The sequence below is a fragment of the Schistocerca serialis genome, chromosome 7, assembly GCF_023864345.2.
Source record: "Schistocerca serialis cubense isolate TAMUIC-IGC-003099 chromosome 7, iqSchSeri2.2, whole genome shotgun sequence".
Lineage (NCBI taxonomy): Eukaryota > Metazoa > Arthropoda > Insecta > Orthoptera > Acrididae > Schistocerca > Schistocerca serialis.
Genome location: NC_064644.1, coordinates 86,706,144 through 86,850,322, shown reverse-complemented (window position 1 = coordinate 86,850,322; position 144,179 = coordinate 86,706,144). Strand labels below are relative to the sequence as shown.

Below are 144,179 nucleotides of genomic sequence, written 5' to 3'. Positions count from 1 at the left end.
GCTGAAAAATTCGCTCTTCGAGTTACCAAAAAAGCAAGAAGTGCTAAAACGAATGCCAAGAGGAAGCTTGCTGCAGTATGAAGACTATGCTTCAGGAATATTCTGAGGCACAGTTTAATTGGTCTCATATCTTCATTTGCATTTCCCACAAGTTGTATTTTTCAGAATTCAGGTACAAATAGTTTATAAAGCATTGCTCAAATTTTTTCTGTAACTTGCAATAGTCGTACTTATGTAGTAGACCTAAGCTTTATTGCAGAATCAACTAAATTATAGAAAAATAACATTTTTATTTGGAAAAACGTTATAAAAATTAAAATGTGAGATGTGACTTCTTTTATCCTAGTAACATACAGAATAGGTGGAATTAAATAGGAATAGTACCTCAGCCATCATGCCATGCATATCTGGTAAAAATTTGTCACCTTCAAATTTATGAGCTCGAATTAAATGGTACCTTAATTTGAGGAAGCATTTTGGAAAAAATTGCATCAGTTTCGTTGTATTTTGTAATAACCCAACTAGATTTAAAAATATTCAAAATACTTCGAATTTGTTTAGAAAGTGTGCTGCATTACCTGATATCAACAAAAAATATGTGAAGAATATACATTATAAACAGTGGCTAGAAGAAATAGATGTTGATTTTGGCATGATATTGAGCCAGAAAAGTAACTTGTATTCTTAAACAATCGTTCTTGAGTAATAATTTAATATGTTAAAATAACTCTATCAACAAATGATACTTTCAGTTTCTTTCATTTGTTGATATAAATTTATAGAATTAAAATTATAACTAAGTCTTAACATTTCTTCACAATTAGGATGTCTATCTTCGATTCTATACAATTATTTTTGTAAATTTATTCATTATGTTCTAATTACATGATAAGAATATTCAGAATCAGTGTCCAACAATTTTAAAAGAATATAAGTAGGTCTCAAATTTTCATTAACTGTTTGAGGAACAACATGAGGTAATAAAGTATTTATTTCTTTGTTTCTTTCATTTATAGTTACTGAACCAATATAAAGTGTTTCTCTTAAATTTAACATTCGTTGCCCCTCTAATTTAATGATTTCTTCATTTTTTACATAATTTTCCAAGTTGTTCTCCACCATAATTTTTATGATTCTTCTGATCTTCATAGGAAGGCATTACTTCTTTTCTAATTTTATATTCTCCATATTTTCGAATTGATGGCAAAACTTCTTGATAAACCTAATCTTGAAAATTTTCTGCTGTACTCATTCTTGACTTCATGATTAATGAATATAGTACAGTTTCGTTATAGAATTTTGTTTCAGAATACAAGAAGAACGAATAGTTCCCCTTGCAGTTTTTATAATTAATATGATGTTTTCCTCTAACATGATCTCTAATTGCCTTTCTTGTGTTTGTAAATTCTAAAAGTTTAGCAACATCTTTTGCTTTAAACCATGGATTATTCTTTAATCAATAATGATAAACACTTCCTTATGATGACATGTAAGATTGCTGATGAACATGTCTCTAATCTACCCCATTTAAGAGAAAATTTGTTATTAGATCTTTTATTTCCCTAATAAATTTTTTCTATATAAACGTATAGTTTTAACATCAAGGAGAGCATCTTGCATCAAATCCATATTTTGTAAATGGTGTAAGACTGAGAATTGAACTGATACTTTTACTTCACAGACACATACAAAAGATGGATATGGAACAATGTGTAGACAAGTGTAAAGGAATATCATGTAAAAAAGTATAACAGTAAACAATTTCCTTGTGTATGTGATCAAAAATATTTCTGAATTTTATAATAAAAACCATTACAAGTTCTGAGTGAAGCACATTCGAAAATATTACTATGGATGAATAATGATGAGAAACAAGACACTGATACACCAACAAAAAGTGCAAAAAGCTTGTCAAGCAATTAAAAGCTTAGATTCTTTCTATATCATCCATCACATAAATATAATCACAATAATAAATGTACAAATGTACTTAATATTTAAATATGTATTAAATAAGGAATCTTAATAGTCGAAATTTTGGAAGTTATATTTTATACAAATAGAGAAATTAACAGTTGTTCAACTTCATGATTATTGTAAAAGAAATAATTTATGAGGTTATAGTAAATCAGATAAAGTTAATGTAATTAGATTTCTTAGTAGAGATCATCTAATGCAAGCAAAAATTTGAAGGGATGTTGATTTTTTAAAAAAATTATAGGGTAAACCATTAACAGAAATATTTCCATTTTCTAATGATGTGTTTGCGAAAAATTAGGACTTCCTTTTTGTATTGATTTTGTTGAGAAATCAAGAGACAGAAGAACAGTTCATGATTATTAAGGTGGTAATGCATTTGCAAGCAAATTACAAACTACAAATTTTCCAAATAGTATAAAATCAATTAAACCTAATTATTTCTTTACTGCAGTAACACCAAAAATTATGAAAATTGTAAAAAGCATCTAAGAATACATTGTGGTTTGAAAGTAACTTTTAAACTTTTTTGTGAGTACCAAATGCACACAATTAGAAATAGTATGGAATCTCATTTTCAGACAGATAACTATAAGATTACAAATGAAAGAGAATTAATAAAAAATAAAAAATTGGTAAACAAAATATTTTATGAAGAATAGACTATTGTCAAGTGGGTTGATCATGATGGAAGTGAAACAGAATTATCAGATTACAGCTAGGAATTGATAGGTACTTTCCATTGAGACCACCATCTTACATTTAATTACCAGATAAACTAAAAAATTAAAATTCATGTATTAATGCAAAAAATAAAGATGAAAGATGCTTTGTGTGGGCTATAAAATCTGCTTTATATCCTGTAGATAAAAATTGAAAAAGAGTTACAAAATATAGAAATGTTGGTCTTGACCTCAATTAGAAATTTGAAAATTTTGAATTTCCTGTAGTAGTTGATAATATTCCAAAAATCGTGTGTAGAATTAATGTGTTTATAAATTTTTATTCATTTGATAGGATATAAAGTGCATCCATTAAAATTTAAAAAATGTAAGAGAGAGAAACATGTAAATCCCCTTTATTTCCAGGATAGATTTTTTGAGTCAAATTAGTAAACACGAAGAATCAAAATTTATGTCTGATTAATGTTTACTGCCTTTCGCTAGTAAAGAAAAATTAGATAACCAAACACAAAACCTGTTTAATTAACAAACCATTAAAAGGTAGATATGCCAAATAATTTCTTTTTAAAAATTATCAACACACACAAAAAGTTCAATTTGTTATTTATGCTGATTTTGAAAGTTTATTGTTGAAGATGGACAACTATCAACCAAATCCAGAAAATTCATATACAATGAAATATAAACACATGAAGCAAGTTGATTCTGTTACTATATTAAATATATAAGTGTACACTATAAAGATATTGCCATTTATGGAGGACAAAATTATCATAAGATGTTTACTGAATGCAGTCAAGAAGAGGTTGAAGGTACTGGAATAATGTATTCTGAAATTGTAGAAATGAAACCATTAACTCCTGACAAACAATCAAGTCATAGAAATATAAAGTTTACATGCTGTGTAAATGCCATTGCTCACAGAAAAATAAAAACGTTCGACATAATTATCATTTACCTGGAAAATATATTAGTCCATTATTTAACAAATGAAATTTACAGTTAAGTCATATGAGTTTTGTAAAAATTTATTTACATAATTTATCAGGATGTGATTCGCACCTGCTTGTGAAAGAACTTGGTTACGATAAAAAGAAATAGAGTTAATGCCAAATAATGAAGACAGATATATCAGTCATGCTAAGAGAGCAGAAATTATGAAAATTTGATTTATTGACACATTTAAATTTATGTCTTCTTCACTCGATAAACTTTCATCAAATTTGAAGAGAGACCAAATGAAAAACTTTAGAAAATTTTTCCAGAAGAGTTTTTTAATCTCATGATCAGAAACCGTTCCTTGGAAGAATTTTGAAGAGACACAATTACCAGCAAAAGAAGAATTTTATAATAAAGTGAATGACTGTGAAATAAGTGCTGAACATTAAAACTTGCAAAAAAGTCTGGAAAAATTTAATATTAAAAATTTTGGTTAATATCACGATCTGTGTCTTAAAATGGATGTATTGTTATTGTCCATTGCATTTGAAAATTTTAAAAAACAAGTATAAAAGCATATGATCTTGATCCCTCTTGATATTTTACAGCATCAGAATTATCTGGAGATGGAATAATAAAAATGACTAAACAACCATTACATTTATTACATGATTGTGATGTGATTTTAATAGTTGAAAAGGGAATAAGAGGAGAAGTATCAGTATTGTAAAATAGAAGTTAAAGCAAACAATAAATATATGAGGGATTTCGGTAGTAAAAAGATATCAAATTATGTAGCTTCTTTAGATGTGAATAATTTACATGGTTATGCCATGAGCCAATATTTACCATGTTGTGGATTTGAATGGGGTGAAGCAAATAATTTCGATTGTATGAAAAGTAAGAGAAACGTCAGATACTGCTCAAATTGGATATGTTTTTGGAGTAGATTTAGAATATCCAAAGGAATTATATGATTTACATAAAGTTTTACTAATAGCTCCTGACAATAATATTGTACCAGGATCTAATGACACTATAATTATGTAGTTCACTATATAAATCTAAAATGGTGTCTGTCTCTTGGAATGAAGACTACAAAAATACATAGCGTCCTAAAATTCAGCCAATCGAATTGGCTGAAGAACTATAGAGATCCAAGTACAAAAATGAAAACTAAAGCCAAATGTGATTTCGAAAAAAAAATTCTATAAACAGATGAATAATTCAGTATTTGGTAAGACAATGGAAAACATTAGAAACAGAGTTGATGTAAAATTAGTATCAGATTTCGATAAATGTGATAAACTTACAGATAAACAAAACTTTAAAGGAAGAACTATATTTAATAAAAATCTTGCTGCTATTCATATGAATAAAACAAAAATTATATTTAGTGAACCAGTCTATGTTGGATTGTGTATACTTGATTTATCTAAAGAACTGATGTATGATTTTCATTACAGAATAACGAAAGCAAAATATCAAGAAAATATTGAGTTGAGTTAGCAAGATATGGACAATTATCTCTAAACTGAAGATTTTATTGAAGACATGAAATCAATTATTGATGCATTTGATGCTAGTGATTATCCTGAAAATAATACTTATGTTATTCCACAGGTAAACAAGAAAGTTTTAGAAAAAATGGAAGAATTTTGTGGTTTGAGAGCAAAAATTTACGCTTATAAAGTTGGTGATAAAATAGAGAAGAAATCGAAACGAATTAAGGAATGTATTGTTAAAAATAGAAGAAGCTTAGAAGATTATAAAGGTTGTTTGTTTAACAATAGAGAACAGTACAGAAAAAGAAATATGATTCAAAGTGCAAAATATGAAATGTACACAGCTGGAATAAACAAGAAGTGTTGACTCCTCGTGATGACATCAGATTTGTTTTGGAAAATAAAGTAGACACATTACCATATTGGCATTACAAATTTTAAAAATTGTAATAAAAAATTTTCTGTATAAATGGAGATTCTAATCAAGAAGTTCAACAATGTAAGTATCTTGAAAGAGATTCAAAAATTAAGTCACTCAGCGATGAATGTTTATATAACATTACTGGATGTGCTTCTTTAAATTCTACATACAGAGAAAAAAATTTATGGAACTTAATTCTGAGGTTAAGATTATTTTACTACATAAGTTTTACAATACTGATTGAGATCTTCAATTAACTTAAGTATTATAATATAATTACTGATTGGGATGTTCAGTTAACTGAAGTATTATAATATAATTACTGATTGGGACCTTCAATTCATTGAAACAGAATTGATGAAACTGAAATATAAAGGAATGAAGAAATTAAAAATAGAAAAAAGTAATTTCATGATTTGGAATTCACTCGGTGATTTTTTTAATTTTATTTTTCCTATTAAAATTTATAATCTTTAAATGGACAGTGTTGTCTGTCTATAGAAAAAGAATATCAATGAACTTCATAAAGATAAGTAGCAAAAAGATGGATATCATTGGATTTGTAAGGAATGTATATGTTATTACCAGAAAATTAAGTTTAGATGTGAATGTGGTACAACTGCAAGTAAGTCTTATCTCTTACATTCACCTTTTATAATAAAATACACTGTACTGTAGAGCCAGTAAAATTTTAATATGAATTATTGTTAGTGAGCGCGAATTAAATTTTTTCTTACATGCACCATTTATTTAAAAATTTTAAAATTCATTTTCTTAAATTCACCTTTTTTGTGAAAAAATGATTATTTTGCAATAGGTGAACATGATAGGAAAAAGTACCCTTTTTTTATTCATTTTCTAAGTAATATATTATAATAAGTATTTTTGAATGAAATTAAGTGAGTTAGAGCTAAAAACGTGGACTGAGCCAAGTGAGCTAGAAACTACATACCAGTACCTGTATACTTACTAGGATCACCACATATGCTTGATGTCAGCATGCAGGCGGGATTTGTTTTTGATATATCAGAAGAGAGGGATGTGGTAAAATCTTATCGTATTTTCTGCCAGGTGATAGTAATTAAGTTTTAAGAGTACGTAGTTTTTCTGTGTTGGATGGTACAAAATAACGAGGAGGGAGAGAATGTTAGGGTGACAAAGATGAATCCAAACTGAAAACGGAGATCTCCTTCAGACTGCAGAACCTATATAAGAAACACCACTATAACTGCTCATACTGTCTTTTCTGCTACCTCATGTTGCAGGACAAAGCTTCGTTTGGCACTGACCTTACACATTGTACACCGAGCTACGACAACTGGTTTCCATTTCCACCATGTGGTCAGAACACGGTATGTTCACATTAACTAAGTTCCAGGGGGGTGTAGTAGGTGGTAGATATAGCGCATTCCGATTTCCACTCAGCTCCGACTTAAACTGGAACAATCATATACATGAAGTTGCAGAGCAGGTGGGACAGATACTGAGGAATAGTTAAAAGATGCAGAGAGATTGTGTAAAACCACGGTAGAGTTTTGTTGTATCGGGTCCTTAGCTGATAGCTTTGGAAAGGTGACTCATTTCAAGATAGGATTGTGCCACAAATATGATTCACCAGTGGCTGTAATCATTAAAAGACATCTCCATAGGATCCAACACAAGTGTGTGGTTGAATGGAGAGACCTGATTCCAAATCGCAGACAGAATATCTACCAGAACGTGTAACACTATAGATCCGAAAAGCCAGTGTACATTTCTTATGACTTCAGTCTAGTGTTGCATTTAAGCGAAACCTCACATAGCATACCATCTACTGTATGTGATCGTTCTCACTCAACCATCATCCTCTCTCACCTAGAATCCTGTGGATGTATCACAGAACCTCTGTTACACTGTCTACATGGTATACGTTACAAATGTTGTTTGTTAGCGTGGGAAATATCTATCAGCAGCATGGGGCAGTAGCAAATATTGGCTTAATACCACGTTCCTTAGTCTAATCACTTTCTGAATTCGGTGAGAAGGTCATTTTATTACAAGCTTTCACCGATGGTGACGTGCACCTACACTTTCAGTCTGTTGATACACACCCCTGTGATCACTGTCCATATTCTGTGTCACGATATTTGTTTAGATTAGATTAGATTTACTTTCATTCCAATTGATCCGTAGTGAGGAGGTCCTCCAGGATGTGGTCATGTTTGTGTGGGAGACCACCTCATTCAGAAGTAATACCATACCTCGATTTATAAACCATATATAATTTTTAACATGGATTAGCGATACTTGTGTGCCCATAGAACCAAGACCGCTTTTTATGCAGGATAACAGAAACATAGTCGTTACGATCGTGTTTCTAATAGCTGGTAGCTTATAAGACGATTACATCTCTCTTGCTAAGACATACTGGAGCATGTCCATCAATTGCGGATTTTCGCTCAGTGTTGTTTCGTGCCACCAGCATTCAGTTCCTAGCGAAGTATCGTACACAGTAGGGGACATGTGAAGATTTGCTGTGATCAGTAGGCTTATAAAGTATGTGTTGGGCTGTCAAATTACTGTGGTCAGTCTTCCGATATGTGCAAAGATAATGACTATGTACCGTGGTATGGGAGGTATGGATCTGATGAGGAAAACTACGATTTCACAGCATCGATAGCCATAAGGGAAATGGAAGATTTTATGTGGAAAATTAGGTCCACTCACAAGGAGGATACAGATATTGATATTTCAACGTGAGATTCGTCCCAGAGCCACCACCTTCAGGCGGAGGTATTTCCGATATTTTGCTCATTATAGAATGTCACCAGATTGGGGCTATAATCGCAATATTTAATTGTAATTATAGTGATGAACATGTGACTGGTTTCCTAGGACGACTCTGCCATTCATCTGTGTACATGTCGGAGGTAGCCAGTGACCAGAACGAATTGTCAGTTCTGGCTGGGGCTATCGCGATTGGAAAGTACAAAGAAAAATTCTGACTGGCCTGCTAGTCTTGCCATGAGGATAAGTCCTGGCTGCGGCCCTCACGGCGGCCTCTGGATAGCTGAATAGTGAACTAATACTCAGTATGTGTTAGGCTGCCTCTGCGATAGTGTATATTGTATGTATTCTCTCTGGAAAACTGAGCGATTCGATTCGATCACTATTAAGTGTTGCTGCTGGATGTATTGATAACATCCGAATTTCTACCACTCCAATCATCCCAGGATGCCCTCGATGGCCATGGCCTGGTGCACTCAGGCAGACAAGTGCGTTCACAATTCCAGCTACAGTCATGGCGGCAGTAGACTCCAGCCTCTGAGCGTTGGTGCTTATGGTGTACGAGGGCACAGGTGTGCTGTGTGTGTTCATCTGGAAGGTGAGTGGGCTGTATGTAGGAGTGTTTTCAACGATCTCAGCCATCTAGCCACGACAACTACTAGGATCGTGGTTTAGTGCTTCTCAGTACATTGCAGTGCACTCTGTCTTGTAGTGGTATTTGTTGTTGTTAGTATCCTATCACATGGTAGACCCTTTCCCCCTCTGTCCTCTTCCTTTTGTAGCCGAGAGAACAAACTTAGGAATTCTACAGTGCTTTATAAAAGCCAGTGACCAGAACGACTTGTCATTTCTGGCTAGGGCTGTCGCGATTGGAAAGTACAAATGTGACACTATAAATTCTCCCAAAATTTGATATTCCAAATATCATTTTACACAGTATTGCTTCATTGCTTCCAATCGACATGTCAAATTCCCTATTGGTCAATTTATTCTTTCAAACAGTGGTATTGCGAGCACACACATTAACCAATTTCTCTGCAGATTGTATGAGGACATAGCGTGCAGTTGAGCTGAAATTTGAAACTCTCAGCTTCCTCCAACATAAGGGACTTCTTACCAAACGATGTAACTGTGCCAGTATCCACCAACATCTACACATCTACACCTACATCTTCGTGATTACTCTGCTGTTCACAATATGTGCCTGGCAGAGGGTTCAATGAACCACCTTCAAGCTGTCTCTCTATCGTTCCACTCTCGAACGGCACGCGGGAAAAACGAGCACTTAAATTTTACTGTGAGAGCCCTGATTTCTCTTATTTATCGTGCTGGTCATTTCTCCCTATGTACGTGAGTGCCAACAGAATGTTTTCGCAATTACAGGAGAAAACTGGTGATTGATATTTCATGAGAAGATCCCGTCTCAACGAAAAACGCCTTTGTTTTAATGATTGCCATTCCAATTCATGTATCATGTCTGTGACACTATCTCCCCTATTTCACGATAATACAAAACGAGCTGCCCTTCTTTGTACTTTTTCGATGTCATTCGTCAGTCCCACCTGATTCGGATCCCACACTGCACAGCAACACTCCAGAATGGGGCGGACAATCGTGGTGTAAGCAGTCTAGTGGATCTGTTGCACCTTCTAAGTATTCTGCTAATGAATCACAGTCTTTTGTTTGCTCTACCTACAATATTATCTATGTCATCGTTCCAATTTAGGTTATTTGCAATTGCAATCCGTAAGTATTTAGCTGAATTTACAGCCTTCAGATTTGTGTGACTTATCGCGTAATCAAAATTTATCTGATTTCTTTTAGTACTCACGTGAATAACTTCACACTTTTCTTTATACAGGGTCAATTGCCACTTTCCACACCATACAGATATCTTATCTAAATCATTATGCAAGTCGTTTTGATCATCTGATGACTTTACAAGATGGTAAATGACAGCATCATCTGCAAACAATCTAAGATGGCTACTCAGATTGTCTCCTATGTCGTTAATACAGATCAGGAACAATAGAGGGCCTATAACACTTCCATGGGGAACGCCAGATATTACTTCTGTTTTACTCGATGACTTTCCATCTATTACCACGATCCGTGACCTTCCTGGCAGGAAATCATGAATCCAGTCGCACAACTGAGACGATACTCCGTAGGCACACAGTTCGGTTAGAAGACTCTTGTGAGGAACGGTGTCGAAAGCCTTCTGGAAATCTAAAAATATGGAATCAATTTGACATCCCTGTCGATAGCACTCATTACTTCATGAGTATAAAGAGCTAGCTGTGTTTCGCAAGAACGGTATTTTCTGAATCCGTGCTGACTATGTGTCAATTAATTGTTCCCTTCGAGGCACTTCATAATGTTACAATACTTGCAGAACTAGCACCTCTGGAAGAAAGGCGTGATAGTTCTGCAAGGTTCGCAGAAGATCTTCTGTGAAGTTTGGAAGGTAGGAGACGAGGTACTAGCAGAATTGAAGCTGTGAGGACGGGTCGTGAGTCGTGCTTGGATAGCTCAGTTGGTAGAGCACTTGCCCGCGTGAGGCAACGGTCCAGAGTTCGAGTCTCGGTCCAGCACACAGCTTTAATCTGTCAGCAAGTTTCAGTAGTTTAGTCTGATTGTCAGGTATAACCTCTACCTACACTATTTCACACGAACTATCTACTTCAATTTCGCTACAAGACAAACTACCTCTGACAGCAATAAATACTCCACCACCAACTGTATTTAATCTGTCCTTTCTGAGCACTGTTAGGTCGTTTGACAAAATTTTGACTGAACTTATTTCTGGCTTTAGCCAGCTCTCTGTACCTACAACTATTTGAGCTTCAGTGCTTTCTATTAGGGCTTGGATATCTGGTTCTTTCCCAACACAGGTATGACAATTTACAACTACAGTACCAATCGTTTCTACAACTACCTTACTGCATTTTACCTGCCCTCTTTTAGATGGCAGCAGGAGGAAAGGGAAAAAATCTGGAAGGGTTTGGAAACGAGACAGTTGTTGGATCAAATTCTACCAAATGTACCAGTTCTAGTATCCACCAATAGGAAGCAAGGAAAAACTGCCCGGCACAGAGGGTATTGATGTAATTAATTACTCAATCAATCTGACAAAGGGAGGAAAGTTTCCAGGACATCTACAGCTGGTGATTTACCAGGTATCCACTACTTTTTCAGGACAAAAGAGGGGTTAGTGTGGCACACGACAGACACTAGTTGGGCAGGAAGCAGCCACTTGACAGAGAGAGAGAGAGAGAGAGAGAGAGAGAAGAATGCCTCTAAGCACTATGGGACTTAACAGCTGAGGTCATGAGTCCCCTAGACTTATAACTACTTAAACCTAAGAATATCACACACATCCATGCCTGAGGTAGGATTCGAACCTGCGACCATAGCAGCTGCGTGGTTCCAGACTGATGGGCCTAGAACCGCTCGGCCACAACGGCCAGCTAGAGAGAGAGAGAGAGATAGATAGAGAGCATGTGTTTTGACAGGCATTTCTCAGGTACCGATATGAAAGAGTTGTCACCATCAGATGCTTTGTTCGAGTTCGAGAGATCAAAGGAGGCCGAATCCGTTCCGTGGTAGGTGTTATTTAGTATCTTGATCTGTAATTAGGATACTGGGTGGTTTTTGACATTTATGACAGCGCCTAGACCACAGACACATGGTTGGGAGGCCTCAAACGGCGGCTGCTATACTGCACTTCATTCCATTCCTCGGTGCATGCATTTACTATGTCATGGGGAGCTGGAGTTGGTGGTGCAGACATGAGTGCTACCCAAGTGGTGGAGTTCTGTTCCCCACAAAGTGATTGAATAAAGAATATGCATCAGTATATTATTGACATTGATTTGAATTTCGTGTTGTGAGATCCTTCCTCTCCAGTACAGAATGAGTCTTTTTCCCGCCCATTTTTTTTGGGATGAGTGGGGGCAGGGTCAAGGGGTGAATGTTGGAACGTCATCTGGTGGTAACACTAGTCACTAGCTCAGTCGATCCCTGCATGTCAAGGTGAGCACACACTTGAAATGTTTCCAACAAGACAACACCTCCAATCTGCAGCCATGTAATTACATAATTAGGAGACGTGGTTGTTGGATGTGAGTTTTTCCTGCAAAATAAAGAAATTCAACCCCTGAAATCCTGATTGGTTGGCAACCCTGACGCCGTCTACGAGCACTTTTAGCTTGCTGTGTCATGAGATAAGTAATTTAGCTAGTAATTTAATTGTTTTTCTGTATATTCTATAGTATTTACGTGCATTAGTGTCAGATACTCTTAATAAATTGAAGATTTCAGTTTTTATTTGCGTCTGAATAGGAAAAGCGAAGTTTCTGTTTAGGATAGTTTCGCCTGTACGCAAACGTTTGTTTACATCTTAACTGACGTTAACACGTGGGTGATCAATTAAGTCACTGTACAGTACTCAGTATTTACGTTTATTAGTGTCATTTAGACACGATACACTTAAGGTAGCAGTTTTTATACGTTTTATTAAGTCATTTTTCGCTTGTACATAAAAATTTGTTTACATTATAAATATGAGGGTTAATCAGACTAAGTTAGTGTACAATACTCATTATTCACGTTTATTAATGTCAGTTGGATTCGATACATTGAAGGTAGCAGTTTTTATACGTTTTATTAAGAAAAGTGATACTGAAAGTGAATTCTGACCTGACATGTGCAACTTCTGAGCTCTTCTTACATGCGGTTAAGTTAGCAGAAAGCTAAAACTAACCTCGCTATTGGCTTAAATTCCTTAGCTTTTTGTGGGCTTTAGTGACTGTGTACTGTAAGCCCGTCAGTTCCTCTAAAGTAGAGTTCGTATTTGTGCTTTACATTCTGAGCTCTTATTGTTAGCTTAAGGATTTGTTTTGTATCTGTATCTGTCAGTATTTACGTTTATTAGTGCCATTTAGACTCGAACATTGAAGATAACAGTTTTTATAGTTTTATTAGGTTATTTTGACATGTACATAAACGTTTGTTTACATTATAAATACGAGGGATAATCAGTAGCTGTAGTTTACTGTGGGTTACTGTTTAATTCTTTAATAATATTCACCACATAGCCCCTATAAGTTTACTGTAGGTCACTTTATTTTTCTTTAGTATTCACTAGATAGCCCCTAGCAGGAAAAAAAGCACCAGATCTAGCTTCTACCATACATTTTTATTGTTTTTCATTCTTGAGTGTCCTTTCTGCCAACGAGAGTGTAGCTGTTAACCTTGTGTGGCAGTAGGTTTCCTTAAGTTTCTTACAGTAAATCACATATTAGCTAGATGGATACGGACTGTGTCTGTTGTGTGCAGATGCAGGAGGAGTTGGCCGTAGTCCAAACACAGCTGGAAGCTTTGTTGGCCACAATCAACAGGCTCCAGAGTGCCACCCTGAGGTGTGGTGGGGAGGGGGTGCCTGGGACAGCCTCTGCCGTACCAGATGTGTAGGGGGGATATCACAGCTCTCTGTCACTGAGCCGACCTCAGGTGCAACTGAGCCGGCAGGCCCACTCTCACCTCAGTGTGGGTGGCAGACTGTGTTGAGGTCTTAAGCCTCAAGGCGAAGGCTGCATGGGGGATGCAGGCTCCAGCCAGATCCCATGAACTTTGCTTTTAGAGTCAGTGTGCTATCTGATGCTGGGAGGGGGGGGCAGGAGAGGAGAGGCTGAGCCAGATCAGAATGCATCTTCTGCCAGGATAGTGGCTGCTCCTTCAGCAAGGTATGGACAGGTACATGAGGTTTGTTAGTTATTAGGAGCTCCAATGTTAGGCAGGTCATGGAGCCCCCTAGGAACATAGCGGCTAGGGCGGGGAAGAAGTCCAACGTGCACTCGGTGTGCTTGCTGGGGGGCCTTGTCCGGGATGTGGAAGAGGCTCTTCCGGTGGCTATCGACTGTGCAGGCTGCAGCCAGCTGCAGAATGTTGCGTATGTCGGCACCAACGATGCCAGTCGTTGGGGTTATGAGGAAATCCTTGGGTCCTTTCAATGGCTGGCTAAATTGGCGGAGGTGGCCTCCGTCTCTCGAAGAGTGGAAGCCAAGCTGACAATCTGCAGCATCGTACCGAGGGTGGAGAGGGGTCCTCTGGTTTGGAGTCGAGTGGAGAATCTAAACCAGAGGATGTGTCAACTCTGTGACGAAAATGGTTGTAGATTCCTCAACCTACGCTATGGGGTGAAGGTTGTAGGACGCCCCTCGATAGATCAGGGGTGCACTACACACAGGAAGCAGCTATGTAGGTAGCACAGTACTTGTGGCATGCACATGTTTTTTTTTAGTTTAGGTTCCTCCCCCCAGGAAACAAACTGTTGGGCTGAAAAATTACCAGTTCATAATACTGACATGGGTGTGCTGACCGTAAAAATTGTTAGTTCGCCTTAACAGGTCATTCCAAAGGACTTAAATATGCTAAATCTCATGTTAGTAAATTGTACAAGTGTCTGTAGCAAGATCCCTGAGTTAGTCTCCAAAATAAAGAGTAGTAATGCCAATACTGTATTAGATACCGAAAGCTGGTTGAAACCAGACATAAATAGCAGTGAACTTCTGAACTCGCATTGGACAATGTTTAGGAATGATAGGACTGATGCTATGGGAGGTTTTAACGCCGCAAAAGCATATCCTCCTATTTCCATCTATTGTATTATAATTTTTTTCCTTATTTTGTTACCTGAAGATATGACATTTCTGTGTCTTTATATATTGTAATTGTTTTATTATATATATGCATTTATGTCGATGTATAATTGGTTTGTTTTGTAAATACACTCCTGGAAATTGAAATAAGAACACCATGAATTCATTGTCCCAGGAAGGGGAAATTTTATTGACACATTCCTGGGGTCAGATACATCACATGATCACACTGACAGAACCACAGGCACATAGACACAGGCAACAGAGCATGCACAATGTCGGCACTAGTACAGTGTATATCCACCTTTCGCAGCAATGCAGGCTGCTATTCTCCCATGGAGACGATCGTAGAGATGCTGGATGTAGTCCTGTGGAACGGCTTGCCATGCCATTTCCACCTGGCGCCTCAGTTGGACCAGCGTTCGTGCTGGACGTGCAGACCGCGTGAGACGACGCTTCATCCAGTCCCAAACATGCTCAATGGGGGACAGATCCGGAGATCTTGCTGGCCAGGGTAGTTGACTTACACCTTCTAGAGCACGTTGGGTGGCACGGGATACATGCGGACGTGCATTGTCCTGTTGGAACAGCAAGTTCCCTTGCCGGTCTAGGAATGGTAGAACGATGGGTTCGATGACGGTTTGGATGTACTGTGCACTATTCAGTGTCCCCTCGACGATCACCAGTGGTGTACGGCCAGTGTAGGAGATCGCTCCCCACACCATGATGCCGGGTGTTGGCCCTGTGTGCCTCGGTCGTATGCAGTCCCGATTGTGGCGCTCACCTGCACGGCGCCAAACACGCATACGACCATCATTGGCACCAAGGCAGAAGCGACTCTCATCGCTGAAGACGACACGTCTCCATTCGTCCCTCCATTCACGCCTGTCGCGACACCACTGGAGGCGGGCTGCACGATGTTGGGGCGTGAGCGGAAGACGGCCTAACGGTGTGCGGGACCGTAGCCCAGCTTCATGGAGACGGTTGCGAATGGTCCTCGCCGATACCCCAGGAGCAACAGTGTCCCTAATTTGCTGGGAAGTGGCGGTGCGGTCCCCTACGGCACTGCGTAGGATCCTACGGTCTTGGCGTGCATCCGTGCGTCGCTGTGGTCCGGTCCTAGGTCGACGGGCACGTGCACCTTCCGCCGACCACTGGCGACAACATCGATGTACTGTGGAGACCTCACGCCCCACGTGTTGAGCAATTCGGCGGTACGTCCACCCGGCCTCCCGCATGCCCACTATACAGCCTCGCTCAAAGTCCGTCAACTGCACATACGGTTCACATCCACGCTGTCGCGGCATGCTACCAGTGTTAAAGACTGCGATGGAGCTCCGTATGCCACGGCAAACTGGCTGACACTGACGGCGGCGGTGCACAAATGCTGCGCAGCTAGCGCCATTCGACGGCCAACACCGCGGTTCCTGGTAGTCCGCTGTGCTGTGCGTGTGATCATTGCTTGTACAGCCCTCTCGCAGTGTCCGGAGCAAGTATGGTGGGTCTGACACACCGGTGTCAATGTGTTCTTTTTTCCATTTCCAGGAGTGTATTATTTGTATTTTTACGCTGGGTCTGGCCTAGGGAAAACTATGCTATCGAACGATTACATCGATAGGTCGTGTGGAGAACCAAAGTGTTTAGGATCTTTGGTAGTGTTAACTCTGCTGCATGGAGCGCGGGCAGAGGGAGTCTGGCTGGAGTAGGGCGGTGGAGCAGGTGTGTTGTGTGACGCTCCCGCGAGTTGCCGTGCTTTCGGGGTTTGGCAGCATGTAATTACACTCGACCTGCTATGATAGTTTCTGACACGGTGTCGCGGACGGGAAGCATTAGCTAGCGCATATCAAGAGCCCGTTTCGCCTGGTGACTGTGTCGAGAAGAAGGCGCGCCAACATCCAGCTTCTGCAACGGCGACGGCCGACAATGAGTGACTGTCGCCACCTCCTCGATCGACGACCTCAAACCTTCAATCAACCAACAAGGAAGACTGGAAGCATGTAAAGTTTTAGAACTGTATGGCAGACCTCAGCTTTACAAACTTAAATTTTTCTCACTAAATTACAGCAACGTAGCATGAACCTTTGTTGCTCATTGCCCCAATTGCATTACCAAGCAGGGTCCTTCCTTTTCCTGAATGAACCCGAGTGTCGTTGAAATTCAAACGCCAGCATTAAAGTGATATCATTCCATTTCACTGCTTTAATTTCAAAGTTCAGTTAAAGTATTCATAGCTGGCTACAGCATTTAGATTACACAACCACAAATTAAGAGTGCGAGTTTTTTACCATATTTTAGCTTACCTGTGACTGCAGCTCAGCCTGGTACGTACTAAATTTTACTATTGTTAACTGTTCAGAATCATTTAATTCAAGTTCAAAGTTAAATCTCTTATTTCTAAATTGCGTAGATTCAAGTAGCTTTTGAAATGATTGTTGAGGTAGCCCAAGACTAACCTTATTTTATTGAATTTCGTAGTGCTTCAGAAACAAAGTTCACTATTAATTTCAGTCACTAAATTAACTTTCAATTTTCCGGGTTTATTAATTCTTTTGCTAAATTAAGTGAGAGTGTAGCGAAATTTATTACTTCTGACAAACATTCAGTTTTCACACAACACGTGTCACCCTTCAGTTGCCACGCTTTTAGTGCTAAATATATGGCATTAATCTTTCAGTTATAGTGGTTGTCCATGGGACGGCGACTGTAATTTTCCCCAAATCTCAAGTATCTAATTAATGCCAATTAATTGTTAACGTAACGACTGCACATTTACTTTCTTTATTAACTTTACCCCTTTTCAAAATTAATTTCCACCAATTTCATTTGCATTTTTCCTTCATTTAGATGTAACCCTTTCCTCCCTCTTTACCGACAAATTAACTTCGGTGACGATTGCTTTTCCCAAATTTCCATTAGGTGCACGCGGTTTAATTTTTCACAGTCATTAAGGTCGATAAGTGAGGGGGAGGTTACAAGGTGGTGAGTTCATTGCAGTTAAAAGCTATTTAAATGCAGTTGACATCGATACTGGGTCGGACTGTGAAGGTCTGGATAAAGCTCTCAATGAGACAACAGGTGTCCATTACATTAGGATGTTTTTATAGACCACCAGCATCTGCAACAAACATCGCAGAACGTTTCAGGGAAGTCTTGAGTACATAGGAAATAAATATCTAAATTATCCATTAGTAATAGATGGAGACTTTAATCTGATGTCCATTGACTGGGAAAATTACACGTTTATCACAGAGGGGAAAGGGAAAAGACTTGTGAGAAGTTATTCTAGGAGTGCTCTTAACATACAACCCTGAGCAACTGGTTAGAAAACCAACTCGAGATTGGAACATGTTAAATATTTGGCGACAAACAGATCAGATCTTTTTGAGGAAGTTAACCTAGAAGAAGGTATTAGTGAGCGTAACTTCGTTGTGGCTTCTATGTCAGTGGGAGTGGGGGAAAAAAGCAGTGTAGAGTTTTCTTGTTTTGAAAGAAAATAAAAGTGTCATTAATGAATATCTTCATATCTCCAAGTATTCACCATGGGACACCAAGATATTGAGCATTTTTGGTCGGAATTTAAAGGTATTGTCCACCACGTGCTAGAGAAATATGTACCTAGCAAAAATATAGGGGAGGGAAAGGATCCACCTTAGTTCGACAAACATATTAGGAAGCTGCTGAGAAAGCAGAGGATTTTGCACAGTCGTTTTAAAGATAGTCACTGTCCCACCGACAAACATAAATTATGTGAAATGAAAGCAGCTGTCAAAAGGTCAATGAGAAATTCTTTTAACGAATTTGAAAGCAATATTTTACCTGCAGATTCTAAAAATAACCCCAAAAATTTTGGTCATATTTAAAATCTATGATCGCTACAAATACTTCAATACCTTCTCTTGCTGACAGTATGTGTAATGTAATAGATTATGATAAACAGAAGGCCAAAATTCTAAATCTAACTTTCAAAAACTCGTTTACTGTAGAGGACTGCAGCACCATTCCCCCTTTCAATTATAAAACCAATGTTAGAATGGCGGACATAGTATTTAGTGTATCTGGAATTGTAAAACAGTTAAGATCCTCAGATGCTAGTAAGGCAACTGGCCCAGACGGTATCCCTGTAAGATTTTGTGTTGACTATGCTACAAATATAGCACCATTCTTATCCATGATCTATCAGAGATCACTGGAACAGCGGAAAGTTCCGTGGGACTGGAAAAAGGCCCAGGTCATAGCAATCTATAAAAAGGGAAGAAAATCGGATGCACATAATTACCGGCCAATTTCACTGGCATCGATTTGTTGTAGAATCATGGGACATATTTCGTGTTCAGACATAATGACCTTTCTAGATTCTGAGAAGCTCATCTGCAGAAACCAGCACTGTTTTAGGAAACAGCAGTCATGCGAGACACAGTTGGCCCTCCTTGTGGTGATATACAACAGGCTCTAGATACCAGCTCCCAGGTTGATGCCATATTCCTCGACTTTCGAAAGGCGTTCGACACTGTCGCTTGCTCCAAAAAGTGCGCGCTTACGGTCTATCCGATGACATATGCTGTTGGATCTAAAGTTTTCTAACATACAGAGAGCAGTATGTCGTCCTGAATGGTGAGACTTCAACAGAAACAAGCGTAACATCAGGTGTGCCCCAGGGAAGCGTAAGAGTTTCGCTGCTTTTTACAATTTGCATAAACGATCTGGTTGATGGTATTGACAGAGGCATTAGACTGTTTGCCGATGATGCTGTAGTCTACAGGAAAGTAGTATCACATGAAAGTTGTGAACAGATCAATGAGGATTTGTAGAAAATAAATGCATGGTGTAATGACTGACAGTTATCTCTCAGTATTAGTAAGTGTAACCTGCTACGTATAACTAAGCGAAAATCCCCATTAATGTACAAGTACAAAAGAAATGTCCAGTCTTTGGAAGCAGTAACATCCGTCAGGTATGTGGGTGTGACTATTCGAAATGATCTCAAATGGAATGATCATATTACACAAGTAATGGGTAAGGCGAACTCTAGATTGCGGTTTATTGGTAGAATCCTGAAGCAATGCAGTCCTTCAACAAAGTAAATTGCTTACAAATCTTTAATTCGTCCAGTCTTAGAGTATTGTTCGCCTGTATGGGACCCTTCCCATTTGGAACTGATTCAAGAGATTGAGAAGGTCCAAAGAAGAGCGACAAGATTCGTGACTGGTACATTTAGCCATCGCGAGAGCATTAAAAATTTCATAGAAAGTTTGTAGTGGGTCACACTTACAGATAGACAAAGCACTAAACGGAGAGGCTGGTCACTAAATTTCAAAATCCGATCTTCGCCGACGAGGATGTAGAGCACATATTATTACCACCAACTTTCATATCACATAATGATCACCATTAAAAGATAAGGGAAATTAGAGCTCGTACTGAGGCATTCAGATAGTTGTTTTTCCCTCGCGAGATCCGCGAGAGGAACATAGGGTGGGAGGAATATGACTATAGCGTGAATAGTGCCCTCCGCCACACACAGCTTGGTGGCTAGCGAAGTATATATGTAGATGTAGATATGTAGATGTAGAAAACTGAACTTCATAAATAAACGGTATATCCTCGGCTACGTAACTGACACTAAAATCAATTTTGTATCATGAGATCCTTTCTCTCAAGCACAGATTGAGTCTTTTCCCACCAATTTCCTGATGGGAGTAGGGGAAGAGGGAATGGTGAATGGGAGGGAGGGGTGGAGGTTCCCCAGAGGAGAAAGGGTTAATTGATTGGTCGATTTATTTAACTAATCAATTATTTATCAAATGTGTGCTTCTACTGGCAAGAGAGAGGGGAGAGGGTTTGAGATTTTCCAGAGGAGTGGGGGAGGAGATGGGGAGGATGAGAGACTTTCTCAGATGGATGGATTATCACCAGGAGTCATAAATCAAATAACAGAACAATAGATTAAGGGGGGAAGGGGGTTATAAATCAATCAAGTTTGCTCCTGAATGTATGCTTGGCCCTAAATGTATGCAACCTGCACTACTAAAAACGCCACAGCAGCGCCATTACGCCGCTACTGCTGTGGTCTTGCTCAAGTGTCCGTTAATCTTGAGTAATATTATAATTAAATTGCACAAACGACATCATGGCTCTTTAGCAACAACTACTTCACTCCCTGGTCGAAATCAGATAATACAGTAACTCCTTCTGAGAGCAGCAAATACGAATAGATGTCCTTTCGAGAACTGAACAAAAGTGTTCTGTCTGTATGCAACTACAATGACACATAAACTGTCTCCGTAACACAGAGAATACAAAGAAGCATAGTTTTTCTACAGGCCTAAGAAGAAACAGTAACTTAGAGAATATAATAGAAACACAACACCTTGGTAGCTGTCACAAAAACTATCTTTGACAGTGCAAAGTTTGTAAACACATGCATCACAAAACACACACACACACACACACACACGTCACATTGGACAAATAGTGCTGACAACCATGGTCACTACAACAGCCCTTCAGTGGAAGAAGAGCACCACACAGGATTGTTGTTGTTGTGGTCTTCAGTCCGAAAACTGGTTTGATGCAGTTCTCCATGCTACTCTATGCTGTGTGAGGCTCTTCATCTCTGTACAAGTTCTGCAAAGTACATTTTTCTGAATCTGCTTACTATATTCATCTCTTCGTCTCTCTCCACGAGTTTTATACCCCACACTTTGCTCAAATACCAAATTGATGATCCCTTGATGTCTCAGAATACATTACTAGTTTCAGTGAACTAAGCTCAACATTATGGAGAAAAATCAAAGTGGGACAAAGTTATTTTTTCAGAGTGTTTTAATTATGGAATATCTGTACAGACAAAATAGTTGTGTAATAATGTGAAATCGTCATAAACAATATGATATTTAATAGTGGTTATTTACTGGCTTCTGATGAATGAGTATTTCAGAGGTATTTGGTAAGTTTAGTGCAGTAATTTCACATATTGTGTTTCTGTGCTCGTAACAGTGGCAGGTTAAGGAGGGAGTGCGGGCCTCTCGTCCTGGGGTGGGGGGGGGGGATGAGGTCCTCCAAATCTCAAGGGCCAATTTCCAGACAATACTAAAATACGTTCATTAAATGAGAGGCATTTGTGCGGAGGTGGGTGGGTACAAGACCAGGACCTCATTTTGTTTTGCCACCCATGGTTCCTGGGTGGTGGGGGCGGGGGGTTGCAAGACCAAGGACCTCTTTTGTTTTGCCACACCAGGCCTCCAACAGGTTTTGTCCGCCGCTACCTCTTTCTTAATACAGCATTACTAAAATATTTTAGCATCACAGTTATAAAATACGGATCTTTCCCTGCAATCTTCCGTCTTTTCCTTATTAAACTTCCGATTTAATTTTTTTGCATCTGGCAACACTGACCGGGTGACGCATTGTCGCGGTACAAATTGATGAAGTTGTGCATTGTCCGTGTAGCGCCTTGTCTCAGTTGTCTCTTGTGATACATTCTCAACCAGTCTTCAGCTTTTGAGACCATAATGAGCGAAAAGTTGAAAGATTTCATCATTAATAATGAGGGCCAATTTCATGGCTATTGTGACTCGCAAGAAGAAATTCATTAACTTCTTATGGAGCTGAAACGGAATAGCGAGTAGTGAGAAGTAGCACTCACCTCTCAAAATATCTAGTGATGCGTCCAGAAGTAAGTCATTAACTGTCTCACTTTATTTCTGTCGGAACTGTGTTGCCCTCTGCAGACAGTATGTTTACAGTGATCTGTTCATTGCATCCTTCCGCTCCATTGGTGGTCTGTGCGAAGGATTTCGTAAACCGATTTCCCAATACCGCTTTTTTCAGTCATGTAAACACTTCAAAATTAATTCTGGAATTACGCTTCTAGTTGCCGATTTTCCAATTCCGCAATCGATTTTCGTTCCCATGTAAACACATCTGGTTTTGAAACATGTTCGGGCTGTCAGGCTTTGTCTTGTTTTTAAAACAAAATCGGCTAATATGGACGGAGTGGCTTTTTGTACAGTGTAGCAGAAATAGAAATATTGGACTGAAGCTGTTTACATCTTGTCTATCTGGAGAGAAATAGTGGTTGTGCTGACTAAATCATAAACTGCAACAGCTGTTTTGCAGGCTCTATAATTAACTGGGCTAGCAAATCCGCTTCCATGCTTAACATGTAAAGACGACAGCGGTAAACAGTTTCAGAAATTCGGTTTTCGTCGTTTGGAAAATGTGTCGCACGTAAACGTAATGCATTTGTGAAGTGCTGTCGAACGTTTTGAGGATCCGTCAAGTGTGAATGAATCGACTTGGTTGCCATCCAAAGATGTTCCCTACCCCGTATTTATTCCACATCTATGACTTGTTGTTGTTACATTGTTTGAAAAGTAGCGCCGTATGATAGTTGTTGGGTATTGTTTGATTAATAGATCAGTCAAAACATTCATACGTTGATGAGACAGTGTATTAAAATACTAAGGTAAACAGATTTTGCCCTGCACTGTCATCGTGACCCAGAATGCAGATCAGATCGCTGCTTCAGATGTAAGCAATTCATATTTCCCTGAACTGCAAAACTTGTTTATTTGTTTTCGAATAATAATGATTTACGGTGTGTTAACTCTTAAGTGTTACGTGTTAAGTGTCTATCAGCTTCTATAGTATTTGTAATTAATAATAAAAAAATTAAATTTAGGATGAGGTGTGATGTTCACTACAACACTTGAAGTAAGAGCAATCCTTGTGTGTTACTAGAATTTTATGTTCAACTGCGAACTTGTTCAGTTTTAATAATTTACGCCTACACCTCGGACTAAATTGCGAAATAGTTCGATTCTAATAATTTCCTCCTAGACCTCGGGCTACGCTGCAGATTAGTATGTTGTGTCAACCAAAATGTCGAGTACATTGGAGTGGACCTCTTTTACATTCTAGCCATGTAAACTGATACGTATTGGTTATCGATCTGTGTTATGTTTGTTGATATCAATGAATTTAATATGAGGTGTGAAATTCATCACACTGCTATAAGGAGATACCATTTCGATGTAGTCCTAGCTCTTTGTCAGGGATTCAAAATGGAGTTTCATATTCTGGTGTAGAGAGAAGTCCTAGAGTAGCCTGCAGTTGATTGGAAATCTGCAGATGTTGAAAAACAGTAAAAAAGTATCGTATTAGTCGCACCAACTATAAGTTATCAAAATAACTGGACTTTCAGTGTAGGGGTTCTGGGTAACACTAATGTGCATGTTTGCAGTAAATAGAAAGCTTATAGTGGTCGCTGCAGTTAGTAATGTTACATAGTGTACCGTTGACCTATATAGCTCCACAGCAGCTCCCGATCCCATACATTAGGATCAGACACTTCCCATGGCCTATATAGCTCAAAAACATCTCCCAATACCAATACCAACACCAACATACACCGCCACACATTAGGATTGAACACTTCCCTTGACCTATATAGCTCAACAGCAGCTCCCGATCCCATAAATTGGGATCGAACACTTCCCTTGACCTATGTAACTCAAAAACATCTCCTGATACCAATATTCATAGCCACACATTTCAATAAAACACTTCCCTAGACCCCAACACACAATACATGCACTGAAACCAAAACAATAAAAACTTACCACAAAAAGTTCTGGCACCACAAACTAGGTTGGCCACCACAATCACACACAGGCACACGTGCGTGCCCTCACACACACACACACACACACACACACACACACACACAAAAAAAACCATTGAAAAAATACTCAACCAAAGGAAAGACCCGACCCACCCACACCTCAACCCCCCCCCCCCCAACCAACCCAATCTCACCCCTCACCCCAAAATAAAAAACACACAAACAAAAACCAACTGCAACATAAAAAAGTCTCAATCACACAGTAAAACTCAACAAAAACTTCAACAAAATAGATCCTCAACAACGAAAACACAAACCAACACACTCCCCCCCCCCCCCCCCCAAACGCTCCGACACGAAATAAACCACCCACCCCACCCTTAGCTGCAGCCACCCACCCACCTACCCAAACCACATTAACCAACCTCTTTTGGCCTATACATTTTACTGACAGCCCGTAAGAAAACCCAAAAAACACAATAGCCCTCAGGGACACTCTTCCGCCAACAGTACTCATCTAAATGAGACTGAAGGTTGGAAGAGCGCCTCTTCCCCTCCCAAGTATTGGCTTAACAGCCCCCCACATCCCCTCTATTGTATTTGTGCAAGCCCCCGTCTCATAATTTTTGAACTCTAAGTTATGGTTAACTACTAAATGATGGAATCCCCTCTCACCCAACCCCCTATATGAAGAAAATGCATCTGAAACTACTGTGGACGCCGGTTCTATGTACTCCTCAATTAACCCCACTAATTCCGCCTTGGACCTCCCTTCCACAACCCTAAAAATACATTCAGAACACCCACCACCCAGAACAACAGCCCCCCACACCCAGAGACCAACCACAGACTTACCCCTCCCATACTTCCTTTTCCCAAACTGTGACTCGTCCACCTCCACAACAACCCCATGACCCCCCCCCCCCCCCTCCCCACACCCAGCTTACTCCTGTACTTAATGAACTCTGAACACACTTCACGGCAAAAATAAAACTAATCAAGCACACTCCTTTCAGTCAGGCGTGCAAAAACTGCGTGGGGATCTATAACAAAAGTAATAACTCACCAGTACAATCTCGCGCATGCCCAACCTAGACCTCTCGAACCAGGTACCGCGCCGTATGGAACGCCAAATGTCGTCTTTCCGGCAGCGCCACATATAACCGTCCCTGGTCCGAGACCCCGGAACTTTAGCCAACTTCATTTCTTCCCCACAAATACAGCATTTCACAACCTCGGCAATTAAACCGAAAGCTGCAAGACTTGATCAGTTCCAAAGGAGTGTTCCCCATCATATTCCTGAGACATGCACTGTTAATTTTGTCTGTCATATCCATTTCTGAACAAAAAACAACAACCGATTAATTTTACTAAAATTACTACACGACGTACAGCGAACAACACTAAATTAACCTTCACACAAAACCACAAAATCGTTAACTCACTGAAACGAATTCCACTACAAACACAGCTGACACTTGAACAATTCTGGATAATGAGCAAGAGGGCAATTCCATAGTTACGGGTGTTATATGTACCCACACTTTAAAATCAGGAAAAATAATGTAAGGAAAAATTTAATATTGAAAACTTTTAAGGCTTGCATTATATTTCATGTTAGAAATGTTGATACCGGAATTGTTTCATTGTTCTCCTGGTTATTAATCAAAAAAGTAGTGTTACGGGTGTTACCAAAAGTGGACCTGCCCCCTGTTATGAGTTAGGGAATTCTCTAATTTCTGCAAACTTGATGTTGCTTTTATTCTTGTAAAACAACTGTTAAGAGGTATCCCCCCCCAAATTTTAGGAAAAATATATCTAAAAACAAAGATGATGTGACTTACCAAATGAAAGTGCTGGTAGGTCGACAGACACACAAACATACACACAAAATTCAAGCTTTCGCAACAAACTGATATATATAAAAAAAATCTAAAAACAAAGATGATGTGACTTACCGAACGAAAGCGCTGGCAGGTCGATAGACACACAAACATACACACAAAATTGTAGCTTTCGCAACAAACGGTTGCTTCGTCAGGAAAGAGGGAAGGAGAGGGAAAGACGAAAGGAAGTGGGTTTTAAGGGAGAGGGTAAGGAGTCATTCCAATCCCGGGAGCGGCAAGACTTACCTTAGGGGGAAAAAAGGACAGGTATACACTCGCGCACACACACATATCCATCCACACATTTACAGACACAAGCAGATGTCTGCTCATAGTACAAACGGTTACCTTGTTGTTTGATTTCTGGTGTTGTTACCTTAGATAGTACTTGACTGAATTTCACAAAACAAACATCAGTTTCATCTAGTTTAAAAAGGTTTTACTTTTTCCTACTGACGTCAGAAACATTATTATTTTCACATCCTCCTCTTCATCAACCTCACTCTGGCAGATTCCCATGTAGCAGTATTGAATTTTGGATAGGGTTTGCTTCTTTTTGTCACTTGGAATGTCAACCAAGACAAATAACCCAAATTTTAAATCAGACTTTTCACTCACAAGCACTTCCAATATTGTCTTGTGATTCAGATAGAGAAACAGTCTCCTGATCAGAATCATCAGAATTGCACACTTCATAGAAGTGCATGTAATGTTTTAACTTTGACCTCCTCAGTAATAAATACTGACACCCTTGTCATTAATGACTCTGCTGTTTTTGAAACCAGCAAATCAGTTGTGTTATAAGGCCGAAAGTGATGGCAGCCCTGGATTTGAGGAATCGCTTGTAAATTTTTCTACCTTTCATCCAAAATAGGAATGTTATGCTCCACTGTTATCTTATCAACCCGTAGTACCTTAATTTTAGAAAAATTCTTCAGAGTGTAGTCATAAAAGTCAATTGCGTTGTTAATAATAACTTTCCTAGATCAAACAGCTGTCCACACGCTCCTCTCCAATGCACCTCCAATGCCATCCATGGCTCCTTTACCATGTTAACTGGCAAAAAAGTTCCACTCAACTGTCAATCCAAAGTCTCTCTCAAAATAACATAGATTGGACAAAGCATATTTATTTTTGAACTGCCCAGCACAGTTGTCAGAAAATATAAAAAACTCTTTTAACTTTAGGAAACGCTTTTTTAATCTCCGTTACAACAGTTTTAAGAAAGGTCCACACAGAATATTTTGTGTGTTAAAGGTCGTTACTGATGACTGCATAGGACCTGACTTCATGGTTTGCAAACCAAATGCAGAAAGTGCAAATAGTTACTTGTGAATGCGGCCAGTGTGCGCTCTGTACCTCATCTTGTGAAATTAGAGCATAATTCTCTGCAAAGTCTGTTTGAAGAACACATTTTTCAGTGTCAAGGCTGTTTTTCTTTCCTTGGAAGAAATCACTCTGCTTTATCTTCACTTAGCAATGTTTTTTAAACTGAGGCAATTTGTCAACCAGTGATGCTAAGGCATCATCGCAGCTCCCTGAATGTTCACTAAGACAAGGACAATGTTTCACATCATTTTCCCATTGCTTCCAGACAATCTTTTTAGTTAAGTCAAAGCCTTCTGGGATAAATTTGCTCAATTTAATTCATGACATTCCTGGCATGACCCAAAAAACACAGTCTTCATTCTGTGAATTACAAGTTAATTCGTTCAATAATTCCTTCTGATTCCTTGGAACAGATGGAACAGCTTTGCTCAAAGACTCGGGTATGCTTATGAAATTGTAGTGGTACTTACACACACATACATTATGTGGTGTATATGATGAACCATGGACCTTGCCGATGGTGGGGAGGCTTGCGTGCCTCAGCGATACAGATAGCCATACTGTAGGTCCAAGCACAACGGAGGGGTATCTGTTGAGAGGCCAGACAAACGTGTGGTTCCTGAAGAGGGGCAGCAGCCTTTTCAGTAGTTGCAGGGGCAACAGTCTGGATGATTGACTGATCTGGCCTTGTAACAATAACCAAAACGGCCTTGCTGTGCTGGTACTGCGAACGGCTGAAAGCAAGGGGAAACTACAGCCGTAATTTTTCCCAAAAGCATGTAGCTTTACTGTATGGTTAAATGATGATGGTGTCCTCTTGGGTAAAATATTCCAGAGGTAAAATAGTCCCCCATTTGAATCTCCGGGCGAGGACTACTCAAGAGGATGTTGTTATCAGGAGAAAGAAAGCTGGCGTTCTACGGATCGGAGCGTGGAATGTCAGATCCCTTAATCGGGCAGGTAGGTTAGAAAATTTAAAAAGGGAAATGGATAGGTTAAAGTCAGATGTAGTGGGAATTAGTGAAGTTCGGTGGCAGGAGGAACAAGACTTCTGGTCAGGTGACTACAGGGTTATAAACACAAAATCAAATAGGGGTAATGCAGGAGTAGGTTTAATAATGAATAGGAAAATAGGAATGCGGGTAAGCTACTACAAACAGCACAGCGAACGCATTGTTGTGGCCAAAATAGATACGAAGCCCAAACCTACTACAGTAGTACAAGTTTATATGCCAACTAGCTCTGCAGATGACGAAGAAATTGAAGAAATGTATGATGAGATAAAAGAAATTATTCAGATAGTGAAGGGAGACGAAAATCTAATAGTCATGGGTGACTGGAATTAGAGTGTAGGAAAAGGGAGAGAAGGAAACGTAGTAGGTGAATATGGATTGGGGCTAAGAAATGAAAGAGGAAGCCGCCTGGTAGAATTTTGCACAGAGCACAACATAATCATAGCTAACACTTGGTTCAAGAATCATGAAAGAAGGTTGTATTCGTGGAAGAACCCTGGAGATACTAAAAGGTATCAGATAGATTATATAATGGTAAGACAGAGATTTAGGAACCAGCTTTTAAACTGTAAGACATTTCCAGGGGCAGATGTGGACTCTGACCACAATCTATTGGTTATGACCTGTAGATTAAAACTGAAGAAACTGCAAAAAGGTGGGAATTTAAGGAGATGGGACCTGGATAATCTGAAAGAACCAGAGGTTGTACAGAGATTCAGGAAGAGCATATGGGAACAATTGACAGGAATGGGGGAAAGAAATACAGTAGAAGAAGAATGGGTAGCTTTGAGGGATGAAGTAGTGAAGGCAGCAGAGGATCAAGTTGGTAAAAAGGCGAGGGCTAGTAGAAGTCCTTGGGTAACAGAAGAAATATTGAATTTAATTGATGAAAGGAGGAAATATAAAAATGCAGTAAATGAAGCAGGCAGAAAGGAATACAAACGTCTCAAAAATGAGATCGACGGGAAGTGCAAAATGGCTAAGTAGGGATGGCTAGAGGACAAATGTAAGGATGTAGAGGCTTATCTAACTAGGGGTAAGATAGATACTGCCTACAGGAAAATTAAAGAGACCTTTGGAGATAAGAAAACCACTTGTATGAACATCAAGAGCTCAGATGGAAACCCAGTTCTAAGCAAAGAAGGAAAAGCAGAAAGGTGGAAGGAGTATATAGAGGGTCTATATAAGGGCGATGTACTTGAGGACAATCTTATGGAAATGGGAGAGGATGTAGATGAAGATAAACTGGGAGATACGATACTGCGTGAAGAGTTTGACAGAGCACTGAAAGACCTGAGTCGGAACAAGGCCCCCGGAGTAGACAACATTCCATTGGAACTACTGACGGCCTTGGCAGAGCCAGTCCTGACTAAACTCTACCATCTGGTGAGCAAGATGTATGAAACAGGCGAAGTACCCTCAGACTTCAAGAAGAATATAATAATTTCAATCCCAAAGAAAGCAGGTGCTGACAGATGTGAAAATTACCGAACAATCAGTTTAATAAGCCACAGCTGCAAAATACTAACACAAATTCTTTACAGACGAATGGAAAAACTGGTAGAAGCCGACCTCGAGGAAGATCAGTTTGGATTCCGTAGAAACACTGGAACACGTGAGGCAATACTGACCTTACGACTTATCTTAGAAGAAAGATTAAGGAAAGGCAAACCTATGTTTATAGCATTTGTAGACTTAGAGAAAGCTTTTGACAATGTTGACTGGAATACTCTCTTTCAAATTCTGAAGGTGGCAGGGGTAAAATACAGGGAGCGAAAGGCTATTTACAATTTGTACAGAAACCAGATGTTAGTTATAAGAGTCGAGGGACATGAAAGGGAAGCAGTGGTTGGGAAGGGAGTAAGACAGGGTTGTAGCCTCTCCTCGATGTTATTCAATCTGTATATTGAGCAAGCAGTGAAGGAAACAAAAGAAAAATTCGGAGTAGGTATTAAAATCCATGGAGAAGAAATAAAAACTTTTGAGGTTCGCCGATGACATTGTAATTCTGTCAGAGACAGCAAAGGACTTGGAAGAGCAGTTGAATGGAATGGACAGTGTCTTGAAAGGAGGATATAAGATGAATATCAACAAAAGCAAAACGAGGATAATGGAATGTAGTCGAATTAAGTCGGGTGATGCTGAGGGAATTAGATTAGGAAATGAGACACTTAAAGTAGTAAAGGAGTTTTGGTATTTGGGGAGCAAAATAACTGATGATGGTTGAAGTAGAGAGGATATAAAATGTAGACTGGCAATGACAAGGAAAGCGTTTCTGAAGAAGTGAAATTTGTTAACATCGAGTATAGATTTAAGTGTCAGGAAGTCGTTTCTGAAAGTATTTGTATGGAGTGTAGCCATGTATGGAAGTGAAACATGTACGATAAATAGTTTGGGCAAGAAGAGAATAGAAGCTTTTGAAATGTGGTGCTACAGAAGAATGCTGAAGATTAGATGGGTAGATCACATAACTAATGATGAAGTATTGAATAGGATTGGGGAGAAGAGAAGCTTGTGGCACAACTTGACCAGAAGAAGGGATCGGTTGGTAGGACATTTCCTGAGGCATCAAGGGATCACCAATTTAGTATTGGAGGGCAGCGTGGAGGGTAAAAATCGTAGAGGGAGACCAAGAGATGAATACACTAAGAGATTCAGGATGTAGGTTGCAGTAAGTACTGGGAGATGAAGAAGCTTGCACAGGATAGAGTAGCATGGAGAGCTGCATCAAACCAGTCTCAGGACTGAAGACCACAACAACAACAACAACATGATGATAGGAGAACAAAAGGTGCTCGCAGTGAATAAAACGTGGACCATCCTACAGAAATATCTGGATGGAGTTTTTTGAATTTCTCATAAACATCTCCTACAGTCAGAAGTAAATGACGCTGTTGGAATTTCTGTTTACATTCTCCCTTTTTCCATACAGTTACAACATCTTAATGCCCTGGAGCTTGGCGGCTAATGTCGTCCCTAGTGAAGAACTCGTGAATTTTTAGTTTTTCCTCTTCACTTAAGACTGGAGTTCTGTTATGTTTTGTATCACATATGAAAGTTTCAGAGCCAACTATATCGGAAACTATCTTTTTAATAACAGCAGATTTTTTTACTGGGGCTTTTTGGAAGTACCTTCAACAGTTTCTTCACAGCTTTACCAAATGTCTGTCCCAATAGGAGAAGGTTCATTTGGAACTTTTGATCTTGCGAGTTCTAATTTTTTCTTTTCTGTCAATGCTCTCTCTATCTCTCTTATTTTTCTTCGATTCTTATCTCTAAGACGTTGATTGTTGTTCAGTTTTTCTTTAACCAGCAATCTTCTTAATTGGTCTCTTTCTCATTCTTTCTTCAAGTAAGCTTCTCTGTTTTCTTGCTTTTCTTTCATCTTTTCTCGGTGCTTCTTCACTCTTTCCCTTGCTGGTACTGGTGCAATGGTCTGCGAAGACAGAAATCCTGATAATGTAGGCCTATTTATGTATAAACATAACACTGTGCAGAGAGATAAAAGTAAAAGACATTGTTAAACATACACTCGTATGAATGACTAGACTTTGCCTCAATAAGCAGTTTACTGGGCCTATATAAAATTTAAAACTGAGGTTAACAATATTGTTGTTCTTGGAAAAGTTAGAATGGAAAACATAAACTATGTGTAATCTAAAGAATTTTGGGCTTAATTAACTTTCCAGGAGAACGTCAGTTGAGTCAGGTCAATGCCCAAATTAACTTTTATGATGTGGGTGTAGCGCTTAAACAAATGTATGCAGAGGAATAAAAATTTTAGTTTTTGTGCTTAAAACTGTTTTCATATGTGATAAACATAGTTGAAAAACTTTTTTCATTCATAATAATTCCCTTTGGTTATAAATTAAATGTAGGGCCTAGGCCTACTAAAGATGAAGGTGGCATTAAACCTTCCAGTTCAAGTTACGGGTGTTACGCATTTGTTAAGTAACACCCGAAACAAAAATTAATAACGCCTGTAACAGCTCTAAGAGTGTTAAATAAGATTTCAAAATGCCATGTAATGGTATGATATTGTAGAACATGTGCATAACCTCACTTTTACAGGAAGGTATTGTACAGAACAAATTTACTAGATATATATCTAAAAACAAAGATGATGTAACTTACCAAAAGAAAGCGTTGGTATGTTGATAGACACACAAACACACTCACACAAAATTCAAGCTTTCGCAACCCATGGTTGCTTCATCAGGACAGAGGGAAGGAGAGGGAAGACAAAAGGATGTGGGTTTTAAGGGAGAGGGTAAGGAGTCATTCCAATCCCGGGAGCGGAAAGACTTATCTTGGGGGGAAAAAAGGACAGGTATACACTCGCACACACACACATATCCATCCGCACATACACAGACACAAGCAGACATTTGTAAAGGCAAAGAGTTCGGGCAGAGATGTCAGTCGAGACGGAAGTACAGAGGCAAAGATGTTGTTGAATGGCAGGTGAGGTATGAGCGGCGGCAACTTGAAATTAGCGGAGGTTGAGGCCTGGCGGATAACGAGAAGAGAGGATATACTGAAGGGCAAGTTCCCATCTCCGGAGTTCTGACAGGTTGGTGTTAGTGGGAAGTATCCAGATCACCCGGACGGTGTAACACTGTGCCAAGATGTGCTGGCCGTGCACCAAGGCATGTTTAGCCACAGGGTGATCCTCATTACCAACAAACACTGTCTGCCTGTGTCCATTCATGCAAATGGACAGTTTGTCGCTGGTCGTTCCCACATAGAAAGCTTCACAATGTAGGCAGGTCAGTTGGTAAATCACGTGGGTGCTTTCACACATGGCTCTGCCTTTGATCGTGTACACCTTCCGGGTTACAGGACTGGAGTAGGTGGTGGTGGGAGGGTGCATGGGACAGGTTTTACACCGGGGGTGGTTACAAGGGTAGGAGCCAGAGGGTAGGGAAGGTGGTTTGGGGATTTCATAGGGATGAACCAAGAGGTTACGAAGGTTAGGTGGACGGCGGAAAGACACTCTTGGTGGAGTGGGGAGGATTTCATGAAGGATGGATCTCATTTCATCTTTGACGAGGGCTGTTTGGATGAATCTGGGAGTAGGGCTGAAGGTGAGACCTTTGGATAGGACACAGGTTTCGGATTGGGAGAGAGGTTTGGAGGAAAGGTTAACTACTGAATTAGAGTGTTGTGGTTCCATCCTTCATGAAATCCTCCCCACTCGACCAAGAGTGTCTTTCCGCCGTCCACCTAACCTTTGTAACCTCTTGGTTCATCCCTATGAAATCCCCAAACCACCTTCCCTACCCTCTGGCTCCTACCCTTGTAACCGCCCCCGGTGTAAAACCTGTCCCATGCACCCTCCCACCACCACCTACTCCAGTCCTGTAACCCGGAAGGTGTACACGATCAAAGGCAGAGCCACGTGTGAAAGCACCCACGTGATTTACCAACTGACCTGCCTGTGGGAATGACCAGCAACTAACTGTCCTTTCGCATGAATGGACACAGGCAGACAGTGTTTGTTTCGTAATGAGGATCACCCTGTGGCTAAACATGCATTGGTGCACGGCCAGCACGTCTTGGCACAGTGTTACACCGTCCGGGTTATCTGGATACTTCCCATTAACACCAACCTGTCAGAACTCCGGAGATGGGAACTTGCCCTTCAGTACATCCTCTCTTCTCGTTACCCGCCAGGCCTCAACCTCCGCTAATTTCAAGTTGCCGCCACTCATACCTCACCTGTCATTCAACAACATCTTTGCCTCTGTACTTCCGCCTCGACTGACTTCTCTGCCCAAACTCTTTACCTTTACAAATGTCTGCTTGTGTCTGTCTGTGTGTGTGTGTGTGTGTGTCCCAAGGTAAGTCTTTCTGCTCCCGGGATTGGAATGACTCCTTACCCTCTCCCTTAAAACCCACATCCTTTCGTCTTTCCCTCTCCTTCCCTCTTTCCTGATGAAGGAACCGTTGGTTGCGAAAGCTTGAATTTTGTGTGTATGTTTGTGTGTCTATCAACAAGCCAGCGCTTTCGTTTGGTAAGTCACATCATCTTTTTTTTTTTTTATATATATATATGTTAACAAAATAAAGAAATGCAATTAGCTTACCTCAACAAAATGAATTATTATGAGCTATAACAATGTTGACTTCAATATTCTTTGCAACAATAGAACAGTCAGCCATAGATAACACAACTAATACTCATCTGGAAATAGCATAAAACATACCTCTGTGTGGTGCCATAGAGTAGTGCACTTTAAACACTTAGTGAAGGTAAAAATTTAATTTTTTCATATTCATGATTATTTTGCAATGAACAAATGTACTTTTAACTTGGCATTTTTGAGGTTATATTTGTAATATTGTCATTTTAATTTTTTTGTCACAAAGTCTCTTTAACATGGAATGACCCAAGAGCAAACTGAGCCCATTACACCACACAAACAAAAACCCTGAACATACCATCAGAGGGCACAACAAACCGCAACACGACGACATCTACAAACACACCACACTCACATACCAAACTCCGCAGCGTCATGACATCACACACCACAACACCCTTACGTCACGGGTCAAAGCCGACGCGTGGGATCGGACGCTTCTGTCGACCCTACCATGTCGTAGGGTTCCTTCCCGTTCCGCATAGATATTAGGAGCACAATTAGCTTAATATGTCCTTCACAATCCCATGAGACTGGTATGTAAGAGAGTTGTAACATATTCCTAGATTACTCATTTAATCATTGTTCTTGAAACTTTGTAAGTAGCCTTGGTGTGTCTATCTTTAGGTGTCTGCCAATTTAGGTTCCCAGTGTCACTGTGACACTCTCCAGTGGGCTGAACATTCTTGTGACCACTTGTGCTGCTCTTTCTTATATTTGTTTAATAGGCTGTTCCTTGTAAGCCCTGTTGAGTAGTGTCCAACACACTTGAGCAATAATCTGGGATGGATGCAATGCGCTTGGCCACTCATGCAGAAACATTTGAACTTCTTCCTGAAACATCATTTCTCAGAGCTTTTGCAACCAGAAACACAGTGACAAATGCTTGTTTTGTATCGTATTGTACACTTTGGTTCATTATTGGACTTACATGAACTATTGTTATTGGGCCATAAGAACCGTGTCTCCTGTGCTGCCTTATACTGACAGTAATTGTTTCATTAACATCTTTGTGTACCTGTTAGTTTATGCAATTTGTGATGTACCAAAGCCACATTTTTGTTTGTATTACTTTTCTATTTCTTTTCATACCATGCTCTCTTATTTTTCAATTTCACAGCTCTTTCTCACTAAGAGTGTACGTTGTTAGTTTTGCATGCATTACTTTACATTTCTGAGGAGTTCTTCATGACACACTAAAGCACATACACTAATATGCACAGACAATGTGGCCCAACTGAAGTATACGGCACTCTGTGTCAGCATTCACCAATGATGTAATCATGCTGTGGCATGTTCTGTCATATGTGAACAGTTTATTTGAGTATTAGTGTGTGGGAAGAGGGCATTACGAAGCAGGTATGTCACTTGAAGTGGCATTCTCATATGGTAAATTTTGATGTCAGGAAAATTGTTACATTAATGTTTTATTTGTAAAAGGCCATTGCATATGTTGGTTGTGTCGTGATTCTAACACTGAAATTTAACAGCTGTATAGTGAACCATGGACCTTGTCATTGGTGGGGAGGCTTACGTGCCTCAGCGATACAGATGGCCGTACCATAGGTGCAACCACAACGGAGGGATATCTGTTGAGAGGCCAGACAAATGTGTGGTTCCTGAAGAGGGGCAGCAGCCTTTTCAGTAGTTGCAGGGGCAACAGTCTGGATGATTGACTGACCTGGCCTTGCAACATTAACCAAAACGGCCTTGCTGTGCTGGTACTGCGAACGGCTAAAAGCAAGGGGAAACTATGGCCGTAGGAGAATGAAAACTGGCGTTCTACGGATCGGAGCTTGGAATGTCAGATCCCTTAACTGGGCAGGTAGATTAGAAAATTTAAAAAGGGAAATGGATAGGTAAAAGTTAGATATAGTGGGAATTAGTGAAGTTCGGTGGCAGGAGGAACAAGACTTTTGGTCAGGTGAATTCAGGGTTATAAATACAAAATCAAATAGGGGTAATGCAGGAGTCGGTTTAATAATGAATAAAAAAAATAGGAGTGCGGGTAAGTTACTACAAATAGCGTAGTGAACGCATTATTGTGGCCAAGATAGTCACGAAGCCCACGCCTACTACAGTAGTACAAGTTTATATGCCAACTAGCTCTGCAGATGATGAAGAAATTGAAGAGATGTATGATGAGATAAAAGAAATTATTCAGGTAGTGAAGGGAGATGAAAATTTAATAGTCATGGGTGACTGGAATTCGAGAGTAGGAAAAGGGATAGACAGAAACATAGTAGGTGAATATGGATTGGGGCTAAGAAATGAAAGAGGAAGCCGCCTGGTAGAGTTTTGCACAGAGCATAACTTAATCATAGCTAACACTTGGTTCAAGAATCATGAAAGAAGGTTGTATACGTGGAAGAATCTTGGAGATACTAGAAGGTATCAGATAGATTATATAATGGTAAGACGGAGATTTAGGAACCAGCTTTTAAATTGTAAGACATTTCCAGGGGCAGATGTGGACTCTGACCACAATCTATTGGTTATGAACTGTAGATTAAAACTGAAGAAACTGCAAAAAAGTGGGAATTTAAGGAGATGGGACCTGGATAAACTGACTAAACCAGAGGTTGTGCAGAGTTTCAAGGAGAGCATAAGGCAACAATTGACAGGAATGGGAGAAAGAAGTACTGTAGAAGAAGAATGGGTAGATCTGAGGGATGAAGTAGTGAAGGCAGCAGAGGATCAAGTAGGTAAAAAGACGAGGGCTAGTAGAACTCCTTGGGTAACAGAAGAAATATTGAACTTAATTGATGAAAGGAGAAAATACAAAGATGCAGTAAATGAAGCAGGCAAAAAGGAATACAAACGTCTCAAAAATGAGATCGACAGGAAGTGCAAAACTGCTAAGCAGGGATGGCTAGAGGACAAATGTAAGGATGTAGAGGCTTATCTCACTAGGGGTAAGATAGATACTGCCTACAGGAAAATTAGAGAGACCTTTGGAGGAAAGAGAGCCACTTGTATGAATATCAAGAGCTTAGATGGAAATCCAATTCTAAGCAAAGAAGGGAAAGCAGAAAGGTGGAAGGAGTATATAGAGGGTCTATACAAGGGCAATGTGCTTGAGGACAATATTATGGAAATGGAAGAGGATGTAGACGAAGATGAACTGGGAGATACGATACTGCGTGAAGAGTTTGACAGAGCACTGAAAGACCTGAGTCGAAACAAGGCCCCAGGAGTAGACAACATTCCATTAGAACTACTGATGGCCTTGGGAGAGCCAGTCCTGTCAAAACTCTACCATCTGGTGAGCAAGATGTATGAGACAGTCGAAATACCCTCAGACTCCAAGAAGAATATAATAATTCCAATCCCGAAGAAAGTACGTGTTGACAGATGTGAAAATTACCGCACTATCAGTTTAATAAGCCACTGTTGCAAAATACTAACACAAATTCTTTACAGACGAATAGAAAAACTGGTTGAAGCCGACCTCGAGGAAGATCAGTTTGGATTCCGTAGAAATGTTCGAACACGTGAGGCAATACTGACCTTACGACTTATCTTAGAAGAAAGATTAAGGAAAGGCAAACCTATGTTTCTAGCATTTGTAGACTTAGAGAAAGCTTTTGACAATGTTGACTAGAATACTCTCTTTCAAATTCTGAAGGTGGCAGGGGTAAAATACAGGAACCAAAAGGGTAATTACAATTTGTACAGAAACCAGATGGCAGTTATAAGGGTCGAGGGGCATGAAAGGCAAGCATTGGTTGGGAAGGGAGTGAGACAGGGTTGTAGCCTCTCCCCGATGTTATTCACCCTGTATATTGAGCAAGCAATAAAGGAAACAAAAGAAAAATTCGGAGTAGGAATTAAAATCCATGGAGAAGAAATAAAAACTTTTGAGGTTCACCGATGACATTTTAATTCTTTCAGAGACAGCAAAGGACTTGGAAGAGCAGCTGAACGGAATGGACAGGGTCTTGAAAGGAGGATATAATATGAACATCAACAAAAGCAAAACTAGAGTAATGGAATGTAGTCGAATTAAATTGGGTGATGCAGCAGGAATTAGATTGGGAAATGAGACACTTAAAGTAGTAAAGGAGTTTTGGTATTTGGGGAGCAAAATAACTGATGATGGTCGACGTAGAGAGGATATAAAATGTAAACTGGCAGTGGCAAGGAAAGCATTTCTGAAGAAGAGAAATTTGTTAACATCGAGTAGGCCTGTAGATTTAAGTGTCAGGAAGTTGTTTCTGAAAGTATTTGTTTGGAGTGTAGCCATGTATGGCAGTGAAACGTGGACGATAAATAGCTTAGACAAGAAGAGAATAGAAGCTTTCGAAATGTGGTGCTACAGAAGAATGCTGAAGATTAGATGAGTAGATCACATAACTAATGAGGAGATACTGAATAGAATTGGAGAGAAGAGAAATTTGTGGCACAACTTGACTAGAAGAAGGGATCGGGTGGTAGGGCGTATTTTGAAGCATCAAGAGGTCACCAATTTAGTATTGGAGGGCAGCGTGGAGGGTAAAAATCGTAGAGGGAGACCAAGAGATGAATACACTAAACAGATTCAGAAGGATGTAGGTTGCAGTAGGTACTGGGAGATGAAGAACCTTGCACAGGATAGAGTAGCATGGAGAGCCGCATCAAACCAGTCTCTGGACTGAAGACCACAGCAGCAACACAACAACCACATAGGTCATACTTTTGATGAAAATAATAGCTATAGTACTGAACCAAATGCTCTTTGGTAATGAAAAAAAAAGTGATACATCTGCCTGACTACCTTGATTCACCGCTTTCAGGAAATACCTGAGTTTCGCACGATTAATGTTTTTGTAGTCCATGCTGATTGGCATGCAGTAGATCATTTTGTTCAAGATAAATAATTATTTTTGAACTTGGAATATGTTCTAGGATTGTGCAATGGACTTATGTCAGTAAGATTGTACAGGGTTTCATGGATGTTACCTTGCTCATAAACAGGTGTGACCTGTGCTTTTTTTCCAGTCCCTAGACATATTTTTTTTGTGAAATGGATCAACTGAATATTATGGTTAAAAAAGGAGCTAATTCAGCACAAATTCTATATGGATTCTGACAGAGGTCCCAACGAGCACAAGCCTTGGAGACGTGTTTAATTTTAAAAATTTTAGCTTCTTCTCAGCATTGGCTGACACTAATATTCATATCGCCTGTCTTTATAGTTGAGTGAGAACTAAACTAGGGTGGTACTTCTGTATCTTCCTTTAGGCCTGGCGGTAGTTTGAGGTACTCTGATGAACACTTGCTGTTGACACTCAGCAACGGAAGTCAGCTATGATTACAAAAGTAAATAAATCAGGCAAGACGGCTAGGAGAGTGTTTGTGCCAGATAAGCCCTTTACCTGACTTGCATTTACCGTGAATCTCTCATTCAACACAAAGTCCCAACTGACTGGAAAAAATCACAGGCGATTCCAGTATATAAGAAAGGTAAAAGAATAGACCTGTAAAATTACAGACCAATATCCTTAACGTCAGTTTTCTGCAGAATCCTTGAACATATTCTCAATTAGAATATAACAAAAATTTCTTCAGGCCAAGAAACTTTTGTCCACGAATAAGTGTGGTTTTAGAAAACACCACTTTTGTGAAACTGAGCTGCCCTTTTGTGACATGATATACTGTGAACTATGGATAAAGGGCTACAGGCAGATTCCATATTTCTAGATTTCTGGAAAGCGTTTGATACAGTGCTCCATTTCAGGAGGTTAAAGAAGGTATGAGCATATGGAATAGTTTCACAGGTATGTGAGTGGCTCGAAAACATCTTAAGTTATAGAAATTGATATGTTGTCATCAATGGTGAGTGTTCACCAGAGACAAGGGTATCGTCAAAAGTGGCCCAGGGAAGTGCGGCAGGACCGCTGTTATTCTATATATACATATATGATATGGCAGATAGGGTGGGCAGCAACTACAATTGTTTGCTGATGATGCTGTAGTGTACAGTAAGGTGTCATCGTTGAATGACTGTAGGAGAATACAAGATGGCTTAGACAAAATTTCTAGTTGGTGTGATGAATGGCAGCTAACTTTAAATGTAGAAAATCATAAGTTAATGCAGATGAGTAGGAAAAGAACCCCGTAATGTTCAGATACAGTGTTAGCTGTGGCCTACTTGACACAGTCACTTCGTTTAAACATCTGGCCGTTATGTTGCAAAGCAAAGCGAAATGGAACAAGCATTTGAGAATTGTAGTAGGAAAGGTAAATAGACAACTTCGATTCATTGGGAGAATTCGAGGAAAGTATGGTTCATCTATAAAGGAGACTGCTTATAGGATGCTAGTGTGACCTATGCTTAGCACTGCTTTAGTGTTTGGGATCTGTGCCAGATCAGATTAGAGTAAATGATTGAAGCAATCCAGAGGCTGGCTGCTAGATTTGTTACTGGTAGGTTTGAACAACGAGCAAGTGTTACGTAGGTGCTTTGGGAACTCATCTGGGAATCCCTGGAGGGAAGAAGACATTCATTTCGAAGAACACTGCTGAGAAAGTTTAGAGAACCGGCATTTCAAGCTGACTGCAGAACGACCCTACTGCCGCCAACATACATTTTGTGTAGAGATCACAAAGATAAGACACGAGAAATTAGGGCTCATACAGAGGCTTTATAGACAATCGCTCTTCCCTTGTTCTATTTGCGAGTCGAACAGGAAAGAAAATGACTAGTAATAATGCGGTTACCCGCCATGTGCCGCAAGGTGGATTGTGAAGTATCGATGTAAAGGACTTTCTAATTTTGATTTGTTGCCCCCAATTTCATTTCAATTCCTGTGTCCTCCATAAGTGGTTGCACACTAACTTTGACGCCACTGACAGCATATACATACGGCTAGAAATTCTTTGGGTTTTGTGAGAGATCCTATAATGAAGAATTTCATGAGTGGATGTTTTAGTTGCTGGTGAGTCTCCCAGGTTGTACGGCTGTGGTCCAAAAAAATTTTCGGTTCCTCACATTTCATCCAGAACTCCACTGGATATTTTTGGAGGTGCTCCTGGTGATGCTATCTTGCCCACTGACAAATTTGACGTAGGGGAGCGACATGGCATTTGTAAAGAGGGTGTGGTCAAATTTGCATGTGATCAGGAGAGAGAATCCTTGCCATAGATAAAATTTAACTATTGATCGTCACCTGTTTTTGAGCATAACTCAAATGGCTCTGAGCACTATGCGACTTAACTTATGAGGTCATCAGTTGCCTAATAACTGATCTATTAATTCTACAGAGCCACTGTTAATATATCACGAAGTTTCATAGCATCTTCTTTCCTGCCAAAATTGTACCCATGCTTATATATTTTGTGGCTTACGTGTGTAGCTGTGAATAATAGTTTGCGATTGTAGATAAAAGTTAGGTTTCAGAAAACTTCATTTCATGATTTCCTGACCTGAGAGAATCCTCTACTATAGCTGATTTTTCTGTGTTTCCTAGTTGGCAAAGACTGTTATGTTCTTTCAGTCTTGTCTTCACATTTATCTTAATGTTTCCAATCTTGATTTTCCACAAGTTCACGGAATCTTAAATATTCCACATTGCTGAGAAATGGGGGCTTTCATCCGCTATAGATTGGAGTTCTTGACATATTTTCTTGTTGTTGTTATTGTGGTGGTGGCGGTGGTGGTGGTGGTGTTGGTCTTAATCCAAAGACTGGTTTTAATGCAGTTCTCCATGATGCTCTGTCCTGTATCCTATTCATCTCCGAATAATTGCTGCAACCTACACCCTTTTGAATCTGCATACTGTATTCATCCATTTGTCTCCATCTACAATTTTTACTCCTTATACTTCCCTCCAGTACTAATTTGGTGATCCCTTGATGCCTCAGAATATGCCCTACCATCCGATCCCTTCTTCTAGTCATGCTGTGCCACTCCTTTTCTCCCCAATTCTGTTCAGTACCTCTTCATTAGTTATGTGATCTACCCCTCTAACTGTCAATAGTCTTCTGTAGAACCACATTTCAAAAGCTTCTATTCTCTTCTTGTCTAACTGTTTATTTCCCATGTTTCACTTCCATACATGGCTACATTACATACAAATACTTTCAGAAAAGACTTCATGATAATGAATGTATAATTGATGCTAACAAACTTCTCTTCTCTTTTCTGGCCATTGCCAGTCTGCATTTTATATCTTCTCTGCTTCGGCCATCATCAATTATTTTGCTGCCCAAATAGCAAAAGTCATCTATTACTTTAAGTGTCTCATTTTATAATCATATATAAATACAAAGATGAGGTGACTTACCGAACAAAAACGCTGGCAGGTCGATAGACCACAAACAAACACAAACATACACACAAAATTCAAGCTTTCGCAACAAATTGTTGCCTCATCAGGAAAGAGGGAAGGAGAGGGGAAGACGAAAGGAAGTGGGTTTTAAAGGAGAGGGTAAGGAGTCATTCCAATCCCGGGAGCGGAAAGACTTACCTTAGGGGGAAAAAAGGACAGGTATACACTCGCACACACGCACATATCCATCCACACATACAGACACAAGCTTGTGTCTGTATGTGTGGATGGATATGTGCGTGTGTGCGAGTGTATACCTGTCCTTTTTTCCCCCTAAGGTAAGTCTTTCCGCTCCCGGGATTGGAATGACTCCTTACCCTCTCCTTTAAAACCCACTTCCTTTCGTCTTCCCCTCTCCTTCCCTCTTTCCTGATGAGGCAACAATTTGTTGCGAAAGCTTGAATTTTGTGTGTATGTTTGTGTTTGTTTGTGGTCTATCGACCTGCCAGCGTTTTTGTTCGGTAAGTCACCTCATCTTTGTATTTATATATAATTTTTCCCACGTGGAATGTTTCCTTCCATTATATTGATATCATTTTATAATCATATTCTCTTAGCATCGCATGATTTAATTCAGCTACTTTCCACTATCCTCGTTTTTGATTTTGTTAATGTTCATCTTATCTTCTCCTTTCAAGACCCTGTTAATTCAGTTCAGCTGCTCTTCCAAGTCCTTTGCTGTCTCTGAGAGAATTACAATGTCATCGGCAAACCTCAAAGTTGTTGTTCAAACAAATTTTGGGCTTGCAGCCGGTCGTCGTTCAATACTTCGCACGATATTTCAACTTGGCACCTGCCAGTCATCTTCAGGTGAGCCGTCGCAGGCTGGCGAAAACGTCCTTTGTTATTTGTTCTCCATGGACTTTAATTCCTACTCCAAATTTTTCTTTGTTTCCTTTACTGCTTGCTCAGTGTACAGATTGAATAACATTGGCAATAGGCTACAACCCTGTCTCATTACCTTCTCAACCACAACTTCCCTTTCATGCCCCTTGACTCTGATTTCAATACAAGCTGTAAATAGCCTTTCACTCCCTGTATTTTAGCCCTGCTACCTTCAGAATTCCAAAGGGAGTATTCCAGTCAACATTGTCTAAAGCCTTCTCTACGTCTACAAGTGCTATAAACGTAGGTTTGCCTTACCTTGACCTGTCTTCTAAGATAAGTCGTAGGGTCAATATTACTTCACATATTCCTGTATTTCTCTGGAATCCAAACTGATCTTCCTCAAGGTTGGTTTCTGTAGAAATCTCATTGTTCTGTAAAGAATTCGTGTTAGTGTTTTGCAACTGTGATTTATTAAACTGATAATTTGGTAATTTTCACACCTGTCAGGACTTGCTTTCTTTAGATTTGGAATTATTACATTCTTCATGAAATCTGAGGGTACTTTGCCTGTCTTGTACATCTTGCACACCAGATGGTAGAGTTTTGTCATGGCTGGCTCTCCCAAGGCCATCAGTAGTTCTAACGGAATGTCGTCTACTCCTGGGACCTTGTTTCGAGTTAAGTTTTTCAGTACTCTGTCAAATTCTTCTCACAGTATATCATATTTCTCATCTCATCTTCATCATCTATGTCTTCCTCCAGTTCTATAATATTGTCTTCACCTTCTATGTATAGACCCTCTAAATACTCCTTCCATCTTTCAGCTTTCCCTTCTTTGCCTAGGGCTGGCTTTCCATGTGAGCTCTTGACTTTCATACAGCGGCTTCTCTTTTATCCAAAGGTCTCTTTAATTTCCCAGCAGGTGGTATTCATCTTTTATCTAGTGGTATATGCTTCTAAAACCTACATTTGTCCTCTAGCCATTTTGCACTTCCTGTCAATCTCATTCTTTGTACATTTGTATTCCCTTTCACCTGCTTCATTTACTGCATTTTTATATTTTCTCCTTTCTTCAGTTATATTAAGTATCTCCTGTGTTACGCAAGAATTTCAACTACCGTAAGCCTTGTATTTTTACCTATTTGATCCTGTACTACTGTCACTATTTCTTTTTTTCAAAGCTACCCATTTTTCTTCTGTTGTATTCCTTTCCCCTGTTCTTGTCATTTTTACCTAATGCTCTCTCTGAAATTCTCAACAGCGTCAGGTTCTTTCAACTATTCAGGGCCCATCTCCTTAATTTCCTACCTTTTTGCAGGTTCTGTTGTTTTAATCTATGGCCCCTGGAAATGTCTTACACTTTAAAATCTGGTTCCAAAATCTCTGCCTTACAATTACATAATCAGTCTCAAACATCCGGTGTCCCCAGGTTGCTTCCACATGTGCAACCTTCTTTCATTAGTCTTAAACCAACTGTTAGTGATGATTGAATTATGATCTGTGCAAAACTCTACTAGGTGACTTCCTTTTTCGTTCCTTTCCCCCAGTCCAAAGTCAATTACTATTTATCCTTCTCTTCATTTTCCTAGTATCAATTGCATTCCCCCATTGCTATTAAATTTTCATCTCCCGTAACTCTCTGAATAATTTCTTTTATGTTGTCATACATTTCTTCACTTCCCTCTGGAAGGCGCTGGAATGGTATTTATCTTGTCTACAACAATGCATTCATTGTGCTGTTTATAGTAGCTTACCCACATTCCTATTTTCTTATTTGTTATTAAACCTACTCCCGTATTGCCCCTATTTGAGTTTGTGTTTATAACACTGTATTCACTTGACCAGAAGTCCTGTTCCTGTCACTGAACATCAATTCCCACTATATCTAAGTTTAACCGATCCATTTCCCTTTTTAAATTCTCTGACCTGCCTGCCCAATAAAGGGATCCAATACCTGGTTGTATTTCAGAAGGTTTTGGCATTGTTTTGCACTTTAAAATAATCATTGGATTAAGTTTTGTACTTTCAAGACAACATAAAAGAACAACAGTGTAGATGTTCCATCACAACAGTGTAGATAATTTTTTTCATGTACACTTGTTTGCATAGTTGTAGCACCTTTCATGACAACAGTTCTGTCACTCAGCACATCAAATTTTGGAGGAGTTTCATACATATCCGCTATTTTGCTTATTTCTACACGGTTTTCTTTCAATGTCGAATAATAAAGCGATGGAAAGATAATATTTTCTCTTCATACTCGTGTGCCATTTACTGAGATGTTTTGGTTTGCATGACAAGTCCATGACACTTCATGAACCTGTGGCACCAACCAACTCCACCCTTAAAGTCTGCTAAGTTCTACTGTAGTGCTAGGTTACTAGCATGTATTTGAATCATCTTTACATTAATTCCAATGATATTTTGATGGTATCCTTCAATTCATTTCAGTACATCATCTTCCAGTTGTGGCCATTATGCATTCAGTCCTCTATTCGCACATTTAGTCTTCCTCATTTTTTCAGTTCTTTACTAGTCGGCCAATCGCAAATGGTTTTTTTCTGTTGCTGGAGGGCCGAAATGCCGCTCAGTTGCTGTGTTTCCATATTCTTCTGCATATGCTATTATTTTCAATTTACAGCCCGAATCCTCTGGATACCTTTTATTTTTTTCCTTTACAAAACTACCTACTGACAAAAATATTATAATATTACACATAACATAAATCACTATCAGTTCAAGTACACTGGCACTGTAGACTGCAATGAGACATCATAGGATAAACAGTGTTCCGGGTTTGTGATTGCGGGGTGGGAGGGAGACAGTGTTGGCAAGCTTTTAAATCTCCGCAACTCATGTTCATTGGACCTGTGCACTGCTGCTGCCGCCTGGTGAATCCATTGTTGCCAGATAGAGATAGGTTTCCTGTGGCATCAAATATATGGCCATTTTTAAGACTGGCGGGAATTTTAAATCAAATACTGGACATTTTCATATTAATTTTGAGTATGAGATGGACTTGAATTTTGGAAGCAACTTTTTGAAGAAGAAAGTGCATCTTATTCCATAAAATATAGTATGTGATGTTGGCATGATCATTGGTTTTCGGGCCAAGGGTATAAGTATTTCCAAAATGCTAAGTGTGTAAACTGTTCGCGTGCCACCGTGATTAAAAAGTGTACCGTACATGACAAAATAGTGCTATCCAAAACTGGCACCGAGCAACTGTGATGCATCACTGACCATAACGATAGGAGTGAATGATAGCTGTCGTGATGTATATGGACGAATAGATGTGCAACTGTTCAGCAACTGACTGCCCAGATGAACCAAGGCACTGTTAACAGTGTCTCCTCAATGACCGTTAAGTGAATGGTGCTGTGTGTGGGCCTCCACAGTAGGTGCCTGGTTTATGCACCCATGCTGACTGCTGTTCATCAACGACAAAGGCTGGAATTTGCATGCCATGCCGCAACTGGACATACACTGAGGGGCAACAGGTGGCCTTTTCTGATGAATTGTGTTTTATGCTGCATCGGCAGAACCATCTGAAAACAGTGAAAACAGACACCCCGCAACAACATTTGGAAGTGTCCAGGCCAGAGGAGGGAGCATTGTGATCTGGGGAATGTTTTTGTGGCCATCCCAGTGGATGAACACAAATATGCATCTATCCTTGGGAATGAAGTTTGTTTTTCCTCAGCATAAAGGCATCTACCTCCAGGACAGTGCAGTACATGCTTGTTTCAAAGAGCACCAGGATGCATTTAACATATTCCGCTGGCCACCAAACTCCTCGGATTTTAAACACAGTTGAGAATCTGGGGAACCACCTCAATCGTGCTGTTTGCACTGTGGATCTTCGTTTGAGAAACCTAGTGCAGCTGGCCATGGTACTGGAGTCAACATAGCTCCATATCCCTATCAGTACCTTCCAGAACCTCATTGACACTCTTAATGCCCATCTTGCAGTGGTCTGCAGTGCAAAAGGTGGCTATTCATGCTTTTGACAGGTAGTCACATTAATGTAACTGGACATTACCTATTTGGAGGTATCTATTTGCGATGCTACTCAAGTTTTGTTTGAACCTTTCAGCAACTGTATCATCTCAGTCAAGATTTGATAAAAGGAACCAATTATTAATTTATTCTGGTTGTCAAGTATAACCTTTACCCATACTTACAGGAATTCGTACTCCAATTTTACTACAAGATAAACTACTTCTGAAAGCAACAAACATGCCACCGCCTACTGTATTTAATCTATGCTTTCTGAACACTGTTAGGTCCTTTATAAAAATTTTGGCTGAATTTATCTCTGGCTTTAGCCAGCTTGCAGTACCTTTAACTATTTGATCTTCAGTGCTTACTATGATGGCCATCCAGAAAGTAAGGACTGTTACTGCATACTGTCCGTGCACCTTTCTTGTGGCAGCAGCTCACTGGTTTCTGATGTTCATCGTGATGCAAACAGGTACCACATCCAGTTGTAGGTCAGGCCCTATCATTTGGTAAGTGCAGAGATAGCTTTGACCATGACTGTGTTGATTGCTAATCCCACCAAGTGTGAGGTGCCAGGTGTTATTAGTTTTCTGCAGGCAGAAAACGTTAGACCCTGTGATCTTCACCACCGACTTGTTACCATTTGTGGTGAAGGTTTAATGAATGCACCCAGTGTTGGAAAGTGGTGTACAATGTTTAAGAATGAGAGGACAGATGTTCATGACAGAGATATCAGGACGACCATCTGTCACCATAGATGCGCTGAAAGAAAATGTGGATCGTGTCGTGTAAGAGTAGGTGATTCACGATTAGCGACATGCGTGAACAGTGTCAGAAAGTGTCTTGTTCAGTTGAGCACAAAATTGTCTCTCAGCACTTTGTGCGCCAAAAAATCTGTGCATGATGGGTGCCACACAAGATCATAGATGACCAGAAAGCTGAGAGTGGGTGCTGCATTAGATTTCTTGGAGCATTTGCAATGGGCATCAACACATTCCTTGACCAGATTGTTACAGGAGATGAAACATGGTTTTTTTTATAACACCTCCACAAAAAGTGACGATCTGTGGAGTGTCATAATCTGGAGTGTCGTCATTCTCAAGAACCACACAAGGGCAAACAAACTCCATCAATTTCATGCCCTGCAACACAACATTCAATAGTGATGCGTAATGTGCTATCCTTGAATGTCTTCATTGGGCCATCCAGAACCACTGAAGAGGCAAGTTCTGGCATGGAATTGTTCTGTTTCGCAACACTGCGTGTCTACACACTGCCCAGCTGACACGAGCCATGCTGTATGAAATATTGCGGGGGTACACCATCGAGCGTACTCCGTACTGTCGGACCTGGCTCCATTGGACTTTTTCCTGTTTCCTCATTTGTAGGAACACCTTGCTACTAAATGCTTTGCAAATAATGAAAACTTGAAGGTTGCTTTTGTGACAGGGTTAAATAGACAGGTATGAAGAGGGTGTACACAAACTGTCACCAAGGCACCACAAGTGCCTGAATGTCTAAGGCAACTATGTGGAAAAATAGACAAAGTGTGTGCCAGAATGTGTGTTTTCAGTTTTTGTGTTGTTATCGTAGACTATGTTGGTACAATTAAACTTTCGTTACTGTCTGGATTGCCCTCGTATTAGTACTTGGAACTCGTGTTCTTTCCCGACACAGCTATGACAATTTACTACTACAGCTTCTAAATCTAACCTCATCCTGTATTTGATCTGCATCCTTTTTAGGCAAACAGCATGATGTGAGATATTTGATAGAAAGGGTAGGTCTTTCAAAAGTACATTTTGTACTAACTCAGAAAATATGCAATACATGTGAAATAAGGGATTCAATATTAGAATAGTGATAACTGCAATAGGAAATTTCATTTACTGGGTAATAGTATTGGAGATATTTCCTCTCGTGGAGACAAAAATATGATGGTCACTGTTTTTGGATGCTATTGGCTAGCTTAGATTATTTGTCACCGTTGATGAACAGAAGCAGTTGCTGTTTGACAGTGGAAGAATTAGGCTTTCAGATCTGTGTATGACCTTTTAGTGGAGTGAATAGAAGCTACTTATTTAGCACCTTAAACATCTGTGGTTTTGTACCTACAAAACAACATTTGCAGGAAGTGTTGCTCTTCTGTTTTCATCTCAAAAAACTTGTTGTGGAAAACCTTTGTTTATTTGTGGAAGTGTATGGAGAACTTGAACTGTTGGGAACAGCTTGCAGAGATTGATTTTTGCAATTCAGAGACAACAATTTTGAGGTGAGTGACAAACTGCATACTGGTGCCTGTGGTCTAGCATGAGCTGAGCTGGGTTAAATGGTGAAATGCTACAAAGCACAGTTAGTCAGTTGGAATAGTGCATTTAAAAACTAACAGCTGCAATATGCTCAGAGACACGACAATCATCCTGCTTTATGACAGTGCAAACCACATGTTTCAAACCAAGTGAAGGAAACTTTGAAAGGGCTTTGATGGGAGATCTTACTCCACCACTACATTCACCAGACATCACCCCTTACGATTATCATTTGTTTCATGTAGCATGGCATATCTGAACAATGTATCACATCTTTTAATGATCACAAGAACTTTCTCCATGTGTGGGTCACCTCAAAAAACCTGAACTTTTTGAACAAATCCACTTGTTACCCACAAAACTGGGAAAAGATTATAGCTGCTGAAGGAAACTAGTCTCATTAAATTATCTTATACCATGCTACTAAAATAAATGTATTTTCTGTCTAACAGACAGTAAGAATTAATTTGAGTACCCATTACATAGATCAGATTGGAAAAAAGTTCCTCATTAGTTGTGGGCCTCAGGTGACAAACCTTTATCGTATTGGTAAAGGCAATGACTATGAATATGAGGTGCAGATCTTGTGCTATGTGAGTGGTCAGTGTATGAACAACTCGTCTCTGTGAGGAGACATTTGTTACACAACCGGCATCTGTCTGACATGAAAATAAAGATAAATGGAAGAATAAATGGAAGATAGTGAACTGCTTAGTAGCATTTCTCTCAGGGAACAAAAATTAAGAATGTCAGTCTATGCAATGAGGACATTGTCACAAATTCTGTGTAGTGAGCAAATAAGTGTAGTATATTTTGCACTTGTGTGTCCATACCTCATACTGTGTATGGAATTGAAGTATGGGAAGGTGCAGCAGCCTGACACATAAATAAAGTGCCTATAATTAAAAAGGAGTAAGAATTCTGAGAAATCACAGTGATAGCGTTTATTTATTTATTTACATTTTCTTTGTGTAGAGCCATCGTAATGATGGCTTTTGCAAACATCAGACTTAATACTATGGTTATATTTATACTTATAAAATACACTGTATTCTGTAGCTGTTGCTTCTTATGTTTATTTTTTACATTTATCATATTACAACTGATATGCTAATGCCTCATGTTACAATCACTATCTTAAAATTCATTGAAAGAATATAAACATTTTTCTATTAGAAAATATTTTAATTTTGTTTTAAAAACATTTCCCGTGTACATTCTTAGTTTGGTAGCTTGTTATACCAAATTACTCATACTGATATCACTAAATATTCATAAAACTGTCCAACTGATTTTTAAATGCAATAAACTGTCCAACTGATTTTTAAATGCAATAAGTACAATAAAATTTTCAAAGACATTCATATTTATAACACTAGTATAGGGTGTGACTATCACATGACAAGGCTTAATACAAAAGCTGCAGACAACTTCAGTTAAATGGGGATCAGATTGTATGACAGAGTCCTGGCTATTTAAAGCGTTCTTTTTAGGAAACTGCATTGAATGCATTTTCATAATATTTGACATTTCCGTACAGAGAAGTGTGATTTGTTCACACTGGTATCATATTTATAAGGTGATTGAGATAGGTCACATATTTGTACTTATTTACACCAGGTTATGACATGAATTGTTCATATGTCCAAAATCCAGAATAAATCTTGTCTTAGTCTGAGGAGAATAAATGAATAAATTTCTAGACCTCCAATAGAATGACCTAGTTGCAAAATAACATAGGAAAAATCTAGGAGTGTAGGCTCAGATTTGATGGTTGCTTCCCCAGATATCCATTGATATTCAGATTTATTTAGTAAATTATTATATTAATTATTCAAGAATGTTAGCCAATTCCCGGACAGTTCTTTTAAAATGGCCTCGTCCTTGTTAATCTGTCATTATGTTCTGCCCTTGATCATATTGAACCTTGTGCTTTTATTTTATTGTGGTAAATAGACTGTAATATGTTATTCCTGGGAATTCTATGTATTTATTGGTTTTGTTTCCATGTTTCAGGTGCATTGAAACTATAGTGAGCAGCAATAGATGCGATTGTGGCTCACTAAAATTACTACCACCTAATCTTAAAACTAGGATTCTTGTAGTCTTCACAAAGAGGGGTAACATTAGTAATAATAGTTTATCCTCTTTGTTGCATCCAGGAATTACCAAACTAGATTTGAGTGAATGTGAAATTGACAATAAATCCTTGGAAGCTGTTTCAGTCTGTCAACAGCTCAGAAAGCTCGACCTCAATCCTGGTCGTAACCAAATAAGAAACTTGTCAGTAACAGGTAATATGATTTCATTGCACATTTGTATTTTTTTTAAAAAAAGAAAAAGAGAGTGGTTAACAATAATGCCTCTGAATTTTTTTTATGAAAACTCTGAAAGCTTTTTAATGAAAAGAATGTTATTAACATTCTACATTTTATTCTACATGTCTACATATTTATTTCTTAACGTAGTCTCCCTGGCAACTAAAACATTTCTACCAACAAGAGGCCAGTTTGTTTATACGATCTGTTCAATTGTTGGAATTTGTTGACAGAACCGCAGCCTCACCTCTGCTTGCACTGCTTAAACACTGTCAAAGGGAAGTCCTCCAAGGTGATATTTAACTTCTGGAAACAGATGAAATTTGGATGGGGATAATCCAGAACTCTGTGGAAGATAATTGATGATGGTGAACCCAAGGTACAGTTTGGAGCCCTCTAGAGGCAGAGAGCTGCAAGCAAGTAGACATAAAAAAGAAAGATGTTGATTGTTAATAACATTTGTTTTATTTATAAAGCTGTAAGGGTCTCCACATAAAAATTCAGAGGCATTACTTTTCAACATGCCCCCGTAAAAGGGTCATACTAAATCATGAGCAACTCATTGTTGTGAATATTAATTTTTTTAAGATAAGCTCTGTACTTCCTTTGAGTATACAGACTGTTCTGCCGTTTTTTGACAGTCTCCACATGTTTTCTAACTTTTCCCCACTATTCTGAAAGTGGAAATTTCCTTGTTGCAGCCATTCATTCCAGCTGTCCAAAGACACTGACACCATTTTCTGGATATAATCTAGTGTCCTGTAGTTTTGGCCTCACATCTGTTCTTTTACAGAAATGACAAGAAGACAGCCGGAGGGTGCCAAGTCAGAGCTATAGGGAGAGTGGGAAATACAGTACCAGACTGATGTCCTAATGTTGTGCAGTGACAGAAGCTGTATGAGGCCACTCATTATCATACTGCAGGATGATCTTCCTGCAGCGTTTATTGCTCAATGCCTGATGGAGCTTCAAAATCTTCTGCTTTTTGGCAGACAGCATTTATGGTCAACTCAGGTTGAAGATCAATGAGAATGCAGTCCACTGCAGTGCCTATAACTTTCCCGGAAGATCATATTGTCCTTGCTTTCTCTTTTGATGGGAAATCTTGGAGCCAGCTATAATCATGTGTCACAGTACTCAAGAAATCATGTCCTTCATTTAGAACTCAAGAAGAAAGCTGTGAGTGGTACTTCTATTTTAAACTTTGTGATACTTGGTCAATAAATATGATTCAGTGGGTAAAAATTTTTTAACAAGACAGATTCTCTAATCATTTTCTACACAGCATGATGTTTGGTTGCATTTTGGAACAATTTTATTTACTGTGAAATGTCTGCTTGTTCTGATGATTTTGTGAACTCTTTCCTTGTTGGATACAGTGGAGAAGTTTGAGGGCAATCATTTTGAAGCCCATCTACAGTGCTTGTCTCTTAATACTCCTGATACCCATGGACACATCTCCATATGCACAGTGAAGTCTGAGAAAATATTAGCAGCAGATTTTTACTTTTTGCATAGCTCTTCTATATATCCCTTCCACCATACAGCTTTCCTTCCTTTGCTTAATACTGGCTTGCCACTGAGCTCTGGCTATTCATACAGCTATGTCTCTTTCTCCAAATCTTTTTTTAATTTTGCTGTAGGCAGTATCTGTCTTCCTCATTGTCATGCATACGTCTATAGCTTTGCATTCCGTCTCTAGCCATTCCTGCTTACCTATTTTGCACTTTTTGTCCACCTAATTTTATAGATGTCTGTATTGGGTATTGGCTGTTTCATTAATTGCATTTTTATATTTTCTCCTTTCATCAGTTACATTCAGTATCTTGTGTGTTATCCAGGACTGATTTTGAGGCTTCTATTTTATTGCTTTTTCCGGATCTCAGACGATTGTTGTCAAATGCTCCTGTTGAAACTATTATTGACCTCTTGTTATTTCTACTTATTCATGTTGTACCTTCTTATTTTCCTTCCCCTCTATGGTTTTATTTTGAATCTACAGATCATAACCAATAAATTATGGTCAACCCACACCGGTCCTGCATAGGTTTTGCAGTTTAAATTTGGTTTCAAAACCTCTTACTTATTGTTATAATACCTCCCTGAAACCTTCTGGTGTGTCAAGGTCTCTTCAAAGTGTAAAACCTTTTTTCATGATTCTCAAACCAAGTGTTTGCAATAATTAAATTGTGCTCCGTTACAAATTCTGCCAGGTGGCTTCACGTGCTTTTATTTCCCCCCAGTCCATGTTCTCCAACTACTTTTCCTTCTCTTTCATTTGCCATTATTGAACTTATGTCCCCCATCACAATTAAACTTTCATCTCCCTTAACTATTTGAATAATTTACTTTTATCTCACCATACATTCTTTCAATCTCATCATCATCTGTGGAGCTAGTAGATATTTAAACATGTACTACTGGAATTAGACATACTCCATTACCCCTATTTGGTTACTCCGTGATCCCTATTGGGTTTTGTGTTAATAATCCAGTATTGAGTATTGAAAACATGGACGATTAATAGTTTGGACAAGAAGAGAATAGAAGCTTTTGAAATGTGGTGTTACAGAAGAATGCTGAAGATTAGATGGGTAGATCACATAACTAATGAGGTGGTGTTGAATAGAATTGGGGAGAAGAGAAGTTTGTGGCACAGCTTGACTAGAATAAGGGATCGGTTGGTAGGACATGTTCTGAGGCATCAAGGGATCACCAATTTAGTATTGGAGGGCAGTGTGAAGGGTAAAAATTGTAGAGGAAGACCAAGAAATGAATACACTAAACAGATTCAGAAGGATGTAGGTTGCACTAGGTACTGGGAGATGAAGAAGCTTGCACAGGATAGAGTAGCATGGAGAGCTGCATCAAACCAGTCTCTGGACTGCAGACCACAACAACAACAACAACAACAACAACAACAATCCAGTATTGAATGGGATTCTGCTATATCTAACTTTAACCCACCCATTTCTCTTGTTAAATTCTCTAACTCACCTACTTATTTAAGGGACCAAGCATTCCACACCTCCACTGCTAAAATGTCAGAATTGTTTTTCTGATGTAGTCCACACCTTGAGATCTGAATGTGGGGACTATTTTACCTCTGAAATATTTTACCCGAGAGCAGGAAATGTAGTGTTTGTACTTTTTGTATGAAATTTCTGCCATTTGATTGTAAATTTATTCCACAAAATTGTGATTTTGGCTTTGTAGCCATTATCAAGTGCAAGGTGAACTGAAAATCAATAAAATGTACAGATCATACAGTGCCGGGCATAATTTGAATAACATATGTAAGTCAGTAAATATTTGAATAACATTACTTACATATCACAAAATTTCCAACATTCTGCCATGACATGGCGTAATTTTGATTTTTGTGTATATGTGTGTGTGTAGTACCCCTCTCGTGAAAAATCTAAATTAAAACTAAAGACCTTTTCCCCCTTGTGTGTCACCCGCCATCTTGTAAAAACTGCTAAGAAATTTCACTTTTTTCAGTTTTTCTTCAGCAACTCACTTCCAGTTCATTTTAGACAGAAGTATCCCATTATCAGTTGTAAAAAGAGTTAAATTTCATGCAAATTTCATACATAATCTGGTGGAAAACAACTACTGAGATATAAGGCAGTGAAAATCTGCAAAAATACCAAGAAATTGCAAAAAGATAGAGACACTAGTGGTTTCACCTTAACGTCATCTTTTGTAACGCAGTTTTCTGCACAGTGCACAATAATAAGCATTGTAGAGGATTTAATTTCCTTGAAGATTTGTGCAGAATATTTATAATTACTTCCTGTACTGACCGAGGAATGTTGCATTAACAGTTTCAATGAAAGTGGGTGCGAAACTGAAAACACCATCCTTAGTCAAAAATAGTACTCCTGAATAAATCATCATCTTTAAGCCATTACGTATGCAATGTATACGCGCAGTTTATGAGATTAATGTAATTTCAGGGGAATAAATATTTTCAACACTTTTACCTATACTTATATTCCAACAGAATACAGTTTAAGAATAAATCTCAACTTTTATTTTAACTATATACACAAAATTTTAAGGTGGAAAATTGATCGATTTCTGTTGCTTTGGCTCAGATGTGGTTAATATGCACAGTTCAGTACATCAACTGACAGGCAGTGGATCATTTAACTTTCCTTCTTCTGTGATGTATTCAACCTCTGTTGCCTTACTGCATGATTCAAATCCACAGTGAATGCATACAGTGGAGCATCAAAGTCCTGCTTTTTTGCAGCTGTATTTGTTGCCACAAGTCTTTCTGCATTTGCATGAAGTCACGCTTAACAATGCCTGTGGAGCTGGTTCTTTACTCATTGGCACTGGCATTAGACCGCCAGTATACTTCTTCCGGCATTGCTCAAGGATGTCCTTTTCATTCCTCATCATCGTTTGAACTTGCAGGTAAACTCTATATGCATGATATTGTACTACATTCCCTGTTGGAGATAGGCATGCCAAATCAAATTTGGTGTTTGTAGCAGCTTTAGAAAAGCAAAGATATCGCAACTTGTCCATAGAAATGTTAGAGACACCCATAAAAAGCCACAAGCAAATCTTCTGTTGCTTCCGTGATTTTCTCTTTTTCTGCAGCTCGATATTTGAAAATAGAAACACTTTTGCTGTGGAAAGCATCACTCTCGAGTGGGGTGCAAAATTTATTTTTCCTGCACCAGACAGAGTGGAGGTAGTATCGCAGCTGCTTGTTGTGTGGAGAAATAGAATATTTTCCACAGTATCTATGTATGTGAAGGATGTTTTTGATTACAGTGCATCTTATATGTTACCCCATCCGTATTTACAAAAGCACTCATTGTTTGACAATAGAGCTGTCTCCAAAACTGAAAGATCAATGTCTTCTTCAATGACCACAACATAATTGTATTTGGAAGACAACTAAATTGCGGTTTTTGTATCTGCTTCTCCTATTGCCTGCTTGGTGACCATTTATGCTTGCTGTAATTCTTTGTGAAACAATGAAATGAAGTGGGATTTGCTTTTTCCACCTGATAACAATTTATTTTGTGGCATCAGCGGAAACATGATACCCTCAAAAAGAACTTGCGCACAGTATTGTAGCCTGGAACGATGAGCTCTTGTGTGTGCTTATTGTGCTCCTTTTATTTTGTACCCATCGAAGACTACCACACTGTCATTTTGACCGTGATGTCACTGTGCATAGGTCACAAGTCTTTTAAAAATGCAGAAAAACATTCACACCAATTCCAGTGAACTCTGTATAGGAGGTAGCCACCATCTATGCTCCTTTCTTTTTCTACATCACTTGATAAGGATGTAAAGGCAGTGTAAAATGTAGACTTCTGAATGACTTTCTCAGAAAAAAGTTACAGTGGAAAGGGAGCAAGTTTGTACTCTAAGTATTTTATTGGGTCACCATCAGACTGCTTAGAGATGATCACACTATGGAAAAAAATGAGACAATCCGAGGTGCTTTTCCTCTCTTCATGTTTGTATACTTAGCGACTGTTACCAGAGACATGACTGCACATTTATGTCAGAAACGCATGTTCTCAAAATTGCTGTTTACAGTGTTATTCATTTCTTTGGAAGAAACCTCCCAGGACAGATGGCAGTTAATGTCTTCACCTCTAATTACTCCATTACGTATTGAAATTTTGTTGAAATATATGAAAAATTGCTGAAATTTTTTCTCCTTTCAAAAATACTTATTCTCCAGAAATGACGCGAATCTCATAAACTACATGTACATACTGTATACACAATTCAGGAATGCTACTTTTGACTGAGAATGGCATTTTTAGTTTCAAGCTCACTTTCACTACAATTGTTAATGCAACATTTCTCGACCTGTGTTAGGAGTAATTACAGATAGCGAATCTTGAAGGAAATTAAATCCTTACAATGTCCGGTGTTATGCACTGTGCACAAAATTGCACTAAAAAAAAAATTATTGAGGTGAAACCGATGACGTATATAACTTTTTGCGATTTCTTGACATTTTTGCAGATTTTTCACAGCCTCAAATCTCAGTAGCTGTTCGAATTTTCCAACGTGTTATATATGAAACTTGCAGAAACTTTACTGCTGTTTAAAACTGATAAAGGCATATTTACACGTAAAATGCACTGCAAGTCAGTTACTGAGGAAAAACTGAAAAAGTGACATTTCTTAACAGTTTTTACGAGATGGCAGATGAGGCACAAGGTGGTGGTCTGAAATCTGGATTTTTCACAAAAAGGATACTACTTACAACATACTGGAAAATCAAAAATTATTCCACCTTTTGTGAGCCGACCCATTTTTCAGAGATGTCTCTGCTGTGCCATATGTGTTGGCATTGTTACACACATCATGAATGCCTTTTCCTTTATTCTACTTGATAACACATTTGGTTGTTCAGGCTGCTGTCAGTATTGAGCAGAATGGCTAGTAAGTTAACACAGTCTATATTCTGCAGTCTTGTTGGTGGTAGTGGCTTCTATTTTATCACATCTCTGTAAATTGGCTTAACAGTGCACACTATTTCATTGTTTTTGATGCATTAGTGGTAGATTAATTGTATAAAAATGTATATGGACAACAAACTATTTTACTCTTTGGCTTAAGTTTGTTATATATTCAGTAATTTACAATATAATTTTATCACAAAATTTTCTCTCTCTCTTTTCTTGATCCCTCTCCCCATTTTCCTTTGGTACCTCCCTCCCTTTCATTTCTCATCCACTTTTCATGTACTATCTTTGACCTCCTAGTCTCTGATGCCCATCCCCTCATCTTTGTTTCCTCTTGTTCTCGCAACAGAAGGGTCCCCCTCAATAAGGGATCTGTGTGACCTACCTCTCATTTCCAGCCTTCCCCAGTCTATCCCTCTTTTCTCCCTAAGGCGAAAACTAGCAGTCCAGAAAGTTGAGCAATATATTTTTCTGCTTTTATGGGGCATTGTATATCATTATCCGTGAGAGGTGACTACTGAAAGTGACGGATTCAATACACTATGAGCTGAAGCTGCCATCCGGAATGAGTTGGCCCTCTGCCAGGCAGTTTTCAGTAGTGTCGTCAATATTCGATTCTCAGAACAATAATGTGGATGCTATGATCTGGACTTCCTTGTTGTCCATAGAGTGGCCTTTCTTGATGCAGTGTTCATCTACGACTGATATGTCAGGCTGTAGCATCAATGGTGGGTGCAGCATCAATATTCCATGGATCATTGATGAACAATTCATACTGTTTTTCTGGAAATCCATCCCCATACAAGATCTTACACATGCCTGCCTTATGAAGCAACAGATCACCTTCAGAGAACTGAGCAGAGCAACCCATCTTGAGTGGTACGTGTAGATTACTTTCACTTTACATTTGCTGAGGATCTGACACCATTATTGAAGACAGATCCCTGACATAATGCAGGAAGATAACATATTGAAACCTTTATTCATGAGCCTCTTAATATTTGGATATTCACCTATGGTCTGTACTATAATGCTGTATGGATTTTATATATTGGGTAGGCATTATCTTCAAACACTTTGCTCAGTTAAATGGCTCTATTCATGGAGATATCAATTAAAATTTACAACAGGGCGTGTATTTTAATACTTTATATAGAAATTCCATGTATCAAAAAAATGACTAAACAAATGGCCATTAGAAAAGAGAGTAATGAAACATATTTAAAACATATGCCAGAGTAATGCCAGAGTAATGAAACAGATATATGTAGGGGTCAACACAAACTGATCTAGTGCTCCATCTGTCAATGCTGATATATATAGGGTCAGCACAAACTGACCTAGTGCTTCATCTGTCAGTCAGCCATCAAGCTCAGATTTTCTGCCTCCCTTGTGATTTCTGTTATTCCTAATATCTCTGCTTTCTCTTTGACATTCTTGTCCAGAAAGTATAAAGTTATCTCCCGGTTTGTAAGTTTCTCAAGCAATTAGTCTTCTCACCAATAATGTGTGTGTATCGTGCGCAAGTGTTCATACGACACCACCCTGCTGCTTACAAGTGGCCACTTCTAGACAGAAATCCATAGTCGTAGGTAGCACGTCCAGGGTACCAACAAATTTTAGTGAAATACAGCACCCAACAAAGGGATTTATCAAGCCTCTTCTGTCTCCATAGTGAAAGAAATGTTTTCTTTCATCATCACAAATTGTCATTATAGAGTGCTTGCAGGCTACTCATACCTCTGCTGCCCAAGTGGTATTTTGCCAGCCACTATTGCCAGTAGTTGCATGTGTACTGGCACAGTCTGTGGATTTATAAGGCAGGTGAGAGGGCTTTAAAGTCTTTAACAGCTGGTTGAGAAGATGGCTGGATGTTTTGCATAATTGGAGAACAATTGACTGTTTACTACTCCACTTACAGAATTTCCTGGATTGAGAAATGTCTGCATCTACATCTACATCCATACTGCGCAAGCCACCTGACGGTGTGTGGCGGAGGGTGCCTTGAGTACCTCTATCGGTTGTCCCTTCTATTCCAGTCTCGTATTGTTCGTGGAAAGAAAGATTGTCAGTATGCCTCTGCGTGGGCTGTAATCTCTCTGATTTTATTCTCATATTCTCTTCGCAACATATATGTAGGAGGGAGCAATATATTGCTTGACTCCCCGGTGAAGGTATGTTCTTGAAACTTCAACAAAAGCCCATACCGAGCTACTGAGCATCTCTCTTGCAGAGTCTTCCACTGGAGTTTATCTATCATCTCCGTAACGCTTTCACGATTACTAAATGATCCTGTAATGAAGCGCGCTGCTCTCCGTTGGATCTTCTCTATCTCTTCTATAAACCCTATCTGGTACGGATCCCACACTGGTATTCAAGAAGTGGGCGAACAAGTGTACTGTAACCTACTTCCTTTGTTTTCGGACTCCATTTCCTTAGGATTCTTCCAATGAATCTCAGTCTGGCATCTGCTTTACCGACAATTAATTTTATATAATCATTCCATTTTAGATCACTCCTAATGCCCACTCCCAGATGATTTATGGAATTAACTGCTTCCAGTTGCTGACTTGCTGTACTGTAGCTAAATCATAAAGGATATTTCTTTCTGTGTATTCACAGCACATTACACTTCTCTACATTGAGATTTAATTGCCATTCCCTGCACCATGCGTCAATTCGTTGCAGATCCTCCTGCATTTCAGTACAATTTTCCATTGTTACAACCTCTCGATATTCTACAGCATCATCCGCAAAACACCTCTGTGAACTTCCGATGTTATCCACAAGGTCATTTATATATATTGTGTATAGCAACAATCCTACAACACTCCTGTACGGCACACCTGAAATAACTCTTGCTTCATAAGACTGCTCTCCGTTGAGAATGACATGCTGCGTTCTGTTATCTATGAACTCTTCAATCCAATCACACAATTGGTCTGATAGTCCATATGCTCTTACTTTGATCATTAAACAACTGTGGGGAACTGTATCAAACGCCTTTTGGAAGTCAAGAAACAAGGCATCTATGTGGGAACCCGTGTCTATGGCCCTCTTGAGTCTCGTGGACGAATAGCGTGAGCTGGTTTTCACACGATCGTATTTTTCGAAACCCATGCTGATCCCTACAGAGTAGATTTCTAGTCTCCAGAAAAGTCATTATACTCGAACATAATATGTGTTCCAAAATTCTGCAACTGATTGACGTTAGAGATATAGGTCTATAGTTCTGCATATCTGTTCGACGTCCCTTCTTGAAAATTGGGATGACCTGTGTCCTTTTCCAGTCTTTTGGAACGCTACACTCTTCTAGAGACCTGCAGTACACTGCTGCAAGAAGGGGGCCAAGTTCCTTCACGTACTCTGTGTAAAATCGAACTGGTATCCCATCACGTCCAGCGGCCTTTCCTCTTTTGAGCAATTTTAATTGTTTTTGTATACCTCTGCCATCTATTTCGATATCTACCATTTTGTCATCTGTGTGACAATCTAGAGAAGGAACTACAGTACAGTCTTCCTCTGTGAAACAGCTTTGGAAAAAGACATTTAGTATTTTGGCCATTAGTCGGTCATCCTCTGTTTCAGTACCGTTTTGGTCACAGAGTGTCTAGACATTTTGTTTTGATCCACCTACTGCTTTGTCATAAGACCAAAATTTCTTAGGAGTTTCTGCCAAGTCATTACATGGAACTTTACTTTCGAATTCGTTGAATGCCTCTTGCATAGCCCTCCTCACACTACATTTTGCTTCGTGTAATTTTTGTTTGTCTGCAAGGCTTTGGTTATGTTTATGTTTGCTGTGACATTCTCTTTGCTTCTGTCGCAGTTTTCAAACTCGGTTGTTGTACCATGGTGGTTCTTTTCCATCTCTTACGATCTTGCTTTGCACATACTCATCTAATGCATATTGTACGATGGTTTTGAACTTTGTCCACTGATCCTCAACACTATCTGTACTTGAGATAAAACTTTTGTGTAGAGCCGTCAAGAACTCTGAAATCTGCTTTTTGTCACCTTTGCTAAACAGAAAAAAATCTTCCTACCTTTTTTAATATTTCTATTTATGGCTGAAATCATCGATGCAGTAACCGCTTTATGATTGCTGATTCCCTGTTCTACTTTAACTGTTTCAAATAGTTCGGGTCTGTTTGTCACCAGAAGGTCTAATATGTTATTGCCAAGAGTCGGTCCTCTGTTTAACTGCTCAAGGTAGTTTTCAGATGATGCACTTAAGAAAATTTCACTGGATTCTTTGTCCCTGCCACCCATTATAAACATAGAATTCTCTAACCAAAAAAACCCACATGTGCACTCCACATGTACTCTGCTGCCCTTGTAGCTGCTTCCTGCATGTAGTGCACACCTGACCTATTCAGGGGGGCCCTACATTTCTCCACCCGATAGCAGAGGTCGAGAAATTTGCACCCCAGATCTCCACAGAATCGTCTGAGCCTCTGGTTTAAGCCTTCCACTAGGCTCCAAACCAGAGGACCGTGATCGGTTCTGGAAATGATACTACAAATAGTTAGCTCAGATTCCACCCCGTGAACGAGGCTTTCCACCTTCACCAACTCCGCCAACCGCCTGTATAACTGAGGATGACCTCTGAACCCAGATGGCAGGAGCCATTGGTGCCAACATGAGCAACAATTTGCAGTCGGGTGCACCCAGTGCTTTCTGTCGCCGCCGGCGCGGCGTCCTCCACGTCTCGGATGAGACCCCCCCGGCAAGCAGACAGAGTGAACATTGGCCTTCTTCCCCAACATTTCTGCTATTCCCCTAAGGGGCTCCATCACCCGCCTAACATTGGAGCTCCCAGTCACTAATAAACACCCCCCCCCCCCCCCTCCGCCGCCGTGTGCCTGCTCAGACCTTGCTGAAGGAGCGGCCACATGTCCACTCACAGGCAGAGCGGGCGACACCACACGGCCAGCCTCCACATTGACCCTTCGCCTCGTGCGACACTAACACCGTTGAACCCACCATTCCCCTTGGGGAGAGGGTGGCCCAACCATGCCCAGTACCTGTGAAGATGTCTCATCAACAGGGACCGTGGGTGAAGCATGTAACATATGGGGTGTACCACGCGACGCACCAGACTCCCCACTGCCGCTACACTGAGGCAGCAGCCTGAAGATGGCTGACCGCGGCCATCAGCATGTTCAGCTGTTCGCAAACAGTGGCCAGCTCCACCTGCATCTGTACACAGCAGTCATACATCCTTTCCATCCTAAGAAATCAACAAACATGAAAATACTCAACTCTGACCTTCATTCCAGCCTCTGTAATATCTTAGTCCATCCATATACCACTTATGCTCCACTCGCAGTCCATGACCCAGTTGCAAGATCTGTTCTGTACACTCTAACTTAACTAGTTTTCTCTCTCGCCATCCTCTACCCACTCTCTCAGCTTCGCCTTCTTTATTCTTCCCTCTGTCAGTTTGTTCCTTCAATATGGTCATGTAGACAGCAGACTCCCCATTTTTGTCACTCTCATACTCTGCTTCTCAATAATGGATTTAGGAAACTAGCAATTATTTGATTTTTTTTTTCTTTGTGCACCTGTGCATTGCCTGTATTTCATATGTAGACGAGTGGTTGTCAACTCCTTTTCTTGCTTCTGTGCTGGAATTTACGTTAGGATAACATTGTTACTCTTTTTTATTGTTGTTTTTTTGTTTTTGTTTTGCAGCTCTGTCTCAGTTATTTCAGAGTCTTCCTTACCTGTCAAAACTGTCCATGAGAAGAATTTTTGCAGTAACTGATGAAGTGATTATTTCTGTCAGCCAATATTGCCCATTGTTAAGTGAACTGGATGTAGGGGGTTGCACTCACATCACAGATGAGTCCCTCATGGCACTCCGAAATTTAAATTCACTTACTGCTATAAATATAGCACATTCAGAGGTAGGTGCCAAATTATTTATTCAGAAAAGTATGTTAAGAACATTAGCAGAAGTAAAAACAATAACATAATGTGGTTCTTGTTGAAGAGTTCAAAAACTTTCACTCTTGCCTTTTTAAAGATAACTTAAGACTGAGAATGGTGTGATGTTATTCAATAGGAGCAGGATTTATATTCTTATTTAGTCATCTTGTTTTAAGATCCTTCAAATCACTTCCAGCAAACACAAGGATGATTTCAGAGATACGGTACTTTCCAATACAGTCCACTATGTTTAATAATTTGCAACTTACTCATCCACTTACTGATTTCTGACAAGCCTCAGGACTACTTAGACTGGTGCTGTGTCACTATGAGGCTGGAATGGATACTATATGACCCCCTTGGTATGTCAGCACTGCTCTCGGCTTACTGTTCTCGACTTACCAAGCACTAGCAAATGATTTTAATGGTGTTCTAGCATGTAATTTAGGCAAAGGAGATAGTACAAATAGGACAGATATCTATGGGGTAGATATTTTGTGTAAACACTTCTTTTCTTGGCGTGACTAATCTTTCCTTAAATGTGTTGTACTCTCCGTTTTTGGCCTTTTTAGTATAGTACACACTTAGAGACAATCACAGTGCACTATGGGCTATCAGTTACAAGGTTGTTTAAGAGTTCTCATGCGACTGTGATTCTAAAAGAGCAACTACTTACACCTTCTTCAGCATATTCTCTCATTTGTTTGCTGTCACGCAGGTTCAAACAAAAATTTCATCAAGAAAATGTTACAAATGTTAGGTTTGGCCTGAATGTACCATTTACATGTAACTTTGTTCTAGCTTCTTTGCTGTCGAGCAACTACGGGAAGTATGATCTGTATGAAATAAAAGATAAAAGGCAGTAGCCCACTGATTAACAGTTGAGTCAGCAATTGTGACAGGCTCCATCTGTGTTCATCTTTTGTCCCTTCTGAAGATGGAGCCACATAACAGTGTGTGCCAGAGGGCATTTCTGGTACCACTATCATTTTTCCTCTTACCTGTTACGTTCACGAATGGTGCATGGGAAGAATGAATGTCAATAAACTTCCATATGGGGTCTAATTTCTCTTATTCTTTTCTTCTTCATTTTGCAAGACACGTATGGAAGGAAGTTACATGTCGCCCAACTCTTCTCCAAACGTAGACTCTTAGAATTTCAGCAGCAACATTCCCCCATGATACACAACACCTCTGTCTTGTAGCAACTGCCATTGACATGTTGAGCATCACTGTAATTTTCTCGCATTTACTAAACACTGCCTTTTGATCTGTGGATGAGTACTTATGTAGCCTCTTTGGATCTTTGTTGTATTTACAGTCGTTTCTACTCTGTATATTCTTATACTGAAAATGACCAAGATCTTCTTGTAGTGTAGGCAGTATTTTACACCACAATCAGTAATTAATTTTCTAAGACCATTGGCGAACGGCGAAGACCATTGGTCAGCAATAAAAAGAAATAGGTAGCATTATTTGTTGGCACAGAGTGGCCTTGCCTTTTCCAGGGTCTGTCCTAGCAGAGAGACTATGCAACATCTTTCTTTCCAGCTGAAATCTGTTCACAATGGGTGCTCCAGAAAAGCTTACAGGATGTTAAACTCGCCCGGCCTTCCTTTCCATACTGGACAATGAAAGCTGGTCAATAAATAAACACATAAACAGTCTCCACTTTGCTAAGTAAAATATTTCTGTTCTTGGAGATGTCAGTTAAAATTTACAAAGAGCTTGTATTTTAATAATGTATGTAGAAATTCCGTGTATCAAAAGTTTGATTAAACAAATGGCTATTAGATAATGAGTAATGAGACAGAAATACAGGATGTGATCAATAAGTAGTAGGACTGAATTTCTGTAGCGCGAATGGAGCGGTGGAGGGGGATTGGACTGCCTGGGCATGATAGTGGGGAGTCTTCCAGAGAGATTGATGTTTTTTCCAGTTGCCTGCGGGGAACCGGAGGGTGAGCACGTCGATTTTTGTGGTCCTCTGTTTAGCAGAACGGCCGCATTTCAAGATGGAGGAAAACCTTGAGCAGTGCTGTGACATAAAATTCTGCATTAAACTAGGGAAGATCATGACGGAGACCCTTGGAATGATTAAGGACGCCTACAGGGATGATGCTCTGAGCCGCTCAATAGTGTTCGAGTGGCACAAGCTGTTCCGGGAGCGCTGGAGCTTGTCGAAGACGACCAGTGCACCGGTCACCCATAAGCTTCAAGGATTGAAGGATCACTCTCCTTACAGTCCAGATCTGTCACCGGCACACTTCTTCCTCTTTTCCCCGGCTCAAGGGGGACCTCAAGGGACACTGATTCAGCTCTGTAGATGATGTCCAAAATGTCTTGTCAGTGCCTGTAAAGAGGATCACAGAAGCGATTTTCAGAAGGTGTACGTGCTGTGGAAATTGGGTTATACGTGGTGTGTCAAAGCCAAGGGTGCTACTTTGAGGAATACTAAGGATTTGCACCAGTTAGTTAAAAAAAATTAATTAATTCAGTCTTATTACTTATTGGTCGCACCCTGTATTTAGGTTCAGCACAAACTGACCTAGTGCTTCATCTGTCAATCAGCCATCAAGCTCAGATTTTCTGCCTCCCTTTTGATTTCTGTCATTCCCAATATCTCTGCTTTCTCTTTGCAGTTTTTATGCAGAAAATATAAAATTATCTCTGTAAATGTTTGCCAGATAATGAAGGTGGCTAAAAAATGTTATCATGATGTAAGTAACGTGATATGATGCCTGTTGAAATTAAAATTATATGTTGCAGAGCTATTGTTATTTATTTGGTTTTCTAACTACCAATTAAAATTTTGTCTCTCACACAACTGCCATTCTAAATGAGAAGGAATTTTTTCTCTGTCTTACCATTATAAAATCTATCTGATACCTTTTAGTATCTCCAGGGTTCTTCCATGTATACAACCTTCTTTCATGATTCTTGAACCAAGTGTTAGCTATGATTAATTTATGCTCTGTGCAAAATTCTACCAGACGGCTTCCTCTTTCATTTATTACCTCCAATCCGTATTCACCTACTATGTTTCCTTCTCTCCCTTTTCTTACTCTCGAATTCTAGTCACCCATGACTTAAATTTTCGTCTCCCTTCACTACCTGAATAATTTCTTTTATCTCATCATACGCGTCATCAATTTCTTCATCATCTGCAGAGTTAGTTGGCATATAAACTTGTACTACTGTAGTAGGTGTGGGCTTCGTGTCTTATCTTGGCCACAATAATGCGTTCACTATGCTGTTTGCAGTAGTTTACCCGCACTCCTATTTTTTTATTCATCATTCATACCTCTTCCTTATGCTAATGCAGTTTTTCGTATGTTTTAGCATAGATGTTGAAAAGTGTTGGTGACAAACTACAACCCATTGACTATTAATCGACTGTCAATGTTTCATAATATGAAAAAGTTTTCAGATATATCTAAACAGTCACAAAATTTGTTGACAACTAAATTATTTACGTAGTGACATGTTTCGAAGATTATACCTCATCATCAACCTATATTAGCATTAAAAAAACATGTAACACATGTTTGTACAGATATTAAAGCTTCTTTAAATTACTGCTGTGATCGTCCTTTAAAGACGGAGAGAGAGAAGGATAACCAAGTAAGAGTAGTAGTATCGGTCGTCTGTTCAAAGATGGGCAGCACGTTTTGTTTTATCGCGAAATACGGGAGAGAGTGCCACTGAAATGATACAGGTGGGCTGGACATCATTGAAAGAAAGGCGTTTTTGTTGCGACGGAATCTTCTCACAAAATTTCAATCACCAACTTTCTCCTCTGAATGTGAAAATATTTTGTTGACACCGACCTACATAGGGAGAAACGATCACCATGATAAAATAAGAGAAATCAGAGTTCGTATGGAAAGATACAGGTGTTCGTTCTTTCCGTGCGCTATACGTGATTGGAATAATAGCAAATTAGGAAGTGGTTCGATGAACCCTCTGCCAGGCACTTAAATGTGATTTGCAGAGTATCCATGTAGATTAGATGTGGACATGAAAACTTTATAAAATGGTCACTCACTTTGTTCTTGTGGAATGGCAGTTTTCTTATGATGTGTTGAGACATCATTATTTCCACAGTTCTTTTGGACTTCTTCACCACACACAAACTTCGCAATGGTGTTTTTAAAGTTCAATATACAAAACAAATCAATAGTGCAGAAACACAGTTTGGCGGTCAAAACAAGGTTAGTTTCTATTTGACTATCGATATGTCAATCCTGCTGTAGCATTGTCTTCTGCATGTCTTGCTATTGATGTTGGTTGGTGTAATACATTACAAAATGAGTGACTGTGACAGTTTAATATAATGCAAGCGACAGGATAAATACTGTTTATTTCAGAATTACAAAGATATTTCTGGGGTCTTTGATAACATTGGTGTCATGTACTTACTCTTCTAAGAGTACTGAATTAAATTCGTTAAGACTTGTGGATTTTTTAACTCAAACTGACAACACCAGGATCAAAAGATTGATAGACAAATCAAAACTAGCCTTGTTTTGACGGCGACTGCCAACTTGTGTTTGCACTACTGATTTGTTTTGCGTAAGTTCCTTTAGAAACACCATTGTGAAGTTTGTATGTGTTGAAGTCCAGAAAAACCATGGAAATAACATCTACATCGATACTCTGCAAATCACATTTAAGTGCCTGGCAGAGGGTTCATCAAATCACCTTCACAATTCTCTATTATTCCAATCTCTTGTAGTGCATGGAAAGAACAAACACCTATATCTTTCCATACATGCTCTGATTTCCCTTATTTTATCATGGTGGTCGTTTCTCCCCATGCAGGTCGGCATCAACAAAATATTTTCGCATTCAGAAGAGAAAGTTGGTGCTTGGAATTTTGTGAGAAGATCCCTCCACAACAAAAAACGTCTTGTTTTAATGCTGTCCATCCCAAATCCTGTATCATTTTAGTGACACTCTCTCCCCTATTCCACCACAATACAAAACATGCTGCCCTTCTGTGAACTTTTATGATGTACTCAGTCACTCCTATTCGGTAAGGATTCCATGCCACGCAGCAGTATTCTAAAAGAGGATGGACAAGCGTGGTCTAGGCAGTCTCCTTAGTAGATCTATTACATTTTCTAAGTGTCCTGCCAATAAAATGCAGTTTTTGGCTATCCTTCCCCACAACATTTTCTGTGTGTTCCTTTCAATTTAAGTTGTTTGTAATTGTAATTCCTAGGTATTTAGTTGAATTTACAGCCTTTAGATTTGACTGATTTATTGTGTAACTGAAGTTTAACGGATTCCTTTTAGCACTCATGTGGATGACCTCACACTTTTCGTAACTTAGGGTCAATTGCCAAGTTTTGCACCATACAGATATCTTTTCTAAATTGTTTAGCAATTTATTTTGATCTTCTGATGACTTAACTTGTCGATAAACGACAGCGTCATCTGCAAACAACCTAAGACAGCTCCCAAATAGTTTATATAGATAAGGAACAGCATAGGGCCTGTAACACTACCTTGGGGAATGCCAGAAATCCTTCTGTTTAACTTGATGACTCTCCGTCAATTACCACGAATTGTGACTCCCCTGACAGGAAATCATGAATCCAGTCACATAACTGAAACGATATTCCATAAGCACACAATTTCACTGCAAGCTGCTTTTGTGGTAAAGTGTCAAAAGCCTTCCAGAAATCAAGAAGTACAGAATCAATTTGAGATCCCTTGTCAGTGGCACTCAACACTTCATGCAAGTAAAGAGCTAGTTGTGTTTCACAAGAACAGATGTTTTCTAAATCTGTGTGCCTGTGTGTCAATAGACCGTTTACTTCGAGGTAATTCATAATGTTCGAACACAGTATATGTTCCAAAATCCTGCTGCATGTCGATGTTAATGATATGGGCCTGTATTTTAGTGGATTACCTCTACTACCTTTCTTGAATTTTGGTGTGCCTGTGCAGCTTTCCAGTCTTTGGGTATGGATCTTTCATCTAGCGAATGATTGTATATGATGGTTAAGTGTGGAGCTATTGCATCAGCAAGCTCTGAAAGGAACCTAATTGGTATACAGTCTGGACCAGAAGACATGCTTTTATTAAGTGATTTAAGTTGCGTTACTAGCCTGAGGATATCTGCTTCTATGTTACTCATGTTGGCAGCTTTTCGTGATTCGAATTTCAGAATATTTACTTCGTCTTCTTTTGTGAAGGCACTTCGAAAGGCTGTGTTTAGTAACTCTGCCTTGGCAGCACTGTCTTCGATAGTATCTCCTTTGCTGTCGTGCAGAGAAGGTATTGATTGTGTCTTGCCTCTAGCATAGTTCACATACGACCATAACCTCTTTGGATTTTCTGCCAAGTTTCGAGACAGAGATTCGTTGTGGAAACTATTATAAGCATCTCACATTGAAGTCTGTGCTAAATTTCGATGCCTCAACACATCACAAGAAAAATGACACTCCATAAAAAAACAAAGTGAGGGATCATTTTATAAAATTTTCATGTGAATGGAAGACCAGTACACAAAGTGACATAGTCTCTTACCAGGTTATCCTTCTCACACTTCACAGAATGGTCACATAGTCATTTAAAGAAGCTTTAATATCTGTACAAACATGTGTTAAATGTTCTTGTAATGCCAATATAGCCTGATGATGAGGTATAATCCACAAAACATGTCACTAAATAAATAATTTAGCTGTCAACAAATTTTGTGACTGATAGCGGCATTTGAAAACCGTTTAAAACTGAAACCTTCTGTGACAACGCTTCCCATACCTGCTTACTTATTGAAACTTACTACTAACATTTTTTGTCTTGCGTACTTTTTCTTTATCAGTCTTCCGTGTATGTGTTTATTTATGACAACTTTCTGTGTACTGTAAGAGGCATGAAGTATAAAGCAGTGAATGGGCACAGAGAGAATACAGAAAATTATCCCATACTTCTCCTTTGGAGTGGTTGTTATCCTTTGAAAAGGAAGGAACACACACACACACACACACACACACACACACACACACTACTGTTGAGGGATTACAAGGGATCTTGATGGGGTAGGATGTTGAGATGTATACAGATGCCAGTTAGGGACTACTAGGAGGCACAGTGAGAGAAGAACACATATTGCAGTAGGAAGGTGGCAGAGACATATATGGGAAGATTAAAATGGTTGATTTAGGATAGGATGAAATAGTAACAGAGGGCGTGGGTGGCTGGTGTTGGGACACGGGTTAGGAGTTAAACTGGGAGAGAAAAGGGGAATGAGAGGGGGGGGGGGGGGATGCAAGCTAGTGGAGCGGAGGATGTGCGATTGCAGGAACAGAGAATGTGTTGGAGTAGGTTTAACTAATGCACAGTTCAGAAAAGCTGACATGAGGGGCAGAAACCAAATGGTACAGATTGTGTACCTGCTTAGTGCCTGACCGGTGTCTCTCTTAAAGTTGTCACTCAGTCTAAGTTCAACTGCTTTCTTAATCACAGAGCCCCATTAGTTCAAAATATGAACCAAAATCCCCATCTGCTGAAACATAAATTTGTTTTGGAATGTTACAGGTGCAGTTTCGATTTAGTTATGACATGTTCCACTCCTTGGATGCTCTGTCGCCCATTTGATATATATGCCACCTTTTACCTTATAATTATCTTGTGGTCACTATTTCTGAAGTTACATTCTGTAGTTGACCTGCTATGTGGTGCCACTGGACAGTGATATGTAATTTCTTCAACTTCTGCCAAGGGTGGACGCTGAAAAAGATCTCTGATCTGTTCTAGCTACTAAATGATGCAAACAATTTTATGGTAACCCTTCTGTATTGTAATGTTTTTGTGTAATGATTCTGTGCAATTGTGGGTGACCAGATTTCTCTTCACAAGTAGCTACACACAGAGCACAACATGTGTTTATCTACTAATTTCACATTTCAGAACAGATGTTCGGGCATCGACATTGTTGCCCACGTCCTTTGCTCTATGGCTTCCAAGGCACCACCCAGCCATGACACCAAAGCGTAAATGAGCCTCCACGGCAGGTGGACACGCGCACCCATCGTCATGCCTTATCAATGATCTGAGTTGCCATCTTTTAAATCCACCTGCGCATTTGGAAAACCAGAGCGCACATAGTGGGATGTCCAATGCTTAAGAACTACTGAAACAATGTTTTCAGTTTACACAAACATCTTTTGTTGACCTAAGTGGTTAGAAGTGGAACATGTTACTGCTTGGAATCAACATGTTTCACCACATTGTTCATGAGATGTTGTGCTGAACATCTCCCCAACCCAGATATTTTTGTCTGTTTGTTAATGTCTGGAAATAAGATTCATTGTTGAATAAGCTACAATTTTTTTTTCTGAAGGAGTCTTGCAAAATTGTTTTAATATCAATAATGCTTGTGTCACATGATTCTTGTAGTTTACAGAATACTGTAGCTGCAAGTCTTAACTTTTTAAATTAATAATGAATGTAGACAATGCAGAACATGAGTTTTCTTTAAAAAAACAAAGGAGACTGATAATTTTGTGGGAGTTGCCTCTGTTTTATGCTCTGTACTTGAATTGTCTAAATTTACCTTGGGTGTAGTGTTGTGAAGGAGCAAACTGCCGCAATTTGTTAACATTACATAGTGAATCTTAAATGTTGAGGATTCCAGTTTTATCTTGAAGTCAACAAAGAGAGGATGGCAGTTTTCCCTTGGCTCACCATTGCAGATTATTGTAACTGTGGTGATACAAAACCTTCTGGCTGTTAACACACAATATCCAGCTCCCGCAGACAAGTTTGCAAGCTGTCACTCATGAGACCACTACTGTGAATAATTTCCTATTATTGTTTTGAGAGTTGTTAGTGTTTTAGTGAAGTTTGATTGAAATTGAGGTCAGCTCCAGATAAAAGCTATGAACACCAAATTATGTGTTTGTGGAGTTAGTGATTGGAACAGTAGTTTTTGAGTTATTCATGTTTATTTCCATTTTTGATCAAATCGTTGCCGGTTATCTAGTATCAGGTTTTACTCACCATACAGCAGAGATGCTTTAAATTAAATTATAATTTTATATTATTTTGGAGGTTGTTGGTGTAATGATTCAGGGATTCAGGACTGGAGCAGATTCATTTGCCAAGAAGACCTAAGCTGTAGGGAAGGGACCGTTTGATATGGAATGGGTGGCAGCCGCCATAATGGAGGTACTGTTGCTTGTTAGTGGGTTTGATGTGGACGGATGTGTGAAGCTGGCCATTGGACAGATAAAGGTCAACGTCGAGGAAAGTGGCATGGGATTTGGAGTAGGACCAGGTGAATCTGATGGAACCAAAGGAGTTGAGGTTGGAGAGAAAATTCTGGAGTTCTTCTTCACTGTGAGTCCAGATCATGAAGATTTCATCAATAAATCTGAACCAAACTTTGGGTTGGCAGGCTTGGGTAACCAAGAAGGCTTCCTCTAAGCAACCCATAAATAGGTTGGCTTACGAGGGGGCCATCCTGGTACCCATGGCTGTTCCCTTTAATTGTTGGTATGTCTGGCCTTCAAAAGTGAAAAAGTTGTGGGTTAGGATGAAGCTGGCTAAAGTAATGAGGAAAGAGGCTTTAGGTAGGGTAGCAGGTGATCGGCATGAAAGGAAGTGTTCCATCGCACTGAGGCCCTGGATGTGTGGGATATTTGTGTATAAGGAAATGGCAACAATGGTTACAGGGATGGTTTCCGGGGGTAACAGATTGGGTAAGGATTCCAGGCGTTCGAGAAAGTGGTTGGTGTCTTTGATGAAGGATGGGAGACTGCATGTAATGAGTTGAAGGTGTTGATCTACATAGGCAGAGATACGTTCTGTGGGGGCTTGATGGTTTTGTAGGGGGCCTAAGGTTCTGAGGATTCCTTGAAGCTCCACCTGGACATAAGGAATGGGATTACCTTGGCAAACTTTGTATGTAGTGTTGTCTGAAAGCTGACACAGTCCCTCAGCCACATACTCCCGACGATCAAGTACCACGGTGGTGGAACCCTTGTCAGCTGGAAGAATGGCGATGGATCGGTCAGCCTTCAGATCATGGATAGCCTGGGCTTCAGCTGTGGTGATGTTGGGAGTAGGATTAAGGTTTTTCATGAAATATTGAGAGGCAAGGCTGGAAGTGAGAAATTCCTGGAAGGTTTGGAGAGGATGATTTTGAGGAAGAGGAGGTGGGTCCTGCTGTGACAGAGTACGGAACTGTTCCAGTCAGGGTTCAATTTGGATAGTGTCTTGGGGTGTTGGATCATTAGTAGTAGGATTAGGATTATTTTTCTTCATGGCAAAGTAATATTCCAGCAGAGATACGAGTGTAGGACAGTAAATCTTTGACAAGGGCTGTTTGGTTGAATCTGGGAGTAGCACTGAAGGTGAGGCCTTTGGATAGGACAGAGGTTTCGGATTGGGAGAGAGGTTTGGAGGAAAGGTTAACTGCTGAATTGGGGTGTTGTGGTCCCAGACTGTGTTGATTAGAATTTTGAGGTTTTGGGGGGGAATGGAGCTGGAAGTGGGAGATTGAGTAGATGGGAGAGACTTGGTCTGTGTGCAATAAGAGGAGGCTGAGGTTTGTTGGAAAGGTTGTGAAGGGCGAGTGAGTTGCCTTTCTGGAGGTGGGAAACCAGGAGATCGGATAGTTTTTTAAGGTGGAGGGTGACATACTGTTCTAATTTGCGGTTGGCCTGTAGGAGGATGCTCTGAACTGCCGGTGTGGATGTGGGATAGGAAAGATTGAGGACTTTGATTAGGGATAGGAGTTGACGGGTGTGTTCACTGGCTGAGTTGATGTGTAGGTGAAGCATTAGGTGGGTGAGGGCTATGGATTGTTCGGTTTGGAACTGGTATAGGGACTGATGGAAAGAAGGATTACAGCCAGAGATGGGAACTTTAAGTGTGAGGCCTTTGGGGGTAATGCCAAATGTCAGACAAGCCTGAGTAAATAAAATATGGGAGCGTAATCTGGCTAGGACGAAGGCATGTTTGCGAAGGGAATGTAAATAAAACTTAATGGGGTCGTTGTGGGGATGTTGTGAGGGTGACATGGTATTTAGAAGGTGGAAAGTGTAACATGAGGCTAAAATGAAAATAAAAGTATATAGGGAGAGATAAAATAACCCGAAAACAGCTTTCGCATCCCACAACTACCCTCCCAACCTTGTACAAAAGCAAATAGCTAGAGCCACTTCCTCATCCCCTCAAACCCAGAACCTCCCACAGAAGAACCCCAAAAGTGCCCCACTCGTGACAGGATCAGACTCTGAATGTGGCTCTCCAGCAGGGATATGACTTCCTCAAATCCTGCCCTGAAATGAGATCCATCCTTCATGAAATCCTCACCACTCCACCAAGAGTGTCTTTCCGCCATCCATCTAACCTTCGTAACCACTTGGTTCATCCCTATGAAATCCCTAAACTATCTTCCCTACTCTCTGGCTCCTAACCTTGTAACCACCCCCTGTGTAAAATCTGTCCCATGCACCCTCCCACCACCACCTACTCCATCCTGTAACCCGGAAGGTGCACACGATCAAAGGCAGAGCCACGTGTGAAAGCACCCACGTGATTTACCAACTGACATGCCTACACTGTGAAGCCTTCTATATGGGAATGAGCAGCAACAAACTGTCCATTCGCATGAGCGGACACAGGCAGACAGTGTTTGTTGGTAATGAGGATCACTCTGTAGCTAAACATGCCTTGGTGCACGGCCAGCACATCTTGGCACAGTGTTACACCGTCCGGGTATCTGAATACTTCCCACTGACACCAACTTACCAGAACTCCGGAGATGGAAACTTGCCCTTCAATATATTCTCTCTTCCTGTTACCCAGCAGGCCCCAACCTCCGCTAATTTCAAGTTGCCGCCCCTCGTACCTCACCTGTCGTTCAACAACATCTTTGCCTCTGTACTTCCGCCTTGACTGACATCTCTGCCCAACCTCTTTGCATTTATATATGTCTGCCTGTGTCTGTATATGTGCGGATGGATGTGTGTGTGTGTGTGTGGGGGGGCGGTGGGGGGGGGGGGCGTGAGCGCGCGTGCCCGAGTGTATACATGTCCTTTTTCCCCCTAAGGTAAGTCTTTCTGCTCCTGGGATTGGAATGACTCCTTACCCTCTCCCTTAAAACCCACATCCTTTCGTCTTTCCCTCTCCTTCCCTCTTTCCTGATGAAGCAACCTTGGGTTGCGAAAGCTTGCAATTTGTGTGTGTGTTTTTTATTGTGTCTATCAACATACCGGTGCTTTCTCTTTGTTTTATATTGGAAAGTCCAGGATGGAATGTAACAATACGAGAGAAGGAAAGTTGCTATTATAATTTTTTATATACATATATATTACCTTTGGTGGCTCAAGATTATAATGCCACTGTGTAAGCCATTCGGATGAGGAAGCTGTGACAAGTCTGAGGTCTTTCTGAACAATAACGCCAGGTATAGGAATTCACAGAGCACTGCTGTGCCCTGTGCTCGAGTATACTGTGGTGTTATGGGGCAGTGCTGCTGAGAAGCATTTCAAGTGGCTCCAAATACTGCAAAACCCAAATTCTAAGGATAGTGCAAACCGGATGCCAACTTTCGTGATTCTTGTGGATCGTGATGCCCCTTCAGTGATAGTACACTAAATTGTCAGTGTTCAGTGTCTTCGTGAAAGCTCCCACGAGACTGCATGATCTTTGTAAAGAAAAAAGAAGGTCTTGCAGAGCCCAATAATCCAGACTCTTGGTCAAAAAGTACACTTCTGAGTGTCCACTGGATGGCCTGATCTCCTACTTGGAAACCTCAAGTAGCAGCAAAAGGGACAAGAAAACAGGATCACCTAGACAACAGAACAAAAGAAAAGCATAACTAGAAAGGAGCACGTCAAGAATTTGAGGAATAACTTCAAGGTTTTAAATTCATAAAACAACAGAAAAGAGGAAATCACAGTGAGGATATACCAGTGTTTGGGAGCAAGGGAGTTAGTTAACAGTGAAGCTACGCTGTGTCCATGTCTCTCAATTATCTGTTCTGTGGAGGTTTACAATGTTATGGACTTATAATGTCTTCATCCAAGCAACAACGTGTTTTAAAAGTAATTTAAAATTTTGACAGTGCGATTCGGACTCTGTATCTGCAGACTTGCACTGTGTAGACACTTTAAAGTAATTATGTCCTATGAACTATGCTGACAAACTGTAACTTTCAATTGTGTGCTAGCCTTCAATTTTGAACAGTTATATTGAGTCACGATTTCAAATAACTTTGGTTAGACGTGTTCAAGTGTGGTACTAGGAACATTATTGTATGCATTCTGCTCTACACTATAAAACTATGTGGCAGCACAAATGCTTTTAGGACATTTGAGAGAGTGTGTTTCAAGAACTGTTACTATTTTTCATTCTTCAGCTGATGGGCTGTAGGATTTTTATAGATTTTATATTGAGTTGTTCTGAGTAAGAACTCACACCTTCTATAGAAGAATATGTGAGCTGATTGATCATAAACTGTGTTTTCCATTGCAGTGCTATGTGATTATCTGTATCCAGTTCAATAAATTTTAGTGCAAATTTGGATGTGCTGGTGGCTAGGCCAGTTCTTCCTATGTCTTTGCCATAATTTAGGCAGCATATTTACACGCATATGGGGAGTTGAAGATGAACTAAGAGAATAAGCATTTATAAGAGCTACCTCTGCACACCTCCCCACTACCTTATTTTGCATCTTTAGACTGTGTAAGGTGGCATAGTGGTAAGACAGTGGCTCAAGTTCCCATCTGACCACCTGGATTTAGGTTTTCCATGACTTCCATAAACTGCTTAAGGAAAATGTTGAAATGGATCTTTTGAAAAGGCCACGGCTGATTTCCTTCTCCAACGTATCTCAGTCCAAGCTTGTGCTCCTTCTCCAGTGACCTCTATGTTGACAAAATGTTAAATCCTAATCTTCCTTATTGAATTGTTAGAATGCCTGTAACATGGATGGCTTGAGTGTCCCTACAACAACAGGGTGCACAAAATGACTGAAAGAAACTGAAGTAAGCTGTGCTTAGCTACTCATCTATGGCTAAACATATTAGTTTGTGCACCCAGTAGGACACTCCTGCTGCTTTCCTGCAGACACCGGTAGTGTGTTGTTCTTAGTACAAATTTTAAGAAGTATATATTTCTAAAAGTTTTACTGATGTGCTTTCTATGTTCGCAGTAGGTGAAGCAGATGATGACATGTTCCTTTCTGGGTTGCAGAGCAGTTTGTTAGAGGCAAACTAATTAAAAGCTGAGAGCCTAGGACTTCCAGCATAGGATGATGCAACTCTGTTACTCTGTGATGTGCATTAACTGATGTTGTATCACCTGCAGGGCAGAAAACTGACTGCTGCACTACATAACTGGATAAATAATTTGTTGCAGCTATGAAGAAGAACAGGGTCAAGACAGCCCTGCTGCACGTGTTTTTATTTCCTTCACAGCAGAATGCCTATTGTGGCTGAGACAAATCGCCTCATGTTGTTGATTAAATACAAACTGATTACTGCTGAGGATAAGTTATATATCCCACAGTTTTCTAGCTGTGCACAGTAGTAACCTATACAGATATCAGTGAATTAGCACAAAGCAACAGCGGCTGAGCTTATGTTAGTGAAGTAGTAATTAGTATGCCAAAGCAAAAGTTGCTGAATTTAGCTGTCTTAGAACCTCTGTAATATGTTCATGGTATTTTTTAAAAAATTGTCAGTATTTCTGAAAACTTGGAAACATCCTGTACTATCCATTGTCTCATATGTTATGACTGGTTTGTTACATTTGCTGTACAGGTATGGCTATAGAGCTATGATGATGCATTGTGTGATTTCTGTTTATGGATTCGTATGAATTCTGTGTAAGAGAAAAGAAGCCTTCATCCAGAAAGTGGAATTTCTGTGTTAACATATGTTAGATTGTTCGCTATTCTATTTTAGGATAGAAATAATGGATATAACTTACATTGCAGGTGACTGATGCAGGTGTGATAAGCCTTGTATCTGGAGAGAGCCGTGAAACTCTTTCAGAATTTCGCTTGGAAATGTGCAAAAAGGTTACTGATGATTCCATCGAAGCTATCATTTATAACTGCAGAAATATTAAGTACTTAGTCTTCCATGGCTGCTCTGTAATAGGTGGGTGATTTTTTCCTTAGTAAAATGCAAAATACATATTTGACTTCTTGAAATGCACATATTAACTTTGTGTGTGTGTGTCTTTTGGTTTCGTGGGGGTTGTGGATGTGGGTGATGGTCACCAGTTTTTTGACTGGCTTTGTGAGGCATGCTCCCATTTTATTTCCTCTGCCAGACTCTCTATCCCAGAGTAGCACCTTGTTGCAACAGCCTGACTTATCTATTATCTAATAACCTGTTGTCTGCTGTTTTGTATACAATGGTGAGGTGAGATGGACTACAGAGTTCGTGTGGCAGCTATTGTCATAGATAATGTGGACGGGAGCAGGAATGATTAATGAAATAGGTAAATATTTTGTTTATCGTGTTAACTATCTTGTATTTCTCCGAGCGAATGAAGACATTACAAATAATGCAGTAAGAAACAGAGTCCAGCTATTACAACAGTAACAACAAGGAATCAGAGCTGTGACTAGGTGGCATCGGCATAGCTTCATGTAGCAATGTGGCTCCGAGCGCAAGTGGGCTGAGTGGGCTGCCGGTTGTCCTATATTGCGGTGGCAAAGGACGCTCAAAGTACGGAGCTGCTGAAGGTGTGGCTCAGCGGGCGCACACAATTGGATCTGCCAGATCGCCCTTAACTGCTATCGTCGTCAGGAAGAAACTTGCAATTCCATTGCTATGATGCCCATGGGGTGGTATCAACACGTGATACTACAGTGTGTACATTTTGTTGAACTGACTGCTTTATAATCAACGGGCTTAGTGGAATGAGGCTGTATCCCTCAAAAGTGTTCTTCTGAGATATTTATCATTTCATTACATTGCCTATACCTTTATCGAAACAATAAGTATCAGAAAATGTTTTACGAAATAAACTATGTAGGTTCTCTGTTAACTTGCTGCAAATACGGCACAGAATATGTTGATTGTTGTTGTAAAATCTTTCACATTAACACCCGGTAGATTAATATGTTTGCCCATGTGAAAGAGGATTTTCAGGAGCCCAGTACAAATAGTTGTGGCAGTTTACGGGAACATTCAGTTTGAATTGTGCCTCCTCAAAACAGATAACAATCACTGCAAACTTTTCATCCTCACAAAGCATGCCGTCAAACCCCTTGCAGTACTCCATCCTTTGATCCGGGTCATCCTCATTCATGGCATGCTGCTATCTTGGAAAGTACACTTTCCACTTTGCAGCCTTCAGAATTCGTCATATGCTTGATCAGCTTACCCCCTTTTCATGTGCACCCTGCTTCACAGATTTTTGAGGTGACTTACTAAAATGTTGCAACACAGCAGTGCTGGAAGCTGGACTTGTTGTTGTTTTTGGTCGGCCAGACCTTTCCTTATGCACTTCCTGAACAGTTAAATCGACTTCAAATTTATACTGAATGCAATAAATTGTTGTAGGTGTTGGTGGATTAGTTCCATACATATTATGCCATTGCCGTTGTGCCTCTATCATGTTTTTTGTACTTCCAGTACCACTTCAATATGGCCTTGCATTGCTCAAACAACAGTCTTGCTTCATTCATTGCTGCACTGTCATCTGCTGGAAAACATGCACCAGTATCTGTTGAGAAAACAATGAACAATGTTACCATGCAAAATGCAACAATATGTCATTTTGTTCCAAAGACATTAACTATCAGAGTGTGCGTACATTTTTCTGGGCCTCTCTGTATATCACACATTTTGGAACCTTTGAAGGGCCTTAGATTCCAAAATAGTGACATTTATTTTCTGTGCCTTATTTTTTCCCTTCTGCAGAATTAGTGTAGTATAGTGGCTTATATCACTTTATTTGAATCATATATGACTTTATGCCATCTGTGGTATCTTAAAACTGATGCTTTTTGGAAGTCCATGCTTATACCAGAAGGGTTCTCATTAAATTTTTTGTTAACGGATTCTAACCAACAAAATACTGATTCTGCATTTCTGATACTTTGAATGGTTGTTTTTCCTTGCATTTTGGATCAGATTTGCCCATTTTTGATGGGATTAAATGTACTGTGTGTGTCGCTTCTACTTTTCAATGATGCCAAATCTGTATCACAAAGTAAATAGGTATGGCTGGACACCAAAAATTTATGTTTTATGCTCTCAAAACATCCCAGAATAACAAGAAACAATAAGGTATTTCATACGGCCTGTAATTCTGGGGATAGCATGAGGCAAACAAATACTTATTTCATCTGCTCCCCTTTCTGACAAAATATGCACAGATGTATCACTGGTATTGTAAAGATTAACACCAACATTGTAGGTCTATAGTTGTGCCAAATAAAACATAACTTCAGGTGAAATCTATTGCAGTAACCAGCGTGTCACACACAGGGTTGAGAGACTTTTCTTTGCTTCAGACAGACTTTGGTAACACATGTCAGCTGTCTGTAGATGTAGACAATGACTTCGTGCCATATTGTACAGTAGGATGTATGCAGCTTCATCAGTTTTAAAGGGACAGCCTGATGCTCAACAGCAGTGTGTGACAGACAGTCGATATATTTCCTTGATTGAACTACACTGAGAATATAATGTATATTTATATTCTGTGTAAGTGAATAATGAGGTCTGTATCTAGACACAATGCCAGGTATTTCTATGCAAATTCGACAGACATCATAATCTTTGCACACAGTGAGTTTTGTTTTGAGGAACATAACCATTACTTTTGATGACTGTATTCTGTTAGTAACTATAATGTGTAAACACATTTAATGTTATTTCAGAAATGAGCTTTGTACTATGTTGAATTAATCTTGTGTGTATGAATATAGTTGTGATAACTTTCATTTCAGTTTAAATTTAATTTGGCATATAAATTAGGAAGCTTAAACCATTGTTAAAAAAAATAACAGTAATACATACCTTGTAAATAATCTAGCCGTTTCTTTGAGATCCCATGCAGTGAATGTAAATGTGTTTTGCACAACCTGATCTCAGAGCTATATGTTTTTTTAACATAATATTCAAATCTCTTACACCTTCTTAATGCTTCAGCATTTAGTCTGTCATTATGGTAATGTCTTTTACAAGAAAGAACTCTAAATAAGTCAAAAAGATAAGCATTTTGATCTCTTAATTTATGAAAAGTATTAGAAAAGTCTTCTTCTTGTCTTCTTTCATGTCTTTGTACCTACACCATTCCGTTTTGCAGCACTGGATGCTGGTGTACAATTTGATAGGCATAATTTTCCCCCTGTGTGTAATATATTCTTGTGTACTATTATGAGCTTTCTTCCTGGTATTCTTTTTCCTGTTTTCTGGATTTCTTTTTCTTTTTTACCTTTAATTCTATATAAAACTGCTCTCCTGTTGGTCGATTAGGTAGCTGGTATGCCAATCAGAACTCAGGGAGACATGGAATACCCCTTATTCAACTCAGAAGTTAGAGATTGCTTTGTAAAGCGTGGTATCTTATCCTGTTTAGTATTAACATTTCGCTATCCCATACTCTGATAGTTCAGTAAATTGACCTCAGATGGACTCAGCTCATATATTATGTACCTAGTTCAGTTTTCACCAAACCGATGAATACCTCCTTATTCCACTAGGCCTTATAATAAACAGGTTCAAGTGGACATAGGTCACAGTAGTTACGTAGAGATGAAGAGGCCTTCAAGGGATAGGCTCGCTAGATTCAGGTTGTGAGAACGTCTTCCACCAGAACTAGCAAACTGAGTGGGTTGAAGCTGTTTACATAAGTTTAATAACCATGGATATAGTTCAGAGACTGAGGGATGTCTCTTACTCACACAGTCCTCTAACAATAGCATAATAGGGAAATTTATACATAACATCACAAAGGTTTTTTATGAATTGTTCCCTCCAGGGAGTAGTTAATAGGCAATTTGGTAATGGAGGGCATTGTGTGTATGGGGGGGGGGGGGGGGGCAGTAGATAGGGGGAACCAAGGCTTGACTGCAGTGAACAGTTTGAAATGGACAAAAATTGCAGTAGTTGTGCAGAGGAAAATACACTTGTGGAGGACAGGCGATAGACCAGCTTGGAGAGTGCACTAAAGCACTTTTCAAACTGATGACGACGACACTTAATCAGTATTATATTATAAAAGTAAGTGTACACTGTGCATACTACTAAAACTCAAAAATGAGTCCCAATATGATCACGGTAGTCATATTATGAGGTAGCCCTCTATCCCCCATCCATGGAGAAGGTTCTGGTTTTTACCTTAAGGGTGTGTTTTTGAAGATATAAAGGCTGAGAAGTTTCGCCCTCTAGGAATTTCTAGAACATAACCAGAATATTCAAGAACTTTCAGAACAATCGAGAGCATTCCACAACTTTCCAGAATGTTCCACAATGGTCTGGGATGAGCTGGAATGTTCAGGAACGGTCTGGAACATTCAGAAAGATTCCACAATGTTCAGGAACTTCCCAGATCATTGTGGAATATTCTGGACCATTCAAAGCCTTTTTGGTATGTTTCAGAATGCACCAGTGGTGGGGCTACCCACCCATTGGTAGGGGTATATAAAGCAATACCTTTTGTGGGTTTGAACATCAATTACTTATGAGTGATGAAGGGAGGAACTGAAAAAGTAGTGCAGTGAGTGAATAAAAACGAACAGTGAAGTGTGAGTAGTCAAAGTGACTACTTTACTGTACATAAATTGAAAATAAAGCATGAAGAGTGTGTAAAGTGTACTTAGTGTATTTATTAGTAAAAAGTTAATTTGATTAATATTTTAGACAATTCCCAAATGTAAAAGAGATCTTGCCAGTTCTGAAACAAAACGTCAAAAACAAAAATACGGACTGGCTATTTGAAATGGCAATATTGTCAGTGATATTAACTTTAATGTTTGTTTGTTGTTGTGGTCTTCAGTCCTGAGACTGGTTTGATGCAGCTCTCCATGCTACTCTATCCTGTGCAAGCTTCTTTATCTCCCAGTACGTACTGCAGCCTACATCCTTCTGAATCTGCTTAGTGTATTCATCTCTTGGTCTCCCTCTACGATTTTTACCCTCCACTCTGCCCTCCAATACTAAATTGGTGATCCTTTGATGCCTCAGAACATGTCCTACCAACCGATCCCTTCTTCTAGTCAAGTTGTGCCACAAACTCCTCTTCTCCCCAATTCTATTCAGTACCTCCTCATTAGTTATGTGATCTATCCATCTAATCTTCAGCATTCTTCTGTAGCACCACATTTCGAAAGCTACTATTCTCTTCTTGTCCAAACTATTTATCGTCCATGTTTCGCTTCCATACAGGGCTACACTCCATACAAATACTTTCAGAAACGACTTCCTGACACTTAAATCTATACTTGATGTTAACAAATTTCTCTTCTTCAGAAACGCTTTCCTTGCCATTGCCAGTCTGCATTTTATATCCTCTCTACTTCGACCATCATCAGTTATTTTGCTCCCCAAATAGCAAAACTCCTTTACTACTTTAAGTGTCTCATTTCCCAATCTAATTCCCTCAGCATTGGAATTATTATATTCTTCTTGAAGTCTGAGGGTATTTCTCCTGTCTCATACATTTTGCTCACCAGATGGTAGAGTTCTGTCAGGACTGGCTCTCCTAAGGCTGTCAGTAGCTCTAATGGAATGTCTACTCCCGGGGCCTTGTTTCAACTTAGGTCTTTCAGTGCTCTATCAAACTCTTCACGCAGTATGATATCTCCCATTTCATCTACATCCTCTTCCATTTCTATAACATTGCCCTCAAGTACATCGCCCTTGTATAGACCCTCTATATACTCCTTCCATCTTTCTGCTTTCCCTTCTTTGCTTAGAACTGTGTTTCCATCTGAGCTCTTGATATTCATACAAGTGGTTCTCTTTTCCCCAAAGGTCTCTTTAATTTTCCTGTAGGCAGTATCTATCTTCCTGTAGGCAGTATCTATCTTACCCCTCATGAGATAAGCCTCTACATCCTTACATTTGTCCTCTAGCCATCCCTGCTTAGCCTTTTTGCACTTCCTGTTGATCTCATTTTTGAGACGTTTGTATTCCTTTTTGCCTGCTTCATTTACTGCATTTTTATATTTTCTCCTTTTGTCAATTAAATTCAATATTTCTTCTGTCACCCAAGGATTTCTACTAGCCCTCGTCATTTTACCTACTTGATCCTCTGCTGCCTTCACTACTTCATCCCTCAAAGCTACCCATTCTTCTTCTGCTGTATTTCTTTTCCCCATTCTTGTCAATTGTTCCCTTATGCTCTCCCTGAAACTCTGTACAACCTCTGGTTTGGTCAGTTTGTCCAGGTCCCATCTCCTTAGATTCCCGCCTTTTTGCAGTTTCTTCAGTTTTAATCTGCAGTTCATAACCAATAGATTGTGGTCAGAGTCCACATCTGTCCCTGGAAATGTCTTACAATTTAAAACCTGGTTCCTAAATCTCTGTCTTACCATTATATAATCTATCTGAAACCTGTCAGTATCTCCAGGCTTCTTCCATGTATACAAACTTTAATATTCAAAAGAAAATTCCTATTGAAGAGACAATATACAGATCTATCAACATGATGGTAAACATTGAAGAAAGTGTGAACTTGTAGTAGAAGAAACTGTTAAAAAGAACCAATTTTTTGATGTATTCAGTTAACTTAATGAGTTATGTTTTAATTGTAATTTCTGTAAATCTAACTTTGAACAATGTGTAGTTTCAGCACCTATTATTGTTGAGTATATATAAGGGCCTGATTTTTGGTCCCGAGGCAGTCAGTCCAGGGCCGAGTTTCAGATGAGAATCCGTTAGTAAACTATTGTAGCAGTATGTGGAGGTTTGCCTGCAAACTATTAATGAAGCGTATGGAAAGTTAAAACGATAGTGCACTGGCCATATATAACTGTATTATTGGGGGGTTGTAAGCAGTGAAAGTAAAATACTATGAAACGCAACTGTACACCTGTTGGCTACATTATTTAAAGTTGTCAGTGTTGTACTTCCACACCCCATTCTTCATCCAGTATCACAATGTAGTACGTCGACACTGAGGACAACAAATGAAGAAATAAAAAACAGGTGAACAGTCACATTTGGTGCTCCAGGTGAAGAATATTGTATGTGGGCATAATAAATTAGGACTTGCGGAATTTCGATAGTGAAGCATAACTCGAGTGGTTTACAGTGATTGAAATGGAAGAGATGCTACAGCCAATTAGCGCTTGAGTTTCATGGCCACAGTAGGACAGCAGCCAATCAGCGAGTGGGTTCTATGGAAGCAGCCATTGAGTGCAGGAACAACCAAGGAGCACGCAAGTGGACACAGCTGACCGAGATAAACAAGATACCTCGCCGAGGGAATTACAACTTGTAGCAGACAATGAGTCGAGATGACAGCCACAGCAGAGCAACAGCAGATGAGTGATTAAAAACAAGGTAATTCATTGCAAAAGCTGTTTTGTATTAAGTGATACATAATGAGTGACCTTAACAAACAAGACAGTGTGACTGAGAACAAAGCTGTAGAGGTTAAGTGGGACTGGTTCTGTAGGCAACAGTGGTTATAAATCAAACTTGAATGTAATTTTGAATGATGGGGATGAAAGTCCTATTGTCGATGGAATGATAACAGTGTCATAGACATTGTATGGTGATGTGAGCGAAATGGACGTTGACGATCACAGTACTGAAGTGGATGAAATTGTGAAGGTTGAGGACGAACCTAGTAGGAAAAATCAGCAAGGGCAAAAGTTCATGGCAGATGGAAAAGTGGAAGCGATGTTAATGTAAATTATGACTAGTCTGAGTAATATGAGTATGAAAGAAGACATTAGTATTATGAAAAATGACATTAGCAGGGTGGAAAAGAAAACCGATAGCATTAGAACTGACATGGTTAGCTTAAAGGATGAACTGAAGAAATAAATTAAAAATGAGATCAAGATAGTCAATGCTAATCGTTCAGAATTAAATAAGAAGGTTGAGGCAGTAGTGAAAGATTGTGATGAAAATATAAAGAAAAGAGAGCAGAATACTAATAAGAAATTAACATTAATGAGTAGTAAGTGTGTAAAAGAGAGAAAGAAGCTTTCTAATGACTATAGTAGGAAGGTGGAGGCTTCTGAAAAACTTTGTAAAGATGAAGTCAAAGCAGCCAAGAAATTTTGTGCTGAAAATAAGGCTAAACTTGAGAACCAAATCGATCAGATTAAAAACGATTTTGAAACGGAGGTAGAAACCAAGTGTGCGGTAGTGGTAGATGATTAGATTAGATTCAGTTTTCATTCCATAGACCCAAAAAAATGAGATGATTCTCGTGGGTGTGGAACATGTCAGAAAATATAACATAAAACATTTGAATATAATACTTACTACCCTGATCATTTGTCACGAGATAGTCGAAATAGGTTAATACAATGCAGTAAACTGGAACAGCTAATATTTACAGAGTTAACACACTGTCAGAATGAAACACTTTTATGCACTATTAATAAATTTATCATACAAAAAATACTTCAGCTTGACTGTTGTGACCAAGTGTTGTCAAAACTAATATAACAGATATTTTTACTTAAGCTGGCTTAACAGTCTCTGTTAAGATATTCATCTATGGAGTAGAAGGAGTCACCTATCAGAAAGTCTTTCAAACTCTGTTTAAACTGTGCTTTATCTGAAACCAAGTTTTTAATAGTTGCTGGTAATTTATTGAAAATAAAAAAAGTGGAAAAAACTGGTAAAAGTAAGTAAAAATATAAATTCCAAATTGGCTGAAATAGAGAAAAAGGTGGAAAAGTACAAAATCTAAAGCATAGGGTATGTAGTGTCCCAATCAGTCCTTCATTTGGTAGTTGTAAGACATTTAATAATTTTGAACCATATGCATCCACTGGATTTCATTAGGGAATTTAATGATTTGCCTGAAATATGAAATGACAATTAGAACATGTCATCTGTGAGAAGTTTTTTGGAAGAGGATGCTTATGGATGGGCAGCTCAGGTAGCTGATAGCTGTACTTCGTGGCAAAGCTTTGAGAAAGCATATTTAGATGAATATTGGTCCAAAGAGAAGCAGCACAGAATTTTGAGTGAATTAGTGAATTTTGGGGAGGGGAGAGATTTGACTCTAGGAAGGGTACTGTGAAAGGTTTCCGTCAGCTTCGGATAAACAAACTGAAATATTTGGACAAAGAGTTAGGTAGTCATTCAGTAATTATGGGTTTAGAAACTAAGTTGCCTCAGAAAGTTAGAGAATTGCTTGTACCTGGCCCTAGGGGTAATATTAGCGATTTCTTGAATTATGTTGATTAAGTGGAGAGGGTGATGTCCTCAGTGGAAGATTGTAGGAGGAATTTTGATGATAGTAATCAATCAGGGAGAGAATTTCAGGTAAATAGGATGAACAGGGCTAATTATAGTAGAAATTCAAGGAATGCTTGGCTGGAGGATTGCCAGAACGGGCTCGGAAATGGTAGGAGAAATTCAAGTAAAAGAAATGAAGGAGATGACTTTAATTCTGGATCAAAGCATTTAAACTAGATAATGCTCCAGTTTTGGCTCACACTTGAGCAGGTAGTGATGAAGAGCCACTTGTATATAAATGTGCTGTAATCACAGGTAAGGGTAATGTAAATAATAGTAGTAAGATGAGTGTAATTTCTAATTCTAGTGAGGTGTTGAATGATGGTGTGGGTAGCAATGTTTATCCCATAAAAGGAGAGGAGGAACTTACTATAATAAAATCAAGTGATGAAACTGTGAGTTGCTGTTGCTCAGGATGTCCAAAGTGTCAGAATGGATTTTGAATTTTTAAGAGAACACAAGGAATTCAGGTGCTTTGCTTTGTGGTCTAATACTGGAAACAAGGATCAACTAATTAGCCAAATATCTGAGGACAATGAAAGTGAAAGTGGATCTGATTCTGTCATTAGTTGTAATGATGGTAGCAGTGACAAATCCAGTAGTGATAAGGACGAGGTATTTGAATATATGATTGATAATGATGGCCATGTGGTAAGTAAAGAAAGAATAAAGGAGGATAATATTAGGCCTAATGAAGATTTAGAGTTTGAGAGTGGTAATGAGGAAGAGGGCCATGCTACCTGCACTTGATTGTGTCTGATAATCATTTTGATAAGCAGGAAGATAGTTTTCTACGGAAAGGATTAATGAGGATTTGTTGTATAAAGAAAATCATATGGTAAGTAAAAAGGAAGTGTGTTAACCTGTAATAACAAACAGCAAGGGTTTACTGGACAGCAGTAGTGACTTGAATGGCATTTCACAGGCATTTTTTGAATCTATTAAGAACACAGAGGGTATAGTAGTGATTCATGTTTCTGGAATAAAAATTATTGATGCTAGTGTGAAACAAGAGGTAAAATTAACTGTGGAATTGGCAGGACAGCTGTTGGAGTGCAATTGGTTGGTGTTTCAAAATCTCAACATTGATGTAATATTTGGGACTAATTTCTTGTGCAATTAGCAAGTAGGGGGTTCAACATTCTGTGTTGGGTGGCGGTAACGCTTACCGCATATGTCTGTCTCATTTTTCATGTTTCATGAGGCAGTCAGACACTTCTATCCTATCTGTAGTTTATAAGTGAATTTCTAACCTATCTGTAGTTTATAAGTGAACCAGAATTATTCTATCTTCTACTTTCATGTGATTTTGTACAGTAGGATACTTTAGTATGGGGATATTTTAGAGGAAGATTACTCTAGTGTTATCTATGTATATATTATGTTGTGTTAGTTATAAGTAATGGAATCACAAGAGGATGGCAGAAAGTAAATTAGTACCATGGTTAAAGAATGTCTGTCAAACAAACAGGCAAAGTAAACAGAAAATGAAAGGTGTCAGCTTTTATCTGGAGGACAATTAACATCTGAAGTAATCAGCTAATGAGTGCAACAGCAGAGGCAATATGCAGTAAAAACAGTCTTGAATATGAGATCTTAATATTAATTGTGGTATAATAGAAGTGTTTGTGTTCAATGCAGTCAGTATATGGAGATAACTATCTACCCATAGAAGTTTGTCATGGTACCGCCTTTCTAACATTAAGGAATTACAATTTTAAATGTAGTTGCCTGGTGTAATGTGTGCAGAAAGAGGAAGCAAGATTTGTATGTACATTGCCTTCCAGACTTAGCAGTTTGATGGAATATAGTGGCATAATAGTTTTTCTAAGTGATAATTTTGTCTGATCGGTAATGAGAGTTAAGTTTGCCTTAGCATAAGGATCTGTTGCTATGGAGTGTTTTTCAGTAGAATCAATTTTGCATTGAATAAGCAGAGCAGATGTGTGTTTGTTAGTCAATGAAGTAATAATGAGATAACGACACAACACATATGAGTCACTGAGCAAGTTGACCAAGCAAGACATGTGAACACGGTAACATTCGAATGAGCACTGGCAAGTTGACCAAGCAAGACATGTGAACACGGTAACATTCGAATGAGCACTGAGTCCAAGCCTAGCGGCCGCTGGCTGGCTGGCCGCTTAGGTGGCGTGGCTGCTGCATGGCTGGCAGATAGCGTAATTGCGCGGCGGCACATTGAATGATCGGCGAGTCACAACACTTTCCCCCCCCCTTTGAATTTTTGCACTGGTCTTGATGGAGGTGGCCTGTAGATTGCTAACGTCCATAGGCGTTGTTTGACTGGCCGTAAAATCTTGAGGAGGAGGAATCCCGTACGGGTGGAAGTGTCCCCGATGATAACGGGTCGAGATGACAGGAGACATAGGGGTCGAATCTGCTGGGGCCCTGTGCACCAATCTGCCCGTTGTGGCAAGCAGACATGGGCGATGTGTCGGCGTTCGTAGGAGAAGGAGGCAAGTAGATTGGTTCCGACAGATGATGGTCATTCGGTTCCTGCATGGGCATGTCTCCTGGTGGCGTCCGTTCTTGTACTGGCACCGAGATGATGGTGGGAGGGCTGCATTGTGAGTAATGAGAGATGCCAAGATCCCGGGCATCAGGTAGAGCCGAAGGTGATGTAGCAGCATTTGGAAAAGGCGTTGCCGGCACCCGAGGCTGAAGCTGATCCGAATGACGCACTGCAACACCCGTGTCCGTCTGGATTTCATACAGGCGTCGGCCACGGTGTCGTAAGATGCGGCCCGGACTCCATTTTGGCCGCCTGCCATATCCCCGTACCCGGACAAGGTCATCGCCGATGAACCGGCCAAGCGAAGGCACCCGCGGCAGTGAGGTGGAAGGCCGCAGAAGATGAAGTAGCGTGCGGGGCTGTCGGCCATGTAAGAGCTCAGCCGGGCTGTGGTCGCCCATGGGGGTGAAACGGTAAGAAACCAGAAATTGGAGAAGTGCATCATCAGCAGCAGAAGAAGTCAGGAGTTTCCGCATCTGAGCCTTAAATGTGCAGACCAGTCATTCAGCCTCACCGTTTGATTGTGGATGGAATGGAGAGGCCGTGACATGCATAACGCCATGACGAGCACAAAAATCCGCAAATTCGGAAGAGGCAAATTGCGGACCATTATCAGTAACAAGAGTAGAACGAAGGCCTTCCAAAGAAAAAATGCGGGCAAGAGCACTTGTGGTTGCCGCGGTGGTAGGCGACGTGCAACGGACAATGAAAGGAAAGTTAGAGTAGGCATCAATTACGAGGAGCCAATAAGTACCTAAAAAAGGTCCCGCGAAGTCAGCATGAACGCGCTCCCACGGCATCTCAGGCGAAGGCCACGGTGACAAAGATGACTTCGGGGTAGCGGCCTGTGACGCACAAGGGCCGCAGGCAGCAACCATGTGTGATATTTTAGAGTCGATGCCAGGCCAGTACACATGACGGCGCGCCACAGATTTTGTGCGAGAGACACCCCAGTGTCCATGGTGAAGGAGGCGCAAGACCGAAGCCTGCAAAGACGCAGGTACCAACACACGCGGCGAAGCATTGTCGGAGGAATGGAGAATAACACCATCCCTAGCCGAGAGGCGGTAGCGCAAAGCGTAGTAGTTCTGCAACAGGTCAGAAGTCTTAGCGGACGGACGATCAGGCCAACCCTTCTGAATACAGCGTAAAATCCGGGAGAGGGTAGGATCAGAACCTGTAGCAGCCGCCAGCTGGTCCTCGGGAATCCGTCCACAACCCGCTGCTCGGCAACATCCAGGTGGAAACACAAAAGTTCGTCCCTATGGAATGCCAGATCAGGACCAATGGGAAGGCGAGACAGTGCATCAGCATTCGCATGTTGAGCCGTCAGCTGGAAATGAATTTCATAATTGAAATGAGACAAGTACAGAGCCCAACGCTGGAGGCGGTGTGCAGCCTTGTTGGGAAGTGACGTTGATGGGTGAAACAAGTGGTTTGGGGACCATAAGAAGGTGAAATTTGGATCCATAGAGAAAAACACCAAACTTATGAAGAGCATAAATAATGGCCAAAGCTTCTTTCTCAATTTGAGAATACTTTTGTTGGGCATCCGTGAGGGTTTTGGAGGCATAAGCTTGTTCAGAGATGTCAGAAAAACGGTGCGCAAGGACTGCACTGACCACATATTGAGAGACGTCCATGGCAGGAACAAGATGTTGGCCAGGTCGATAAGTAGCCAGCCACGGGACCTGTTTCAGCATAGTCTTCAATTTATGGAAAGCCGCATCGCAGACGCGGACCAGTGAAAAGGCAAGTTATTATGCAACAGGCGATGTAACGGCTGAGCCACCGAAGCAGCAGACAGTAAAAACTTGTGATAGTATGCTATTTTCCCCAAGAAGGCCTGCAGTTCCTTAACAGATGTAGGGCGAGGAAGGGCATCGATCGCAGCGGCAGTTTGCTGAAGCGGATGAATACTATCCCGAGAGAGTTGAAACCCCAAGTATCTGATAGATGCCTGAAAAAATTGTGACTTCTGAAGATTACACTTAAGACCGGCAGTCTGTAAGACATGAAAAAGTGTGCGGAGGTTCTGAAGATGTTCTTCATTGGTGGAGCCAGTGACAACAATGTCGTCCATGTAATTTATACACCCAGGGACAGGGAGAAATAATTGTTCCAAGATCTCTGAAAGAGAGCAGTGGCACTGGCAACCCCGAATGGCAATCGCAACCCCGAATGGCAATCGTTGGTATTGATAGAGGCCAAAAGGCGTGTTAAGGACCAGAAACTTCTGGGAAACAGTGTCAAGAGGAAGTTGATGATAAGCTTCTGACAGGTTAATTTTAGAAAAATACTGGCTTCCCGCGAGTTTAGTGAACAATTCTTCAGGTCGAGGCATAGGGTAAGTGTCGATGAGGCATTGCGTATTTACAGTGGCTTTAAAATTGCCACAGAGACGAATATCACCATTGGCCTTAGCAACGACAACGACAGGAGAGGACCACTCACTGGAAGTGACAGGAAGCAAGACCCCTGAATCAGTGACACGATCCAGCTCCCGTTTTACCCGATCGCGAAGGGCCACAGGAATGGGCCGAGCCCAAAAAAAATTAGGGGGTTTGAGCGTGATATGAGCTTCCAAGTCGTTTGCACGGCCTAACCCAGGAGAAAAAAGGGACAAAAATTTCGTAGGTAAGGAATCCAATTGAGCGAAGGGATAGCATCAGAGACGGTATTGACAGAGTCATCTATTGAGAACCCAAAAATGCGAAAGGCATCGAAACCAAAAAGATTCTCTGCATTACTCTGGTGGACCACAAATATGGGAACAGTGCGGATGATGGATTTGTAAGATATCTCAGCATTAAATTGTCCCAAGAGAGAAATCTGTTTATTGTACGTCCATAATTGCCAAGTGACAGGTGATAGGAGTGGAGAACCCAACTGAAGATACGTCTGAGAATTAATTATAGTGGCAGCGGAACCAGTATCCACCTGCATGCAAACATCCCGACCAAGGATTTGGACAGTGAGGAATAACTTCCCTGAAAGGGAAGAAGTGCAATTGACAGACAACACAGAAGCAGAATCAGCGTCACGGTCATGAACATCATGTATGCAGTCAGATTTGCAAACGGCAGACACATGACCCTTCTTTTTGCAATTGTGACACACGGCCCAACGTTGGGGACAGTCCTCCCATGAATGTTTCGTAAAACACGACATGAAGAAAGTTGCCGGGGGTTTTGCTGCAGTGTTTCTTAGAGGGTTGTTTACGATTAGGCCAAGGCTGCACGTGAGAGTGTACTGCGGCCATGTCTGCCGGCGGGGACCACCGCACGTGTCGTCAACAGAGGTTGCATTTCCCCGACGTCACCCCCTGCCTCTGTTTGCGCCCCAGCGGAGCAAGAAATGTCAAAAGACTGCGTGATGGATAGGACTTCATCTAGAGTTGGATTTGCCAACGGGAGGGCACGTTGCCTCACTTCTTTGTCGGGCACTGACCAGATAATAGCATCCCGTACTGTGGAATCGGCATAGGTTTCTTTGTGAACGTCAGTAACAAATTGACACTTTCGACTGAGGCCGTGAAGTTCAGCAGCCCAAGCGCGATAGGATTGATGCGGTTGTTTTTGACAATAATAAAAGGCAACACGAGAGGCTACCACATGCGTTTGCTTTTGAAAATATACAGACAGAAGTGAGCACATTTCAGCAAAGGACAAAGACGCAGGATCCTTCAAAGGAGCCAATTGCAACAACAACAACAACAACAACAACAATGAGGTGAAATCCATGAAAAGAACAGAGACTTACATTTTCATTCATCCGTGACATGAAATACCAAGAAGTGCTGTCGAAGACGTTTTTCGTAATCAGAGCAGTCTTCCACCGTCTCGTCGTAAGGAGGAAAAGGAGGTATAGACAGCGACGAAAAACGCCCCGCATTTGATGCCGCGACGAAATCGCGAATCGCCGATGTCGGAAGCATTTGCTGTTCAGTGAGACCTTGCAATAGTTGCTCGAAAGTGGCCATGGAAACCTGTGGGTCAACGATGAAAAGGAAAAATACCACCCTCGTCGCCAATTGTTATAACATCAAGTTGAACACACATATTTCAAAACGACACAACACATATAAGTCCCTGAGCAAGTTGACAAAGCAAGACATGTGAACACGGTAACATTCGAATGAGCACCGAGTCCAAGTTTAGCAGCCGTTGGCTGGCCGGCCACTTAGGGGGTGCGGCTGCTGCATGGCTGGCAGACAGTGCCGCATGTAGAGGACGCGTGTAATTGTGTGGCGGCACTTTGAATGATCGGCGAGTCACAACAAAATGTAGGTAAAATAATGGAGCTGACAGACATGTTTGAGTAATGAAAAAGATGAATGTATAATGTATACAGATAAAAAATAAATGTGGTGTAACTGTATTGAGGATCTAAATTTTGAAGTAGGCAACATTGGGTACTGTGTGTATTGTGACACTGCAGCTGGGAATGAGAGTTTGACAGAAAGAGTAATATTTTAGTGAAGTACAAATAATATAATACTGCATCATTGGATCTATAGGTTATCTGAAAACTTCAATTTGTGTTCTGATGAGCTTAACATGGTAATACTGGGATGAAGAACAGTAATTTTGCTGATTAACTGATAACTGTGGTGCTAGACTGATGTAAATATTTCGGATAGGTCAACTGTTTGGCAACATTTTGTGATTTAGTGAGGATTTAATTTCCTGGTTTAAGAGAGTAGTGCTCAAAGTTGAGTAGAGAAGTGGGGCAGTGATTTGATACAATTTCCATCCCCTTAATTTTGGTTTTAGTAGTAATTAAGTTAAGCAATGATGACTCTATTTTTTTCATAACATGTTGTTGTTATTGTGGTCATCAGTCCTGAGACTGGTTTGATGCGGCTCTCCATGCTACTCTATCCTGTGCAAGCTTCTTCATCTCCCAGTACTTATTGCAACCTACATCCTTCTGAATCTGCTTAGTGTATTCATCTCTTGGTCTCCCTCTATGATTTTTACCGTCCACGCTGCCCTCCAATGCTAAATTTGTGATCCCTTGATGCCTCAAAACATGTCCTACCAACCGGTCCCTTCTTTTTGCCAAGTTGTGCCACAAGCTCCTCTTCTCCCCAATTCTATTCAATACCTCCTCATTAGTTATGTGATCTACCCATCTAATCTTCAGCATTCTTCTGTAGCACCACATTTCGAAAGCTTCTATTCTCTTCTTGTCCAAACTATTTATCGTCGATGTTTCACTTCCATACATGGCTACACTCCATACAAATACTTTCAGAAACGACTTCCTGACACTTAAATCTATACTCGATGTTAACAAATTTCTCTTCTTCAGAAACGCTTTCCTTGCCATTGCCAGTCTACATTTTATATCCTCTCTACTTCAACCATCATCAGTTATTTTACTCCCTAAATAGCAAAACTCCTTTACTACTTTGTGTGTCTCATTTCCTAATCTAATTCCCTCAGCATCACCCGATTTAATTTGACTACTTTCCATTATCTTCGTTTTGCTTTTGTTGATGTTCATCTTACATCCTCCTTTCAAGACACTGTCCATTCCGTTCAACTGCTCTTCCAAGACCTTTCCTGTCTCTGACAGAATTACAATGTCATCGGCGAACCTCTAAAGTTTTTATTTCTTCTCCATGGATTTTAATACGTACTCCGAATTTTTCTTTTGTTTCCTTTACTGCTTGCTCAATATACAGGTAGAATAACATTGGGGCGAGGCTACAACCCTGTCTCACTCCCTTCCCCACCACTGCTTCCCTTTCATGCCCCTCGACTCTTATAACTGCCACCTGCTTCTGTACAAATTGTAAATAGCCTTTCGCTCCCTGTATTTTACCCCTGCCACCTTCAGAATTTGAAAGAGAGTATTCCACTTAACATTGTCAAAAGCTTTCTCTAAGTCTACAAATGCTAGAAACGTAGGTTTGCCTTTTCTTAATCTTTCTTCTAAGATAAGTCGTAAGGTTACAATTGCCTCACGTGTTCCAACATTTCTACGGAATCCAAACTGATCTTCCCCGAGGTCGGTTTCTACCAGTTTTTCCATTCGTCTGTAAAGAATTCGCGTTAGTATTTTGCAGCTGTGACTTATTAAACTGATAGATCGGTAATTTTCACATCTGTCAACACCTGCTTTCTTTGATATTGGAATTATTACATTCTTCTTGGAGTCTGAGGGTATTTCGCCTGTGTCATACATCTTGCTCACCAGATGGTAGAGTTTAGTCAGGACTGGCTCTGCCAAGGCCGTCAGTAGTTCCAATGGAATGTTGTCTACTCCGGGGGCCTTGTTTCGACTCAGGTCTTTCAGTGCTATGTCAAACTCTTCACGCAGTATCGTACCTCCCATTTCATCTTCATCTACATCCTCTTCCATTCCCATAATATTGTCCTCAAGTACATTGCCCTTGTATAGACCCTTTATATACTCCTTCCACCTTTCTGCTTTCCCTTCTTTGCTTAGAATTGGATTTCCATCTAAGCTCTTGATATTCATACAAGTGGCTCTCTTTCCTCCAAAGGTCTCTCTAATTTTCCTGTAGGCAGTATCTATCTTACCCCTAGTGAGATAGGCCTCTACATCCTTAAATTTGTCCTCTAGCCATGCCTGCTTAGTCATTTTGCACTTCCCGTTGATCTCATTTTTGAGACGTTTGTATTCCTTTTTGCCTGCTTCATTTACTGCGTTTTTATATTTTCTCCTTTCATCAACTAAATTCAATATTTCTTCTGTTACCAAAGGATTTCTATTAGCCCTTGTCTTTTTACCTACTTGATTCTCTGCTGCCTTCACTACTTCGTCCCTCAGAGCTACCCATTCTTCTTCTACTGTATTTCTTTCCCCCATTCCTGTCAGTTGTTCCCTTATGCTCTCCCTGAAACTCTCTACAACTTCTGGTTTAGTCTGTTTATCCAGGCCCCATCTCCTTAAATTGCTTTCAGCCGTTCGCAGTACCAGCACAGCAAGGCCGTTTTGGTTAATGTTACAAGTCTAGATCAGTCAATCATCCAGACTGTTGCCCCTGCAACTACTGAAAAGGCTGCTGCCCCTCTTCAGGAACCACACGTTTGTCTGGCCTCTCAACAGATACCCCTCCGTTGTGGTTGCACCTTCAGTACGGCCATCTGTATCACTGAGGCACGCAAGCCTCCCCACCAACGGCAAGGTCCATGGTTCATGGGGGGGGAGTGTTCATAACATAATGATTAGTAAATGTATGCAACTGCACATCTTGAGTTTTTGCTAATTTGCAATTGAAAAAGAAACCTAAATCTTTCAAGTTTAACCAGTTTCAGACATTTATGACTTAGAGTAATGTTTTGTTATGTAATGTGCACTTGATTTAAGATTTTTACTAGTCACCACCTTTCATACTATAGTCAATTTCAGTGCTAATTATTGTATATTATGATAACTATGTAATGTATTTATATATGATGTAATGGCTATCATTTGCCATTAGTGTTAAACATTTTTAAGGCTTAGTTAGAAGTACAAGTAAGTGTACTAAAGTAGGGTATTTTGTCTGATTATTTCATGTACTGTGGCAGAGGATGTAATGTCTCTTTCTGTTATAAGTTATATGAGGATTCTATTAAGTTCGTGAAGTTAAATTTCGTAAAGCTGTCTTTCATAAAACCTCGTAAGAAACAATTACAAATAAGCAATATTATATTTGCAGGTTGCCAAATTAAACATTAAATTCTGATTGAAAACGAGCACCAGGCTCCCTACAAATAATATCAGATGTGTTAGCGTAATAAAATATATGCAAAGAGGCACCTGACCTATAATAAATTATATCACTGAAAATAGTCACTTTATGATAAAATAAATCCTGTGATTTGATGCTAATTAATTTTGATAGTATTTTTAAAGAAGTTCTTCTGCTCTGGCTTCGTCGTATTTCCTGCGGAAATAAAAAGTTTAAATGCGCCGCATGATGGCGGCCAACTTTCTCAGTCAAAGATGATCGCAGCTAGCTCCACAGAAGCTGCAAAAAATGCTACACGAACTCTTGCGTTATAACAAATGTGGCGTGGGTTCCTTAAATCATTACTCTGCACTCCAAAGTAGCTTATTATATTTTCATAACTCTTTTACACATCAATTATGTTCTGGTAATTAAATGAGAGCAAGACAAAAGCTATCGCAATACAATCGTACCTTCTGCACTCAAACAATAGCTAAGACACAAGAAAACATCAGAAGACAACTAAGTTTATTGTCTTCCAGTCCTTTTACAATATAACAAAGATTATAGTGTTCAGTTCTTTAGTTTACACATATGATCATATATCACGCAGAATAATGTCTTTTTTCTATTCAGAATAATGTCTTTTTTCTATTATCAGAATCGATAAATTGTCTTTAAAGTTATTTCGTCACTTTGTCCATATCACAATTAGGCATTAAAGTTCACACAACATTACACATGTATAGTTCTTTTGTCGTTATTTATATTGTTCATGTCAAATATATGGAAAGGGACACTAAAAGGAGAACCACCTCCAAGGGAACTGATGGCAATGCATTTCCTAGCTAACTGGCACTTGTACCTGTTGAGGCGTGGACAACTTGGTGAGAATGTGTGTCAAAGCTCATTGAAGAAGTTAAAGTACTTGTGAAAATTACTACACATTGAGCAAGTGAAATTTTTTGTCTAAAAATGAACTGTGCCGCAGTGTAATTTAATTTTTTCCTACCCTTTTTGAATTTTTTTGTTAGACAAGGCAGGACTTGTATAAAGTAATATGGATCTTAGAGTGTAATCTTTGTTCACCCAAAAAGGACATTACTTATGATGAAGATGCCAAATTTTTATTAAAAATGTAACTCGTAGATATTTTGTGCGAATGTACAATACACTGTACGTAAATATTTTGTATGGGGATTTCATATGGCCAGTTCATATAAGTATAAATTTGAGAAACATATGTACTGTAGTTTTTGATAAGATTTCTTATGAAATATTTTTTTTGTATGTAGATTTTAAATCCAATTTCTGGGGTCACTTGTGGTCACTGAATTGCCCAGTTAGCTATTTCCAATATCTATCTGGTCAAGCCAATGATGGGGTGATGTGACGAAGCAAACTGGGGTAATTCTACTTCCCCTCTTGTTTTGCCATCTGCCTCCTTGAAATTTATTTTGTTCTTAACTAGTTACCATTAACATTCGTGAATATAATCTGCATTTTCATAAAAGAGAAAGGCTGACCCTCAGTTTTAAAGAATATAATATCAGATCTAATTTTGTGCTTAGTTTTATGTACGTAATGAATTTTCCAATTTATTTGGACTATTCCTAATTAGTATCTTTTGTTATATGGTGAAATCGGTATTTTTTTCATAACTTAAATTCTATTGTTGACTTATAAACAAATATAGATTCTGTACTAATTGTAAAAATTTGGAGGAACAACTAATAGTATTCTTACAGGATCTATTTGGCTCTGTTTGAAAACATTAAATCCTATTGTTGACCTATAAACAAATATAGATTCTGTACTAATTTTAAAAATTTGGAGGAACAGCTAATAGTATTCTCAAAGGATCTATTTGGCTCTATTGGAAAACATGTTAGCAAAGCCAGCTCTTAATTAATTCCAAAGTAATTTCCAGGTTCATCAAAAGTATTGTTTGCATAGCTATATACATTAATTTCATGATTTAAACCCTCATGATTTAACCCTTGTAGTAGAAGAACCTTTTTTTGATGTATTCAGTTAATTTAATGAATTAAGTTTTAATTGTAACTTCTGCAAATTTAACTTCAAACAATGTGTAGTTTCAGCACAACTTCAAACAATGTGTAGTTTCAGTACAGTTAGAACAACGTCAATGCTTCAACTTAACTGTGAAATAAGTGTTACTCCATTAGGCCGTGTGTTAAAACAATGACAGTGTCTGCTCCACACATACCTTTCTATTCTTCAAAAACTATGAACTTTATGGTTAGGTTTTTACTGCTCGTAGATGTTCAATAGTAAACTATTGTAGCAGTATGTGGAGGTTTGCCTGCAAACTATTAATGAGGCTGATGGAATGTTACAACTACATTAGTGCACTGGCCATATATAACTGTGTATTATTGGGGGGTTGTGAACAGTGAAAGTAAACTACTGTGAAATACAACTGTACACCTGTCAGCTACATTATTTGAAGTAGTCAGTGTTGTACTTCCACACCCCATTTTTCCACTGGTATCTCATCACAGTATGTCAACACTGAGGACAACAAAGGAAGGAAAGAAAAACGGGCGAACCACCACAAATCTGAGGTGGAGCAGAGTGCAGCAGCTTAAATGCTGCACAGACCAATCACAATTGTACAAAATGAGGTGATGCATACTCAGCATCCTTCAGTGGATTGTGCAGCAACACTTGGTGATGTCTGGCAAACCATCTCTAGCAGCGACCCTTGGTGTCGTATTTAAATGTTTCTTCTGTGGTGATGGGAGCAGCTTGCAATGTGCTGAGCATGATCTGTACTGCATTCCCTCCTCCCAGAATTGTACACTGTGGTTGCATAGCATGTGTGCAGGTGACAGCATGATGGAGTCTGTGCTGTGGCGCTGCTAATGGAGTTAGCTGTGGCACAATAGCAGATGGCAGCAGCCAATCCATGTCCCAACTTTCACCTTGCAAACCACCAGGAACATCTCCAACAAAGCAGATGTAGGGCACTGGTGGGTCCAGCATTAATGCTGCTGTGGATGCTGAAGTCCTTAACAGCCGAGGTAAGCTTGATGTCTGTGATGGATGTAACTGTGAACAGAGACAGAAGCTGCAGGGGCATCAGCAACTGCACGGGTGGGCAGGGCTCGACCTCCATGACAGCGTCACCTGATGAACCGTGCACCAGAGTGTCAGGCACTGGCAAAGGGCTGGTCTGGGGCAACAGTCTGGGATGCAGGCTGTGTTTCTGAAACATGAAAAATCTCTGGAAGGAACACAATAATCTCAAAATCATAGTTGAGTTTGGTACAGTCGATAGGTGCCTGATATGTTGTGAATGGTATAATGAGCTCAGCCAGTCTTCTGAAAGACGATGCTGAATTCCCAGCTGTTAGTCTTGTTAACCCTCAAGTGGTGCACCATTTTTCATAACACGAGTGAACACGTGGTGCATTTTGTACACGTGTAAAGAATAGCTGTCTTTATGTTACCAAGCATGTATGAACAAAATTACAGTTCAATCTTAGTTTAAACAATGATAAAATAAGGTAACATTATATGAGCTAAACAGTATTCAATAAAACAGTAATAAAACAAACCTTTCATTGTATCACTTGCATCACACGCAAGTGCTTCCCCTCAGTAATGACCCACTGGAAGCATTAAAAAATGCAGTTGCATCAGATACCTGCCAAATGCTTATTGATTACCAAATATCTCATACATAACTGCTTCATTGTGTGTTTGTGCCGCTAGCTTGAAATCTGGTTCGTTTTCTTGGACGGATCGTGAATTTTTTTTCACCTAGCTTGCTTTTTTATTTATATTGCTACTGTTCACATGAAGTATGACAACACAACTTATTATTGTGTTTGCTGAAGCAATAATGAAGGAATAGATATGCGCTCACAATTGTAAAACAATAATGTAACAGTACAAAACATTGTTACTTTCGATTGGCTCACTTTATATGCAGGTGTGCCTACTTGAGCATTAAAGACACAATAGAAAACTTTTTGCAGAACTAACTTGTAAAATTGGTGTCTGAAGCAGGCTGTCAAGAGTGAAAGAGATGCAGTGGAGTGCGAGACCGATGACCGTGTAATAATTCTGCTCGCAAAGTGTTGTCAAAAGGCAGAGTGTGGTAGGTGCTGAGAAACAACAACAAACCATTTTCCCTGCGGGGTGAAGCAGTTGAAGCACAAAGTTTGGGCATCAGTCCCTTGAAAGTGCTAATGAAATGTTTGGCTTCACCATTCCATTGAGGAGAGGACGGTGCCTTTTGGGTATCATGAGCCCAATTTTGTTGGTGAAATTGTTGAATTTCCAACAAAGAAAACTGTGGACTATTGATTGAAACAATTGTTCATGGCAAACCTTCAAACAAAAGACAGGAGTGAGGCCTTTTATAGAGCTATCAGTAATTGTCAAATTCATTGGCATGACAAATATCTACCATGCATTGATGATGGCCTCCATGATGTCTTCCAGAAAGGACCAGCAAAATCATTGTGGATGCATTGCCAAGTACCGTCAGGTCTATGCCAATTGAAAAATTCCGGGGCGGTGCTGCCTAGTTATCCGTGCTTGCATGACAGTGAGCAGTCACTTGTTCTGTCTGCTTCTAAAGACTGAGCTACATTTATTACAATGTTGATGCACTAGCTGCTTTGTTCTAATGATTCCAAAATGTACTTTATGTAATAGTTTTGAAACATGTTCCTGCAGTGATTGGGTGTTGTGACTTGGCTTTATTCATTAGGAGTATGCAATAAAATGACACCATTCTGAAGAGAAAGTCTATTGCATTGTTTATAGTATTTGCATACTACTGCATCTGAAATTTATTTTGGATTACGAGTCCAACCCATTTGAATGTAATACTTGAGCAATCATAGTGATTGAAGCTCTTTAGTAGCTTGTGCAATCTGCCAAAATCAGTGGGAAAAGCTTGAAGTATTTGTGAATCGAATAGATCAATTTGAAAACAAGAAGCTTCTGATGCATTGAATTCTGGGTCATTTCCCTGAGGTAAGTGAGACAAAGTGTCCGTGTTCACATGCTGTGCTGCAGGCCAATAGAGAATTCCAAAGTTGTAATTTTAAGGGGTAGTGACCCACATTGCACCTTCTGTGCTGTATGATCAGGCACATCTTTCATTGAATGAAAAAGGGCTGCCACTGACTTATGGTCTGCCACGAGAAAAAATTGTCTATCCTGCAGATACTGATTACACTTACTGACTCCATAGATCATGGCTAAGGCTTCCTTTTCCAGCTGACTGTAGTTGACGTGGACCTTGTTATGCTACAGGTAATTGATTGTTGCCAACTTTTTGAGCTAAAACTGCCCCTATTCCACACAGTAATGCATCAGCTGTAAGTACTACTTGTTTTTGTGGATCAAAATGAATGAGGCATGGTCAACTAGGCATGGCATGTTTAATGTTTAGAAGTTATTGTTCGCATTATCCAATCCATTGGAAAGCAACATTTTTGCACTGGAGGTAATGCAGAAGTGCAGCATTTTGCATTCGGAACAAAATTTGATACAGTTGGTCAGTTTGCACTGAACTGTTTGTAGTTCTTGTACATTTTTAGGAAAAGATAATCTTAGATGGCCTTTAAGTGCTTTGTCGAGGGATGAGTACCCAGGGGAATCAATAAGAAGCCCCAAATGTTTGTGTTGAAAAATGAACGCTTCTGTAAATTATGCTTAAACCTTGTGTCAGTTAAAACTTGAAAAAGAGATTCAAAATTTTTGAGTTGCTGTTCTGGTGTGTTTTTCCGGACACAATGATGTCATCCAAATAATTTGAACATGGTAAAACTTTCACTAGTTCAAGAAATTGTTGAAATTACGCAGGAGTAGATGTGCTTATGGAGGGAAAGGGCTGGTATTGGAACAAGCTGATGTGTGTATTGACCACCAGAAGTTTTTTTCTTTCCTCATCCAGGAGAAGTTGAAGGGAAGCATCAGCTAAGTTGATTTTAAAAATGAATGTCTACCTTTTTGCCAGGTGATCCATAAGCTCCACAATAAGTGGAAAGAATCAGTAAACATTTGAATGTTTACTGTTGCTTTAAAAATGGCACAAAGTCTGATTTTCTTTTGATAACCAGAGGAGGCGCACCCATTGACTAGCAGAAACATATTGCTATAGTTCAGAAGCAACTTTATGGTGAATGGTGTGAGGCACTGGACGTGCACGGTTAAACTTTCATTGAGCATCGTATTTGATTGTAATGTGTGCTTGAAAATTCTTTGCCTGTCTCAGAGAGCCTTCAAACAAATGTTCTGTTTTTGACACAGTTGATGAACGATGCCAGGGGATACTTGTGTATCAAAAGCACGCACATTGTTATAAATATCTAATTTACAGCTATGTCTACATCTATGTGATTACTCTGCTGTTCACAGTAAAATGCCTGGCAGAGGGTTCAGTGAACTACCTTCAAGCTGTCTTTCTACTATTTCTTCTCGAACGGCATGTGGGAAAAACACGCACTTAAATTTTTCTGTGCGAGCCCTGATTTCTCTTATTTTATCATGATGATCATTTCTTCCTATGTAGATGGGTGCCAATAGAATGTTTTCGTAATCGGAGGAGAAAACTGGTGATTGAAATTTCATGAAAAAATCCTGTAGCAAAGAAAAATGTCTTTGTTTTAATGATTGTCACGCCAATTCACATATCCTGTCTGTGGCACTATCTCTCCTATTTCGCGATAATACAAAACGAGCCACCCTTCTTTGAACTTTTTCGAAGTCATCCATCAGTCCCACCTGATGTGGATCCCACACCGCACAGTAATACTCCAGAATAGGGCAGACAAGCACGGTGTAAGCAGTCTCTTTAGTAGACCTGTTGCACCTTCTAAGTGTTCTGCCAATGAATCACAGTCTTTGGTTTGCGAACTTTAGCGGATTTCTTTTAGTACTTGTTGTGACTCGCCAATCATTCAAATTGCTGCCGCGCAATTACGCGCGTCCTCTACATGTGGTGCTGTCTGCCAGCCATGCAGCAGCTGCGCCACCTAAGCAGCCAGCCAGCCAGCGGCCGCTAGACTTGGACTCGGTGCTCATTCGAATGTTACAGTGTTTACATGTCTTGCTTTGTCAACTTGCTCAATGACTTATGTGTTTTGCTCGTTTCGAAATATATTTGTTTAACTTGACGTTATAACAATTGGCAACGAAGTAGTGGATTTTTCCTTTTCATCGTTGACCCACAGGTTTCCATGGCTACTGTCGAGCGACTATTGCAAGGTCTCATTGAACAGCAAACGCTTCTAACATCGGCGATTCGCGATTTCGTCGTGGCATCAAATGCGGGGCGTTTCTTGTCGTTGTCTATACTGCCTTTTCCTCCTTACGACGAGATGGCGGAAGACTTGTCTGATTACGAAAAATATCTTCAACAGCACTTCTTGGCATTTCATGTCACGGACAAACGAACATGTAAGTCTCTGTTCTTTTCATGGATTTCACCTCAAATGTTTTGGTTGTTGTCGCAGTTGGTTCCTTTGAAATATCCTGTGTCTTTGTCCTTTGCTGAAATGTGCTCACTTCTATCTGTCTATTTTCACAAGCAAACGCATGTGGTAGTATCTCGTGTTGCCTTCTATCGTTGTCAAAAACAACCGCATCAATCCTATCACGCTTGGGCTGCTGAACTTCACGGCCTCAGTCGAAAGTGTCACTTTGTTACTGACGTTCACAAAGAAACCTATGCCGATTCCACAGTACGGGATGCTATTATCTGGTCGGTGCCCGACAAAGAAGTGAGGCAATGTGCCCTTCAGTTGCCAAATCCGACTCTAGATGAAGTCCTATCCATCGTGCAGTCTTTTGACATTACTCGCGCCGCTGGGGCGCAAATAGAGGCGTGGGGTGATGTCGGGGAAATGCAACCTCTGTTGACGACGCGTGCGGTGCGTCCCCGCCGGCAGACGTGGCCGCAGTACGCTCCCACGTGCAGCCTCGGCCTAACCGTAAACAGCCCTCTAAGAAACTGCAGCAAAACCCCCGGCAACTTCCTTCATGTCCGCGGTGTTTTACGAAACATTCATGGGAGGACTGTCCCCAACGTTGGGCCTTGTGTCACAATTGCAAAAAGAAGGGTCATGTGTCTGCCGTTTGCAAATCCGACCGCATACATGATGTTCATGACCGTGACACTGATTCTGCTTCTGTGTTGTCTGTCAATTGCACTTCTTCCCTTTCAGGGAAGTTATTCCTCACTGTCCAAATCCTTGGTCGGGATGTTTGCATGCAGGTGGATACTGGTTCTGCTGCCACTATAATTAATTCTCAGACGTATCTTCAGTTGGGTTCTCCACTCCTATCACCAGTCACTTGGCAATTACGGACGTACAATAAACAGATTTCTCTCTTGGGACAATTTAATGCTGAGGTATCTTACAAATCCATCATCCGCACTGTTCCCATATTTGTGATCGAGCAGAGTAACGCAGAAAATCTTTTTGGTTTCGATGCCTTTCGCGTTTTTGGGTTCTCCATAGATGACTCTGTCAATATCGTCTGTGATGCTATCCCTTCGCTCAATTGGATTCCTTGTCGACGAAATTTTCGTCCCTTTTTTCTCCTGGGTTAGGCCGTGCAAACGACTTGGAAGCTCATATCGCGCTCAAACCCCCTACTTTTTTTTGGGCTCGGCCCGTTCCTGTGGCCCTTCGTGATCCTGTAAAACGGGAGCTGGATCGTCTCACTGATTCAGGGGTCTTGCTTCCTGTCACTTCCAGTGAGTGGTCCTCTCCTGTCGTTGTCGTTGCTAAGCCCAATGGTGATATTCGTCTCTGTGGCGATTTTAAAGCCACTGTAAATACGCAATCCCTCATTGACACTTACCCTGTGCCTTGACCTGAAGAATTGTTCACTAAACTTGCGGGAAGCCAGTATTTTTCTAAAATTGACCTGTCGGAAGCTTACCATCGACTTCCTCTCGACGCTGTTTACCGGCAGTTTCTGGTCCTTAACACGCCTTTCGGCCTCTATCAATACGAACGATTGCCATTCGGGGTTGCCAGCACCCTTGCTCTCTTTCAGAGATTCTTGGAACAATTATTTCTCCCTGTCCCTGGGTGTATAAATAACATGGACGACATTGTTGTCACTGGCTCCACCACTGAAGAGCATCTTCAGAACCTCCGCACACTTTTTCATGTCTTACAGACTGCCCGTCTGAAGTGTAATCTTCAGAAGTCACAATTTTTTCAGGCATCTATCACGTACTTGGGGTTTCAACTCTCTCGGGATGGTATTCGTCCACTTCAGCAAACTGTCACTGTGATCGATGCCCTTCCTCACCCTACGTCCATTAAGGAACTGCAGGCCCTCTTGGGGAAAATAGCATACTATCACAAGTTTTTACCGTCTGCTGCTTCGGTAGCTCAGCCGTTACATCGCCTGTTGCATAAAAACGTGCCTTTCCACTGGTCCGCGTCATGTGATGCGGCTTTCCAGAAATTGAAGACTGCTGAAACAGGCCCCGTGGCTGGCTACTTATCGACCTGGCCAACATCTTGTTCTTGCCACGGACGCCTCTCAATACGGGGTCGGTGCAGTCCTTGCGCACCGTTTTTCTGACGGCTCTGAACAACCTATTGCTTATGCCTCCAAAACACTCACGGATGCCCAACAAAAGTATTCTCAAATTGAAAAAGAAGCTTTGGCCATTATTTATGCTCTTCATAAGTTTGGTGTTTTTCTCTATGGATCCAAATTTCATCTTGTTATGGTCCACAAACCACTTGTTTCCTTGTTTCATCCATCATTGTCACTTCCTGACAAGGCTGCACACCACCTCCAGCGTTGGGCTCTTTACTTGTCTTGTTTCTATTATGAGATTCATTTCTGGCTGACGGCTCAACATGCTAATGCTGATGCACTGTCTCACCTTCCCATGGGTCCTGATCTGGCATTCGATAGGGACGAACTTTTGTGTTTCCACCTGGATGTTGCGAAGCAGCGGGTTGTGGACGGATTCCCAGGGACCGGCTGGTGGCTGCTACAGGTTCTGATCCTACCCTCTCCCGGATTTTACGCTGTATTCAGAAGGGTTGGCCTGATTGTCAGTGCGCTAAGACTTCTGACCCGTTGCGGAACTACTACGCTTTGCGCTACCGCCTCACAGCTAGGGATGGTGTTATCCTCCTTTGCACCGACAATGCTTCTCCGCGTGTTGTGGTACCTGCATCTTTGCGTGCATTGGTCTTGCGCCTTCTGCACCAAGGGCACTGGGGTGTCTCTCGCACAAAATCTCTGGTGAGCCGTCATGTGTACTGGCCTGTCATCGACTCTGAAATATCACACATGGTTGCTGCCTGCGGCCCTTGTGCGTCACAGGCTGCCGCCCCGAAGTCATCTTTGTCACCGTGGCTTTCGCCTGAGATGCTCTGGGAGCGCATTCATGCTGACTTCGCGGGACCTTTTTTAGGTACTTATTGGCTCCTCATAATTGACAGCTACTCTAACTTTCCTTTCATTGTCCGTTGCACGTCGCCTACCACTGCGGCAACCACAAGTGCTCTTGCCCGCATTTTTTCTTTGGAAGGCCTTCCTTCTGCTCTTGTTACTGATAATGGTCGGCAATTTGCTCTTCCGAATTTGCGAATTTTTGTGCTCGTCACGGCGTTATGCATGTCACAGCCCCTCCGTTCCATCCACAATCAAACAGTGAGGCTGCGCTCTTACATGGTCGACAGCCCCGCACGCTACTTCATCTTCTGCGGCCTTCCAGCTCACGGCCGCGGGTGCCTTCGCTTGGCCAGTTCACCGCCAACGACCTTGTCTGGGTACGGGGATATATCAGGCGGCCAAAATGGAGTCCGGGCCGCATTTTACGACACCGTGGCTGATGCCTGTATGAAATCCAGACGGACACGGGTGTTGCAGTGTGTCATTTGGACCAGCTTCGGTGTCGTGTGCCGGCAACGCCTGTTCCGAAGGCTGCTACACCCTTTTGGCTCTACCTGACGCTCGGGATCTTGGCATCTCCCATTACTCACAACGCCCTGTCACCATCATCTCGGCACCAGTACAACAACGGACGCCACCAGGAGACGTGCCTATGCAGGAACCATGACCATCATCTGTCGGAGCCAATCTACTCGCCTCCTTCTCCTACGGTCGCCGCTCCTTCTCCTACGAACGGCGACACATCGCCCATGTCTCCTGTTATATCAACTGGATTTGCTGCAACAGGCAGATTGGTGCATGGGGCCCCAGCAGATTCCACCTCTACGTCTCCTGTCATCTCGACCCATTATCATCGGGGACACTTCCGTCCGTACGGGAAGCCGCCTCCTCGAGACTTTACGGCCAGTCAAACAATGCCTATGGATGTTAGCAATCTACAGGCCACCTCTATCAAGACCAGTGCAGAAATTTCAAAGGGGGGGAAAAGTGTTGTGACTCGCCGATCATTCAAAGTGCCCCACTAGACTTGGACTCAGTGCTCATTTGAATGTTACCATGTTCACATGTCTTGCTTTGTCAACTTGCTCAGTGACGTATATGTGTTGTGTCGTTTCGAAATATATGTGTTGGATTTGATGTTATAACAGTACTCATCTGAATGACTTCACATTTTTCGTTATTCAGTGTCAATTGCCAATTTACGCACCATACAGATATCTTATCTAAATCATTTTGTAATTTGTTTTGGTCATCTGATGACTTTACAAGACGGTAAATGACAGCATCATCTGCAAATAATCTAGGAGGGCTACTCAGATTATCTCCTATGTTGTTAATATAGATCAGGAACAACAGAGGGCCTGTAACTCTTCCTTGGGGAACGCCCGGATATTACTTCTGTTTTATTCAATGACTTTCCGACTATTAATACGAACTGTGACATTTCTGACAGGAAATCATGAAACCAGTTGCACAATTGAGGCAATATTCCGTAGGCTTGCACTTTGGTTAGAAGACGCTTGTGAGGAACGATGTTGAAAGCCATCTGGAAATCTGAAAATATGGAATCAATTTGACATCCCTTGTCGATAGCACTCATTACTTCATGAGTATAAAGAGCTAGTAATGTTTCACAAGAACGGTATTTTCTGAATTCATGCTGACTAAGTGTCAATAAATCGTTTTCTTTGTGGTACTTCATAATGTTCGAATACAGTATATGTTACAAGACCCTAATGCAAATCGACGTTAGTGATATGAGCCTGTAATTCAATGGATTACTCCTACTTCCCTTTTGGGTATTTGTGTGACTTGAACAGTGAGCAATTTTCCAGTTTTTAGGTACGGATCTTTCTGTGGGCGAGCGGTTGTATATAATTGCTAAATATGGAGCTATTGTATCAGCATACTCTGAGAGGAATGTGACTGGTATACAGTCTGGACCAGAAGCCTTGGCTTTATTAAATGATTTAAGCTGCTTTGCGATACTGAGGATATCTATTGCTATGTTTCTCATCTTGGCAGTTGTTCTTGATTGGAATTCAGGAATATTTACTTCGTCTTCATTGGTGAAGGAGTTTCGGAAAACCGTGTTTCATAACTCTGCTTTAGCGGCACTGTCATCAGTAACTTCACCATTGTTATCACGAAGTGGAAGTATTGATTGCGTCTTGCCACTGGTGTGCTTTATGTATGGCCAGAATCTCTTTTGGTTTTCTGCCATATTTCAAGACAGAGTTTCATTATGGAAATTATTAAAAACATCTCGCATTGAAGTATGTGCTATACTTCGAACTTCTGCAAAACTTTGGCAGTCGTTGCGATTTTGTGTTCTTTTAAATTTGGCATGCTCTTTTCGTTGCTTCTGCAGCAGCGATCTGACCCGTTTTGTGTACCATGGAGGAGCAGTACCATCACTTATTAATTTATGTGGTACATATCTCTCAATTGCTGTTGATACTGAATCATTCCACAACTTTTCTATGCTTTCATGATCAGATCAGGAGTGAAGACTGTCTCTTAAAAAGGCGTTAAGCGCATTTTTATCAGCTTTTTTTTTTAAATAGATATACTTTATGTTCCTTTTCAATGGTTGTAGATGTTATGGCATTCAGCCTAGCAGCAACTGCCATGTGGTCGCTAATCCCTGTATTCGTCACAATACTCACTGTTTGACCAGAATTATTTGTTGCTAAGAGGTAAAGTATGCTGTCGCAACCATTTATGTTTCAAATGGGCTCGTGAACTGCTTGTTCAAAATAATTTTCTGAGAAAGCATTCAGTACAATTTCGGATGACGTTTTATTCCTGCCGCCAGCTTTAAGCCTATAATTTTTCCAGCATATCGAGGGTAGAGTGAAGTCACCACCGACTATAACTGTATGAGTGGGGTACCTATTTGAAATAAGACTCAAGTTTTCTTTGAACTGTTCAGCAACTATATCTTCAGAGTTTGGTGGGGTGGGGGGCGGTAAAACGATCCAGTTAATAGTTTAGTACGATTGTCAAGTATAATCTCATCCCGTACTATTTCACAAGGACTATCTACTTCTATTTCACTACAAGGCAAACTACTTCTGACAGCAATAAATACTCAACCACCAACTGTATTTAATCTATCCTTTCTGAACACTGTTAGATCATTTGAAAAAATTTCGGGTGAACTTATTTCCGACTTTAGCCAGCTTTCTGTACCTATAACTATTTGAGCTTCAGTGTTTTCCATTAGGGCTCGGAGCTCTGGTTCTTTCCTAACACAGCTACGACAATTTACAACTACAATACCGATCGTTTCTAGAACTAACTTACTGCGTTTTACCTGTCCCCTTTTGGACAGACGCCCTTTCTGTGGTTCCCTGGGACCCTTTAACCTAAAAATCCATCCAGTCCCTTCCACTCCTGACCTATTAAGCAGAACCCGGAAACCCACCACCCAATGGCACAAGTCAAAGAATCTGCAGCCTACGCGATCACAGAACCACCTGAGCCTCCGATTCAGACCCTACACTCAGCTCTGCACCAGAGGACCACAGTCTGTTTTATCGATGATGCTACAGATGGCGAGCTCCGCCTTAATCTCGCAAGTAAGACTGGCAGTCTTTACCATTTCTACTAGCCACTTGAAACCAGAGAGAATCTCCTCCGATCCAAAGCAACATACGTCATTGGTAGCAACATGAGCCACCACCTGCAGTTGGCTGCACCCTGTACTCTTTGTGGCATCCGGAAGCACCCTTTCCACATCCGGAATGACTCCCCCCCCCCCCCCCCCCCCCCTCCTTGGCAGTAATGTTCCTAAGGTACCCCATTACGTGCCTAACGTTTGAGCTTCCAACTATCAGCAAACCCACCCTCTGTGAATGCCCAGACCTTGCGGGCCAAGAAGCTTCCTCTGGAACAGGATGGACAACTGCATCCGGCTCAGAGACATCGTCAGCCACAGATAATGCCGGAATCCTGTTCATCAAATGAACCTGGGAGGCCCAACAATCAGCCCCTTGGAAAATTTTTCACTGACTGCCAGACTTTGGAATGATTTCCCACTCAACCATGGGTGAGGTGTCAATCTCAGTGCAGGCAGTACCTGGGGCAATCACAGCAGTGAACCAATCAGGGGACACTTGGTTCATGCTCGACGTTCCTCAAATCCAGGTCCAACCCCCCTCCAAACAAATCAGATGATCCATGCCAAAAATATTGGAACTCGAATATGATTGAACTACTGTGAATGTCACTGATAGAATTGTATTTTGATATTTTGCTTGCAAAATGCACATCCCAAGAGCACAGGTATGTTCGCTGTTGGCTATGTGGTGCAGGTGTGATTTTCGGAGCCGAAAATGTCCCAATTGCTTGTTTGTGGTTTGATTAATCAGTTTGACTGAAGCACCAGTATCTAACTGAAAAGGTGTAGATTGATTGCAAATCTGTAAAGATATGAATGGTTTGTGGTTTGTTCTCAGAACATGACTGTCAGTTTTAACTTTCAGAAGGTTGTTTTGGTCCATTTTGCGAGAGACATGTGAGGAGAGCTGATCTGCAGCTGTGCACATTGTTTTGCGGTTCATAGTTCCTGTGAACTATGTGGAGTGGGTAAAGATTCAGAATATGTGACCATGTTAGTTTCCATTTGCTCAAATCTAGATTGAAGTGGAAGAGAGTTTGTTTTGCAGGGGAGCGTTTGCTCTGTGTGTTCCAGCTTATGACAATGTTGCCATTCCATTTGGTGTAGAAAGCAGTGTTTGTGATCATGTATGATTTAACATTTGACACAAGACTTTGGAGTGCACGAATTTGCAGTATCAGTGGCTGGGCTGCCATTCCCTGCTTAAGCCATGGCTTGTGGCTGTAGTCAATATAAGCAACGTGGGGTGAGTTTGCTTGGAACTAGGTTTGGTCAGTGTTGTGACAACAAGCACATTAAAGTCAAGATCTGCAGAATCTTGTACTTCCTGAGCTTTGATTACTTTAAGAATATTTTTAAGACAATGACTGCAATGCTTTAGAATCTGTCTGCATTCTGTGATCTGCAAGGTTCTGATAATGGTATTGTGAAGCATTTCATCTTGAAAAGAAGTTCCTCAAGTGCAGTTGAATTTGCAGTTCCAAATCATGCCCTGGAATTCAGCCATCCATTTCTTGTAAGACTGATTACTAAGAAGACACTTGCAAAAAATTCTGAAATGAGCTGCAGCTACTTGAATCCGTGCTTCAAAAAATTTCGTCGAGCTTCCAGATAACTTCCTCATAGGACAGGGTGTGGAACTCTACTTCAACACAGGCTAAGGATTGACACTCTGAGCCAAGGAAAAAAGAAAGATCATGAGTTTCCTGTGGTTTGGGCTGTGAAGTTAACAATAATGCAAAAATGAATAAATCTAGACACTTTCCGCCCCTGACTATTCCTAGAAAAGAAAAATTCTAATAGTTCCATTGACATTGAAAGAAATATTGATCATATAAAACACTATAAAACAGTTAAAACATAAATCTATTTATTTACAGTATACTTTCTCAAGCTAGGCTCTTCAGTCTCACTATCTGATTGCACTGTCATCTGTACACTCAGTGTGATCAGAGAATAGTCTGAAGATAATCTGAGAACAATCTGAGGCGGAGCTCAGAGTGGAGATAGCCCTCTCGAGCAGTGGCTCGCAGTAGTGGATTTAAATGTTTCTTCTGTGGAGATGAGAGCAGTGTGTGACATGCCTTGTGTGGCCAACCAAGAGACGGTTGGTACTACATTTACAGCATAGAGTGTTTTAAACAAATTGCATAATAGTGCAAAACATTCTTAGATTTGTTGGCTTTTTCAGCAAATTTAGAGATGACATCTATATAAAATGTTGCAACACACTGTAACTTCAGAAAAGAACCCCTTTTGATTTTGTATAGAACATTTCAAGTTATGAAATGCCTTTCAACAGTAGGTTTTATTTATTCATTCATTCATTCTGTTCCGTAAATCCCATTGTGTTGGAGAGCATAAAATTACAAGGAAGCAGAATGGCTGTCCAGCAGGCTTCCAGGACTGAAAAATCTATGTGACACTGGCATGCACACATAAAAGTAGAAACTGCTATTCCAGCTTTCAGAACTGAGGTGTGGAAACAGAAGAAGGAGCAGGTCACTCAAACCTCAGACTGAAAGCTGCCTGTCCAATAAGTTGTTTATATACGGGGAAAGATAAAAACCTGTTTAATGTGAATAGAATTTACATTCCAATATTCTGGTAAATTTTATGAGGAATGGCTGATAAGTACTCTTTTATTTAATTTTTAATATCTGAGGATTTTCAATTACATGGCCGTGTTCCCAGGTAACTTGTTGAAGGACTTTTGTGCCAGAACTCCTTTCTGAATGGTAGACAGGGATGCATGATCTTTGTGGAAACTATTTTTACTTAAAATGTTGTAGTCAGAGTTCATCCTTAATACACTCTTATACACGAATACCATTACTAGAGTTAATATATTGACATTAACATCTGAGAATCCCGAGTTTTTTGAAGAGGCTTCTGCAAGGTAATCTGCTGTCAACTTTGTGCAATATTGTCATTGCACATTTCTCTAGAAGAAATAATGTTTCAACCTAAGCTGTGTTGCCCCAGAAGATTATGTTTTAGGACAATATTGAGTGAAAGCATCAAACATTTCTGCCTGCAGCTCAAAACAACGAGAGATATATTTGTAAATGCGAAACTGGCAGAACTGAGCTTTTTAGTTAGCTTATTTGTGCACTGGTGACACATCATGTATTATCCATTTGTATACCCCAATGAACCATGGACCTTGCTGTTGGTGGGGAGGCTTGCATGCCTCAGCGATACAGATAGCTGTACTGTAGGTGCAACCACAATGGATGGTATCTATTGAGCGGCCAGGAAATTGTGTGGTTCCTGAATAGGGGCAGCAGTCTTTTCAGTAGTTGCAGCGGCAGTAGTCTGAATGATTAACTGATCTGACCATGTAACATCAACCAAAGTGGCCTTGGTATGCTGGTACTGCAAACAGCAGAAAGCAAGGGAAAACTATAGCCGTAATTTTTCCTGAGGGCATGCAGCTTTACTATATGGTTAAATGATGATGACGTCCTCTTGGGTAAAATGGCGTTCCATGTATTGGAATGTGGTATGTCAGATCCCTTAATCTGGCAGGTAGGTTAGAAAATTTAAAAAGGGAGATGGATAGATTAAAGTTAGATATAGTGCGAATAAGTGAAGTTCGGTGGCAGGAGAAACAAGATTTCTCGTCTGGTGAATACAGGGCTATAAATACAAAATCAAATGTGGGTAATGCAGGAGTAGGTTTAATAATGAATAAAAGAATAGGAACACAGATAAGTTACTATGAACAGCATAGTGAATGGATTATTGTAGCCGAGATAGACACGAAGCCCTCCCCTGCCACAGTACAAGATTATATACCAACTAGCTCCACAGATGTTGAAGAGACTGAAGAAAAGTGATGCAATAAAAGAAAATATTGAGATAGTTAAGGGAGATGAAAATTTAATATTCGTGGGGGACTGGAATTCGATAGCAGGAAAAGGAAGAGAAGGAAAAGTAGTAGGTGAATATGGACTGGGGCTAACGAATGAAAGAGGAAGCCGCCTGTTAGAATTGGTTATGAACTGTTGATTAAAATTGAAGATACTGCAAAAAGGTTGGAGTTTAAGGGGATGGGACCTGGATAAACTGAAAGAACCAGAGGTTGTAGAGAGTTTCAGAGAGAGCATTAGGGAAGGGTTGACAAAATGGGGGAAAGAAATACAGTAGAAGAAGAATGGGTAGCTTTGAGAGAAGAAATAGTAAAGGCAGCAGAGGATCAAGTAGGTAAAAAGACGAGGGCTAGTAGAAATCCATGGGTAACAGAAGATATATTGAATTTAATTGATGAAAGGAAACAATATAAAAATGCAGTAAATGAAGCTGGCAAAAAGGAATACAAATGTCTCAAAAATTAGATCGACAGGAAGTGCAAAATGGCTAAGCAGAGATGGATAGAGGGCAAATGTAAGGATGTAGAAGTATTTATTACTAGGGGTAAGATAGATACTGCCTACAGGAAAATAAAGAGACCTTTGGAGAACAGAGAACCACCTGTATGAGTTCAAGAGCTCAGATGGAAAGCCAGTCCTAAGCAAAAAAGGGAAAGCAGAAAGGTTGAAGGATTATGTAGAGGATCTATACAAGGGCAATGTACTTGAGGACAATATTATGGAAATGAAAGAGGACGTAGATGAAGATTAAATGGGAGATATGGTACTGGGTGAAGAAAAGGACAAAGCACTGAAAGATCTAAGTCGAAAAAAGGCCCCAGGAGTAGACAACAATGCATTAGAACTACTGATAGCCTTGGGAGAGGCAGCCATGACAAAACTCTCCCATCTGGTGGGCAACATGTATGAGACATGCAAAATACCCTCAGACTTCAAGAATAATATAATAATTCCAATACCAAAGAAAGCAGGTGCTGACAGGTGTGAAAATTACCAAACTATCAATTTAATAAGTCATGGTTACAAAATATTAGCACGTATTCTTTACAGACCTCGGGGAAGATCAGTTTGGATTCCATAGAAATGTTGGAACATGCGAATCAGTACTGATCCTACGATTTATCTTCTAAGATAGGTTAAGGAAAGGCAAACCTACGTTTCTAGCATTTATAGACTTAGAGGAAGCTTTGGCAATGTTGACTGTTACACTCTCTTTGAAATTCGGAAGGTGACAGGTGTAAAATACAGGGAGTGAAAGGCTATTCACAATTTGTACAGAAACCAGATGGCAGTTACATGAGTCGAAGGGCACGAAAGGGAAACAGTGGTTGAGAAGGGAGTGAGACAAGGTTGTAGCCTATCCCCGATTTTATTCAATCTGTATATTGAGCAAGCAGTAAAGGAAACAAAAGAAGAAGAAGATTTGGAGTAAGAATTAAAATCTATGGAGAAGAAATAAAAGCTTTGACATTTGCCAACAACATCGTAATTCTGTCAGAGATAGCAAAGGACCTGGAAGAGCAGCTGAATAGAATGGACAGTGTCTTGAAAGGAAATAATAACATGAACACCAACAAAAGCAAATCAAAGATAATGGAATTTAGTCAAATTAAATCAGGTGATGCTGAGGGAATTAGATTAGGAAATGAGACCCTTAAAGTAGTAGATGTGTTTTGCTGTTTGGGAAGCAAAATAACTGATGGTGGTCGGAGTAGAGAGGATATAAAATGTAGACTGGCTATAGCAAGGAAAGTGTTCCTCAGGAAGAGAAATTTGTTTACATTGAGTATAAATTTAAGTGTCAGGAAATCTTTTCTGAAAGCATTTGTATGGAGAGTAGCCATGTATGGAAGTGAAACATGGACAATAAACAGTGTAGACAAGAAGAGAATATAAGCTTTCGAAATGTGGTGCTACAGAAGAATGCTGAAGATTAGATTGGTATATCACGTAATTAATAAGGAGATATCGAGCAGAATTGGGAAGAAGAGGAATTTGTGGCACAACTTGACTAGAAGAAGGGATCGGTTGATAGGACACATTCTGAGGCATCAAGGGATCACCAATTTAATATTGGTGGGAAGTGTGGAGGGTAAAAATTGCAGAGGGAGACCAAGAGACGAATACACTAAGCAGATTCAGAAGGATGTAGGTCGCAGTAGTTATTCGGTGATGAAGAGGCTTGCACAGGATAGAGTAGCATGGAGAGCTGCATCAAATCAGTCTCTGGACTGAAGACCACAACAATAACAACATGTTTAGGAATTTCACACAAACCCTTGCTACACACAGCACTTACAGTGGTCTGCACGGAAGATGGTGGCTGTGTGCTGCATTCAGCCCAGAGAGAGAGAGAGAGAGAGAGAGAGAGATGGAGAACACTTTCTGGTCTCGCCACTGACTGCACATACACACACACACACACACACACACACACACACACACTCTCTCTCTCTTTCTCTCTCTCTCTCTCTCTCTCTCTCTCTGTGTGTGTGGGTGTGTGTGTGGGTGTGTGTGTGGGTGTGTGTGTGTCTTTCTCTGGAATTCTGGGTGAGCACTGCACTGGCCCAGTGTTTCTGCTTTTGACTCTTCCCAATAAAATTTATATGGTCAGAAAACAATTCAGTGTTAGTTCTTAATGTTATACTTTTCATATTTGTTTTATTCCATGTATAATAAATACTTCATTGGCTAAGTACTCTCACCATATCTAAAATAAAATTAAAATTGGTGTGAAATGCTCTACACGCATCCCAAAACATATGCTTACACGCAGAGGTGGTGGAATGACAGTATTGGCTGGAGTGTCACGTAGTTCATTGCTCCTTGCCACTGCGCATCACCCCACCATCTGCCTTCTTATGCGCACACCACTATAGCACGTGACGACTGGTGGGAAATTTGGTTCTGGCAACAACTTAATGACTTCTGGATTGTGTGTGACCCCATTTACATATCTATGGTTGGTTTTTGCATCTACTGTAAAAAATCCTCTGGTCAGAAATGTGAGTTGTCCCATAGCTTAATTTTTAGATGAACATGAAAACAAATTCCAACAACTGACTGACATTGCTCCAGCAGTGTCTGAGAGCATTTATCTTACACTCAGTCTGTAGGATTTGTTTTGAAGGGCTTCCTCAGCAGTTCTACTTATTATCCTTTCACTCACATCAATTATCTTTGGCAATGACTGCCTCAGAATCTGCAAAATCACCACTTGAGCTCTTTTGATGACTTCAAGGGTCCCTACAGTGTAGACTTGCTAGTGAGACTTGAAAATGTAAACATTTTTAATAGTACTTGAATTTAAAGCCAAAATAAAGATAATAGGAGATAAGGCTAACACAACTTAGTTCAGTAGAGAACTCTATAATGTGTTTGCTTGTGACGGTCATATAAATTGGGAGATTATCCAAGTTATTCATTTTTCTAAATAACTTATTTTGCTAATATCGTCTTAAAGCAGATGTTTCCCACATCTCACTCTGCATCAGTAAAATATGTGATCATTTAAAACAGTCTGAATGGAACAGTTTGAGAGAACATTTGTAGCATTAACTGCATGCTAACATTTCTGTATGCTCTCTAGAGAGTGTAGCTCTGTACATTTTTTATATGGACTTGACGATTTCCATTTGTAGCAGTAGCTAAGAAATTATGTTTCTTGTTTTCAGGAGACTGGCATGAAGCTATGGAGGCTATGGGATGTCATGTTAAGGATTTGCGATGGACGGTATATTGAAGTAAGGCGTTACATCTATATTTAATTAGTTTAATGAAGAATTTTTAACATGTTTGTCTGTAGGTTTTGCTGAGTATTCTGCATTTTTTGAGAATTACTTAGTTAAGAGTTCTGTTTTATTTTCTATTCAGTTTGCAGACTATAACCTCTGGCACAATAAGATGTAGGAGGTGTCTGTTTCGACTGAAGAATGATGGATTGCATGTGAGACATGTCCTTGCCTGTCTTGCTTGTATTAGAGTTAAAATTGCACAGCTTCCCAATCCTTTTTCACTCAGTGCCTGATTGAACTTCTGCTTCGAGTACAAACTGTTTCTAGCATTTCTATTCCTGCAAAGTCAGAGAGATGGTGCTTCGTTGAGTTTTCCTGCATTATGTACAAAATGTTAATAATTGTACAAATTATTTAAGAAAAAGAGGTTGCACTTGACAGCTTCTTTGTGACTCATTAAAAAAAGAAAACAGACTGTTTAATGTTTATTATGCAGGCAGTTAAACTGCCTCATTACAACTGATAATGAATATGCAATGTGATAGTGACTTAAAGAAACAAGTTAAGTGTAATTCAGAAATATATTTATCTGATCATGCAATAGAAATTTCTGAGTGGTGATTCAGTTTCCTGTACTTTGATGCTTTTGGATCTCCACATGGGTGGAAACTGTTGAAAAAAAAGTTATCTCAAAATTCTACAACCATTAAACGTTTCTAAACAAAGAAGTTGAAGGAAAAGGAATAGGTAGTATGCTTGTTTGTGCAAAATAAGAGTTGGCCTCTTGAGGGACAATCTGTCTAACTGATTGATTTGCTGCCTTTGTTTTGGCTCTCTGCTCCTCATGATGCTTGTACTGTTCTGCTAGCTGCCTCTTGGCTCGCTCACATAGTTCTGCCATCTGTTTTTGATTATTGGCCTCAGACAACATTAATAAACTGTTTTAAAAAACCCACACACAAAACTAGTTTTGATAATGCATTAGTTAGCCTGCACAGTATTACAATATTGTTGATGCATGGCTCTGAAATATATAACGTGACCAGTACACTTTAGAGGTCATACAAATATCATACAGTGACTTTTGTTTAACAGAAATAAATGTTGACAAAACAACTCAGAACGTGAGCTTTAAAGTTAATAAGAGCTGGAAGTAAGTAGCTCTATGATTAACCATCCGCAGTCACACTTACTACCTGCATTCCTTAGCTACCTACTTATGCCATAATCAGACATGCCAACTCTCCAGATTTAAGCAGCAGACTCCCAATTTTTCCTTCTTCCTCCCGATCTCCCGACCGTGAAGACCGATCTCCCGATTTTCAGAAAAGTTTCAATACTTTCCTTACTATTTGAAAATACTGCGCCTTTGATATATTGGTGGGTGACAAGCTATGGCTGTTACTTGTATGTGTTAACTTGGAAGATTCGTGTGGTGGCTGTTGGGAGCAGAAGTAGGCATAGCTCGCGCTTTGTATCTACAAGAAAGTAAGGGACTTACCGTTGGCAGCGTTCGGAGACAAATGAATATTTTTCAACTAGTACCAGTTTCCTCCACCAGCTCAATCATAAAGTTATCATGGACAAGGAGTAGTCAGCCAAGCGAAGTGATTAGAGTTGTTGTGTCTGCAAGGCAGTGTTGCCAAGTTGGGGGATTCCCCCCTAAATTGAGGGGGAATTGAGCTGCTTGTGGGGAAGTTAAAGGGATAAATGTTTCAAGGGGAAAATATTTAGGGTTACTATCCTCCCCTCCCCACCCCTCCTCATGACAATTTCATTCTTGACTCCCTTTTACTGTGCCCCCCGCTCGCTTACCCTACAGTGTGAGAAATTATTTAGGGGTATTTAAGTGTAATATAGGGGGAAACTGTGTGCCAGGGTTGGCATCACTGCTACAAGACCATTTTCTAGAACATAGGACCATTGTGTTCTCGGTTCTGCTGCGCGATTTGTGTACTCTGTAGTAGTTGTTGGCTGCATATCTTGGAGGTGTTGATTATTTTTTATGCAGAATGGTGAAGAAATTCGATGCAGTGTTCAGAAACATGTATAAGGAAGAGTTTCCATGTTTTACGTGAATTGAGGAAGGGATAAACTTACGCATTTTGTAGTGTATGTAGATGTGACCTTTGCTCATGGCAGGAAATGTGCCATTCTTAAACACGTGCAAACTGAAAAACACAAGGAGAGTGTCCATTGTGTAGAATGGAACCAGAAATTTAACTTCTCGTGTAAACCCCAAAATGTACATTCTGTGACGAATGCCGAGGCTTTGTTTACCTCATTTTTTGTAGAGCATAACTTGACTATAAACTGTGCTGACCATGCTGGGCCTTTGTTTCGCAAAATGTTTTCCGATTCTGAAATTGTGAAACGATATGGGTGCGCCAGAACAAAAACAACTGCTATCCGTATGGAAATGTGCATGGAAGAAAAAGCGAAAATTATTATGCACTTGCGGTTGAATCCATTCGCTGTTGCTACCGATGGTAGTAATAAAACGGACTTTAAGTTATATCCTATTATTGTATTGTTCTTCAGCGCTGAACTCCGTGAAATTCGAAATTGCCTACTCTCTGTACCTAATTTAAAAAAGCTAATATTGCAGATCTTCTACTTTCAACTATACGGGAATTTCGTGTTCCATTAAAAAACTTTCTGGCTTTTGGTGCTGATAATGCTCCTGTAGTGGTAGGGCTAAAAAAGGGTGTGGCAGGATGTTTGAAGCAAGAATTGCTAACTTAATCATTGTAGGCTGTTCTTGTCACCTAATTAATCTTGCTGCTGAGAAGGGGGTGGCATGTTTGCCTTTAAACGTTGACGAAAATATTATTGACATATTTTATTATTTGGAAAGAAGTGCAAAGAGGAAAGAAAAATTCAGAAAGTTTCAAACTTTACACAACACAGAAATGAGGAAAATTCTGAAACATGTGCCTACATGATGGTTATCAATGAAAAGATGTTTAGGTGGGATTTTGGAGCAGTGTTGTACAAGAGTGAAATTGTAAGTAAGGATTCTGAAGTGGAAACTTTGAAGAATTATACAATTCCAAAACACACATAAAATGTAGATGTGTCTACTTTATACCACAAGTCCAAGCACTGTGATAAGATTTCACCACACTCCTCACTTAAAAGAAAAACCAAATCATCAATTTTACAGAAAACCATTGACACTGTGGACCATGCTTTATCACGTGAGGAACAACTGTTAATGTTTCTGTCATGAAATTTACATAAATTTTTATGCCTTTTCCTTTCACGTTTTATGCCTATCTTTGAGAGCCCAATTGCAGCTCTTCAGTCAAGTGCCCCACATATCCACTTACTGAGGTCAGTTTTGGAGGATCTATTGAAGAATGTGATGACAAGATTTGTGAGACCACTCATTATTAAAACCTCCAGCTCTCTTATTGATGTAGATTATCACACCAGCAAATCAAAAGGATGAGTGTGATCTGATGATAGGGAATTCTACGTTTGCTTTGGTGACCACTTTGAAGCCTGAGGAAAAGTCTATATTCCTTAAGTCTGTAAGAAAATGTTTCTTATCATCATGTGATTACATGACACGCAAATTTCCATTCAGAGATGAAGTTTTAATGCATGCAGAAGTTGCAAATATTTCTACAACTGGCAAGGCATCATTTTCCAGCCTTAGATTTTTCATAAACAGATTTCCTAATGTTCTGACTAGCGAAAGTGAACACTTAGATACAGAAGTTGATATTCTCCACTTTCAGTTCTGTAACTTTCAGCTGGAAGAAACCAACTTCGCAGCAGAGAGAATTGATGTTCAGTGGGCGTTGGTAGGTCAGATGAAATCGGCTGATGGGATTCTTCAATGATAGACCTGCAAAGGTGATGCTGGCTATTTTGTCAATTCCACATAGTAATGCGGAACGTGAGAGAATTTTTAGCACTGTTACAAAGACCAAAACTCAGTTCAGGTCCATGCTTTCAGAAACATCTTTGGAGAAATTTGTAATTTTAAAATCAGTTCAAAAAGGCAAGTGCTTTGAGCAGAAATTTAGTTCAGAGTTTTTGAAGAAGGCTAAGTCATCTACGGGTATGATGAATCAGTAACTACCATAATCAGACAAATTCAGACTGATAAACTATTCAGATTATTTGCTAAGCCTAACATGTACATCCCATATAAAATTGGTTTAAATTTGGGAAAGATGTCTTACAGATATAAGATGTCATGCAAATATGGGTTGCATTATGAAATGAAAATGTGTGATCATTTAACAGTGATTTAGTCATGCAAAAACTGTGCTAATGTCAAAACAGAAATCTAATAGACGTTAATTTGTTTCCTCGGATCGTAATTTCGAACTGTAGTTCTCTCGAGAGTGCTTCACTTGGATGTGTGTGGATCCATAGAAACCTACAGAGCTCATGATTCATGTTGTTAAGCGTGTTGAATGATAAATTATACAGTCCAAAGACTTAGGTATGTCCATTATTTAGTATGTACATGTAAATAATAAAGCAAATGTAATTGAGTTGTTACAGGTATTGAATTATTGCAACTTTAATCGTCAGGAATGTGTTGTAATTCACAATAGTACACTGCTAAAATTCTCCTGATTTTTCAATTTTTTTTAGTGGTTATTTAAAATGTCCCAGTTAATTGAAAAACTCATTCAGAGTGAAATATGTGCAGTGATTAGTTTTCTATGTGCAAATGATGTGAAAGCAGTAGAAACTAGTCAGCACATTAGTGAAGTTTATATGGTGTAAAGTATATGAGCAATGGAATAGTAATAAAAAGGGGTCAGAGTATTTGAGGAACTCAGAGTACAAGTTACTGATGATAAGAAAAGACCTAAATGCACATTTGGAAAGTAAAAATGTAGGTCACTTCTAAGTAAAAGAACTACAAGTGATTTCTTGCATAGTGCCACAATTTGTGATGATAAAGTTTAAGCTCTAAATCAATGCCTTGATTGCATTTAGGATACAACTAGTAAAGTACACCAATACCCTGATGTATATGCTTTTAAAAATACTTCTAGTAATATTTAATGCATGTTTAAATAGGCTATATTTTGAAATACTGCTCGTACATCTTGAGGCAAAATCAGCATGGCGACACAAAAGCTCATGAGGTCCTTGAACCTGGCCATGCATATATGGAATGTGATAAAAGATTTTGGTAACACTTTAAACATGTATTTGTTTCTCAAGACAGGATGGAAGCACGTCAGCAGAAAGTTTTCCATAGTGGACATTAAAACAGAAAACTTTCTTTCAATTAAAAGCCATGGATTACATAGCAAAGGATAAAGTTTCTAAAGACACAGAAGGAAACAAAACACAATGGAGGAACACAAGGTGGGTCTGAACCAGGAAAGTAAGTCCTCTAACAGTGCAGTTTAAGTATTCACTGAACTGTGATCTTGAGTTTATAGAAGCGGATTTTAGGAGGCCCAGTACTGGTCTCTCAGCAATGCCTCTTCTACAGCATTTGCATCAAGATGAGTTTGAAATAAATTTTGAGAAATGGCAAAATTGTCAGGAGATCAAGAACTACATCCGTCCACATTATCATGAGTTCTATAACAATATATCCCATTCCTGGACAGCAGCTACTGTGGGTGTAAGCAGAGGGAGTGGAGAAGGAAGAAGATGTGGTCAGAGAACGGGTCAAGGAAAATTGAAAAATGTGCAATATAGTGGTTGTTGTCGTTATGGTCATCAGTCCTGAGACTGGTTTGATGCAGCTTTCCATGCTACTCTGTCCTGTGCAAGCTTCTTTATCTCCCAGTACTTACTGCAACCTACATCCTTCTGAATCTGCTTATTGTATTCATCTCTTGGTCTCCTTCTATGATTTTTACCCTCCACGCTTCCCCCCAATGCTAAATTTGTGATCCCTTGATGCCTCAGAGCATGCCCTACCAACCGGTCCCTTCTTCTTGTCAAGTTGTGCCACAAACTCCTCTTCTTCCCTATTCTGTTCAATACCTCCTCATTAGTTATGTGATCTACCCATCTAAGCTTCAGCATTCTTCTGTAGCACCACATTTCGAAAGCTTCTCTTCTTGTCCAAACTATTTATCGTCCATGTTTCACTTCCATACATGGCTACACTCCATACAAATACTTTCAGAAACGACTTCCTGACACTTGAATCAGTACTGGATGTTAACAAATTCCTCTTCTTCAGAAACGCTTTCCTTGCCATTGCCAGTCTACATTTTATATCCTCTCTACTTCGACCATCATCAGTTATTTTGCTCCCGAAATAGCAAAACTCCTTTACTACTTTAAATGTCTCATTTCCTAATCTAATTCCCTCAGCATCACCCAACTTAATTCGACTACATTCCATTATCCTCGTTTTGCTTTTGTTGATGTTCCTCTTATATCCTCCTTTCCAGACAATGTCCATTCCGTTCAACTGCTCTTCCAGGTCCATTGCTGTCTCTGACAGAATTACAATATCATCGGCGAACCTCTAAAGTTTTTATTTCTTCTCCATGGATTTTAATACGTACTCCGAATTTTTCTTTTGTTTCCTTTACTGCTTGCTCAATATACAGATAGAATAACATTGGGGAGAGGCTACAACCCTGTCTCACTCCCTTCCCCACCACTGCTTCCCTTTCATGCCCCTCGAATGTTATAACTGCCATCTGGTTTCTGTACAAATTGTAAATAGCCTTTTGCTCCATGTATTTTACCCCTGCCACCTTTAGAATTTGGAAGAGAGTATTCCAGTCAACATTGTCAAAAGCTTTCTCTAAGTCTACAAATGCTAGAAACGTAAGTTTGCCTTTCCTTAATCTTTCTTCTAAGATAAGGCGTAAGGTCAGTATTGCCTCACATGTTCCAACATTTCTACGGAATCCAAACTGATATTCCCCGAGGTCGGCTTCTACCCGTTTTTCCATTCGTCTGTAAAGAATTCGCGTTAGTATTTTGCAGCTGTGACTTATTAAACTGATAGTTCGGTAATTTTCACATCTGTCAACATCTGCTTTCTTTGGGATTGGAATTATTATATTCTTCTTGAAGTTTGAGGGTATTTCGCCTGTCTCATACATCTTGCTCACCAGATGGTAGAGTTTTGTCATGACTGGCTCTCCCAAGGCCTTCGGTAGTTCTAATGGAATGTTGTCTACTCCCGGGGCCTTGTTTCGACTCAGGTCTTTCAGTGCTCTGTCAAACTCTTCACGCAGTATTGTATCTTCCAGTTCATCTTCGTCTACATCCTCTTGCATTTCCATAATATTGTCCGCAAGCACATTGCCCTTGTATAGACCCTCTACATACTCCTTCCACCCCTTCTTTGCTTAGAACTGGGTTTCCATCTGAGCTCTTGATATTCATACAAGTGGTTCTCTTTTCTCCAAAGGTCTCCTTAATTTTCCTGTAGGCAGTATCTATCTTACCCCCTAGTGAGATAAGCTTCTACATCCTTACATTTGTCCTCTAGCCATCCCTGCTTAGCCATTTTGCACTTCCTGTCTATCTCATTTTTGAGACGTTTGTATTCCTTTTTGCCTGCTTCATTTACTGCATTTTCATATTTTCTCCTTTCATCAATTAAATTCAATATTTCTTCGGTTACCCAAGGATTTCTACTAGCCCGTCTTTTTACCTACATGATCGTCTGCTGCCTTCACTACTTCATCCCTCAGAGCTACCCATTCTTCTTCTACTGTATATCTTTCCCCCATTCCTGTCAGTTGTTCCCTTATGCTCTCCCTGAAACTCTGTACAATCTCTGGTTTAGTCAGTTTATCCAGGTCCCATCTCCTTAATTTCCCACCTTTTTTCAGTTTCTTCAGTTTTAATCTACAGTTCATAACCAATAGATTGTGGTCAGAGTCCACATCTGCCCCTGGAAATGTCTTACAATTTAAAAGCTGGTTCCTAAATCTCTGTCTTACCATTATATAATCTATCTGATAACTTTTAGTATCTCCAGGGTTCTTCCATGTATACAACATTCTTTCATGATTCTTGAACCAAGTGTTAGCTATGATTAATTTATGCTCTGTGCAAAATTCTACCGGACAGCTTCCTCTTTCATGTCTTACTCCCAATCCATATTCACCTACTATGTTTCCTTCTCTCCCTTTTCCTACTCTCGAATTCCAGTCACCCAAGACTATTAAATGTTCGTCTCCCTTCACTACCTGAATAATTTCTTTTATCTCATCATACATTTCATCAATTTCTTCATCATCTGTAGAGCTAGTTGGCATATAAACTTGTACTACTGTAGTAGGCGTGGGCTTCGTGTCTATCTTGGCCACAATAATGCGTTCACAATGCTGTTTGTAGTAGCTTACCCACACTCCTGTTTTTTTATTCATTATGAAACCTACTTGTGCAGTACCCCTATTTGATTTTGTATTTGTCACCCTGTATTCACCTGACCAAAAGTCTTGTTCCTCCTGCCACCGAACTTCACTAATTCCCACTAAATCTAACTTTAACCTATCCATTTCCCTTTTTAAATTTTCTAACCTACCTGCCCGATTAAGGGATGTGACATTCCACGCTCCAATCTGTAGAATGCCAGTTTTCTTTCTCCTGATAACGACGTCCTCCTGAGTAGTCCCCGCCCGGAGGTCCGAATGGGGGACTATTTTACCTCCGGAATATTTTACCCAAGAGGACGCCATCATCATTTAACCATACAGTAAAGCTGCATGCCCTCGGGAAAAATTACGGCTGTAGTTTCCCCTTGCTTTCAGCCGTTCGCAGTACCAGCACAACAAGACCGTTTTGGTTAGTGTCACAGGACCAGATCAGTCAATCATCCAGACTGTTGCCCCTGCAACTACTGAAAAGGCTGTTGCCCCTCTTTAGGAACCACACGTTTGTCTGGCCTCTCAACAGATACCCATCCGTTGTGGATGCACCTACGGTACGGCCATCTGTATCACTGAGGCATGCAAGCCGCCCCACCAACGGCAAGGTCCATGGTTCATGGGGGGAAATATAGTGGTACAGCATCACAATAGTTGCCCAGGAAGGACATTTGAAGATACCACAGAAGTAAATGATTTTGATTCTGCATTAAGGCACAGATTGCGAGAGGATTATAGAAAATGACAATGTGTGTTACAACTACACCAGTATATTTTTGTTCTGGTATTTTTATTTTTTTGCTATTTACCTATTTATTCAGCTTGTTAGATTAATTTCACTTTAATCACTCATCTATCTTGTTTTACTGTAGCATGTATTATACAAATAATGCAGGTGCATTACAATCCCTAACCATATCTACAACTACACTGAGGTTACAGAAGTCATGGCTTCCTCTAATATCATGTTTGCAGTGCAACAACTTGATGTGGCATGGACACAACAAGTTGTTGGAAGTCCTTTGCAGAAATATTGAGATATGCTGCCTCTATAGGTACCCATAATTGCGAAAGTGTTGCCGGTGCAAGATTTTGTGCATGAAATGCCCTCTTGATTATATCTCATAAATGTGCGATGCTATTTATGTTGGGCAATGTGGGTGGCCAAATCATTCGCTTGAATTGTCCAAAATGTTCTTCAGACTCATTGCAAACAGTTGTGGCCCAGTGATATGGCACATTGTCGTCCATAAAAATCCCATCATTGTCTGGGAACGTGAAGTTCATGAATGACTGCAAATGGTCAGTGATTGGTTCAGTTGGACCAGAGGACCCAGTCCATTCCATGTAAACACAGCCCACACCATTATGGAGCCACCACCAGCTTGCACAGTATCTTATTGACAACTAGGGTCCATGGCTTTGTGAGTTCTGTGCCACACTCGAACTCTACCACTCCTCATACTAACTGCAATCGAGACTCATCTGACCAGGCCATGGTTTTCCAGTCATCTAGGGTACCATTATGGCCACAATCCCAGGAGAGGCACTGCAGGTGGTGTCATGCTGTTAGCAAAGGCACTCGCATCAGTTGTCTGCTGCCATAGCCCATTAACGCCATAATTCGCCGCACTGTCCTAATGGATACATTCGACGTATGTCCCACATTGTGGTTATTTCATGTAGTGTTGTTTGTCTCTTAGCAGTGGCAACTCTACTATACAAACGCCGCTGCTATCTGTCGTTAAGTTAAGGCCATTGGCCACTGCATTGTCTGTGGTGAGAGGTAATGCCTGAAATTTGGTAGTCTCGGCACTCTCCTGAGACTATGTATTTAATAGAATTCCCTAATGATTTCTGAAATTGAATGTCCTATGCATCTAGCTCCATCGTACCATTCTGCGTTCAGAGTCTGTTAATTCCCAGTTGTGTGGCCAGGCATATTGGACAACTTTTCACATGAATCAACTGAGTACAAATGACATCTCTGCCAATACATTGCCCATTTATGCCTTGTGTATGCAATACTACCACCACCTGCATATGTGCATAGTGTTATCCCATGGATTTTGTCGCATTCATTTCCTCAGTAGTTTACTTCAATAGGCTCTTGTACTGCTTGAACACTCAGACCCTCATGTGAAGATAACAGCACAAAATTTCATGATGAAGTGTGAAGTGGGCAACCATATGCCATTACTGAAAACTTGGGACAGAATGCTGATGCAAAAGTTCAAGTAAACAAATGCTTCATGATTTTATTTTATTTACAAATAAGAGTTCCATTGGTTCTTATAGCATTAAAGTTGTTACAATATGGAATGTGTTGGTGTTATTACAGTGTTTGCAATCATGATGTTTTCATAGAATTTTAAATACTGGGCATTGTAGGGTACAATATGCTAAATTCCTGAGATGTCATTGTGAAAACCTGTAGTTTCTGGAACAGATTCCTACAAGAGTGTCTCAGATGAACACCACTTATAATGTATATCGCTCTCTTCTAAGCAATGTGTGTGTGGGAGGGAGGGGCGGTTCCCTTTTTTCCTAGGGTTGATTATTTCAAAATATGACACTGTAAGACAACAATGCCTGGAAATAGCCAAAGTAAGCAGCTGTGTTTGCAACCTTATGTGCACATGATGCAGTTATGTGTTAGAAAAAACTTACAGATTAAGTTATTTTGCTGGACCTAGGATATGACATGACTGATTTCATTTGCTAGCAGTGTACATACCCAAGAACTTAACAAAATCCACTTGCTGCATTGGCTGTCTGTTACATTTTATATTTATGTCCACTTGTTCTTTCTATTATCGTGCAGATAATGAGTCCGTAACAGTTAATCCTGTTGAGGATATCATTGAATACACTGTTAGCAGAGCTTTTCAGGTTTTCCATAGATGTTTTATCTATTAGGAGAGAAGTATTGCAATGAGGGTGAACTTTCTCACTGTAGTGAAATGAGTGGGAGATCATTTTCAAACACAGGAAACAGAAAGGTCACCAGCATCGAGCCTTGTGGCACTCCAGTGTTCACTATGCTCCACTTAAATAATTTGGAATTCAATTACTGTTTGTGATTAGTATCCTAGGCAACCTTATAAAAATCCATGTTCTCACTATTCCATTTAGCCCATTTAATTCTGTTTTATTCATCATTGACTTAGTTGACAGCGTTGGATACGTCACATTGGGTTCTGACTGGTGACAATTTCCTGTTAAGAGAATTCAGAATTTGATTAGTGGAGGAGAAAACATCATATATTGATAGGCCTTTCCAGAAACGAAATTGCCATTGACTGAGAATATAGTGGCTGTTTGTTTAACCAGCAATTCTCTCAACCACAGGTACCTCTAGGGCCTAATGAGTCTAGGATTTTAATGAGTATCCTCAAATTTCAAGGAAAATCAATAGGAAGTTAGCACCACAATGACAGCAATGTATCAAAATTGGTATTTAGGAATGATTTGCAGTAGTTGAGAAGAGAGTAAGACAGGATTGTAGCCGATCATCAATGTTATTCAATCTGTACATTAAACAAGCAGTAAAGATAACAAAATAAAAATTCGGAGTAGGAATTGAAGTTCAGGGAAAAGAAATAAAAACTTTGAGGTTTGCTGATGATATCGTAACTCTTCCAGACACAGCAAAGGACTTGAAGAGCAGCTGAATGGAATGGAGAGTATCTTGAAAGATGAGTGTCAACAAAAGAAAGGATGATGGATGTAGTCAAATTAAGTCAGGTAGTGCTGAGGGAATTAGATTAGGAAACGAGACACTTAAAGCAGTAGATAAGTTTTGTTATTTGGATAGCAAAATAATTGATGATGGCTGAAGTAGAGAGGGTATAAAATGTAGAGTGACAATGGCAAGAAAAGCATGAAATTTTGTTAACATCAAATGTAGATTTAAGTGTTAGGAAGTCTCTTCTGAGAGTATTTGCATGGAGGGTAGTTGTGCATGGAAGTGAAACATGGACGATAAACAGTGTAGACAAGAAGAGAGTAGAAGCTTTTAAAATGTGGTGCTACAGAAGAGTGCTGAAGATTACCTGACTAGAAGAAGGGATCAGTTGATGGGACACATTCTGAGACATCAAGGGATCACCATTTTAGTATTGTGTGGGGAGGGTGGAGTGGGTGGGGGGGCGGGGGGGGGGGGGGGGGGGGGGCAAGAGATGGATACAGTAAACAGATACGACAACAGCAACAACAACAAACAGTGGTGTCAATTCTTACAAATAGTGTCTTAATACTTGTGAAAATTACATTAAATAGTAGATTAAGGTGTAGTTTTCTTTAATATAAAACAGTATTTACTTGGAAAACACTCTTTTATGTAGGCAACTTCCAAATTGTGATACAGACTTCTGTGTGTAGTCAGAATCCTTCTGATTTGATATTTCATAAAACACTGTATACAAATAAATGTAATTTATATTTCTGTGATATGTAGGTCACTTAATGTTTCTGCCAAGCTTTCCACGAAATGGACAGGAAAAATATCATGGTCATCTATGACATATCTGAGATTTTAATAGGTAGTGACCTAAACAAGATTTAAAACTAAAATTAAACCTGAGGAATTGTTTAAAAATTTAAGATCAGATACAAAATGGGGCACCTACTTCCAGTTTTGAGGAAGAATTATGGTGAATTGTGGGAGGAAGAAATGATAAAAAAAAACATACATTCACCTTTCTTCTTGGGACATTTCTTATGTTCTTTACTCCATTTCTTAATTTTTATTCTGGTCCTTTTTGTACAATTGGTTTTGGAGCTACTGATACCAAAAGTTTTTCTAGAAGAAATACTAATAATGTTTCAAGGCACTCATTAACACACAACCCTAGACAATTTACAAACAGACTGAACAAATGAGATTTGATTCTAAGTATAGTTTCAACTTTCTCCAATCCAGTCCAATTGCAGACAGTGGCCCTACATCACAAAATGAAATTGCTCATTATAGTGAAAACGAGAACAGGTTAATCAACAAATACTGTTGTTGTCACCATTAAACATCAATATGATGTAATCTACAACTTGTGTGTTAAGAGAGAAATAAGAAAAACAAATGTAAGATTTAGAATATCATGCTCAGAATGTGAAAAATGTTCAATTCTTGACTTAAGGGAATTAAATAAAAGCCTGCACACCAAACATGGATTACATTAGAATTAAGCCCACCATGAAAAACATTAATGACACTCTTAAAAGATTACAGTGGTCAGTGTAAATGAGGGTGAATTGATATCAGGTCGTCATGTGACCCTGAATTACTGACATGAGTCTTGGCACTGAAGTGGTGCGTACATGCGAGTTGGTTGTATGAAATTGACACAATTACTTGTGTCGACACGGAGAGGTGAAATAGTGATGGAGAGTGGCTGTCTCATCTGGACGTGCCTGTGACCACACCATGACGAAATTGCTTGATTTGTTGTAGCCGACTGCCGAATGAGGCAGGTACCCCGCAGTATATAAAGGGTGTAGTTCACGCCAGAAGTGGTTTCATGATGTTTTTTGTATTGTTACTTGGGTCCATTCATAAAGCTATTGTTAACATGTACAAGGATGTTTATTTCAACATTCTCATTGAGTGTTGCCTTTTATTGTACATCCACATGATGAGTATGCTTTCAAGATGACAACAGCTGTTTTTGTAGGGTTGTAAGCATACGTTCCTAGTTTGATGAGCACCCTGGCGCCCTGTCACACCTAGACTAGCCTGATACATCACTTGATCTTTATCTTGTAAAACATTTCCGAGACTATTTGGAACAGTAGTTAAATTGTAGCAGTCATTGCCCTCACAGTTTGATAGCTCTATGAGATCCGATTTATGATGACTGGCTTTAGCTGGACGCCGTGTATGCGAAGAAACTAGTGAACTATGTTCTTCACCGAATTGAGGCCCTTATCGAGGCTAGGGGCAGCATTACACAGTATTGGTATGTCATCTTCTGAGAGGCTAATTTGGATTAGACTGGACAACATAAACAAAATTAGTCTTGCTCAGTTTCAATTCCGTGAATCATTTGGTACATTTTTGCTAATTAGAAACTTCCCATATAAGTTATGAAGTAGTACTAGATTTGGTAAACCTGAGCTATGTTGCAAAAATGAAGAGATGATCTCAGCAGTGAAATCACCGCCCAAGATACTCATTTGCAGGGTCCCATATGAAAGTATTCTTGGGCCATTTATGTTTCTTCCATATGTTAATTATTTGATAGTCACAAAACTGTTCGTGAGCTATGTTGGCGATACATCCTTTATCAGATGGTGCTGTGTCCCATATGAAAGTATTCTTGGGCCATTTATGTTTCTTCCATATGTTAATTATTTGATAGTCACAAAACTGTTCGTGAGCTATGTTGGCGATACATCCTTTATCAGATGGTGCTGTGTGGAACAGTTAGCAGTGCAAAACAATAAAGGGAATTTTGGTCTAATCATAGAATATATTACATGCATAAACCTGCGTTGTGTTAGGGTAAAAAAGCAACACACATACACACACACACATCGAAAAGTATTTGCCACATGTGAAGTTGACACGTGAAGTTGTGTCAACTTCACATGTGGTAAATACCTTTTGTTGTGTGTGTGTGTGTGTGTGTGTGTGTGTGTGTGTGTGTGGTGCTAATATTTCAGAAATACAAACCTGCAACTTTGCAACAAAATTTCGTGAAATTTTCGATGGCACCAACACACCAAGAATATTTCGCTACAGTGGGAGAATAAAAATCATAAACTGACAGTTATGTAAAGTGCATCTTGTGTATCTTGTGAACAGCCATCTTATAATGAACTCGTCAGTTTGAAACCGGTTACAGTGCTGTTTACTTAAATAAGTAACATTATTAATAGTGGCTGGTTGCTGTAAGAATCAACCTACATTAATTGTACACAACCACTGTCTGACCATGTCAGCTTTAAACAAATGTTGCTGTAGAGACTACTTTACTAAGTTAAATTTACAATTGGTGTACTTTTTGTATATTCTTAAGAAACTTATTTTTATAAAAGAGAATTTAGAAAATAGCTCAATGCATGAAGACAGTCGTCATTACAATATATAAACCAGAGATGATTATCGTATGACTTTAAGTAATGGAAGAGCTACAGATAATTAGGAACATAAATAAACATAAAAGCTTTCTGTTTGAAGACATTTCATTAACACGTTGCCAAACAATATAAAGCAACCCCATGGAAACATTTTTTAAAGAGAAATTGAAACAGTTATTAATGAAAATATGTTTACACTCACTTGAATATTTCTAAACGCCATTATCCATAATACTATTTTTAGTATGTGATTTTGTATTAGTGGTAGTAAATATTTATTTAGTAATATCTAATGTGATACTTTCTCTTGTGTATTCATAATATTTGTGGTGTGGTTTCATTAATGTAAATGAACAAAAATTGAATGTATCCAAGACTGTGAAGTTATTATGGGCAAATAAAGATTATTATTATTATTGTTGTTGTTAGAGAATGGTTGGCAAAAGTAAAAAGATGACAAGAACACAAATTAATGCTTATGAGTGTGTTTTTATTTTTTTATATATGTGATTTATTATTTGAGAAAAAATGTGTGTGTCATTAACAGTCACCATAGGGATTGGAAGCTGTTGACAGCTAAAAATATCTGTGAAATACCAATGTCAACATCATCTGATACTCGTTTGGCTGTCTGTATGGAAGAAGTACTGCAGGGTTTAACCCCTAGGTAGAAGGGGAAAGGTATCACATGTAGAAATAATCAAAGTCTACTAACATTATTATTGAACAGTGGAAATTCCAGATTTATAAGGGAAAGATAGATTGCTACTTACCAGTGCTACAGCAGCTTGGGGCAGAATGAATTCCAGTCCTAGCTGGCAGAGATGGTGAACGTGAGAGTGTGTGTGTTGGCCAAAAAGTTAATGTGTAAGTGTCTTTTCATTGTTCCTGTCTGCATCTCAGCATTTCTCCTTTATGGTGAATAGCAATCTATCTTTTCCTCATATTGTTAACATTATTGTTCAGTTGCCATCCTTTGGGTTTGGGCTGCTGGGCTGTCAGTGAGCATCTGGATGTTATTTTAACCAGGGAATGAGGATAGAGGTGGGTATGGAAAGAGGGTAACATGTGAAAATAATGTAAAACAACGTACCTAATAAATGTTGAATCCACAGTGTTGGGGGTGCTGGCATGAGTGGTGGGAGCCATGATGACATCTAAGTCTGCGTAACCAGGTGAGCAGTTAGTAGTATTTGATATTTTCATTCTTAAATATGTTTCATAACTCTCATATACTTGGTCGCAAAGTTTTTATAGCTACCACTTACTAAGTTCCTAATTGATATTAGACAATACACAACTCACAATTCTTTCAGCAAGCCCTAAAGTGAAATGGAACAGTAAGTAAGTAAGAAAGCCTGTGAATTATTCCGTATGAACACATGCTTGGACAGGACAGGGATACAGAAAAAAATTCACTCTTTTCATAAAAATTATTCTGGTATCTACCTTAATCAATTTAGGGAATCAATAAGGATGGCCAGGTAGGGATATGTATCCTAGTCCACAGCACCACTCCGCTCTGCAAGTGGGATGAAGATGCAGTTGTCAGAATACGGCTGAAAGTACGTGCATATCTTTACATGAAGGGCATCGAAATAGGCCAAGAAGTATACAAACTATCAGCATCTCTCTAGAATATGCTACTGTGTAGTAATAAATATTTAGTAACATATATTTCACACCTTTTTTACAACATTTTAGTAGCTGACACACAAAAACTTAATTTTAATTGTGTTTCCTATTCTCGACCAAGTTATTCATCATTTGGTTTAGATGTGTATTACATACAGAAAGATGAATTAGTGACAAAATACATTAAATTTAACATACTTGAAGGTGAGTACAATTGTACCTGTAAAGGTGAGTTCAGTCGGCGAAGATCAACACAGGATGCATTATGAAATAATCTAAGTTGATGGAAAAACAAAAAAATTATGTACAGGGTAAAGCAAATTGTATAGGGTAAAGGAAATAGCTTTTGTCCCCTTAAACTATTTTTGACTGATTAAAGATCTTTATAATATATTTCTATCTCGACGAATACTCTCTCTGTCCTTAATTTTCTTCCTCTTCTACTTCTTCAACTTCTTGTTGTTCATGTTTTCCCCCATCAGAATAATGAGCCGCTACATGACAAATATATTTCTTATGCAGGTCTAACAGCAATCATGGAGTAAAAATACATTGAATATTTCTGTTTTTGTGCTGCTGTTTCCCCCTTTGGATGATCTGTCAAAGTTAACACCCTTCTCCTTGCAAATATGGCCTACTGGAATGATACATGAAAGAGAATGTTATTTCACTGAAAGTCATTCAGCCTGACAAAGTACCTCTTGTCTTAAAAACACAAGATTGCATTGAGTGAGACATAAACATCACATATTGCTTCCTGTAGCAGCTCCAATTTCCATGAAGAGTGGAATAAACTTCTAGTCAACAAACTGTTCAAATCAACATAGCAACAACAGCACAAAAATTACCCTGTAATTGGTTCTTAGGTTGAATATGCTTCAAATGTCAAAGATTTGGTCATACCACTGTGGCATGTAACAGGAGGGCTACATGTAGAAATTGTGGAGTCTCAGCTCACAAATCAGGTGAAAGCTCATGAACCAAGTGATTCTTGTACACTTCCTTCAAAATATATAAACTGCTCCGGGGATCACCCAGTGTGGAGCAGAAAGTGTGGGATTTATAATAAGGAAAGGAAAATTCATGAGCTAAAAGTTAAAAGATCGTACCCTATGGTGAAGCTATAAAAGCTTTTAAAGCTGTGCAACCTCCAGTGTTTGCTATGTCCTTTGCTTTGGCCCTTCAGAAGCCAGTCATCAAGTGTGATGGCTCCACACAGACCAGACCACAGATTCAAGTAAGAGCACATGCACTAGTCAGTGCACCTGTGGGTGCAAAGCTACACTTGAACCTGAAATGTTTCAGCAACTGTCAACGATGGACTTAGAACCTTGTACACGTGCCACTGCTGACCATCAGAAACTCACTAACCCACCCTCCCTCCTCTCTACTCATGCAAACGACTCCACCATAAGCAAGGAAAAGCTGCACAAAAAGTTGTTTGAAATCTTAGGAAGTGGCAGCTAAACCTTCAGATAGGTGACCACCTCATTCCAATGGTGGTTTTACTGTTGAGGGTATTGATATCCACATGCAGAAACCAGAGAGCTGGGCACCATCTAATGTTCACCCTGACCTCTCAGGTAAATCACCTCCACTGAGGAGGGAGGACAATGACAACCATCACTAATCAATAGCTCCCCCAGGGACTTCTGTGTTGCAGAGGAAGTTAAATGGGTACCAGTCACATTTAGAAGGATTATGGCTTCTGGCCCAAGAGAGACCATTCTGCATCTGCTTACAAGAAACCCATTTTAAAGTCGCCCATAAACCTGCATTGAGGGGTTATCACCCCTACAGGAAGGATGATGTTACTGGAGGTAGGGTTAAGAGTGGAGTGGCTGTTTGCATTGATGTTAGATGTGCCATTCCTCTCCTGTCGCCCTTACCATGGCTGTACAAGCACTTCCAGCAGAAGTTCTCATAATGGTTGAATTCAAAGTGTTCTTTACACCTTTCACCTCATGATCCTTTGGATGCAGAGCCTCATGATCCTTTGGATGCAGATGCACTGACAGAACTTTTCTGGGTACTTCCCGCTGATCCTCCTCATGGATAATTTCAGTCTGCACAATGTGCTGTGGGTCTCAGCTACCACATGCTCATGGAGTCAAAAATCAAATGGTTTGTCCATTCAGTGAAGATCTGCCTTTGGAACTCTTTCAGATGACACACCTTTCTACAGGCAAAGGGTCATCCTTAGCCACCGGCCTTTTAGTTTTGCTGCCCAGTTGTTGCAGACACAGTTCAGTGGGAAGTGGCCACAGATCTGCATGTCAGTGACCACTTTCCAGTGTGGAGCTGTCTGCTGACACAGACGGAGGTCAACGGAAGACTGTAAAGATGGATGGTTCAAAGTGTAAATCGGTCACAATACAGCCAACAGGCCCTCAGATCACAGCTTGTCCCTTCGTGGAGTGATGAGTGTCACTCGGCAGTCAGAGCCCGGCATACAGCTTAGCAGAAATTCAATCACACAACTACAGAAAATCTTTGTGCTTTCAGAACTGCGAGAGCAAAAATAAGGCATGTGATAAAAGAATGAAAGAGGAACTCCTGGAAGGAATTCACAACTTCCATCTATCAGTCCACTTCCACTGCACAAGTTTGGGACAATACCAGGTAGATTACAGGCAAAAGCAGTACACCTCTCATTATGGCCTTGGTGAGAATTGTAGTCTTGGTGGATGCACCATAAGACAGGGATCAGGTTTTAGCTGAACATTTTTTTACTAACATTGTGTCATCTAGACAGACTCCTGTGTTCCATGTGTTCTGTAGGAATGTGGAGATGAGGAGACTGCATAATGAGGGAGTCTACAACCTTCCATTCTTCATGTGGAAATTGGAATCAGCTCTGTCTGCGGCCAGAGACACTTGCTACAGCACCTGATCAGATTCATTATGCCACGCATTGTCATCTTTGCCATGAAGCCAAAGGCAAGCTCCTATCTTGCTTCAGTCAAGTCTGGTTTAATGGACAGTATCCTATGACTTGGAAGGAGGAAATATTAATTCCGCTATGGACACCAGGCAAAGATCATGCTGACCATAACTGTTACTGGAACATACTCACCGTTACCTATTGTATGGGTAAAACTCTTGAACACATGGTTCAACTGCTGGCTCCTCGAACTCCGAGGTCATCAGTGCCACTCCCAGTGTAGTTTCAGGCATTACCGTTCTACCCTTGACAATTTAATCATTCAGAATACAGTAATATAGGATTACTATTTTCGCCATTATCACGTGGTTGATGTGTTTTTCAAACTCAGAAAGGTGTAAAACACCACTTGGAGATACATCATCCTTCACCAACTTAATGAGTGGGAACTACGAGGATTTCCGCTGTGTCTTATCCAATACCTCCTCAAGGACCGGTGCTTTCAATATCGCTTAGGTGGACGCTGCCTGATTATTATATTCAGAAAATGGGGCCCACCAAGGCAGTGTACTCAGTGTCACTATGAATGGCATTTCTTCCACAGTCAGGAGCCCTGTTAAATGCTCTTTGTTTGTAGTTAACCTTGCAGTCTTATACTCTTCCCCTCCCCAATATTACAGTGACAATGAGGCGACTTCAGCTGGTCATCAGGAGGTTGGAAGCTAAAGCCAATAAAACTGGTTTTAGGCTCTCACCAGAGAAGACTGTGTGTCAATTTTAACCAACCACAGCTCACAATGGGGACAGTACTTAACATTTAAAGCACTTTGTGCACTTCTTGAGCCTAGTATATGACTTGAAATTAACCTGGCTCCAGCACCTGAAAGATCTATGGACAAAGAGCTTCAAATTTTTGAGTATTTTGAAATTCCTCAGCATGGGGAGTTGATGTGTCCCACCACCTGCTGTATGTGTCAGATTATGGCAGTGTAGTCTGTGGATCAGACCATATTTCCTACTTCAAGATGTTAAGACACTGTTTCAATGTGTGGGTATTCAGATGTTGATTGGAGCCTATCGGACTAGCCTAGTTCAAAGTCTTTGTACAGAAGCTGGTGAACCATCACTCTGGATTAGACGGTGCCATCTCCTGGTTCAACAGGCCCTGAAAATCTCAGCATTCCATCAGTCACTGTGTTTAGTGTGGTCATCCATTCCAGCTTTTTTGAGCAGCTGTTCAGGAATTGACCCTATGCGATCAAGCCACTTGGGATGCATGCTACTGACTATTTTATAGATCTAGACACACAGCCAGGGACGGAACAAACTGGCACCTTGCCGTCTTCAGAAGCACAAAGTGGTTGTAAGCTTGATGTAGTACAAAAAAATCTTGTACTCCAGATTGTTTTTACAACTCTATTTTCTTCCATTTTAAGTACGTACCACAGTTTTTTCATTGTTAATACAGATGTATAAGAGAACACCTTGGTTGTTCAGCTGTTTTCAAAGTGCACCTTCTGGAACCATTAACAAATTATATGGAGTTATGGGGCATTATGATGGCACTGGAGTGGACTCACAATGTCACAATATAAGGTTCCTCATCTGTTCTGACTCGATCAGTGTGCCATAAATGATCCGCAAAATGTATCTCAGCTGATTCAGTTCATCCATGACTCCTTACAGGGTCTCCAACACTGTGGTAAGATGATGATCTTTTGCTGGTTTTGTTTCTCCCACACGCCATTCGAGAGTGGGATGGCAGAGAAGTATGAAAATGGTTTGATGAACCCTCTGCCAGGCACTTAAGCGTGAATTGCAGAGTAACGATGTAGATGTATGATGACACAATGGGATGCAGGAACAACATAGCCTAAAAAACAGCCAGGGAAGCATGTTGGGTTGGTGGTGTATATCAATTGTCACCCCCTTGCATGCCGTCATCTCATTACCTGACAGATGAATCGTGTATCAGTGGAAGACTGCACGGCTGGAGGTGGTGGAAAACAAACTTGTGCAAATATTGCAGTGACAGCTTCAGTGTTCAAGATGATAATAGATCGAGATGCAAAGCTGGACAAGGGCGCCTATACTGCTGCTTTCACATTTGAAATCACATTTCAAGATGGTAGTTTCAATGCTTTTTATACATAATTTTGCAAATAATTCTTCTCTCACTGGTGCACTCTTTGGCATATTGCATACGGAGTTGTGTTGGCGATTTGTTTAAGTTTATTAATTCAGGTGGTCTCTGCACAGTATACTGTGAATTTATTCGGCTTATTCCTGCATCTAGTACCTCATATGAGAAAAGCTTTAGAGCCCTAGGAAAGACAAACGACAATGCACGTTGTTCTCAAACTGAGGAATGGCTTCGTAACTTAGCTCTGTTATCAAATGAAAAGCACTTCCTGCAGCAACTGCGGTCTGAATCATTGACAAAATTCATTATACACCTGTTAACAAGGGCATTTTTGCAGCACTAGTTTTCCATAGAATCTGAACCATAGAGCAACTTGAAATTTTTCATACAAATAAAAAATGCCAAGGATGTAAGCTATGTTAGCCTGATAAAGAGGGTAAGAAAACGGGCAAGCATTCAATTTCAGAACTTGGGATGTGTGTTTTTACAGATACAGCCATCAGACTGAACACCACCCAGACCTCTTTCAATATCACTTCACTTCACTGTAATGAGACATTAAGCTGTGATTTGGGTTGATATGAATTATTGTATATAGGTATGATACATTATTTGTCGAGCATTGGTGCAGTCATAGCTTTCAGGTTGTTCAAATAAGTGCGCATCTGGGATTTTTGT

The 144,179-nt window shown here is 40.0% G+C and overlaps 1 protein-coding gene across 1 annotated transcript; it reads left to right on the top strand.

Annotated features, from left to right (window-relative positions):
- The first annotated feature begins 23,303 nt into the window (after positions 1-23,303).
- Positions 23,304-122,027, top strand: LOC126412345 (protein AMN1 homolog). Its single transcript, XM_050081897.1, has 6 exons — positions 23,304-23,485; positions 52,420-52,697; positions 64,877-65,091; positions 80,079-80,244; positions 121,361-121,429; positions 121,560-122,027. The coding sequence occupies exons 1-5, from the start codon at positions 23,460-23,462 to the stop codon at positions 121,426-121,428; spliced, it is 753 nt and encodes a 250-aa protein (XP_049937854.1). The 5' UTR covers positions 23,304-23,459; the 3' UTR covers position 121,429; positions 121,560-122,027.
- The last annotated feature ends 22,152 nt before the right edge of the window (positions 122,028-144,179 follow it).

Excerpts from the sequence above, each read along its gene's own strand:
- LOC126412345 (XM_050081897.1), top strand. The coding sequence starts at position 23,460 with ATGCAGATCAGATCGCTGCTTCAGAT. Across the intron at positions 23,486-52,419 it reads ATCAGATCGCTGCTTCAGAT|GTGCATTGAAACTATAGTGA; the intron begins GTAAGCAATTCA and ends TCCATGTTTCAG. Across the intron at positions 80,245-121,360 it reads CCATGGCTGCTCTGTAATAG|GAGACTGGCATGAAGCTATG; the intron begins GTGGGTGATTTT and ends TCTTGTTTTCAG.